This window comes from Diuraphis noxia, unplaced genomic scaffold, assembly GCF_037042655.1.
Source record: "Diuraphis noxia isolate RWA-SAM2 unplaced genomic scaffold, SU_Dnox_SAM2 contig0003, whole genome shotgun sequence".
NCBI lineage: Eukaryota > Metazoa > Arthropoda > Insecta > Hemiptera > Aphididae > Diuraphis > Diuraphis noxia.
The window spans coordinates 55,335,893-55,446,485 of NW_028301713.1; the positions used below are offsets into that span (position 1 = coordinate 55,335,893).

The 110,593-nt window shown below is 27.7% G+C and overlaps 9 protein-coding genes, 1 long non-coding RNA gene and 1 pseudogene across 16 annotated transcripts; 5 read left to right on the forward strand and 6 right to left on the reverse strand.

The window, feature by feature from the left end:
• The first annotated feature begins 10,803 nt into the window (after nucleotides 1–10,803).
• On the forward strand, nucleotides 10,804–14,014 carry GlyRS (glycine--tRNA ligase). The gene is made up of 13 exons (XM_015520762.2): nucleotides 10,804–11,059; nucleotides 11,138–11,342; nucleotides 11,414–11,555; nucleotides 11,624–11,935; nucleotides 12,006–12,155; nucleotides 12,226–12,388; nucleotides 12,459–12,623; nucleotides 12,715–12,841; nucleotides 12,903–13,026; nucleotides 13,133–13,349; nucleotides 13,412–13,505; nucleotides 13,576–13,763; nucleotides 13,825–14,014. The coding sequence occupies exons 1-13, from the start codon at nucleotides 10,823–10,825 to the stop codon at nucleotides 13,930–13,932; spliced, it is 2,232 nt and encodes a 743-aa protein (XP_015376248.1). The 5' UTR covers nucleotides 10,804–10,822; the 3' UTR covers nucleotides 13,933–14,014.
• A 1,326-nt stretch (nucleotides 14,015–15,340) lies between these two features.
• On the reverse strand, nucleotides 15,341–16,983 carry EMC3 (ER membrane protein complex subunit 3). The gene is made up of 2 exons (XM_015520764.2): nucleotides 16,299–16,983; nucleotides 15,341–15,806 (listed from the first exon to the last, which is right to left on the reverse strand). Exons 1-2 carry the CDS (start codon nucleotides 16,753–16,755, stop codon nucleotides 15,514–15,516), a joined length of 750 nt encoding a protein of 249 aa, XP_015376250.1. The 5' UTR covers nucleotides 16,756–16,983; the 3' UTR covers nucleotides 15,341–15,513.
• A 2,496-nt stretch (nucleotides 16,984–19,479) lies between these two features.
• LOC107170606 (pancreas transcription factor 1 subunit alpha-like) lies at nucleotides 19,480–26,826 on the reverse strand. 2 transcript variants are annotated; one of them, XM_015520770.2, is made up of 4 exons: nucleotides 26,697–26,826; nucleotides 24,580–24,754; nucleotides 21,370–21,717; nucleotides 19,480–20,106 (listed from the first exon to the last, which is right to left on the reverse strand). In XM_015520770.2, the coding sequence occupies exons 2-4, from the start codon at nucleotides 24,740–24,742 to the stop codon at nucleotides 19,931–19,933; spliced, it is 687 nt and encodes a 228-aa protein (XP_015376256.1). In that variant the 5' UTR covers nucleotides 24,743–24,754; nucleotides 26,697–26,826; the 3' UTR covers nucleotides 19,480–19,930. The 2 variants fall into 2 exon arrangements, with proteins under 2 accessions (XP_015376256.1, XP_089080388.1); XM_089224262.1 differs by lacking the exon at nucleotides 26,697–26,826 and having other exon boundaries at nucleotides 24,580–24,893.
• Nucleotides 22,425–24,268, forward strand: LOC149057557 (uncharacterized). The gene is made up of 2 exons (XR_016191107.1): nucleotides 22,425–22,998; nucleotides 23,778–24,268. It is a non-coding gene; the product is annotated as an uncharacterized LOC149057557 (long non-coding RNA).
• Nucleotides 26,827–28,265: 1,439 nt separating the features above from the next.
• LOC149057558 (zinc finger MYM-type protein 1-like) lies at nucleotides 28,266–30,642 on the forward strand (annotated as a pseudogene).
• A 7,791-nt stretch (nucleotides 30,643–38,433) lies between these two features.
• LOC107170604 (transcription termination factor 4, mitochondrial) lies at nucleotides 38,434–40,707 on the reverse strand. 3 transcript variants are annotated; one of them, XM_015520765.2, is made up of 3 exons: nucleotides 40,473–40,648; nucleotides 40,301–40,392; nucleotides 38,434–39,696 (listed from the first exon to the last, which is right to left on the reverse strand). In XM_015520765.2, exon 3 carries the CDS (start codon nucleotides 39,689–39,691, stop codon nucleotides 38,816–38,818), a length of 876 nt encoding a protein of 291 aa, XP_015376251.1. In that variant the 5' UTR covers nucleotides 39,692–39,696; nucleotides 40,301–40,392; nucleotides 40,473–40,648; the 3' UTR covers nucleotides 38,434–38,815. The 3 variants fall into 3 exon arrangements, with proteins under 3 accessions (XP_015376251.1, XP_015376252.1, XP_089080736.1); XM_015520766.2 differs by lacking the exon at nucleotides 40,301–40,392 and having other exon boundaries at nucleotides 40,473–40,707; XM_089224610.1 differs by lacking the exons at nucleotides 40,301–40,392; nucleotides 40,473–40,648 and adding an exon at nucleotides 40,037–40,284.
• A 3,777-nt stretch (nucleotides 40,708–44,484) lies between these two features.
• Nucleotides 44,485–63,959, forward strand: LOC107170605 (cilia- and flagella-associated protein 57-like). Its single transcript, XM_015520767.2, has 15 exons — nucleotides 44,485–44,807; nucleotides 46,758–47,034; nucleotides 47,211–47,365; nucleotides 49,948–50,196; nucleotides 50,268–50,451; nucleotides 50,536–50,964; nucleotides 51,097–51,309; nucleotides 52,092–52,265; nucleotides 52,326–52,643; nucleotides 52,804–52,988; nucleotides 53,076–53,175; nucleotides 54,512–54,693; nucleotides 59,266–59,560; nucleotides 60,705–60,920; nucleotides 61,345–63,959. The coding sequence occupies exons 1-15, from the start codon at nucleotides 44,590–44,592 to the stop codon at nucleotides 61,699–61,701; spliced, it is 3,552 nt and encodes a 1,183-aa protein (XP_015376253.2). The 5' UTR covers nucleotides 44,485–44,589; the 3' UTR covers nucleotides 61,702–63,959.
• Sc2 (trans-2,3-enoyl-CoA reductase Sc2) lies at nucleotides 63,403–72,687 on the reverse strand. The gene is made up of 7 exons (XM_089222459.1): nucleotides 72,372–72,687; nucleotides 69,273–69,317; nucleotides 65,992–66,130; nucleotides 65,258–65,429; nucleotides 64,033–64,249; nucleotides 63,767–63,959; nucleotides 63,403–63,710 (listed from the first exon to the last, which is right to left on the reverse strand). Exons 1-7 carry the CDS (start codon nucleotides 72,375–72,377, stop codon nucleotides 63,583–63,585), a joined length of 900 nt encoding a protein of 299 aa, XP_089078585.1. The 5' UTR covers nucleotides 72,378–72,687; the 3' UTR covers nucleotides 63,403–63,582.
• Nucleotides 72,688–87,211: 14,524 nt separating this feature from the next.
• Nucleotides 87,212–92,931, reverse strand: LOC107165478 (protein maelstrom homolog). 2 transcript variants are annotated; one of them, XM_015513729.2, is made up of 3 exons: nucleotides 92,766–92,931; nucleotides 88,273–88,875; nucleotides 87,212–88,198 (listed from the first exon to the last, which is right to left on the reverse strand). In XM_015513729.2, the coding sequence occupies exons 2-3, from the start codon at nucleotides 88,871–88,873 to the stop codon at nucleotides 87,336–87,338; spliced, it is 1,464 nt and encodes a 487-aa protein (XP_015369215.2). In that variant the 5' UTR covers nucleotides 88,874–88,875; nucleotides 92,766–92,931; the 3' UTR covers nucleotides 87,212–87,335. The 2 variants fall into 2 exon arrangements, with proteins under 2 accessions (XP_015369215.2, XP_089078461.1); XM_089222335.1 differs by lacking the exon at nucleotides 92,766–92,931 and adding an exon at nucleotides 90,450–90,590.
• Nucleotides 92,932–93,216: 285 nt separating this feature from the next.
• Nct (Nicastrin) lies at nucleotides 93,217–104,572 on the forward strand. Of its 2 annotated transcripts, XM_015513745.2 has the most exons (13): nucleotides 93,217–93,422; nucleotides 93,488–93,592; nucleotides 93,651–93,774; nucleotides 94,924–95,188; nucleotides 95,769–95,913; nucleotides 96,165–96,395; nucleotides 98,608–98,807; nucleotides 98,880–99,061; nucleotides 101,269–101,434; nucleotides 101,502–101,729; nucleotides 102,659–102,755; nucleotides 102,832–103,027; nucleotides 104,342–104,572. In XM_015513745.2, exons 1-13 carry the CDS (start codon nucleotides 93,371–93,373, stop codon nucleotides 104,364–104,366), a joined length of 2,016 nt encoding a protein of 671 aa, XP_015369231.2. In that variant the 5' UTR covers nucleotides 93,217–93,370; the 3' UTR covers nucleotides 104,367–104,572. The 2 variants fall into 2 exon arrangements, with proteins under 2 accessions (XP_015369231.2, XP_089078459.1); XM_089222333.1 differs by lacking the exons at nucleotides 93,217–93,422; nucleotides 93,488–93,592 and adding an exon at nucleotides 93,882–94,043.
• A 1,259-nt stretch (nucleotides 104,573–105,831) lies between these two features.
• Edc3 (Enhancer of mRNA-decapping protein 3) lies at nucleotides 105,832–108,917 on the reverse strand. 2 transcript variants are annotated; one of them, XM_015513732.2, is made up of 6 exons: nucleotides 108,572–108,917; nucleotides 108,333–108,502; nucleotides 107,848–108,126; nucleotides 107,598–107,751; nucleotides 107,308–107,525; nucleotides 105,832–107,203 (listed from the first exon to the last, which is right to left on the reverse strand). In XM_015513732.2, the coding sequence occupies exons 1-6, from the start codon at nucleotides 108,730–108,732 to the stop codon at nucleotides 106,881–106,883; spliced, it is 1,305 nt and encodes a 434-aa protein (XP_015369218.1). In that variant the 5' UTR covers nucleotides 108,733–108,917; the 3' UTR covers nucleotides 105,832–106,880. The 2 variants fall into 2 exon arrangements, with proteins under 2 accessions (XP_015369218.1, XP_089078462.1); XM_089222336.1 differs by having other exon boundaries at nucleotides 108,606–108,748.
• Nucleotides 108,918–110,593: the final 1,676 nt, after the last annotated feature.

A 110,593-nucleotide genomic window follows, 5' to 3' on the forward strand; every position in this document is an offset into this window, starting at 1 on the left:
GAAAAATCATAAAATTGTTTGTGCTTATAACTAAGAATTAAAAATACAACACTAAGTTTTCCATAAGTTTTCCTTCAAGTAGTTAAAGAGAAAACTCGAAGCTTCATTATAGGAAAAATTTTAAGTACGTTTGAATTTTCGAAATAGCGTAACGATAACGATTTATCCTCAAATGATTTTAAATATTTGTTATTATTCAAAAAGTATAAGTCGTAGGTACTTGAAAATTTTACCGGTTATTTATATTGGCATTTTATTTACATGATTTAATTTTCAAAATATTTTGACTTTTTTTGAGATATTTATAGACAACTGAAATTTTCAATTTTTCAGAAAATTTTTTTTAGAAGTGTTGATAACCCTATATGATTTGGCCCTATCAAACTACTTGAAAATTTAATACAGAGTTTCTCATGAGTTATTCTTATAGTAATTAAAAAAATATAAGAATACATAAGCACAATTTTTTTATAAGCATTTAAAGTTCAAATTTTGACTAAATACATAAAAATTACGGCAATGTTCAAATTATCTTAGATAGAAATTCATAAAAAATTTTCTTTTTATGTCTAAGATTTTAAACTTTAATACAAGGCTCCTAATATATTTTTACAATAGCAGTTGAAAAATAAAAGAAATATATAGCCACAATTTTTTTTTTACATGCATTCAAATTTTTATTTTGACAACATACGTAAAAATCACGAAAATTCGTAAATTATTTTATCCTAGAAATTCATAAAAAATTTAAAATTTAAAGCCTCGTAAAATTTTTTTAATTGACTTACACTCGACTTATTTTATAATTATTATAAGAAAAACTTATGGACAACCTTGCAGTAAATTTGTAGCTTTTTATACAATATAGTTTATAAATTGTTAACTACAAAACAATTTGCAAATATTTGTGATTTTGACAAATTATATCAATATTTGAATTACAAACGCTAATAAAAAAAATATGCCTCTGTATTCTTATAATTTTTTAATCACTGTAATACGTACTAACTTATGAGGAACTTTGTATTAAATTTTCAAATATTTTTACTCAACCAAAAAAAATTTTATCGATATTTATTTCGAGTTCTCTATAGCTATTTGATGGAAAACTTAGTGTGGCAGTACCTTAGATATAAACACAAACAATTTTATGATTTTCAACTACAAAATTACTTTCAAATTTTCGTGATATGGCATATCTGATATATCTTAAATATTTAAACTTTAAAAGTACTTTAGTCACAACATTTTAATTTTTTTCAAGTGAATAAATATCGCTATAGTATAGAAATTTGGTAAAAATGTCATAAATCATACATTCATCACTAAGTTCAATATCTTAAAGCAATAAGGTTAATGTAACTTTAATTAAATCCCCATTGGTAATTTTGTTTTTATGCAGTAGCAGACTTACGTTAATTTAATACTACAAAGAGCTCATTCGGTAGTAGGTTAATTCAAGATTAAGAACCAAAGAACTAAAATTATTAACACCGAAAAAAACATACACTAGAGATCTAAACGATGAAAGTAGACTTGATGTTTATGAACATGATTTTAGTAGTCCTGCGTATTCTGTAGTATCACCAGCAACTAAATTATACGTGTCTCAACTTGTACAGCTTCCGAGTCCCCATAAAAAGGCTAAAACTGAAAATAGGATTATTCCGTACGATCAATTGTTAGAAAAATATGAAAAACAGGAAAAACTATTATCTAGGAAGAGGCAACAATTAAATAACAAACATAAAAATGATAAACTGAACCATAAATTATTTATTAAAAAAAAAAAATTGTATCGAAAAACTCAAAATCTTTAGTTACAATGCAATTGCTCCATAAAAAACGAAGACCTTGGTTACAAAATGAAAAAAATTTAGATATTTCTATATTCTATAAATCTCCAGCTGCTTACAAGTTTATGAGAAGAAATAATATTATTTTACCAGGTATTCTTTAGAATACAACAAATCATTAGACATGATAGAAGGGTGTTGGATCGTTGCATTAATATAAATGCAGCAATTAAATGTTAATCAGTATAACTACATTATATAGGTATGAATGATTATGACGTGTTTATTGTAGAAACAACATACGTAAACTAAAATACTATATAAGTCGTGCGAGACATATACGTCGCGTATGGTAGGACAATCCCCCACCATATATATATATAAACATTATTTAATACGTAACCAAGGGTATAAGGATCTAGGATATTTGGGTCGGTCTAGTCGGCCCGCTAAACTGGCCTTTGTCATAATGATACGTGGTTTATATAATAAATGGAAATTGCCAAAAAATATTGTACCACTAGAATGTGCTAAACATTTTGAGTACATTATGAAATTGCTATTTGTTGTCAATATATACAAAACATGTAAATGGTCTTCAAAAATAACTGAACACAATAAACTAACTACCTTCTCACAGAAACCAAATCAAAAATTAAGAATCTTACAACACTTATAAAATTTACACGATACATTCCATATAATCAATGCACTTACATCCTAGAATATATAAACGGCAATCTTCTGAACGTAATATTATTTTATATACAACATGTACATAAAATAATAAATACATAAATATGTAATGATGACAAATTATTATGTTAAACATTATACTATATTTTATTTATTATATCTATATGTTTTAAAAACTGTGAAGCTAGTTATATAGTTATATCTATTATAATATTTAACTGTTGTTTTTATTATTTTTGACAGGTGTTTATTATTTAAAAACAATAATCACTATACAAAAAGCACATATCATAACTTGAAAAATATTGCTTGTACGCAGAAATTAAAATATAACCCAAGTACAAAAGTAAAAAGCATTAACGGTTCATATAACATGTGTTAATTATTTAAATGTAAAAAAAAATTATTTATTTTATGGTAATCATTAAAATCTAAAAGAAAAATATTAAACATAATGTAAATAAATGAAAACAAAATTAAAAATATTTATTTTTAATAGATTTTGAAACTAATCATAAGTATTGGAAAAATGAAAATTTAACTAGGAACATGATTACCTATGATAAAATCAATAAAACAATATTACGATAAAATATCAATTTAGAAAACCGGTTTAGGTATTGTGCTGCAGGTCGCGGGACAACAACAGACAGCCGCTCACGACGGAACACGACGGTCGACGACAATTAGAAATAATATTATTTCACTTGTAAATTATTATTTATTATAAATTAAATTAATTTTACAAAATCAAATCGATTGATTATTCCTGCAATTTTTTTATTCATACTGTCATCTATAAACTTTGTAAAATTAATGTCGTATAAATTTTTACCAACACGCATGTGATTTTTCAAAAAATATTATTTTATTTGTATTTATATGAGTGGTGGCCCAACTTTCAAACCTCACCACTATGAATTATTATCGCGAGTCGCGGACCGTTTCGGATAGCAAAAGAAGCGTTAGTAACGACGCGGCCTCGAGATAGTAACGATCGATATATTCGGCGAGCGTGCGGCTATTACGCATCATTATATGTGACGACGACAGTGGTAACGAATAACGATACTGTCGATGAAAAAGTTACAAAACGTAGATCAAAAAAGTGGTTGGTATTGTGGATTCGGTGGCCATCGAATTACCTCGCGACTGAGATCGAAAAAAAGTGGTTCTGCGGAATCGGTGGCCACCGACTTATCTCGCGACTGATACTCAGCTCTATTCGGTCCGCCCCTGCATGCTGTCGGTGGCCTGGTGGGCCATGAAAAAAAACCTGGGTGTCTAATACCACTGAACACCATATACGTTAGTCTGTCACGTATTTTCACGTTGTGTTATTTTGTCTGGATTTCTTCGACTATAAGGGCATATAATATTAGGGCTGTGACTGCCGTAGATATTATTTGCTTCGGGAGCATCAAAGAACAGCGCGTCACTTTAGTCCACGATGACATATATTATATAGAGCCGTTTTACGCAGTTCGAGTGATGCTCCCAGATCAATCGTATCAGACCAGATCCTCGAACGCATTGATCTGCACTTCTGCTTCTCCACCTTCTGGCTTCTACTGTTCTATAAACTACTCGCACTGTTCGGTCTGTCCGCAAAAGTCTAAAGTCGTTCCCCGGTATATATAGCCTTCCGTGTCATAGAGTAAAGAATATATCTGTGTACACCTCACGACGAAAACAGTGCTCACATATTATTGTGTATATCACCATAATCCTAACTTCGGCTTTATTTTATTTCCTAAATATAAATTATGTATATATATATATATATGTGTGTGTGTGTACTCAAGGTATATGGCGTTTTTCAAGAATCAATAAAATCGAAACGAGTAATCCTCCTGCGGTAGGTAATAAGTACCTAACAAGTAACTTTTTTTCTTACGTATACAATCAATTACATGCAGAAATAAACTAAAATTATATACGGATATTATTAGCGGATACAAGTATACAACATACCATATAACATAACTTTTAAGTCTATCAACACCTTTTTCAATCAACAAGTACAACAATATTTACAATTTCAAAAATATTCTCCAATTTCATAATTTTATTTTAAAAAATTACTTATTATTGAAATATTTACTATTTATGATTTATGTTTATCGAAACTCAATAGTATAATATATAATAAAATAAATATAAACGAAAATGATAATCCAAAGTTTTATCATACGAGTAAACAATTACATATACCTACGATTAACGTATTGCGGTGCCATAATTCCTACCCGAATCCGAATTAAGGATTTAATAAAGGCGCCAGAAAATAACTCAATACGGGTGGTGTTATCTTACCGGATGAATGACGTGTTCATCACTCATGCTCTCCGGCCATCCACGACGTAACGTGTGGGTGGGCATCGCGGGCTTCAAGCCTCCATCGTGGAGTCTCCATCACAGACGCCACGTGAGATGCGATGCGTGAGCACCAAGATGCTTCGATCTAGCGACTACCGAATCCGACGTGATTAATCTTACCCTGACATTTATGAGACTGTTTGTACGGAGGCGGATACTTTATTACTCAGTGGTTTTCCTGCCGACTCACGCGTCACGCCTTTGATTTTCCGCTGATTTCGTAGAATCTTATTCTTAGCTCCATCATGTCTTGGTCGTCGACTGGTAAATTCATTTATCGACACGGTATCATGTAGTACTTTGCCTGTCGGCTGTTGTAGGTGCGACCAGTGGCGGCGCCAGGGGTGGTCCAGGGTGGGCTTAAAAAGTCTCAGCTCCCCTTGTGGCCCACCCCAAAAATTAAATTTAATCATACTAGAATACTAAAAAATATCTCCTGAATAAATCAAAATATGAAAATGTTAAGTCATAATAGATGGCGTGAACAACATTTAACATGGGTTGAAAATTATGCACTATGCTTTCAAAACTCATAAATATAACGTGTATTTTCCAGCGTCTGAATACGAAAATAATAAGTTATACTTACTAGTTATTATTAAATACTAATCAATGTTATTAATAATTTTGTTGAAAATTCCATGAACAACGGGATTAGATTATTAACCAACTATGATGAAGAAAATACAAGAGAAAGCATTCTAGTTTTATATACTTTTGATGAATATACTTTTACATGAATATATATTTTGTTAGGAAATAAATACTATTAATACATGTTTACAAATCATTGTTTTAGTAAGTTAACACGATGAAGTGTAAAACAATTGAAAAATTGGAAGTTGACCCTCCCCCTCCACCTTCTGCGCAATTGCCTGTCATCACTATTGTTTAGGTATATATACATATATATCAAGTCAACAATTTGGACCTCCCTAAAAAATTTAGGACCCAGCCTGGCCCACCTGGTATTAAAATTCTGGCGCCGCCACTGGGTGCGACGGATAACGATATAGCTGCTGGTCTAGTCGTATTGACAGTACCGCCACGCGTAACGAACGCCATCCTGACGGAACATTTTTCGATGCAATACGAGTAACGTTATCGCTCTTGAGGTGACATGTTCACTATTTGGTTGAATTTATGTTTTAATACTTATATTTAGACGAGTTTGCCCGTCGTCCGTTTGTTATTACGATTATTACAAAAAAAAAGCCAATATATTATGGTCGATGTTTGTTGCTGATACGTGTCCGCAATCGCAAAGCTGATTAACAACAGTTAGAAAATTAAAGTTACTTTTTAATTAATTTTTTAACTTAACTAGTTAGTTTTTATAAATAATAACTTTCTAACTTAACGAATTGAATTTAATGTATAAAATAATTCTAATTAATTTGTTAAAATTAAAAACAACTAGTTTTAATGCATTAATAATTAATATTGGTTAGATAATGTACTTTTTTAAATTTTTTGATAAATACATAATCTTGACTTTTATTTCTAATTAATTCTTATTTCATCGATTTTGTCCTGTATATACCATTAAAAGGGTTTTCAAAAGAAATTCAAAAAATATATTTCAAGTATAACACAAGTATCCTCTCATCCTCTAGTGCTTATGTTGAGAGAATTTTTAATGTAAAATGCTAATTATTTGATCAAATACGTGGATCCGATGACGATTTTGTAATGGCACTTTTATTAAAATTCAATAAATATTTTTAGTCAAATATTACTACTGCTAATTTAATTTTTTACCTGTATACTATATATAGCGAGAGATATAGGTAATATAGGCTGTATAATATTGTATTATTATTTATATTAAAATAAAATAATAACTGACATTAGTTATCTAATCAAGAATGTGTTTAATTTAATTTTTTAATCATCATCAATAATTTGACGAAAATAACTTGTCATTTACATTTGAACAAACAAGTTTTTAAATCGAATTTAAAAAAAAAATTAACTTCTACTCTAACTTAAGTTGCTATTTCCAACAAACTAATATTTAACTAAGTTGGAAATTTGGAAAATTTCAGAAACTAACTTATATTCTAACTTGGTTTTTATATTTAAGTAACTTAAGTTTAGCTTGATACTTGAACTAGTTGAAAAAATGACTAACTTGCTCAGCTTTGGGTGTCCGTAAGGAAAATAACAATAATAATAGTATGTTGTGAATTCTTGTGATGATGACAAATGCATAGTACAACATTTAATCAATAAATATTATCATACGGCCGACGATAAGCTGGTAATGACAGTGCCGCAACAACCACAGGGGCAGCCGGGGCAATGCCCCTGCAGAGGGCCGCTAATCGTTGGCTCAAGGGGCCCCGACGTGCAGTGCGTCTATTTAAAAAAAATGTATTATAGTTTAATGTTTAAATAAAATAAAATATATTAAGTAAAAATATTATTGAAAATATTTATTTTTATGATTTATAATGCTATTTAATGTGTTGTCGAAGAGCGGGGGGCCCCTATTGATCCATAATAACATCTATATTTATATATAAAACTGTTAGTGAAAGTATTGGTAATTTAGTGACAGAATAAATTGGTAAATAATATGTATGTACTAAATACACTTATATAATTGTGGATATTAGAATATAAAATATTGATGACAATTTTGCAAATTGTACAAAAGTATGGTATTGTTTGTTTAATATTTTTAGGGGGGCTTTAACTTCAAATTATTTATTTTGAGGGAGCTAAGCCCCTGTAAGCCCCCCCTCCCGGTCACCGGCGATGAACGTTTTAACAATGATTTCATACATTTTATTATTTTAGCTAATTCTATTTATGATGATTCTGAATATTCTGATAAAACTGTTAGTGAAAGTATTGGTAATTTCATGACAAAATCAATATTATAATACAATTTATATTTATAATAAAAAAACAAACACTAAAAGTGTTGTTATATTTTAATAACAAGATACCAGTCACTGGGTGGTGGTGGGCCTTCGCATTTTATTTTTAGGTTTTTAAAAAAAAATACCATCATTATTTATTTTGTATTGGTAACCTATAAAAAAATATATACATATAAGCCTCAGGGCCCCATACATTGACTGTGTCCGGGGCCCCAAGAATCCTAGTTGCGGCACTGGGTAATGACCTATATGTATTAATGGGATGGAGGCACTGAACTGTATGTCTGTATAGCCGTATAGGTACTAACACTAAGGTAGGTACTACTATACAGTTTAGTGGATGGTGATAAATAGCAATCTCAATCAAATATGATGAGTTGGTAATCGATACCGCGGCGCTAGGTTGCAGACTTTTGTACTACGCTGCGCGCCGCGCCGTAAAAATCGCAAGGCAATAAAAGTTACATTGAATTACGCTAAAATGTGTGATATATAACGTGCAGACTCAGGGGCGTATTTAGGGGAGGGGGTGATATGGGTGTTAGAACACCCCCCATTATCCATATGTTTTTATATTTTCACCTAATTCTGAATTTACTTATTAGACCGAATTTCTATGAAAGACGAAAGTATGTACTTTATCTGTGTTTTGAATTTCAGCATATTATATGTACCATATTATTATAATCATTTATTTTTGTGATTTATGATATAAAAATTTAATATGACTTGTAAATTGTACATACCTATATAACATACTTATTATAATTATTTCCATTAATATAATAATTTACATCAATATATGGTACTTGTTTATATTATACAGGGGGTGTGGGGGGGGGCGGAGTCCTCCACTTTCTAAATGTCTATTAAATTTCAAAACACCTCCGTTAAATGAATCCTGGATACGCCACTGCGCGCAGAACCTATATATACACAATAACGCCGTCGTTTGCATCTTTGCTTATACCAAAATAAATACCAATAACGATGTAACATCACTAACATCCCAACGACACACGGTAGGTACAAAAACCAAAAGGTAACGACAAACGAGTTGATAATTGATATTCAGTATTTCAGTATGCCTTACGCTTATTTATTATATATTTATTTATTTATATTTTTACCTTACTGTTCTATGCTTACGCGGACGGCGACGGAACAGTATCGCGCGAATAATAAAATCAGATGAACGAAATGGGCTCGTGTGTAATTCTGCGATGGTCAGTAGCGTCGTGAACTCGTGACACAAACGGACACACTAAACGAGCATGTAAAAATAAAAACGATATTTTGTTGTCTTGTTATCCGATGACGAGTGTGATCATAGGAGTTACGGAAAACAAATCAGCAATATACAGTATATGCAGCAGACAAATGATATAGCACCCGATCAAAAGTTATTTTGCGATTGCGCAAACATTGAGCAATAATTAACCGTACAAAAATAAAATGTCACTGCAAAAATGCCTCTATTCAGGACAACGTTACAGTAATGATAATACTCGATAGGTAATCAAAAAAGGTAACAAACATCGTGTTACCAGTAAACACAAACAATGATCTGTGTCTCCGGGTGCAGCCGGTGCAGGGACATAATAAAATGCCTGTCTGCAGCATATTACGGTTGAAGATGTTGTCGGCGACAGCACGAGAAACTGAACGATTTCTATGCACATACATAATATAATATAAATATATTTTACCGACCGACGTCGAAGTCAATTGTTATGTGAAATGGCATTGTGTCGAATGAAAGTTGTAAAAGCTGAATACATCTGATATGTTGCTAATATATCAAATAATAAACATAACAATTATTTATAATTGAAATAAAATATAACTGATTGGCATTTTAAAATCTTATTGAATTGAAAATAAAAATAAAAATATTTTTCAGTATTTTTTAAATTACGAAAAAATACACGTTTTCTAATGCCTGCAGTTAAGTTAATGCATTGAACCACCAATACTTTCTTAAGATTTTTTATGATTGTCTGAAGTTAAAATTTTGAGGAAATTCATAAAATTTGTAAATGATTTTAAATATGTAATTTATAAAAGTTCATCTATTTATATTTAAGCTTTGGACATTACGTACAAGATTCCTCGTGTAAGTTTGTCTAACTTCTTATTCAAAAAAACAAAAATATCTACCGGAGTCGAATTAAATTTTTATGATCTTTTAAAGTTAGTCATAGGATATTCACCAGTATAAATATTAATAAATTCTCATCAACTATTTTTAAATTTTTTAGTTATTCAAATATTAATAATTCTAGGTACTTGAAATATGTTCATTGTTCATCAAATATTAATTTTTAATTTTATATACATGATAACATTTTCAAAATATTTTGACCTATTTTGAGGTAGGTACCTCATACATTTGAAAATTGAATTTTTTTTTATTAATGTCCATCTAAAGATGTACCTAATTGAAGATCCATAGGCTATAGGCAAGATTTTTTTCTACACCTTTTAACTTATACAGCTATACTATAAATATTTATGAGTATTTTATATTAATAATGTAGGAATTACACTAATCAGTGTTTAAACAATATTTGTTCAATCATTTTCAGTTGGATGTGAGTAATATAAATTGTAGTCATAGCGATTTTTATTCTGCAGTTCTTATGGCATGACAATGTTATGTTCAAAATGAGGCAGAGCCGGAGAGGTGCTCGCTCTCGAAGTCTCGACCAATATTAGTCATGTTGATAACATACCTATTTTTTTATGTAATTCGGACCTTTTACTTTACCCAAAGCAGTGACACGTCTTTAATCTTTCACTCCATCACGATTCACGATTATAATTTATAAAAACCTTTAAAAAATAGTTCTTGATAACCATGCCCTCTATCAGCAGACTGAGTAAGTCGACTGTCACAAAATACTAATAATATTGTGGACTGTGGTAATATAATATAGGTATATTATTACCCATTTATGTTACATGAAAATATACGCCATCTACTCGTGTATAATGGCCACAAAATTATAACCAATGATATCAGCCATATTCCCATGTTATATTGACGCTGATTTCGGTATGTCACGTTTGCAGTGTCTGAATTTGAAATTGCTCATCAGACAAATACTTTCTGCTGGAGAAATCGGTGTCCGCACTCGTCCGTCTGCCAATACTCGACATTTCTCTAAATTGAGTAACTGGGGCACGAAAAAGTCAGCTACCCAAGTGAAAATCGTCAACTATCATCCGGAGACCATGGCGGATACACAAATCGAACAAATTTTGGCCCCCTTGAGAGAGGCTGTAAAGAAACAAGTGAGTGGATACAGATTATTTTATAAATATATTAACAAACTAATGAATGATATGTGCGTTTTCATTTGATTCTGGCAGGGTCTCGTGGTGAGGTCTTTGAAAGAATCAAATGCCTCGGATATGGAGGTGAAAAAAGCTGTTGGAGAGTTGAAAGCATTGAAGAAACAATTAGACGATAAAGAGTTGGCTTTGCAACCACCTTCAGAAACATTTAATAGATCTAAGTTTGCAGATCTAATGATCCGTAGATTTTTTTACGACCAATCTTTTTCTATTTATGGAGGTATGTCAAGGCTTATGGAACATGGAACACTGATAGTAATTCATAATTTTAACTTTTTATTTCATGTTTAGGGGTTGCTGGATTATATGATTTTGGACCAATGGGTTGTGCCTTAAAATCAAATATTTTGGAACAATGGAAACGTTTTTTTGTTCTTGAAGAACAGATGCTTGAAATCGATTGTTCAATGCTGACACCGGAACGAGTTTTAGAGTAAGACTTTATTTCAAAATCTGTATAAGAAACTTTTGATATTTATGTTGTATTTTAATCCATTAAAGGACTTCGGGGCATGTGGAAAAGTTTGCTGATACCATGGTGAAAGATAAAAAAACTGGAGAATGCTTCAGACTTGACCATTTAATCAAGAACCGCTTGGAAACTTTAATCAAGGATAAAAAACAAACTCCTGAAGTTAAAGAAGAATGTAAAGATATTATAATCAAATTGGATGGTATGACTACAGAGCAAATGTCTGATATTGTAAACAAATTTAACATGAAATCACCTACTACTGGGAATGATCTTTCTGAACCTGTCGATTTTAATCTTATGTTTGCTACCCAGATTGGACCTACTGGAGACCAAAAGGGGTTAGTAGTTTTGGCTCAAAAATTAAATTTTAAATGATTTAACTTATTCAAATATTTACTGTTGATTTAGATTTTTGAGACCAGAAACTGCGCAAGGTATATTTGTCAATTTTAAACGTTTACTTGAGTTTAATCAAGGAAGATTGCCATTCGCTGCTGCTCAAATTGGTAATGCTTTTCGAAATGAAATTTCTCCTCGTTCTGGTTTATTAAGAGTTCGGTAAATTTAATTTAATATTTGACATAAAATAGAAAATTTTAATAAAAAAAATAAAATGCAATCATCTTAGGGAATTTACTATGGCTGAAATAGAACATTTCTGTGATCCAAACGATAAATCACATTCAAAGTTTTGTGATGTAGAAAATACCATAATGAAGTTATACAGTGCTTGTAATCAAATGGATGGACAACCTCCTGTTGACATCACAATCGGTGAAGCTGTATCTAAGGTAAAAATAGTAGTTTAGATCATACAAATTAAGTTCTGAAATAATCATTATTGTAAATACTTGTTATCAGGGTATGGTTGCTAATCAAACATTGGGATACTTCATGGCTCGTATTTACATGTTTATGATGAAAATTGGAGTGACCAAAGAAAAATTAAGATTTCGACAACACATGTCAAATGAAATGGCTCATTATGCTGTTGACTGCTGGGATGCTGAGTGTCTAACTTCTTATGTGAGGATTTTCATTAATTTAGGTTTAAAATTAACAGTAAACACTTAAGTTATTTAACTATTATTTTAAATTTTTATATATTTTTGAATAGGGTTGGGTGGAGTGTATTGGTTGTGCTGATCGGTCAGCATATGACCTAAGTAAACACGGAGAAGAAACTAAACAAAGATTAGTAGCTGAAAGGAAATTACCTGCACCAAAAACAATTCAAGTTACAGGTAAGTACAATTTAAAAAAAATAATTAATTTTTGGTTTAACCTCAAAGCTATATTTTATAGAATTGGAGATGGATAAAGGTTTGATTGGTAAAACACTACGCAAAGATTCCAAAGAGTGTGTGGAAAGATTATCAAAATTATCAATAAATGAAGTTAAACAACTACACGAATTCATTGATAATGGGTAATATATATTTGAAATGTATAAAACTCTATTTTACTTGTAATTTATCTAAAAATTATAAAAAGTCTCGTATAAAATCTAATTTTATTATTTTTGTTACTTCAAGAAAACGTGATCCAACTACTGGATTAACTTTGTGTAAAATTGGTAATAAAGAATTCCAGATTAACAAAGAAATGATCCCACTTAAATCGTATTCAAAAACTATTCATGTTGAAGAGATTGTTCCTAATGTAATAGAACCATCATTTGGTATTGGTCGAATTATTTATACATTATTAGAACATACATTTAAAATCCGTGAAAAAGATGAGCAAAGAACGGTAAATATATTACAATTTTTGAATAACTAAATTAAATATTTGTAAATTATATTTATTTTCAGTACTTATCATTGCCTCCATTAGTAGCACCTTTAAAATGCTGTGTTCTTCCATTGCTTGATAATGATAAGTTCACACCTCTAGTATCTATGTTGTGTAAGTATTACAAAAAAGTAATATGTAATTTAACTTGAAATAAATCTTTTAAATTGTAATTTATTTTTAGCCAAAAGTTTATGCCTGAAAGGCGTATCAAATAAAATTGATGATTCAAGTGGGTCGGTAGGACGTCGCTATGCTAGAACTGACGAGATAGCAGTACCATATTGCATTACGGTAGATTTTGACTCATTGGTGGAACCCCAATCAGTAACTATACGAGAAAGGGATTCAATGGAACAAATTCGAGTACCTGTAAGAACAACTGCAGTTTAATAGTTGTTTAAATTTATTGACATAATTTTTATTATTTTAGGTGTCCGAAGTTGTGGATTTGGTATACAATTTATCACAAGGCAATACTGTTTGGAATGCAGCTAAAGTTAAATATCCTAAATTTGAGTCTCAACAGACAAATGAATAATGCCATTTTAATGAATTATAATTAATACACTATGGTTATCATACTTTTTTAAAAAATAAAATGTTACTGTTTATGTGCAATAGATGTAAATGCCTTTGCATTTGTTTTTATATTCTTACAATGAATTTTCTTTTAAGAATAATATAAGCATTGGTACATGTTAGTGTAATATTTTAATACCAATTATTATACAAACCATTACAAAATGGTCTGTGTTAATTTCAATTTTAAAAGTATATCTCAAGTTGAGCAGTTTGGCTACATTGAATTGCCGTACCTATAACACATTATTATAATTAAGATTTAAGTGTATACTGTATAGAACTGAATACCAGTTCACTTCCTTTGGTCACACATAACAGTAAAGAAATCAATTTAAAAGTTACAAATCAAACAATCGTAGACATAAATTTTACTTGTAGTTAAAATGTTTTTGTACTGATTTAGCTGACACCCTTCCAAAAAGTATTCCTTACTGATTATTTCCTCAACAGTGGGTATTTGGTGACATATTTTGAAGATTTACATTAGTGCTTTGTTGTATGTGTAGAAGTAGCGAATCCATCGGCAATACTTACTAGTTATTACCAACAATTTGTGAACTTATAAGTGTTGGATCAACGATTATATTTAATTGCTAGCAACACTATAATATAATTCGACTAGTCGCCTGCTTAAAAATCACCAGATAGTGAACTAAATTAAATTTAACTTAGTAGTTTGTACACCTCATAAGCAGGCTAGTTCTCGAATAGCATGCCAAGAAATGCTAAATGAAACATCAAGAATGAAGAAGACTAAAAGAAACTTGATTTATATTTTATAGAATTTATATGGTGATGCATGGACATAATACATTTAATATAAGTGGGTATTATTAATAGAAGCGGATGTCAGAATTTTGACTATAAATATGGTTAATTATATTTTCATCAGTTAAAATTTTCAACTTCAGTTTCAATTTTCCAAAATTCTTAACAATTTGAACTCTTTATTTATATTTTATTTGCTACCTAACTATAATACTTGTCTTATACATTAATCTGCTGCACGACCTTTTTAGGGTATTGATATATTATGTAGGTATTGTGCACAACTCAACCTTGTGAATTATCATTTGTCCTTAAACAAAGTCCTAGAATGAATAAAATTTGTACAAAATCAATGGGTCCTGGCACATCCCTATGCATATATGTACAATGTACCACTATTTACCATGTGATTAGTTATCTATATTATTTTAACTGTTTACTATGACAACTGTCATCCATAAGAACTAACAACATATACTTTCAATCAAATTTGAATATAACTTATTGTATTAGTTCAAATTTGGTTTTAAAAACAAAATTTTATAAGGTTATAAATTAATACCACACTACTATATGAAGATAAATAATTACATGAATGAATGTATTATTTCATTTATGTTTAATTAACACAAAACCAGAATTAAACACAAGAACACTACACAAAAAGTTTAATTTAAAAAAAAAACAATTATAGATATTACTTAACTCTTTAGTCTTTATACACCTTACTTAGAATAGTAAAACCATGTTCACTTCAAAGCTCAAATTGTTACTTAATACTTTTATTTAATAATACATTAAGCACTTCATTATCGAGATCAGCAAGGGCCCACTTATGAGAGCTTATTTCCAAAGCTTCCCATTCTGCTTTAAAAGCTACTTTTGGATCCATAGGCATAGAGATTGCAGCACCTGACATTTGATCTTGCATCAAACGTGACTGATCTGCAGCATTATTTTCACCCAAAACTAGTGCATATATACTCCGAAGTCCAAATACATTCAAAAAATACCACGAAGCAGAGGACACCCACGCTGCATCTAATGAAACCAATTCAATACCTAAAAAAAAAAAAAAAAAAATTAAAACCTTATAATCACAGACCACATTAAGAGGACGCTACACCCGCATGTGTTGTCTCCGTCTTACAAGTACATAACACTGCAAAAACTGTTTCGCGCGGGAAAGAACCGAGAAGGCTACAGTCATAACTAAAAAACGAAATTCTCACCACAGATAAAAGGGAATTTCGACTGTGCAACGTTGTTTTTATTTTTTTGATATTAGAACTGAAAAAAAAGTTATTCGATTTTGAAAAATGCAAAAATAATGCATTTTGGAACAATAAGAACTTTTTTTCTATTTGTGATATCGAAAAATTAAAAACAACGTTGCACAGTAAATGTTCTCCTTATTATGTGGTGAAAATTTCGTTTCTTAGTTATAGCTGTAGCCTTCTCGGTTCTTTCCCGCGCGAAACAGTTTTTGCAATGTTACGCACTTGTAAGACGGAGACAATACATGCGGGTGTAGCGTCCTCTTAAGTAAATTACCTCTTTGTAACATTGGTTTGAAACGCAAGGTTAAGGGAAATGGTACTTTGGTAGTCACAAATCCAGAAAACATCCAATTGATCCAACCACCAATGACAACCATTGGCAAGACATTGGTTACATTGCCTTTCAATATTTCAGTCATCATACTTGGATCAGGCATAACTGTTTGAGTAGGAGCTGCTCGTTTTTGGGTCTTGAAGTAACCATTCTCTTCATTGTTAAAGTAATGACGACGCATGTAGAATCCTTGTTTAGAAATGTATCGACCATTTTCACGTAACATGCGTGATCTAATTAGTACTTGACTATCTTGTACTTGTGTCAGCTCAGCTTTTTTTTGAGACGTGATTAATAATGACACATAATGCCGAATGACACCGACAAGAAATGTGATTAGTACAATTGGTAAAAAAACCCAACCTCGGATATTGATGTCCAATACCAACTCGGCCATATTCTTGTAAAGTTAAATCAAAAAACTAAAGCAATATGTACATTAATACGATTAAGTAGTAACAAACTCCTTAAGTCCTAATTAATTAGATTAAGAATTAAAAAAAATTGATCACCTAGTTTAATACTAACAAATATTTAAGTTTAAAATTTCAATTGTTTTTTGTATAATTGAATATTATATCATTTAGAATTTAGATAGGTATGAGTGGTATGACTTGTGTCATGATTCAATAAAATATAAAATGTTCATAGTATATTAGTATCACAGAATAAAATAATCATGAAAAGTTTATCATAGTTGCAACCTTACCATGGTTCATGGTTAATACCTACGTATTTTATTCCCCTTGATAGATTTAATCATAGATAATTAACGAATGGATAGGCCATTCCTATATTAACTTCAAACCCCTGTTTGCGGGCCGGAATGTGGATGAGAGACAGATTCACAGATTGCTTTTTATATAGTGCTCTCACTTTAGTAAATGGTATTATCATTTATTTTATAGCAATTTTGATATTTTCATTCTGATAAAACCCCTTGTAACCTCATTGTTCATGCCCGTGCGATAAGGCCTGATGGCCTATCCATTCTTTTATTATCTATGGATTTAATCTATTCTGTGATATAACATATAACTACAGTTAAAAAAGAAGTAATTAGTAATTACATAGTAAAGTAAAGTTGTAGCAATTAGAAATGTAGAAATTACTTATTTAGTATTTTTCAGTATAGGCTATACTGAATAAATGCTATACTGTATAGCATTTTCACACTACTAAATTTAAATTATTGGTTTTCGGTCACTGGTTCTCCTCATACGTATCCATTGGTACTCAATAGTCAATTCATAATTCATAATATTATTTTCCCACCAGTTTGCGCGGCGGTCGCATGCATAGGTCTTTAAAATTAAAATATAATCTATTGCCTCTATAGGACTATAGATCACAATAATAATAATAATAATAGTTAATATTTGGCATTTGCATACTACAGTTGTGCAGTGTAATTATATAATGTTCCGTACATTTTGAAAAAAATATATTTTTTTGTTAAGTCAATTTTGGATCCTTCAAGGCTCAATCCTCGTTTGTAATTTATTATTTAAAAAAAATCTTGTAGATTGCCTATAATGATTTATGGCATTTGTGTGTTTTATGAACTGATTAGTAATTAGGGATCAAATCTAGCTTAGTGGCCACGTGAATTTTTCGATTTTTTTTTTCGGAACCTATGTATTTCAACGAGTTTAAAACGAAAGTGCAAAAATAAATTTTCGGAAATGATTAGTTTTGAAGACTTAAACTAGTGATAGGCAGTGATTACACCTTTTGTGGCACTCGTCACTGCACTCTTTAGCTCCAAGGTTTTTTTTAAAAAAAAGTGAAACATTCACATGGCCGCTAAACTAAATAAAATTAGTCTATAACTTCAAAAATAATCATTTCAAACAATTTATTTTTGCACCATCGTTTTAAGTTCGTTGAAATACATAGTTAAAAAAAAAATTCGTTATAATAGCGGTAAAATAAAGCTTTATTCATATGAGTAGGTTATAGATTAAACACCTTTTTGCACCAAATTTGCAAGTCTATAACTTATCAGATAAACAAATCATTTCCACAAAATTTACTTTTGCACCATCGTCTTGAACTCGTTGTCCGTTGAAATACATATGTTAGTGCCTGTATGTTACTGAAAAAAAATCGAAAAATTCAAGTGGCTGCTAAACTATAGGTTTATGTCGTCATTATAGGTATTTAATTGGAATAATACCTACTGTACCTAGGATAGATTAAGACGGTTAAGTATAACCTATTACCTATAACTTAGTATTTCCAGTAATACTAAACTAAATGAAAATTTTTAAGTTTAGTTTTAGTTTAGTTTAAAGTTTAAACTATAGTTTCAAAAATAATTAATTTAATATTATTTATTTTTATTGATATTTTTATTAGGTATATTATTTTTTTTAATGTTTGCTTACACACTTCATTCTATAAACATAGACTATAGTACATACTATGTAAATTCCAACTTAAAATTATAAACATATGCATTTTTGGTATCTTAAGAGATACCTCGATATGTATTGTCTTCGTCTTACAAGTACAACATATCAAATTTTACGCTCAGCAGATCGCATTTAGCTCCGTGAGTTTAAAATTTAGAATGAATTGACCTCTTATAAAAAATAAATGTAACATTATTATCAAGGACTTCTTTTAGGCTTTTTATTAAATTTTAATTTTAAAGCGAGTTATGAGTATTTTAAAATAGTAAATTGTTTGTATATCTTAAAATATTCATAACTCTCAAATATGTTTTTAATAATTTATACCCTATAAACTTTACTTCAGTAGCTTAACCACAACAGCAATTTAGATATTAATCTTGGTGGGGCTAAAATAATCTAATCACTTTTAACATATAGGATTTAGTCTTGTTAGTAAAATATTACAAATATTTTGGCGAGTGTCAATCTGTCAATAAAATTTAAATGGGGGCTCGGCTCTTTATAAGCCTTCTCAAACAATTCGGTTTTTGTTTTATAGGTAAAAAAAGTTCACTATGCCACTAATAGCCGATAGGTACTTTTCAACTACCTATCTACTTCAACCAGGAAATTATATTATTGTTTATAACTTATTACGTATGAGCTATATAGGCAATCAATTGTACAATGGGTGTAAATAATAATTAATAATAACGCTACCATAAGTCCTTAAGCATAATATCACAATCATTTATAATTGCCAATTTATATAATTAGTAAATTACACAATAAAAATTATAGGATAATAATATTTTATATTATTTTATTTTAAAGATAAATGATTAAAATGTTTAACTAGGTATTAATTGAAAAAATAAAAATAAATAAATACACCAAACTATAAACTAACAGTATTAAACAATAATAAAACAAGTAAATACCTCGTACGTATTATACAAAAAATAATATAGTTAATATTGTAATAAAAATGTTTAAATAGGAATAAAAACAACTGAAAATAGAAACAAAGTATACATAACTTACCTATGCCTTAGGCATAACTATATAAAACATAAGTAACTTATAGAGTTATAATCTATACATTATAATTTTATTGTTAGCGACTAATAGTCATTTTATATCTTATATTAATGAGAGTCGAGTCATTAGGTTTTAGTTTTTACTTGAAGATGTCGAACTCGTTGAGGTTGAAGTAGATCCAGAATTACGCGGTGACCCTATTTCAGGCCTCCATAACTTTGCACGCATTACTCCTGAGCTATTTGGACAATTTTCTTTTGCCCTCGACCAAGACAATGAATGTAATGAATATGGAGTTCCAAATGCACCTGAAATTTACAATATTTTATAATATTATCTACTATAGGTTTTCATAATTATATAATATAGATATGAACAAATAATTGACTATTGAAATTGACTACAGTTTAAAATGTTTAAATACCAATTGTAATTTGAAGTTGGTATTAAACACTGCACTACTGCAGTGGCGCCATTCCAGTTTTTTAATAGAGGGGTGCCAAAATTTAAGCAAGCCAATTTTTTTCCCGTCAGGCTACTTTTTCTTCAAAATAGTAATTACTAATTACAAATATTGTTTATGCGTATGTCACTTGTATGGGGTTAAGCTCTTGAAGTATATATTTAAGTGAATTCAAATTATTCATTAATAATGAATTTGGTATAGTATACATATAAACCTCTATAGGTAATATTGCAAAATTGCTATGATAACACCAATGCAATTTATTCTAAATAAAATTAATATATTGTATTTATTTATTAACATATATTATAATAAATACAATAATACAATATTCCATACGGTGTACATTAGTTTTTAAAATTAATTATGCTATTCTAGCTTATACCTTCTACTTTTTAATTTAGAAAATCTATCTACTGCTTTGTCTATAAATTTTTCTTGTTAGTATCTTCGTTTTCTATCAGTCTATCACTATGATCATTATTCATTAATCATTAAATCGCTTAATCATTCATCACCCATTGAAGACCTAAGATAAGATTTTACACTTTTAAGTGAAGAAAAAACCTTTCATTTGATGCAGTATAGCCACTGGAAAAATGTTTATAAAAAAGAAAAAACGATTGAATAACTCCGTCAGCGCATTGTAAATTGTAATCCAGGCTAACAAGACGCAAAAAAAATAGAGGAGTCAAAGTATACCTAGCGCCCCCTCCCCCAAATGGCACCCCTGATTGAACAAGTTAGTTATTTTCATCGATATATAATACCTATACAAATAGTTATTTATCAACAACTAAATTCGATGTATCATTTATGATTATATACGTGTATTATATATATTTATATACATATATCCATCAAGGCCATAGTCATTAAATGGGGACCTGATGACCTTATTGTACGAGTTACTCGTGTATCAAAATCTTTCGATGGAATTTTCACTGTTGTCAAAAATAATTAAAAGATTTTGACGAATGTATTGTATAGTCGAATCAGTATATATAAATAAAACGTAAGCGAGTAAAAATTAGATATATTACAGGTTTGGTCACTGCCTTAAAATTGAAAATTTTAGTTAGGTACTATAGTCTATATTATATACCTCTAACAATAAATTTCTTGACAGGTTGCTCTTTGACCTGTGCTGGCGGTCTATGCAAGCGACCGGCGATCGTCGTAAGTTTGGCCACGTTTAAAGATGTGACGCCGTTTCCTGTCGGCCCTGTACCACGAGTCAACTCGGACAGGAAGTTTATGTAACCGATGGCCAACTTCAGAGTGTCGACTTTGGACAAGCGCTTTTCATACGGCAATGTAGGTATGTGCGCCCGAAGCCCTTCGAATGCTTCATTGATGCTCTGCATGCGTCGCCTTTCACGCAGATTCGCTGCTTGCCGCTGCTGCGTCTTTTGTCTGTGACACCGTGAGCTCTTCTTGCGACCTGAACCAACTGCAAAATGTATGCCAAGTAAATTTAAAAAAGAAAAAGAAAAATCGTTTAAGCATAAATACGTTTAAGTATTCAATTCCGTCAACATTTTTTTTTTTTACTTCAATCCGGCTTACAAATAAATGTGGTTTTACAATTAAGTTTATTTTCAATTCTAATAATTATAACTTATGAAAAATCTGGTATTTAATTTTCAAGCCTTTAAAATTAAAAATTGTATTCATTTTACACAATAAACAATTTAAATAATTTCATGATTTTGACGAATTTTATCAAAATTATATAAATTCTGCAGACGCTTATAATTTTTTTTATCTATTATGTGTATTTTATTGTATTTTATTTAATTCGATTATTTTTTTTAGTGCTGCAAGAGCAAATTGTATGGTGAGGTCAGAGGTTGTATTATATTTTCAAACATTTTTAAACTTATAAAATAAATATTTCTATTTTTTATCATATATCAGAATAAATCTTAAATTGTTTTATGTAGTACAAGCAGGGCCGCATTATACTAGGTGCAAATTGAGCATTTGCTCCAGGCGGCAAATTTTGAGGGGCGGCAAAATTTGCACTACCAGTCTAATAAATAATAAATTACAATATGTTAAAATATTTTTTTACTATGGATATTTTTAAAAATAATTTGTAAATTAAAATTGAAAATGATGCTAAATTATTTTTATTTCTCAATTTTGAATTCTACTTATAATGGAATCAAATGTGAATAATTGTCGTTACAATAATTATTGTCATTCGTCGACTATCCTAATTCTTAAATTAAGTATTGAAAATTGGATTCGAATATCGTACGGTAGATAAGATAACACATACATTAGAACGGAACCCGCATGTTGACGTTAAGTAACGTATATACGATGTCTTATCGATTTCGATTACAATAATTCATAGAAGTAGCCTATCGGCTATAACTTATATAGGTATAAGCATTGATTAAATATTATATAATTGTATTTTTGATCGAATATCTACAATTTGTGTTTAATATCAAATCTCAATATCTGCAGTCGCTTTAGTTGTGTAGACGTGTAGTGTTTCATGCGCAGTTGACGAGTTCAAACCTTTAAAGTTTTAAACTAATATTTTATTAATGTGATTTGTCAGTCAGTTGTATAGTTACGAAGTGTCGAAGTAGTACTAGTAATAATGAAAAGAATAAGACTGAGTGGTTCGAAATATCAAAAAATAGCATTAGAAAAAAAGTTGAAAGAAGAAAAAGTTATTGCAAAAACGGCAAAATTAGATAGTTTTTTTAAAAAGGTAAATTTTTGAAATATTACATAAAATATGTCTTTGTATTACACTGTAACCGATAAGTAGGATTTTAGTAAGTACATAACTTGACGTTACGTAAAATCATGTTGGTATTTTATTTTATACAAATTATAAATCATATTCAAGTGTTCAAAACGACGAAGTTGTAGAAAAACTCAACAATTACGAACTTAATTCTAGTAGTCTATCTATTATTGATTCATTAGCTGAAACTAATAATTTTGATGAACAAAAAAACAATGAAATTCCGTCTCCTAACTTAGAACTTATTACCAGCTCTTCAAAAAATGTATCCGTATCAAAACAATTTCCTGGGTCAGATCCAGCAGAATGGAATTTAGATTCTGATACAATTGACTATTTTTGATATAAATACTTAGATAATTGTACTGTACAAGACGTTTATATAATTATATACCTACAATCTACAACTCATTTTCATTCTGCATAATCATATTTGAAATACTTTTGCGTTAAGGTTTGTAGGTAGATAATATTTTCTATTATCTATACATCTTGGGCCAATATTAAATACATTATTATATAAAATTATCTAATTTTCATAGTTATCATATTTTGTGTCTAAAATGAAAAGTATATACCTATCTAGTAAAGTTTTAACGATCGGTTCATGATTTACCCATGCTATAATATTATTACTATTTATTAAAAATAGATATTTTGTATGGATATTAAATGGATTTTTTTTATTTCATTATACCTATGGTTTTTACACTGAGTAATATTTTAATTTATTTTTGTAGTGAGTACTCAGTCGTAAGTAGTGATTTAAATCGTATTGTTATACTTTTACAAATCTGTAAGTATTTCATATATTAATAAATATATACATCATTAATTGATTACTTTATAAAAAGTATTTAAGATTTTCTTAAATCGACTGAGAATAGGCCCGAACCAGACTTACCCACGGATTCTTTATGGCAAAAGAAAATCACTCTATATGCCAATCATGCGGTTATCATCTCACTGTACAACACATAATGACGGAATGCCTACTATAGGTATACCTAACCAAGTTAGCCACAACCTCAACATAACCCAAACCCTGGACACACTACTTGGACCCAACCCGGACCAGAACAAGATAGTCATCAAATTTCTTCAAACAACTAATATAATTGTAAATATGTAGTATATGTATAACAATATGAATAATTTGTAATGATTGCTAATGGCCTGTGCTGCCAAGCTGTATTCTAAAGATCAATAAAAAAAAATTATTTATTTTAAATGCATATTATTATATATGAGATATTTTTATGTTGCGGATTTATTGATATAAAATATTCAACAAAACATTTTCAGCACTCTTATTTAATAATTGTAATCAATATAATATATTCTTCAAAAATAAACCTGGTTCTTGTTTCATCGTAATTATCTTTACTAAATCGAATTGTGTGTTTACTCGTATTTTATTATTAATTATGGGATATACACGCATAAAATTCTTTTAAACCCATTTAAAATAAATAATTATACTGTGCTATACTGCTATGCACCTATATATGTGTGTACATAGATTACAATTACAACACTTACCACAATTGCCGGAATCGCAATCACTGTTCAGCGAGCTCGTACCATCGGACTCTGAACCAGAAGAGTACTCGTACAGGAAATAGTCTCTTGTGTACGGCGGTGCGTGATAATGGTGCGGTGTACCATGGTGGTTCATTTGATAATGATGGTGATGATGGTCCATCGTTGAATATGCCTAGTGAACGTGTGGACGGTAAATTAAAATTTTTATTTTAATATTTTATACAACTATGTGTGTGTACACAACTCGGTTAGGTGAGACTCAGGCAAACACAATCGGATGTCGGGACGCTGCTGCAAAGACTGCTGAACCAACTTAAACAACCTACCGAGGCGTGCCAGTTAAAGGACGGGTAGTCGGTGATTCCACGCCCATACACCGCCCCAATATACACCCTTCCTTCCACCCACGTATAAGTTTCGGATCATATATAACGTGTACAATAAAATATGTATAATAATATGCAGGCTGCGTTTATATGTACTTTAAGTACTTGCGTCACCCAAAAAAATATTGATAAGAAATTCCAATATTACGGCATTCGGCTAGTAACCGGCAACTAGATACACATACATTAATAAAGCTAGGAAGTTGTAAGAGTTGCCCATAACTCTATATGTATAAAAATCCAAAATTTTAAATTTTAAAATGCATATTTTGCTTATTTCGTCAATTTTATGGGAAAAGTGTGTATTTCTAGATTTCCATACGTGCATATTGTGCTCAATGCACATATATTTAATGTTTTCTAAAAAAAAAAATGATCTTTATCTTAGACTGTGTATTTAAAATTTAAATAATAATATTGAATATAAAACTCAATATTATTTAATGTAGGCGGGTTCGGGTGGCAGTATTGTGCTAAACAGTTCCCACCCGTTCCCGGTATATAAAAGGAAAAAAAAGGCACGTATAGGTATTTATTACTGGGGTCACAGCAGATTATTAATTTAACGAATGTAGCAGTGATATTTGTGCAATTAATCTCCAATAAAATGATTAAACTGTAGATTAAATTGATAGAAAAAAAATAGTAACCTAACCATTGTTACCAATTCAGAATTTAGTATTTATGATAAAAAATAAAAAAATGTGCAAATAAGTTTATCAGACAAACATAAAGTTTATAAAAATTCCTTAAATCGAGAAGTATTTTTGGTTTTTGGAGTAGGTATAGGTTAGGTTAGGTTATATATTATAAGAACGGTGTCGAGCGAACGAGGACTATATAACACACATGGCTACTTTTTTTCGGAAAATTAAAGACCCAACATTATTTTTTAATAACTTCATCAATAGCCAATAGGCAATAATTTCCACAAAAAATTCAAACAGTTCCAAAATTAGTGTTGTAAAATACACCTTTCAAAAAATTTGAACGTGAAGGGTGTAGTAAAGTGCATTTGTTCCAAAATGTTTAATGATTTTATTATTAAACATGACACTTTCTACCATATTTTAAATATCTATCCTAGGAATTAATAATAATTATGATCTCCAGTCCATCTATATGAATTTATAGCTATATTCTAATATTATAAATAATCACGGTCTTCCTTATAGGTACGTGGCAACTATCACTCTAGTCTCTAGTGACATCATTGTAGTATTGAATTATACCTATACATAGACAGTTATTGCAATGAAAATATGCTGTATTAGGTATAAATATATATTTTTTAAGTATAATATATTATTAATTTATTGTTTGTGTATAAAATTCAAAATAATAAATAATATGCTCTGGTGAAAAGTTTCAAGTTTCCCACACAAACGCAGAGTTACACGAACAATCACTAAACATTTAACAAATCAATAATGAGCTATTATTTACATAATTTAAACATAATTTAGACATTTAGTGGTCCATTAAATTTTATTGAACCATTAAATGAATAAATTATTCATGAAACCTGGCATTCATATTTTACTACAACGAAATTATTGAAATCATTAGAGGAACATCTTTACTTTTCGTTTAAATATCCAATTTTGGAGAAATTTCAACTTCAAATGTCTCAAAAAAAAGTGCATTGAAGCAATTTTCTTTCTCCAGAAAATTGTGATAAATACACAATTTTATTTCTAAAAACAAATATTACTGAAAAACCATTACCTTTGTTCCTCATTTTAGAATCTTAAGTTTAACATCTCTGATTGAATGAAATGCATACATTTCTGCAAATTAAACGTAATTCAAAGTTATAGAATTCAAATATTTACTAACGTCATATTGTATAATTTAATAAATATTAACTATTATTCTTGACGTATATAAGTACACCATCAATTTAGTTTTAATTTAAATAAAAATATTAAATTTATACTTTTAAAATTTGAAAACTATACTTAACAAACAGATGCATTTGTATACCATCGAATTCTCTTTCTCTCTCCTCATCACTCTCTCTCTCTCTCTTTACCTTATGCTATATGACTATATACACTTGTGTGTTCATAAACAGGTGCTATCTTTCCCAGAGGGGGCAACAGCAGAAAACAAATCAATGATTCGCTTGCTGTTCTTAAGCGTCACGTGACGTCGTCGTATAAACTATTACACTGTTCGTAATATAAGTATTCAATGAATTTTGTTATATTTATATAATTATGTGTAAATTACGAAATTTCCAAGATAAAAATTTTTTTAAAATCATATTAAATCATATTATTTTGTTTTTAATGAGTATCTTTTAGCCTTAAAAGACTTATAATTATTTATATAACTTAATACCTATATATTCGTATAGGTAATGTACGAGTATACGTAGATAATGTATCGTAAATACAAAATAAGCTTAATTAGAAGTAAATTTACGAGTAAAACGATTTAAAAAACTATGTCCATACAGCTAGTATACTTATAGTTATTTTCATTAACATAATTTTACTTCAATATTTTAATCATATTCCACTACGTCTGAATATGTCCCTTCTACAATATTTCTATTATAGCCTATATAGGTATGTACTTTTATGTATTTATAAATATATAAATAAGAGTTACTGTACATTGTTATTTTATTTAAACTGTATCACGTGCAACCAATTGGGGCACGTGCTAAGCCACGTGCCCCAGCGCGTGTTGCTAGTTGCTTTTTCAATATTCACACTTTTTCACCCATTAAATAACATGAACGACTCTTATGTCTACTAGATTTACTACAAAAATACTGTTAATTATTAATATATAAGGATGAAATGGTGTAGCCGTGACTGTAACTAGGCAGCTTGGGTATGGACTATGGAGGATCATATACTATTACTGCACTGAACTGAATGATTAATATAATATATTAATATATATTATTTACTATTTAGGTACATCATATATTTATTATTAATACATAAGATACCTATATTATAGTACACACCAGTGACGTATCAAAAAAATTTTGAAGAGGGGGGGGGGTTAAAAAAATGTAACATTAAATTGTTTTAAATTTTGTGTGTTTTTATTAAAATCAATAATCATACATTTAATATTGAAACATTTTTGTGGGAGGAGGGGTTTACAACTCCCTATCCTCCCTGTATACGCAACTGGTATGTGCCTTAATATAATTTAAGTATATCATACACTTTATTATAATTTAAAATAACAATTAATCTCTTGGAATTATATATTGCCCTAATATCTTTATTTAATTATTACTGTTAGTTATAAAATTCCTAGAGCTAAATCATGATTTTAAATTATAACAAAGTGGTGCCCAATGTAAGGGACCTCAAAATGAAGAGTCTCGTGCTTAACAACACAATATACTTATTTTTGTATACGACATTATCATATATTTTATAATGAAACAAAACTAAATGTTTAAAAACCATAAAAATATATCCGTTATTGATATAATGTATTGTACATACTTATACTTATATTTATTTTATTTAAAAAAACTGTATAGATATTAGACTGAAATACAACACGAAAAACAATTTGAGATATTTTGTAATTGATAAACAAATAACTGTAGATACTATTGATATTTTCACCAAATATTTATTTTATATAGGTACATTAAATATACATCAAAATAATTTGACTATTTTTGAGCTATCGATTAATATTTAACATACTATACCTTATCAAATTTTTTATAAATAGCAATAAAAAAATTTTCTCAGGGTAAAAACTTGAAAATGTAATACAAAGTTCTTCGTATATTTTTATATTCTCATATTTTTTCTAATTCAAAAATATTAAAAATTCATAAAGACTATTTTTTTAAGCAGTTCAAAAAAGTTTGACAAATTTTACGGATTGCAAATTATTTTGTAGTTAAAAATATATAAAATGTTCAATTGTTATAGCTAAGAATTAGGAATTTAAAACAATAAGGATTCTAAGACGTAGATAAAATTATAATCAAACAATCCAATATGTATACATATACTTACACATATATAGAAACCTTTTTTATATGACATTTAAAACAAATGTAAATTTGGACGAAATTAGATATTCAACCGAAGAATAACAAAGTTAGTTATTTCGTTGTAACTCATAAACATAGACATAGACAGACTACCATTTATTTATCTGTACTTAATAAGTACTTACTATACTTAATAGCATATTAAGGACGTGTCCAGGGTCAATTTTCGGAGATAGAGGGAGGGTTTAAAGTATTTTAAGTGCGTTTTCCGACAAGATTGAGATAATATATTATAAATATATAACTACTTTAAAAATTTCCGGGGGTGGAGGGGGGTGAACCCTTAAATCCCCCCCGTATACGGGCCTGTAGCATATATTATAATATAAGTAATTTTTCATTTAACTACCTATAGTACCTAATAACCTATAACCTGCCATAATAATAATTTAAAAATAAGTTATATGCTGTAGTTAATTATTTAGAATTATTTAATTAACCCTGTCTGATTTTTAAAGTTATTACCGTTCAATCGCTATCAAACTGAAGCATAGTGCCAGAGAACGTACTATTTAAAATTTTTAACTTTTAAATTTCCAAAATATAAATAACGTGTTTAATATTATTTATTCTGTGTATTTTATGTATCTATCAGTGCCGGATAAACCGCCGGTGCAAGCGGTGCATTGCACCCAGGGCCTCCGACTCTTTAAAAAATTGGTAGCCCCGATATTATGAATACCAAACTATCAAAGTACCATAAAATAAAATAGGTTTTTTTGATAACCATGCATGTTTTATTTTTTACAAATGGTATATTAGATTTTGGTTTGAAACTATTTTTAATTTATTCCATTGGTGGGTTAATTAATGTGAATATTTGATCGATTGTTAAGTATTTTTTTTCCACACTTATTAGCTATTATCGTGTATGCTGGTAGCTGGTACACCGATTGACAAATACGGCGAATAACTACGATGATAATATACTTGATAATGCAAAATCACTGTGTTTAAGATGGGGAATCCCCAATAAATTTGTAGAAAAAAGGGAATCGTATGTCAAAAAACATTTTTATGACAATTTAAATGGAGAAAGGAGACTTAACACAACTGAAGAAAACTTAAAAGTTAAAATATTTTTCCCTGTGCTGGATACAGTTTTGTCTCAACTAATTAGTCGGTTTCAAAGTATGCATGCATGATGATGTTATAGAGGATTTCAATTTTTTAAACTCTATTATTCTTTTAACACAAACCGATAAAATATTATGAAAGTATCATACGATTTTTGTTTAACATATTATAAAGACGATATAAATTCTGACTTCCCACGACAAATGTTATCTTTAAAATCGTTTATAAAATATGAAAAATTAAATACAATTAAACATTTTGGTAGTTTTTTTATAAATAACGATTTATCTAGTAGTTTTCCAGATGTTTTAAGTGCTTGCATAATTTTTCTGACAATACCAATTAATAGCTGTAGCAGGAGCAGAACGTTCTTTTTCGAAACTAAAACTAATAAAGAATTACTTAAGAAACTCATGCGGACAAGAACGTTTATCTGGTATAGCAATTTTAAATATAGAAAAAGAGCGAATCAAAACTCTAAATATTGAGAAGATTATTGATAATTTTGCCAACGCAAAATTAAAGAAAAAAAATTTCTTAAAATAGAATGTTTTTAAATTTACATTTGTTGTTTCACAAGAATTCATTCACCAATGGAAATAAATTTAAAATTGATTCTATAGATTTGATATACTATTTGTAAAAAAAAATATACACGTTTCATGTTTCTTAGGTATATAATATTATTATGTAATAATTAAAAATTATGTTAAATAAATAATTTATTATTTAAGATTACTTTTAAATATTATAATATTACCTATATCTATATGACGTTAAAGTGAGGTCATACATTTATAATGCAATTTAATTTGTAGTAGAAATATAAAGGTATAATATTGTATTGCAAATTGTTTTTCAAGGGGGCCCCCTAATTTGCATTTGCACCAGGGCCCCCAGAGTTCAGGATCCGGCACTGGTATCTATATTTACCATAGTTTAAAACAGCGGTTCCCAACCTTTTTACCAGGCGGTGCACTATTGTTTGTACACATTTTGTTAGGTGCCCTTCTGTGAATATCATGAGAAACGTAATAAAAATAAACACTAGTTTTCATTCATAATTGATTTAAATAATTTTATTAAACATATTATTAATAAATTATAATTTTATTGTTGAAAAAAAAAAAAAAATTCTGTTTTAATAGTGAAAAACTAATAATCAATGGAGATATTTAAGGCTGCTTATTTTTGGAAAGTTTGGCATTGTTTTTATCTGTTTTTATCTATTCGACACATATTAGAAACACTATATATAATATTGGATATACAGATAGTATTCTAAGTAATTTTGTACGTAAAATAATTTTTTGTCTTTTCAACTACAATACATTTTTAATATATAATTTAATAATTTTTTTCATTCTCGGATAAGCCGTGGTGCCCCTTTAATGAGCTCGCGGTGTCCTTAGGGCACCGCGGTGTACAGGTTGGGAACCGCTTGTTTTAAAGAATAAAATGTTGTATTACTATTTTTTGTAATGGATATTATATACATATATATCAACCAAAAAAGCCAGGGAAGTCAATCTGCTGCATAATAGATTTCGAGAGTGTCTCAAGCACTTAGGTGATTATGTAATGGATGTGATAAATTTAAATTCAATCATACATCATTTCTATTGTATACAAAATACAAATAAAAAATGTGAAACGATTCTGAGATGATACAAGCCTCTATTTCAAAGGATAATCACTAATTTATATCCGAAGTACCGTTGCTGAATGGCCCCATCATTTCAAACTCAAAGGTTGTTTTGATTTTGTTAGTTATGACTTCAAGCGTCTTAAACTTATTGTACTAAATATAGATAGTTAATTTTTTCTAACAAAAATTGAAATATGTATATAAAATATAAACACTGGTATTAATTATATCAAGCCATCAAGGTAAATGTTAGTTGTTTTTTTATCTGTTGCGTTTATTTATTAAACCCCATCTCCCCTTTAAAAATGTATTTCAGCTTTCAGCTACATCCTTGATTATAATATAAATAACTATATTATACAAAGACAATATTCTGTAAATTTATTATCATATTAAAAATTATATTCAACACATATTGATTTTTACAATTTCACAATTATTATTATTATTATTTTTTTTTTAATAAAACAATATAATATACGTTTACAATGTTTTATGCTATCGTATCAAAGAGTTAATAGAATTTATTTTCTAAACGAGTTATCACTCATGTTATCTATACATGAATATAATTTAAAAATAATATATATATATATATATATATATATATTCAATGATAATCCTTCAATGCTCCAACATAAAGGTTTAATCTTTAGGGTGATCTACATACGTACAAAAAAAAAAAACAAATCGAAATACGCGAGTTTGGTGATCCCAACGTCGGATTATAAACTTAAACCTTTAAAAAGTATAAGAGTGAGAGTATATATAGTGGGTGCACATATATTATATTCTATGATGCACGCGAGTGTGTGAGTTTAGGTGTGTGGGTGTGACGTAAGCTTTAGACAGCTGCAATATGATTGTATACATCCAGCTATAGGCGATACGCGTAAGGGTCTACCCTATTTATTTTGTCTGTCAGTGTACAATAATATATATGTATATATTATGCGTGTGTGCTGTGTAAAATTTATATATATAGGTATATACACACTGTTCCTTCCTACGTTGTTCCCCTTTTTGTGGCATAGGACAATGCATTGTATATAATGCGACCTCAATTTGAACTTAATGTACAATGTATACACCAATTGACCCTTTTTATAATAGCGTGTTGGGGTGAGTTTGAGGGAGTCGCGTAAAGCACCGTTTGATATAGTTGCCAATGTTTCAATAATTATCGAGTAGTGTTTTTTTTTCCGTATAGACTAATTTTATATTGAAACGGCAAGGTGTTTGTATCACCCTATATCGATATAATCATAACACGCAACCTATTGGCTATTATTGTCGTAACAGAGCACCCCTTCACATCGATATTATAAAATATGCGCCACAACATCCATCGATATATCTAACACAATGTGCGATCATAATCCATATAAATATCAATAGATATACAAAGCATTTTATACCTCTGCCTCTATTTAAACAAAGCAAGTATAGGTAATTAATAATTACTATATAGTTAACGGGTATCAATATATTATAATACTAGGTTTTGTGTAGAAAATGAAAAACGAATGATTAAAAAAAAATATTTTCATTTTATAAAACACAATTTAATATTAGATTCTATGATAGACGTGTACAGAGATAATATTCTGATTTCTGAAATGAAGGAGAACTCTAAAAGTTCAGTCAATTCCTTTTAAAAATATGAATTTGTTTTTGGATATAAATCTATAAGTAATCTGTAGATATTTTCCAACGTAAATTTGTTAAAAAATATAGATTTTTTTTTCTACGGTATCGAGGACCGGAGAAGGAACTGTGTTTCCAATACTTCTCCTAATATAGAGATTCAGAGCTGGATTAATGTACGTTAGGTTAAGCTAGGATAAAGTGTAACGCATCAGTTTTTACAAAGGTATCTTAGGTATCCTACGCAGTCATAAATCATATAATATTATCAAAATAAAGTAGAAATCTATAAAACTATAGGCACATATGGATATATGTAATATATATAATTTATAAGAATTATAGACAAAGTATAAATTAATACGGCTAGAAAAATTATTGGCTTAGTTCGTCAAAATATTAAAATTACATTTTTAAGGAATTGTTTTTATGTCAAGTGAGTTGGACGTAGGAGCCAAGAAGGCTGCAGTATAATAATAATTTTATTAGAGCTGACAAGTTGTGCCCATGTTGACACTAGACATCTACATATATATTTTTGACCGATACCACTACATAGGTACACTATACCTATATAACCGAACATATTATGCTGTACTATAGTGAAGTTATACACACTAGGTACTGTATAAAATCAATGAAAAATCAATTTAACTATCGAGTCCCAAATGTAATGTTTTATTTATTTAATATATAAGCAGTGGCGTAGCCAGGATTTCTACAATGGGGGGGGGGGGGGAAATTAAATAAATAGCTTTCAAATAACAGTGTTTTTAATTTTCAAAATATTGATGATAATGACACGCTTGTCAATCTACGGTGTTATGATAAACAATAAACATTAGTACATTACATTTTTTTAAATTTTAACTCCCAACCGGTACATACCCCAAAATGAATAAATTTACGATTATTTGTTATATATTATATGATACGGCCCATGCGGGGCATGGTCCCTGTACCCCTTCCTGTCTACGCCACTGTATATAAGACAACAATTTTTTATTTTTAACCAACTATTAATTGTGCCCTAAAGGTTAATCAGTATTAGCACAGATATATAATAGTATTATAGTACTACATATAATCTGTGGTATTAGTCTATGCAGAAGCGTTATTTGGTGATTTGGAGTAAAATCATGGGGTAGCAAACATTTTGAATAAATTATGCAATTTTTTTTAAAACCATCTTTAGATAAATTGTATGTGATTAAACGAAGAAGCAGTGGGTGGATAAAATAATAAAAATAATTGGAGTGGTAGCAATTTCTACCCCTCACTATCCCAGAATTAAGCCTATGTGTCTACACAGGTAAAACATGATTTCATAATATGATGTACTCGATTACATATGATTATTACTAACAAACTTTGAAGTACTGTTACCATTTAACATTTAACTTGAACTAGAAAACTTTGTACAATTTTTCTAGAACAACATACAAGTAAGTAGGTATTATGTGTAATCGAGAGGATGTTAGCACGCTATTTGTCTAAGTCTTCTCTCTCTGACCCACGCATAATGAAGACATAACGCTGCAGTTACGCAAAATAATTTTTTATGTTCTTAAATCATCTAAGAGTAAGATTATCATTTAAAAGACGATAAACAATTATATTGATTTGTCTAAATATTGTAACAAAACAATTTATACAACATTTAAATTCACAATTTTTAGATTCTGAGCGGAGCGATGAATGTATTGATTTTACCATGATGTGTGTTTTTTTTGTGTCTGTCATCACGTTTTGGGGCAGTAAAAGTGCTTCGATTTTTGACTTCAGTACCTCGTTCGATCAGAAAGTGAATCTAGTTGGTACTTTGGGGGGGGGGGGGGGTCAAAAGTAAAAAATTCTTAATACTTTTCTAAATAATCGAGAAAAACAAACTAAAAATTAAAGGAAAATCGGGAAATTTTACGCACACTCATTTTTCGACAAAATCGATTTTGGTTTTTTATGTAATTTTAAAACAAATGACCATAAATTTATAAATTTATATAAAAAACATAAATTTCATGTATCTATATACATGAAATTTTCACCGAATGTTTATATAAGTATATTCTATCCACTATGCAATTTTCAAAAATGTTCGACTTAAGTTGAACTATTCATAGGCATTTGACATTTTCGACCATTATTAGTTTTTTTTTAAATTAATATTGATGTATTTGATAGGCAGAAAAGCTTGAAAATTTAATACAAGGCTCTTAACATATTGTTCCAATAGCAGTTGAAAAAAAAAATAAATTCATAGTCACAATTTTTTCTTATAAGCATTCAAAGTTTGAACTCCGGCAAAATACGTAAAAGTCACGAAAATTCACAAATTATTTTGAGCTAGAAATTCATAACAAATTTTCTTTTTAAATCTAAGATTTAAAAATTTAATACAAGATTCCTTACAAGTTTTTCAATCTTTATCACATATAAAAAGTCCACCGGAAATTCAAATTAAATTTTTATGAGCATTTGAAATTTAAATTTTTACAACATTGGATTTTTACTTTTAGCGATTTCCTTATTTTGGTGTAACTCTAAAACAAATGACCGCAGATACTTGAATTTTTGACTGAATGTTAATATAGGCATTTTATATATTTATTAAAATTTTGTTTTGAGCTGTTTACTGACATTTTAATTTTTCAACTTTTTTAGTTTTTTTTTCTATATAAATATCGATAAAAAATTATTTGTTCGGTAGAAAAGCTTGAAAATTTAATACAAGGCTTCTAACACATTTTAACAATAGCAGTTAAAAAATATTAAAAATACGTAGGCACGATTTTTTTTTATAAGCATTCAAAGTTTGAGTTTCACCGGAAATTCAAATTAAATTTTTATGAGCATTTGAAATTTAAAATTTTACAACATTGGATTTTCACTGGATTTCACATTTAGTAATTTTCTTATTTTGGTGTAACTCTAAAAGACTAAAACAAATGACCGCAGATACTTGAAATTTTCACTGAATATTTATATAGGCATTTTCTATAGTTGATACAATTTTCAAAATATTTAGATTTGTTTTGAGTTGTTTACTGACATTTTAATTTTTCAACTTTTTTAGTTTTTTTTTCTATAAATATCGATAAAAATTTATTGATTTGGTAAAAAAGCTTGAAAATTAAATACAAGGCCTCTAACACATTTTAACAATAGCAGTTGAAAAATAAAATAAATTCATATTTACAATTTTTTTTTTTTACAGGGATTCAATGTTTGAATTTTGACAACATACGTAAAAATCACGAAAATTCATAAATTATTTTATGCTAGAAATTCATAAAAAATTTTCCTTTTATACCTAAGATTTTAAAATTTAATACATGGCTCCTATCATATTTTTACAATAGCAATTGAAAAATAAAAGAATGCGTAGTCACAATTTTTTTTAACAAGCATTCAAAGTTTGAATTTTGACTAAATAATATATCCTAGAGCCTAGACCGACTAACCGTCTTCGCTCAGAATCGTTTTTCGTATACAATGATATAATATCATTGGATTCAAATTTAATTCCATCCATTACAGTAACCCACTTGTAACCTACTGTACAGCAGAGCGACATCCACGACTTACCCGTCTTTTTTAATTTTTTATTTCTAAAGTCGAATACTAAGTAAAATAGTAATGAAATATAAAGCGGGTATGTATGTAGTATTGTAGTATGTGATATTTTCAATAATATTATCCTCTATATTTCACGTGGGCCTGACTATCAGAAAAAGAGAAAACAAATGGGTATGGTCGAATTGCACTTGGGTTTAAAAAAGGTAATGATTGAACCGGTAAAGGATGATTGAGCATTATACTTTTTTAGCAACACGATTGAGCATAGAATATTTTATGCGATGTTGCCAAAATATTTAATAATATATTTAAGTCAGCTTGGAAATAGATACCAAGTAGGTATTTTAATTTAATTTATTACAATCAAACAAATCTATATACCTATTATTTAATGATTTTAATGTGACTACTATTTATTATTGACTTATTAATATTTTTATTTTATTATTTTCACGTCATAATTATTATTATTATAAATATTTTTATTTTATTATCTTCATGTCAAACTATTATTATTATAAATATTTTGATTTTGTTATTTTTTTGATATATTATATTTTAAATTATTATAATTATTTGAATAAATATTTTTAAATTTAAATTTAAATTATTATTATTTTTTTAAATTGAAAATGGCAACATTGCAGTTTTTTTATGCTCAATCGTGTAGGTTTTCTTTTGTATTTTAATTTCCTTTGATACACCCACAATTTTGCTCAATTGTGTCGTAAAAAAATTGTTTTATGCTCAATCGTGTTTCAGCCGGTTGAACTGCACTGGGGTAAAATGCAGGTAATGATTAGGTAGCACTTGGGCTCAAAAACAGTATTTAAATAAAATTATTTTGCATTTGAAGGGGTTAAACATTTAGTAAACACTCATTTTTCTTCCCACTAATAACTTTACAAGTTTAGGACAATAAAATTGACAATGAGTTTAATCATTGGTATGGTTATAAAATATTGTTTTATAAATCACATTATGTTAATTTTATATGTATATATATATCACAACATACATTATAATTATTATATTAAACAATATATTATTATTATACATTTTTATTTTTTTTAAATCGTTAAATTTAGTTATTGTCATTATTATATTTTTTTTCATCTCTGCCATTTTCTGTAGTAATAATGACAAACTGTATTCAAAAATTCTAGCCTGGTAATAAAAATAAATTCGTTCAATGTGCCGTTCCTTAAAAAGGAACTCATTCAAAAAATATAATTTGCTCCTAAATATTAATTTTATAATCTGCGCCACAATAGAAAGCTAAATGAATTTAAATTTAAATCACTTAATTTAAACTTGAGGCACACAATCATAAATTTAATTTTACTAATCTATAACACCATTAACATTTACTATTAATTTGTTTTCTTATATTTAGATGTCTTTTAAACTAGGAATTTAACTTATACCGTAACAACTGAGTACTGTAAATAATGAACAGTAATCTATTGTGTATTTGTGTTTGTGTATGTACTTTATTGAAAGTTTACACCAAATCTAAAAAATTGGCTAATAAATAATGTTAACAAAATATATTATGAAAGTGTAAAAATTAATGTACCTAGTACTAATGTGAAAGTTATTAATTTGAAAATGACCAAAAATATTCATAACATTTTACTACATACAGAATACATTAAATTAATTTAACTAGATATTCTACTGGTTAAATAAGTAAAAAAAATGATTTTAACATTTTCGATACATTTTATTTATTTTATATAATTTAAAATGATTTTTTACAGTATATGCTTAAATATGTATGTTAGTGTTTTAATAATTAATACACACCATTAACAAAGTCTTCTATTAACTACGCATCTCATACAATCAATTATCATCACTGTAATATTCATCTTCATCTGAATCATCATCATTTTCTTCATCTAATTGTTTTTTAAATATTTTTTTAAAAACAAAGAATTCTTCAGCTGTAATTCCAGCAACTTTAATAGCGAACTGCTTATCACTTGTTTCAATGATTTTTTTCAATGAAGGATTACCAGTTATTATATTTGGACTAGCCTTTGGATCTCGAGGTTTATACATACCTAGTTTTACCAAAAAATTATGTCTACACTTTAAATCAAAAAGTGTTGAGGACATAGCACTTGTCGTTACAAATTGAGTAGGACCAAGTTCCATGTTCAACAATATATAATCTAATTTAGACTCTACAGATTTCCAATTGTCAAACAAAATATTTGGCGAATATGATAACAATTCTAATAACCTATTTTGTTTGTTACCAACATATGATAAAAGTTTAGGAATTCTGGATAGAATTAGCTTATCATCTAGCAACAAGAAGGAAGGTTGTGAAATTATTAGCTGTCTTAACTTTTTGTCATCGAAGCGAAAGTTAGTCCATGCAATCATACACTTTTGTAAGTTTTGTCTATTTATACTTAATATATCTGGATTTGAATCTATCATTTCTAGAAGCTCAGATGCTTTAAAGTCATACTGAGTTAAATATTCAAATAGTACAAGCCACCTAGATTCAGTGTAAAATTTTAATTTCTCTTGATGATTGCTAATAACTTTGGATAATGTTGAATCTTTTACATTTAACTGCTTAGCCAAGTTACTCAAGTGTTCTGGTACCACATTCAGTTCATTTATTGCAACAGACATATTTTTAGATGTGATCATTTTTAAACAATGACATAAATAACATGTCCGGAATGTTCTCATTGACAACATGGTAACTGAAAAAAAGAAAGATATTTTTACATATTCAATTAAATAAAATAAATTTTAATCAAGACTTTCTAACTTAACTAACTCAATTTCTAATTTAATAATGCAAATTTTTGCAAACTGTTTCTAATCAAAAAATAGCTATCTTGAAAATTTCAAACTTAATTGCATAAAAAAATTTGAATATTATGGTATTAATTAGAATTTCCATACTTATTGGTTATTCCTATATAAAAAAACAAATTTTAACATATTGATTTCCTACAGATATAGGACAAGAGTGAAATGGGATTTTTGAGACATACTGTATAGCTTAAGAAGGTCACGTGTACCCTAGCGAATACTCACGTGAATTGCATTGTATACATACAAATGCATAACAAAGCAAATTGTACGTTTTGAATAATGCATTTCACTCTGTAATGTTTAATATAGTCATATAGGAGCAAATTTACCTGTTATCAAATTTAAAGGTTAGAATATTATCTAATGAATCCCTTGGTTTTTTAAAATATTTTCAGTAAAATGGGGATAGGCATGCTTGATAAAACCATGACTAAGATATTATTTGTCATGTGTAAAACTACCTTTATATAATTTTGATATACTTACATAATCTTTATGGATAATGCTAATATAAAGTATACATTCTTATTCACAATTATTAGGTAGGTACTTAAGTTTGTACTGTTTTAAAATGATTACTAAAATTGAATAATAAATGAGACGTTAAAAAATACAAATTTAAAACAGAAACATTAGAAACTAGATGGTCAATACATACTTAAGTCAAATGTTTCAAGTACTTTTAATTTTCAATAGTTCAACTTCAATATTCTGACTTCTAAGTTTTAGTGTTTAGTCATTCCACAGTTTAACAATTATAGAAAATTAGAAAATAGAATAATATACTGTATAATATTATGATATTTGTCTGTGAGTCTATCAGATAAGGGTATACGATTTGAAGATGATAATGTTTCCATAATAACTGAAAAGCTGATAGAGCTCACTAGTATAGTGATAGCGATAGCTGATTACTAGCTATGACGAATGATGATAATCCAGCACGACGGTAGTGGCGCGAAGTTAAATAAAAAAAAAATCGTCAACATATTGTTTTTACATTATTAATTATGAAAAATACTTTAGCAGTTACTTATTTGTATTTAAGAAGGTCCCTTCTACGTCCCGCCAAATAATTAAACAATACGTTGATTAAGTATTTAACGTTACAATTGATCTTATTTGTCGTCATAGGTATTTGTAATATTATAAAATGGCATTTTACTTAGTTTCCATATTATATTACGTCTTTTAAATATTTAATCATTACTAAATTTTTTTTTTAACTTAGCTTTTTTTTAGATTAAGTGTGTTTGGTGTGATACTATTAAAAAAGACCAAGGAAAAAAAGCTGGAAAGTAAGTGGATGTCACTCTGCTGTATATTAGGTGGTGGGGTGGACCTCTGACCAAAGTAGGTTAGATTTGAATGCAGTGATAGGTATCATTGTATACGAAAAACGATTCTGACGGAGATGATTTGTTAGTCTAGTCATAGTGTTGTATTTTTAATCCTTAGTTATAAACACAAACATTTTTATGATTTTTCAACTTGAAACTTACTTGCAAATTTTCGCGTTTTCGACAGATTTCTTAAAAATTTGAACTATAAACGCTTAAAAAAAAATTGTGACTAACGATTTTTAATTTTTTTTAGCTACAATCAGAACAACTCATAAAGAACCTTGTATTAAATTTCCAAGTTTTTTTGGTCATCCAACATTTTTTTACCAACACTTCAAAAAAAAATTCTCAAAAAAATCAAAAATGTCAGTGGTCTATAAATAACTCAAAAAAGTCAAAAATTTTTGAAAATTAAACTTTATATAGATATCACTAACATAAACATTTGATGAAAATTTCAAGTATTTATAGTGATTAGTTTTGACACATACATCATTTCGTAATCAGTATCTAAACATTTTAGAAAAAATAAATTCCAAATTAATCAAATTAGATTCATTATATACCCGATTCACTCATTTATAGAAGGTGCGTATATATACAATTTATAATATTGTATTAATATATGAATCATTATGCATTATAACAACATTAGCTATTAATATTAGAATATATATATAGGTACTCTAGAAATTTAAGTACCAACAAATCATATTTTTAAATTACAACAACATAACTAAAACTGTTACTGTTGATTAATTAGTATGTAATTTCATCCAAATTTGAACTTAAAATAACTTTAAAAAAGCTGTGTTTGTAAAGTTTTAAAATTTTTTTTTACAGCAGAATCAACTATATTTGCGTAGAACATTTGTGATAAAGATTGAAAAACTTGTAAGGAATCTTGTATTAAATTTTTAAATTTTAGATTTAAAAAGAAATTTTTTTATGAATTTCTAGTTAAAAATAATTTGCGAATTTTCGTGATTTTAGATTCTGAACGAAGTGATGAATGTATTGATTTTACAATGATGTGTGTTTTTTTTTTTTATTTATGTTTGTTTTTGTGTCTGTGTACTGTACACAGTGTACAGCATAACTAGTCGAAATAATGCATCAATTGATTAACCATGCTTTATGCAAAATGCGTCTTAATTGAAAAATAAAATATTTGTTTCAAAATAGAATATATGACAATATTTAAATATAATATATCCTAGACTGACAAATCATCTCCGTTCAGAATCGTTTTTCGTATACAATGATACCTATCATTGCATTCAAATTTAATCCCATCCATTACAGTAACCTACAGTACAGCAAAGCGACATCCACGACTTACCTGCTATTTTTACGTATGTTTTCAAAATTTAAATTTAAATGCTTGTAAACAAAAATGTAACTATGCATTTTTTTTATTTTTCAACTGCTAATGTAAAAATATTTTAGTAGCCTTGTATTAAATTTTCAAATCTTAGATATAAAAGGAAAATTTTTTATGAATTTCTAGGATAAAATAATTTACGAATTTTTGTGATTTTTACGTATGTTGTCAAAATTAAATGTGCAAGCTTGTAAAAAAAAATTGTGGCTATATATTTTTAATATTTTTTAACTGCTGTTGTTACAATGTGTTAGGAGCCTTGCATTTAATTTTCAAATCTTGGATTTAAAAAGAAAAACTTTTATGAATTCATTTTTATGTATTTAGTCAAAATTTGAACTTAAAATGCTTGTAAAAAAAATGTGTGACTATATATTTCTTTTATTTTTCAACTGGTATTGTATAAATATGTTAGGAGCCTTGTATTAAATTTTAAAATCTTAGATATAAAAGGAAAATTTTTTATGAATTTCTATCTAAGATAATTTGAACATTGCCGTAATTTTTACGTATTAAGTTAATATTTGAACTTCAAATGCTAATAAAAAAAATTGTGCCAATGTATTCATATAATTTTTTAATCACTATAAGAATAACTTATGAGGAACTTATTACCATGGAATTATAACCATATAAAAAAATCGATTTGGTCGAAAACTGGTTTTGCGCGAAAATTCCCGTTTTTCTGTCATTTTTTTTGTTTTTCTCGATTTTTTTGAAAATTGTTGGAAAATGTTTACTTTTGACCTTTATAATATGCACCAAGGGTATTCACTTTTACATCGGAAACCACCCCCGAAGTTTGAAATTGAAGCGTTATTTCGACTATTTATGCTGTACACAGACACAAAAAAAAAAACACACATCATTGTAAAATCAATACATCCATCACTTCGTTCAGAATCTAAAACGGGCCTATGTATTTTTAATGTTTTTCAACTGCTATTATGTATATAAACTTATGAGGAACTCTCGTATTAAATTTTCAAGTTTTATGACCCAATGAAAATATTTTTATCGACATTTATAGAATAAAAAACTAAAACACGGAATTTTTAAATGTCTATAAATAACTTAAAAATTCTTGAAATTTTTTGAAATTTTTATCAATTATAGGAATTGATAAAATAAACATGATCGATTATTCTATATAGTTTAATGTCCCGCAAACAGAATTGAAAGATATTTACAGGGTAATGAGTGATGACCGTGGCTGATCTTCCTCGGATTATTTGCGGCCCAGAGTTTGAGCTTCTCCCGGAGGATCTCACTGAGAAGTTCGTGATACTAAGAGACGCCGAGGAACAGTTCAGGCTGTTCTATGGTATGGTGGAAGGCATACTGTCCGCTAAAGAAGAGGAGGAAAGAGCCCGGCAGACCACCATAGCCAGAGACCCGACGGCGGAAGACGGGACCTAGACTATTTATAATAAAATATAAAAATATGATGTGTATAATGTGATAGTAGTGAGTGGGAGACTGGCCCACCACTGCTAATAAGGTTTTGTATTGATTATTCAATACACGATGGGGGCCGCAGGAGAAGTATTGGCAACATAGTTCCTTCTCCGGTCCTCGATACCATAAGAAAAAAAAAAAAAAAAGGGTAATGAGTGATAAAGTGCACCTGTTTGGCTGTTTCTTGTGACAACGGTATATATAACAAAAAGGCTGGATACAGGAAATATGTCTATTTAGTATTTACCATTCATTAATTTGGTATCATAGCAACTGTATAATATTATATATAACTATATAAGAAAATAACAAATTTCGATTTAACAAAGGCCGTATAACTTATGGTAGCTGCGTTAACATTTAATCAGTGTATCGGAAGATATCAAAAATACTTGCGTGTTAATTTAATTTCAAAGACAATAATATATTGCGTATTTTAAATTCTATAAATATATGTATTATTTTTATTTATTAATATAAACCTGTTTCGATTAACGTGTTTTTTTTTACAAGCAAACAGTGCATTGATAATTTTATAGTGAAAGAGAGAGAGAGAGAGAGAGCTGATACACTTTATTTATCGGTATATAATGTCACGTCCTATGATGATACCGACTTTAAGCCCGAAATTTTTTTTCGGTCTCACAACTAAAGTAAACGGTAACTGTTTATTTCTGAATGAAAATGAAATCGTCTATCCAGCGTCTGGTGTCCTCGTAATCTACAATATTGCCCATCATAAACAAAAATATATTCATCTGGCCGAACCACAGAAAGTCATCACTGCTATGGCCCTCTGCATTAACAAGTATGCACATATTAACTATAATAGGGGTAGAAAACATTTTTAGTAGTTTTCAAATTAAGTTGGCAATGGTTTTTAAATAATATAATACATATATCATTATATAACTTTTATTATTATTATTAGCCATTTTTAAAAAAGTACTGATTATTTTAAAATAATTTTGTATAGCATTTTTGATAAAATTAACCTTAAACGCATTTTTTGACGATTTTTTTTGACGTGCTTTTTCTAAGTTTTTAGAGCATTTTTTACAATTTGTTCATAAAAACATGTCAATGAACAAAAATACTATTGTGGTTAACAAGATACCTTCTTTTGTAAAACTACCAACGATACTAATAATTGATTATATAGCACGACAAGTTTTCGTCGATAACAATTTTATCATAGCCAGGACTTTTCGCTCAAATTATCGACGTTATATAGGTAATGGAAAAATACAAGAATATGGCTGATTGTAGATATTAAAAATTCTCGCAATGGGATGGGGAGGGCGCGTATAGTCTATTCTATAATCAACGCTATTGAACCATGTAGGTATATTGTTATTAAAATGGAATTTATGATTATAAAAAAAATAAAAATATATTTTCCAAGTGACTGAATCACTGAATGTATAAAATATAAATCATAAATCGAAAAAAAATCGAAAAATTAAATGAATATACACATTCACTTACATGTTACATATTATATTATACTTGAAATATTTGTAAATTATAAAATGTTCAGATTAAGTAGTAATAAATTATATTTTTGAACAAATCATGATTTAATTATTTTCTGAAAATAATATATTACACCTATATTGCTTTTTTTAAAGTTAAATTGTTAAATTGGTTAATGTTTTGGTTTCAATGTATTATAATTTTAGAATAGGTTCGGTTATAGTTTATGTGGTACTAGTATGTTAATGATTTTTAAATTTGAGCAGCTCTTTAACACCCAATGGGGTCTGAACACTCTGAAACCTTCAAGGTTCAAAATCTACAATTCCATATATTCTGTTAAAGATTAAGTTAGTGTAATGCGCATAAAATGTATTTTTTAAGCCCGTGTAATAGTGTATATTTAATAAATTGCATGATTCACCTTAATGTATAAAGTATATAGTTTACTAGTTTACTATTAACTTGATAACTTATTACGAAATATGGGAATTTCAGCGGAAATGTAGCTCAAATAATAAGTATTACCTACATCTTTGTATTTAGATTTTGTTTCTGTTTTTATAAGAGTATACTTTATACTTACACATAGTGCTTTATGTCTATAAATTAACAGTCCTTAATATGAGCTTTATGATTCAAAAGTTGGTTGTTCATGAGTTCTGTGACATAAAAGTTTCACTGATTTACTATCCATTACAGTACTTACATATATGTAGTATGACGTATGTATACTTGCATAGGAATACTTTGTGGGACCCCTCTCTCCGGCTTAAGGGACCTACCAAATTCAATAGCCCTCAAAAATCAAAACTATTCGAAGATTTATTAGATTATTTTAACCCCCTAAAAATTCAACCAAATATCCGCCTATGCCTGTGTACCATATAATATTATTGATATGTATATAAAATAAATACAAAATACGAAATACCTATAAAATATCAGTAAGGCTAATCTATAAGAATATACCTAATAGGTATTAGTGTATTAGTGTATTACCTACCTATTCATATTCCTGCATATAAAGGATTTATATTAAATATGTATTAGTTAGGTATATCTAGGGCTATATAGGCATACTGTCATAGAACTGCAAATTACTATACCAATGTACCTAGTTCGTTCCTATTATAGAAAACCGACTAAACCAAATAATAATATCGTTATATTTAATTTTTTTTTAAATTTATAATAAATTATATGTATAACACAGAATAGTAATTATAACTAATTATTAAAATATAATTATAATAAATTCTGAATTTTTATTGTAATTTAGAAACGTTATAGCTGTGGCAGAGAAAGGTGACAATAAGAAACCTACTATTAGTATTTATGACTTGGACTCAATGAAACGAAAAAAACTGTTAACTGTGTTAACGGATTTGAAAACCGATAATTTCATAAATATCAAATTCTCATTTGATGATACTTATTTGGCAGCCCTCACTAATGGACCAGACTTTATGATGTATTACTACAATTGGGAAAATTCAAAAATTGAGAGCTACGTAAAAGCTAGTAACCCTCCAAATGCCGAAGGACCAGTGTTAGACGTATGAACACATAATAGTACCTATATATACATATATAAATAATTTATTAATATATAGACAATTTTAAGCATTGTGCACATAATATATAATATAATATATAGTATGTATAAATACTAGTTAGATTTAAGATTGTTATAAATGTCATTAACGATGTATATAAATTGAAATTATCACAGATGGCCTTAAATCCATCCGACAATACTATATGCTGTTTTGTTGGTAAAGGGCTATTCCGACTAGTGACTATCAGTGATTCTATTTGGCGACAGTACGGTTTTCAAAAAGCTGACAATTTGGATTTTTCCACTGTATGTTGGTTAAATGGTGATAGGTATGTATTGTTCAACATATTGTAAAATTTGTAACTGACATAATTAATGTAGTTGAAAGTTTTGAATGTCCTAACAATTTATAGTAGTGGCATAGCCACGATATTGGGTTAGACGATTAGAAGAAGGAGCAACATTTTTTTTTCAAGATTAAAGTATATTTAGTTAGGCATGGACCAGTTGCGCCTAAGACAAGATTTGTGCTTTAAGATCAGTATACTAATTGCGATCCTTATTTTTACTATGAATATTATATTGATTTTTTGAAAGACAAAAATTATTATTGATTATTGCGGTCAATATTCTATAATTATATCGTGACTTTTATGAAACATCATTATTTCATTATTACCAAAGAGCTAAAACATGCATTTAAGTGAAAGACAAAAGAAAGTTTCTTAAAATCTAAGGCTTAGAGGAAAAGGTAAACTGTTATAAATTCTCAAAGAATTTAAATTTCAAAAAATATCTAAAACAAAAAATGAAACTAGCCTTGAGGTGTATTCACGAATAAAATGTTATTATTATATTTGTAAAAGCTATACTTATTTATCGACCCTATACTATTACAACCTTAACTTTTAGAACTTAATTTTTGACCTTTGATTATTCTCTGATGAATGAAACGGATTTTGTACCTCATTGAACTTTAAAAAAACATTGCCGAAGACCTCCCTAAAAATAATGTATTTTTCATTAAAATCTGTTTCCCCTATATTCTATAAAGTTCATTTAATTAGGCTTATCTTAATTTATTGATCAATGATTAATAATTAATTTACATTGTAGTTTAAATAAGTTACATAGAAGAATATTAAAATATGATGTTTAAAAGATTGTTTATAGTTTATTATTGAATGAAAAAAGTTAGATTGTTGGTCGGAAAGAAAAAACAAAAGTTGGCGCTGGAAGAAAATTTACCACTCTCGCGATGGCTTTCTCAATAGCTTCCAAACATATTTAGTTAATATTTAAAAAGTATAAACCATGTTGGCATATTAATATATTATACAGTGAAATTATTATAAAAGAACAATTACATTTTCTAAGTTAAGAAATCATTTTAGGGAGGATTATTTAAACACCTATAGACTCGGCATAAAATATAACTTTACCTTACATTTATAAATATAAATATTTGTTATAGAACAACGAATATTTTATTTTAAATTTATAACGTTTATAAAAAAAAATTTTGACGAGTCTATTAGAATTATAAAACAAATGTGAGTGTTTAGGTACCTACCAACTTACATCATTCATATAATGTTATTCATCGTATTTCATTCACGTTTATTTTAAGTATTACGTTTATTAACTATTAGTCTATACAAATACATTATTTTAAACAACATAAAATTAAAATACTAATTCCGGCAACATCTTGATTTATTTTGAATGCTTTTAATTCTGATGAATTTGAAATTAGACTGTCATTAAATAATAATATGATTCAGGATTCTATATAGTTATAAGTACCTACCGGAAATTTTTTTTATTCTTTCGTTATCTCGATTTACATTTAAATCCCCTTGAAAATACCATTACACTTAATAGTGTTTAGTTCTTGATGTTTGAAATAAAATTAGTCATTTTTCATTATCTAGAGTATACAAATAATATTTTTAATAATGAGGTATGAACAGAAAATTGTTATGTTAGATAATGGAAAAGAGTGAACGTAAAAATGTAAAATCATCAATAATTTCAATCTTCCACCTAACACATTATCGTAAATTATTATTGAACAGAAAGATAAAATTTTAAATTTCATTTGATCGAATATGAAAAAATAATGATTACTTCTTATTTGGAATCGTTAAAAGATTATTTTAAAATGATTTACTCAGTGCCGAGATAAAAACATACTATTAAATGGAAGAATTTTACTCGAAAAAGCAAACAAATATATACACAACAGCTAGGAAACTCGAAATCTTGAATTTTTACTGTTTCCCTTGAGATTCTATCAGACGAAAATCTACTGTATTTAAAGTTTAGTTGAGCAAAATGGTGGATCGTCTAGGTCCACTAAGATCTACCAAGATGTTCTAAATATATTTTCTAAAAAATCGTTAAAAATAATAATATAATATAATACCAATTGGATATAATATTGTATCAGCCCTGCAGACATAATATGGACCTTGGCCCCTGAGAATTCCTATTGTATACCTTCGTAAAGACTGTAGAAAAAAAACTAATACTACTCAATAGAATAAAATTTAAAGCATACATTTTTATAGTACCTATCTTAAGATTAAAGCTTAAAATTCCTAATCGATCCAAGTACTATAAACCGTGTCACGACTATCATGAAGTAATTTTCAAGTTATTTAAATTTCACTAGTTAATTTCATGCTATGACATTATGAATTCATTTTTTTATACTAGTTTAGGTAGTATAAATGATTTAGATTTATGATCATGTGCATGTGCATGTGTTTATAATATATATAATATAGTATAACTAGCATACAATGATACAAGCTATACAATTATATACCTAATAAAGTAATAAATATAATACATATTAAACTATTATTATTTATTTGTAAAAAAAAAAAAAAAAACACTTTTATAGGATTTTAGCAGGTACTATGGATGGTCGTATAGTTATAGTAGAGAATGGTGAGCTTATAGCTATGTACAACGTTAAAACAATGATAGATTTTGATCCAAAACATAGAATAAAAGCTCCTTTAGACGTAGTTCCGTTGTCAAAAGAAAACAATCAACGAATGGACATACGATGCTGTATTCCTATCAAGATGGGTTTAATATTTGTGTTTGGCGATTCTTGTGTTTATTACTACGAAAAAACTAATCACAGGTTTGTTAAAAAAAAATTGAAAAAATAGATACTATAAGAATTTTAATAACGTTGAATTCTTAACTGTGCAGATACAAAAGACGAAATGAATTTTTAAAGCAACCTGATCCAAATTTAAATGCTTTGGATACCGATAGACCCATGCATAACATAGAGACACTGTCTATAAGTCCAAAAAACCAAAAAATGATTTGTGTTACAAAGAGATCACAGTTGTTTTGGGCACCGTTGGCTGAAATTCCAGATACAAGTGTGGTAATACTTTAGAAATTAAAAATAACATAGTTATGACACAATTCATTATTCAATATATACTATTATACCAAAGTTATATTGCAGAACACGCAGAATATTGTTCACTTTAAGCCTCTTGGTGAAGACTTGCATCATGGTGGTATCTCCAGCTTGTCAACATGTAAATGGAAACCAATATTCATAACTTGCGGCAAGGTCGACCACACCATTAGAGTTTGGAACTATTTGAACTGTTCATTATTACTCTCCCAACAATACCAAGAAGATGTGTTTAGTGTTTCACTACACCCTTCCGGGTTATATTCCGTAGCCGCTTTCACGGGGAAGGTTGAATTTCAGTTGGTCCACACAGAAGGTCTGAAATCATGGAGAGAGTTCGCTGTGACAAGTTGTAACTTGACCGAATTCAGTATGTCTGGTCACATGTTTGCTTTAGCTAACCAATTCGACGTTGATGTGTATTGTTCAGTGAAGTTTGAGAAAAGGTTTACGTACAAAGGACATTCAAATACGGTGTGTGTTAACAATATTACTTACGATTGCATGCATAATAAATTACATGATATGAATAATGCATATATATTATATACGTACAAAATTACTGTAATATTTTTGGTGATATATCATAAAATTAATGATTTATAGATCACGGCTATGGTATGGGCGCCAAACGACATGAAACTAGTCACGTGTGGGGAAGATGGTGCTATTTACGAATTCAATACAAGAACTGGTGAAAGGGACATGGATATCGTACATCCAAAAACGATTTACATGGATTTGGCCATTTCAAACGACACTAATCAGATTTTCCCAGCTGCTCAAGATGGCCGATTCAAAGAAATAAACAATCAATCGGTTAACTTTTTTATGTCAAATAATATAATACATCAGTCGACCCTCGATAATTCGAAGTTAATAGAACTGTTGAAAAACTTCAAATTACTGAGATTTTGAATTGTTCAGTTGTTCAAAATAACTTGAGAGAGCAAAAAAAATTCGAATTACTGAGTTAAAAAAAAAATTTTTAGTTACATATTATTTTTAAATTATAAATTAAACTATATAATAATTATATTATGTACCTACATTGAATCATAATTTTAAAAGATTATTATTTTTTGAACAAATCAGTAATGGTTTTCTGCTTCATTAATCTAGTTTCATTTTTCATAACTTTTTACATTTGGTGAATATACTTCGAATTACCAAGAGTTGAACGGATATCCTTCGAATTTTCACGTGGTAGCAGTGGTCACTTTTCCCAACATTTAATTTCGAATTACCGAGTGTACTTGTACTTAAATGCACTGTTTTTATTTGAATTACTGCGTTATTTTCAAGGGATCAAGCATTTACTTCGAATTACCAAAGGTTTTGAATTATTGAACGTTTGAATTATCGAGAGTCGAGTGTACTTACACGCAATTACTGTAAGGCTATATAGGAACCTAAGTAAAGTATAGAAGCACTGATCTAATCTTTTCTAGAATTTTAATAATCATAGATATTCATTTAGCTATAACAAACTAAAGACAAGAGTAAAATACTTATATAAATAATCAAATCATCGTACAGTTGAAACAAGGCTTAACCATCACATATCTATTACATATTTATGAGTCTTAAAATTTTTCTAGGTGGTCCGTGATATAGACTTGCACCAAGGTCCATTAGATGCGATAGCTTTGTCAAGATCGGATTTAATTCTATTTGTAGCAGGTCAAGATGGTGTTGTATTATCGTTAATGTTACCTATCATGGCTGAAATTAAACACAAAGAGTTTAATATGCATAACAAGAATGTTACAAAGGTTTCCTATAACTATACATTATTATTTTGAAATCTGTACTATCCGATAAACATTTTATAGATGAGTATGACAGTAGATGATTCTTACTTGATCACCTGTTCAACAGATGGGAGTATATGTATATGGGAAATTAAGGATGCTGAAGGCAAAAAGGTTATTTTAAACGACCAATTTGCGTATTCTGACGATATTCTAGTGAACGCTTCGGAGTTAAAGAACAAAATCGAAAATATGTCAGAACTTAAAATGAGAGTGAATGAGTTGGAAAGGGAAAGCAAATATCAAATTAGTCAACTTATAAAATCTAAAGAACAACAGATCAAGGAATTGAATAACAACCATTCGATTGTTATGAAAATATTGGAAAATAAAAATACGGTAGGTAAAACAATAATAGTACGAACTATATTATACATATATAAGTATAGTACCAACAGTTAGTAACTTTTGTCAATAGATACTTAATAACCTATATAGAACAAAAATATTGTCATAACTCAAAGATAATATATTGATATATGATATATTTATATTCAAGGAAATAACTAAAAAACACATGGCTGATAAGAGTAGGTTAGAAATGGAACTAAATCTTTTAAAAGATTCTCATGCTCAAGAGTTGGAAGAATTGGAAGCTAATTATAATGAAAAACTTCTATATGAATATGAAAAATACGAAACACTTCAAAATGAGTTAATTAAAACTAACTTGGAATTGGAAAAGTAATAAATTATAGTAACTTTTGATAATTACAATTGGTCCTTGGTCATCTAAATCATTATATTATATATTCCTTTCATTTATACTAGAAATATGAAAAAATCTGAATTTGAAAAAAACGAAAAATTACAGAAAATAGTGGATCAATTTAAAATAAAACTTAATGAAAAAGATGAAGTTATTGTAAAAGTAAGTCATATAAATATAATTACTTATCTAGTATATTATACGTATGTAAATTGTATGGCAATTCAAATTTCAAAAAATAATAATTAACAATACTTGGTATGAAATATCTACATTATATGGGTAATATGGAATTGGTTCCCTCGGAGTCAAATAAATTGTACGAATTGGTTCTCGATAATAAGGTGATAAAAAATTACTCATCATCATACAGCTGTTCGAATTGGTTCCCATGCATATTTTGTATAAATCGATAATCTTGTATTCTTATGATATTTTATCAGGTTTTACAATGTCCGGAGAAGTTTTTTTATAGAAAATATCTTGTAGATCGCTGAAAACGGAAAATTATTTGTGAAAATATAAAAAAAAAGTTGAATGACTGCTAAATTTTTAACGTGAAATTAGTTTAAAAAATAACTTAAATAAATATATAGTAAATACATAATATTTTTTTCAATACTATTTATTGTAATCAACTAAATAATTAGTTATGAATGTTATGATGATACCATATTATTGATATATACATATATCATGCACTATACAGGGTGATTCTTTTATCAAACAACACTCATTATTTAAAAAAGTATTGACTTTTTCAAAATATTTTTTTACATAGTTTCAAGTTGTTAAAAAACCAACGCTTTTATTAAAAAATTATATTTTTAAATATTTTTTATCCTTATCATTTTTTAAGTTTTTACTTTTTTGAATGACAACATAGTTTTTTAATTTCATATTCCAAAGCAGAATATTTTTCTAAGTATCTTGATTCATAAAAATGTAATTTAGGACGAGTAGTTTATGAGTTATAAGTATTTTAAGTTTAGACAAGCGGAGTAGTGGACAAACATTTTGCGGGGTAACCCCGTACCACTCCACTCCGCCAGACTAAACATTAAATACCTATAACTCATAAACTATTAGCGTTAAAAAAGTCAATACTTTTTGAAAAAATGAGTGTTGTTTGATAAATCAATCACCCTGTACAGCGTAAGACAATTTTTGTTATTTGAATCTAATACAATAATTTTAAAAGTTAATTTAACATAATATACTCATTGCATTATTATTATGAAAGTTAATCGGAAGCAATTTGTGAGTGTTTCTTGAAGAGAATCCAGAAACTATTATTCATTTATTCATGTTATCTGTAAATAATTTGGGAATCAATTCGTAGTCTTCCCATAATATATATGTATAAGTATAATAATTATTAGTAATCATTATTCACTAATTATTATAGTTACGAGTATTTTTACATATTATAGGTAGTTTAATTTTTTTAATAATACAAGCTATTATACTAATTAAACTTAAAAATGATTTTACATAGTTAAAAGAACAGTTGATTAAAGATAAACAAAGTATGTCTGATCTTATGTATAAAGTCGAAGAGGATGCAGATCGGGAATTATTGGAGAAAAAAGCTGACTTTGTGAATAAATTAAGAGAATTGAAAAAAATTAATTTGAATCTTAGAGGCGAACTTGGATCATATAAAATGAAAGCTAAAGCGTGCGTAACTTTTAGGTTAAATTCTGCAGTGCTCGAAATCGACCAGAACAGTGTTCAAGCTTTTAATATTATAGTCTTTACGTCCGCTCTTTTTAGAACTAAAATTATTTAGACTTTAAGAGTTTTGATTTAGTATATTCTATCCACCATGCAATTTTCAAAAAACGACTTAAGTTGAACTATTTACAGGCATATGCAATTTTCAATCATTATTAGTTTTTTTTTTTTAAATGAATATCGATAAAAATGTATTTGTTGAGTAGAAAAACTTGAAAATTTAATTCAAGACACCTAACACATTGTTATAATAGTAGTTGAAAAATATCAAAATTACATTGTCGCAATTTTTTTTTTATAAGCATTTAAAGTTTAAATTTTGACTAAATACGTAAAAATTACGGCAATTTTCAAATTATAATATCTTAGATAGAAATTCATAAGTTTTTATTTTTGAATCTAAGATTTGAAAATTTTAATACAAGGCGCCTAACATAATTTTACAATAGCATTTTAAGCTAGAAATTCATAAACATTTTTCTTTTTAAATTTAAGATTTGAAATTTTTAATAATCTTAAATATATCCTAGACAGATAAACCGTCTCCGCTCAGAACCGTTTTTCGTATATACAATATGATATAAAAATCATTGGATTCAAATTTAATTCCATCCACTACAGTAACCCATCACTTTATGTAACCTACTACACAGCAGAGCGACATCCACGACTTACCCGATTTTTTTTTTGAAGCTTTCTTTATTTTATAATATATTACAAAATTTAAAAATGTATATAAATACTGTTTTATTTTACGGCCGTATTCCGTCATTCGAAAAAAGTTAAGAACCACTGGTGCTGGTGTAGGTATGCCTTACAGTTATTTTTAATGTAAATCGTAACTATGGTTTATGTCTAAAACTGAACTTAAGCTTAAGCTGTGATTTCATGCATTAATATTATGTTGGCCCTCCGTCACTCACTAAATACAGTCCTGGGAAATAATATGTTCACGCATATAGTTAGTTAGAAGTAGGTGGTTCGTTAGACTGATGACACTAATTATGTTTCTTATCAAATTAAAAAAATCACTATATTATGTTAGAAGTTTCGTACTTAGATTTTAATTTAGGTAATAACTAACTTTTAATTTAAGAGGATGTCAGCGCACTATTTGTTTTCTCTGTGTGGCTCACTCGTAACATAGACAAAACGCATATACGCAGAATCATTTTTTTTATATCTCGAAGTAATTTTAGAGTAAAACCTCCCATTACAAAAAAGATAGAAAATAATATTTTTGAGGGAATGACATATCAATTTGTCTAAATATTGTCTCTAAATTATTTAAACATTATTTAAATGTACACTATTTTTTTTGTTTATTTTGAAAGTCGAATACAAAGTCAAATATCAATAAAATATAAAATCAATATGTCATTCCCTCAAAAATATTATTCTTTATCTTTTTTATAATGGAAGGTTTTACTCTAAAATTACTTAAAGACATAGAAAAAATTATTCTTCGTAAATGCGTTTTGTCTATGTTACGCGTGGGTCAGAGAGAGAAAACAAATAGTGCGCTGACATCCTCTGAAGAAATTCAATAATTCTGTTTATACGAAGTCTGAAATCTATTACATAATGTTATTTTAGGTACTTACCTACCTATACTTTATTTATTTTGGCATAATAAATTGAACTGATGAAATATATTTATAACTGTCATAATAAATTATAAAAAGGAGTGATTAGGTAATCTCTCTTCCGTACAATAGATATCGAGGGAATCTGTTCATTGAGTACCTACCTAAGTCAAAACAACCTATAACGTCTTATAAGTCGTGTGTGTTGAATTTGTATTCAATCATTGCTCTTTTTTATAACTACGATTCTGAGCGTTAGTCTGTGTTATTAAGTACGATTTTAAGTATTTGTTATTATTCAAAAAGTATAAGTCGTAGATACTTGAAAATTTTATCAGTTATTTAGATTGGCATTTTCTTTACATTATTTAATTTTCAAAATATTTTGACTTTTTTGAGATATTTATAGACGACTGAAATTTTCAATTTGTCTGAAAATTTTTTTTTAAAGTGTCGATAAAATTTTTTTGGCCCTATCAAAATACTTGAAAATTTAATACAGAGTTCCTCATAAGTTGTTCTTATAGTGAATAAAAAATTATAAGAATTCATAGGCACAATTTTTATTCGCATTTGAAGTACAAATATTGACAAAAATTCGTCAAAACCATGAATATTTTTTTTTTGTCCTTGTCATCACGTTTTGGGGCAGTAAAAATGCTTTGACTTTTAACTTCAGTACCTTGTTAAATTAGAATGTGAATCTAGTTGATACTTTGGAGGATCAAAAGTAAAAAATTCTTAATATTTTTCTAAATAATCGGGATAAACAAACTAAAAATTAACGGAAAAACAGGAAAGTTTACGCACATTCAGTTTTCGACAAAATCGATTTGGATTTTTTATGTAACTTTAAAACAAATGACCATTGATACATGAAATTTTCACCGAATGTTTATATAAGTATATTTTATCCACCATGCAATTTTCAAAAATTTTCGACTTAAGTTGAACTATTCATAGGCATATGCAATTTTCGATCATTATTAGTTTTTTTTAAATTAATATCGATAAAAATTTATTTTTTGGGTAGAAAATCTTGAAAATTTAATACAATAATCTTAACATCTTTTTGCAATAGCAGTTAAAAAATAAAAGAAATTCATAGTCACAATTTTTTTTTATAAGCACTAAAATTTTGAATTTTGACAAAATACGTAAAAATCACAAAAATTCGCAAATTGTTTTAAGCTAGAAATTAATAAAAAAATTTATTTTTAAATCTAAGATTTGAAAATTTAATACAAGGTTCCTTACAAATTTTTCAATTTTTATCACAAAAAAAATGTTCACGGAAATGCAAATTAAATTTTTATAAGCATTTGAATTTCAAATATTGACAAAAATTCGTCAAAACCATGAATATTTGCGAATTATTTTGTAGTTCAAAATTCATAATATTGTTTGTATTTTTATCTAAAGTTATAAAATTCAACACTAAGTTTTCCATAAGTTTTGCTTCAAATAGCTATAGAGAAAATTTGAATCTTCATTATAGGAAAAATGTTTTGAGCGTTTGAGTTTTAAATTTTTATAAAATCGCGTAATGATAACAATTTATCCTCAAACCAGGGATATGTATATCTATGATAATATAAGGCCGGTATTATGAATTATGATAACTACACTAATTGATTAACCATGCCTTATACAAAATGCGTAGTCTTAATTGAAAAATAAAATATTTGTTTAAAAATAGAATATATGACAATATTTAAATATAATATATCCTAGACTGACAAATCATCTCCGTTCAGAATCGTTTTTCGTATACAATGATGCCTATCATTGCATTCAAATCTAACATACCCTAGTCAGAGGTCCACCCCACCACCTAATGTACAGCAGAGCGATACCCACTTTCCCGCTTTTTTTTTTCTTTACGCTTTTGAAAATTAATGAGAATTTTTTACTTTTGACTCTTTAAGTCAGCGACGGATTGTCTAAAATTTGGTCCAGGAAAATACCATGTAACAGACCCATTCAATATATTATAATAAATAATAATCAATAATAATTTTATATTATTTAAATTATTTTTATGGCAACCCAAATTACCAACAAGATTTGCTTTCCTACCAGAAAATGAAAAAAAAGATGATAAAATTGAAAATCGAAGCATTTTTACTGCGTCATAAAGTGATCACATTTATGCCAGTTTTTTTTAACCACCATTATAAAATCAATAAATTCATCACTCAATTCAGAACATAAAATATTAAAACATATTTTAAATAAATGAACTCTTGTGCTTAACCTACTTAGTGCAGTCAAAATAATATCCAAAATCGTAATAGCAAACAACGTAGACATACAGTTAATTATTATCAAAAAATTTACCTAGTCGAAGTACATCGAACCAGAGTTTTAATACGAGGATATGAACTTTCCTGCTATCTCAGTGGGTTAGGTTATCGATGGATCATATGCCCAATGTACCAACTATTTCACTTTCTAAATTTCCTACCAAAAAAGATGCTGAAATAGAAAATTAAAAGTATTTGTTCCACCATAAAATATGATCAAAGAATCTACAATTTAACTAATTAGTGTTGTGATTAATTATTTATAAAAATCTGAATATAAAGATGGCATATACGATCTACTAAATGTCGTACCTATACTAGCTAACTACGATCTACCTATTTTAATTGTTGTTATTGAAGACGTTGCGGTGGCGGGAATTGGTTGATGTCGATGAGCTAACAAAAAACTTATATTTGTACTTTAATTTGAAATGTTGAATACAAAAATAACCAATTGATATTTTAATTTCATAATTAATCCTAATCAAAAAAAAATCCATTTCGAGCACTGAATAGGTACATAAACATAATATTGATAAAATGTATTATTTAATTGTTTTAATGATTTATTTATGCCAAATTATAAATGGTACTAATATATTGTGTCAATATTGATTTAATAGAGCGTCGAAGGAAGCAGAAGATTTAGGTGGTCTAATTGAAAAATACGAAGAGGATATAGCTCAGCTGAAAGTATCAGTCAAAAACGAAGAGCAGACCATCTTGGGTCTTAAAAAGCAAATACAAGTTCGTGACGATATTATAGAGCAAAAAGAATCGCGGATTTTCGAAGAGAAACTTAAAATGAAAGATATAGAAAAACAATTGTTACTGACGAAAGAAAATGTTAGCGAACTAGAACGTACGGTAGAACCGTTAATAATGGAAATACAAGAGAGAAAAAAAACTATTGAAGACGTGAGTTTTTAAAATGTATGTAATTTGCACCATCCCAGAAAGTAAGAAATAAGAAATATAATTTGCACCAACATTAAAATCGATTATAATAAGCTTAAAACATAGGATCATAGGCGCAAACAGACAAATTATTTTGGGGGGACTAAAGCACCTCCTATAATATTTTCTAAAAATTACATATTCTCAGTAGTAATTAATAACTTTTGAACTGAGGGGACCTAGTCCCCCCAAGCCCTCACCTATTTGCACCAATGCATAGGATATTCTATTAATAGAATATTAATGGTTATTTCACTTACATATGAAGTATTTACACTTTGTATGGTTTGTTACTTTTAAATAAATAGGTATTATAAAAAAAAGTGGTTCAATTAACTAACAAATCATGATTAAAAAAATAAAGCATAACTATAAATGTTGAGTCAAACTTCGATATGATTACCAGACAAAGCAGTGGGTTATAATAGTTAGAAATAGTTTAAATAGTTAGAATAGTTAGAAACTCCGAAAAATTATTAGTTTTCTTATTAAAATGACCCCTATTATTCGAATTTTCCCAATGTCCCATCACTACTAAATACTCATTTTGCATTTTGGTGCATAAATTATACTTCCAATTTCTTATTACCTGAGATGGTGCAAATTACGTATCTATATTTTGGCACAAATTACAAACTCCCAGTTTTATTTATATGTACCAACTGCCTGTGTATTTACATATGCGTAGTAATAAATGATGATATTATAAACATTACGTCATTACCTGCAAATTAATAATTACTAATTACTTACCTAATACTTACTGGCTTATGAATACTTAAACACGATACTTCGATAGACAAACATTAGGTACATTATTTTATTTTATTTAACACATATAGCGACGAGTATGGAATGCGTAGGTATGGGTAACAAATTTACAATACAATTAAAATTTTGATGTACCTATAATAATAAAGATAACAATTAACAAGTTCATAATAAATAATAATTATTATTATTACCTATGTAATATCTTTATTATGTATTATATTAACATCAGATATTTACGATGAAAATATGTTATTATGTTAAATCCTACAGTAAATTTTATTAAATCTTAATAATAATTATTGTTGTCATTATGACGGGACGTGAAGGACAGATGGAATCGGAAATGTTAGGTATGACAGCAGTAGTTAAGCAGATGCAATTGCGTATATCCGAACAGCGGGACAGATTGAAGGCGTGTGACCTGGAGCTCAATAAAAAAGAACAGACAATTCGAGAAGTAAACAGAATTGTAAAAAACTTTCAAGTTGATATCCACTCGGCCCGTGAACATTATCAAAATTCGGCAAAACTTAAAGAAGCAGTTAAAGTGAGTTGACTATAGATTGGCATTTTTTCCTGTTTTCGCGTAGAGTTCCGCATAAAAAATTAACATGTCATTCACGAATATCTGCAGTGTGTAACAACTAACAAAATAAGTCAAATGTTTCATTGTAAGCAGGGTTTGGAGCCTGTGACTGTCTAAACATTCCAAGTTGGATTTTTTTTTTTAATCCAGTTTGGTATCAAGAATACCGTTGCCTATAATATATTATTATAAGATTAAGTTAATGTTCATAATTTATATTAATTTGTCACTCACTCAACTGATAATCAGTGACACTTCCGGGTTTATAACTAAATCAGCATTCATAAAAATGATATTGTCTAATCGCTGATCAACCAACAATATAATGAAAACATCTATATAATTTAATTAAAGATGATTTAATAAGCAATTAATTTATTTACAGGATTTATTTATTAAATATGGCAATATAAAAACATTTGAAGTATCTAAAGGCGAAGAGCTTGACACCAGAATGGAGTTTACAAGACAGCGTCAATTTTTAGAACAGTCCATTATCAGCTTAAAAAAAAGTGTGAATGCATGTGCAAAAAAAAATAATTCCCATAAAAAACTTATGGAGGAGAACATGATTCTCATTGATACAATCAATAAGTTAAGACAAGAACTGAAGGCTAACTGTCAGAAATACGACAACTCAAAATCAATTATTAAAATTAAAGAAAGTAAAAACCCAATTACTAAACAAACTAAAAATAACAATCTTCAGGATCCTGTGACAAATTTAGATTTAGTTAAATAATAACATAATCCTTAAAGAGTATAATTTATTGAAACACATTTGAAATAATTTTTTTTTTTGTAAAGCAGTTTTTAGTTGATTTAGTCAGTTAGTAGTAGTTAATACATCATTTACGAATATTTAATTTTAGTCTTTATAAATAATAGAACACAATAGAATATATCTTATAGACTGAACAAAAATCTGTAAGTAGCATAGCTCATAAAACATCTAAGTTTTTTATATTGAAAATTATAATTCATGTCTACAAATATGAAGTTTATTAAATTTGAAAACAAAATTAATTATATTATATTATCTTCTACCAAGTTTTTATTATTTATACAATTTTATACTTTACTTTTGTGACTAGTTTGAATAAAACAATTAGTAATTAGTAATTACTGTATATATACAGGGTGATTGGTGATTCACAAAGCATGTTTACCCCTTTATTTTCTTTAATAATGCAGTTATTCAAAATCTAATTTTTAGAATCTTTTAATATATTCGAAGACCATATTTTCAAATTCATGAGTTTTATGTACCACTTAATAAGGAATGTTCTGTGGCGATACAAACTTTTATTAGGATATTTTTTTTGAGAATTTTGATATATTTAAATCAAAATTCTAATGAGTTTTTTGCAGATATTTAACTTTGTGTTCTAAGGATATAAGGTCCATAATTAAGGTTTATAAGATATGTGATCTATGTTGGATATGAAAATATTAGTCATTAATATTAATCTATCAACATAAATAATTTGTAAAAACGAACTAAGTATCATAAAATACTAGTTCCAATAGTATGTGTATCTTATACTTTTGTAAAGGGATTTTTAAGAATTATTATTCTTAGTACAAACAATTTACTAACTAAGAAACTACTTTTGAATTTTTAATTAGATACATCAAAATTTTTTTTAAATTACATACTACCTAAATATTTTACAGTAAAATAGGGGTTCTCATTTGAAAAACAGAAGTTTGTATCGCCACATGACACTTCTTAAGCAATACAAAAAATCATAAGAATTTGAAAATATGGTCTTTGAGTGTAATTTCTAATTCCAAAAATTAGAATTTGAATAAATTCATAATTAAAGAAAAAATTCAGATGAGCTAGTGGCATATTTAGGGAGGGGATAACCCCCCTCCCGAAAAGTATGGTTGGTACAGGTGTTGATTGTATAACTAATTAGAATTTAAAAGGCCAAAAGGTATAGGGTATGTTGAAATATTAATTTTTTGACCCCTGAAATTAATTTCTATATAAACCACTGGGGTGAGCATGTTTGGTGAATCATCCTGTATATTAATCATCTCTATTCTTTACATTAATGCATTATAATGATCATATATATTTTGATAAGGGTAGATTAATTATGTAATATTTACAATTAGATATGTTTAGTTTGATAAATATTTTGACATAGTTGTGCTGTCCATAACATTAAACTTTTGTCCCAATATAACAAAATTGTACTAATGATCTGTTTAAGTGTTAAGTAATACCTAGTTGAACTATATTATGTGACTATGTGAGTCTAATAAGATTCACAGGTCATAAGAAAAACTCTTCAATTTGTATAATATAAAAAATTAAATACAAAAATAATATTTATCAAATAATACAATATGAATTGAAGAATAATATACATTATTACATTTTACATGGAATAATAGTGGCTGTAAAAGTATTAGAAAAATTTTACAAATATTTGTATACAATTTGATCAATTATTTGTATTTTAATTAAGTTATTAAATGTACAACAGTAAATTTTAAATATAATATACTACTATAATATCCACAAGATACAAACCGAAAAACCCATATAAAAATATTCATCCACCATATTCAGTTCTAGAAAATACTTATTTAAAACATTCAGTACATATTAAAGTAAAAATGGTATAATTGATTTTCTACTTTTCGGGTAGTCAGAGAACTCTTTTTTGTAATTCCTGTGTTTTCCAAGAGCCCATACCGCCATTTGGTAAAATCCAGCTAGAGTGAATAATCCAGCTGAAAAAATTACATAAAATGTATTTTTTATCAACAATCTAATATTAAATGATTACCTGAAAATGAAGAAGTCATTATGGTAAACCCAATCCAACTACCCACCTCATAAGAGTAGTTAGGGCAAGAAACAAAATTAAAAAGAAGTGTAAAAGGATTTATAGTGGGAACAGGGATACGTCTGACTTTAGTACCCGGTGGACGAAGATTTCGCAATGCAATGTGAATGCTTAAGTTTCCTAATTCACAAAACTGTAATATATCATAAAACGATTATTTAATTATTGATTCGACACTACAAATTTAATTTAATTTCAATACTTACAATAAAAGTACCAAGACCAATATAAAATTGAATTGTACATGGTGGAGTATATAATGGATGGTTAACAAAGTATGAAACAAACGCAGTAAAGCCCCAGTAGTATGAACAGTTTTTGAACAGATTCATTATTGGCATTGTGTTATGAGAAAAACGATGTACAAACAATGTTTCAAGCACACGTTTTATATAATGGAATGACCAACAGCAAGCAGCAACTCTAAGAAAACAAATTAAGAATTAGAATTATATGGATAGGAATGAAATTTAAATATTCTCTTGACATTCACCAATTTTTTTAATAATGAAAATAGCCAGGTTCAAATACTTCATTTCAAGTTATTTAAAAACATATTATATGTTATGATGTTATAATCGATGGATTATTATTTATTACTATATTTGGTAACAAAATTATTGTATGATTAATTAATGATCAGTGGCGTGCCCAGGAATTTGATTTGGGGGAGGGGGTGTCATAAATAAAAATGTATTTCAATCATTATTATACAAAAAAAAAATTAGTCACGGCAGAAATTCATCCTTTTAGCTTCTACAGAAAATTCTAAAAAAAGACTCATATATCTATAAAAGAGATATCCCCCCCCCCGAGTATGCCACTGTTAATGATACATTATTGATATCCGATTCAAAACTTCTTTTTACATACAGTATTTTTGGATCACATGTAACTGATAACTGATAAGATTTCAGTAAACTTAAGTCAATTTAATAATTTAAGACTTAAGGCAACAGAAGTAAAAAAATGTATTATCAAGTAAACAAAGAACAAACAATTTAAGAAATAAAATCCTTGCGGGCACTGATACCAGGGGCGTATTTAGATATTTTTTTTTTTTTTTGGGGGGGGGGGCTGTGGTATTTCTCCAACTGAAATTCCCAATTCAGCCTATATGAATTTGAAAATTTACATCTGATAGGACATAATAAACAGACTTCATAAACAATTCCTGGATTTCAGGGGGGGGGCTGAAGCCCCCTCAGCCACCCCCATAAATACGCCGCTGACTGATACCATCATATACCTTCGACATTGTGATAAATCTAACACTACATAGCTATAAAATAACTTGTACAACACTGTTTTACCTTATTTGTTATCTAGCAAATAAATTAATAACTATTTTACACATGAATAATATATTTTAAAAATAATTTAACCTGATAGTTGAAATATTGGCCATACTATTAAAATATAAGGACTTACACAGCAACTTGTGACATTTTTTGACCAGCAGTTGCCCCATAAAACAGACTGGGTCTTACATAAAATATTAAATATACAAATAAAGGTCCAGCATATTCTGCCATAAATACAGTAGACCATCCAATTTGAGGCCCCAAGTCTTTAACATAAAGTTTTGATCCATTTTTTAATCCTAGAAAAAAGTATGTAGCTATTAATACAATTTGTTACTTCATAAACAATTACAGATATTATATTATTATTTAATAAGTAATTATTATCTATTGAATAAAATAATTATTAAGAAGTTTAAATGAATAATTGATTTTCAAAATAAAAGAATACAACTTCATGTTGAGCAGGAAATATAATATTATAAATGTATATTCTCATTTACCAATTCATGAATTAAAAAAATAATAATATTTATTAAGAGCCTTTGTTATGAATTTGTCTTCAATTCCCTGTAGAAGAGATATATACTTATTATAAACTACTTATAATTGTATTAATTAAAATTATTGTTGATTGTAATACCTTATATTATTATTTTTATATTTATGTATATCATTATTTTTGTATTAATGTCAATTATTTATTACATACCTACCTTATTTAATAGCTATGTAAGTAACAGATACTCTACAGTAATTTAATAAACCTAGGCTTCTACAATAGTTTTCTTAGTGAAGCTCAGTATTCTCAAGAGAATTTCACTTAAAATAAAAATTTACATTTAACTTTTCCATACTAACCTAAATCTTTAACTTTGTCAGTATCCTTTAAAGTTTTCCCTCTAGCTTCAAGCCTGATGGATTGTCTGTCTGGATATAAAGCAGATTTTATTTTGCTAATGCTTCTCTTTATATCACTTATTTGAGAAGCATCAGTTACCTGAAAAAATTAAATGTATTTAAATTGTATAAAGATAATATCTCACTAAGCATAACATTAACATACCTTTGACCTATAAATAAACATTTACTTAAACCTGTACATTTCATAAAAAATACACCTAAGAAGTTATCCTTATAAGCAATTTAAAATATGGCTATCATGTCTTGATCATTCTACCAACACAATATATATTTTTTTTCAAGTTACATAATATAAATAATTTTGATTTTTATAATATATGCATCAAATTTTATTTATAAAATTCAGTTAGATAGATGAGGAGTTTTTATTAAATTAATTACTGAAACAAAAATCGAATCAATCAAATTCTTCACGCAATTCAAAAATAATATATTTTAATTTAAACAACAAGCCTACTTTTTGTTGGATCAAACAATGTGTTTTAATATCTAATATAATAAAAACAAATTAATTTTAATATAATATTAGTAGCAAAAAAAATATATTGTTATATATATAGTAATACTGTAATAAATTTAATACTATAACACTACTGCTACAATTATTGTTATTATTATATTATATTTTGACTATTTATAACAAATTTGCTATCCTTATTATTATAAATAAAATTATCTTCTGTTAAATAATGTTAAAAAATGTATTTTTTTAATTTAGATTAACACGTTGACTGCCATGCGGCCGCCGGCATCCGTATAATAATAATTAGGTATTGATAATTTTTAGACCGCCGGCTGCCGCACTATATCATTTGTAGGAGGCCATACGGCCGCGGGCTGCCGTAAATAAATTTGGATTTATATTATTAACTTTTCCATGGCACTACAATAATGATCTTGAAAATATGCTGTGGCGTAGTGGGAATAGTTGCAATTTTTTTGGTGTAATAAAGTATAAACATAATTTTAACATTTTTTTTTGTATTTTTAATTTTTTTTCAAATTCAATAGTATATATACAAATACTAATTTATAATGACACTGAAAAATGTCTTTGGCGTACCCATGATAAATATTCCTGAGGCCGCCGGCGGCTGCATGGCAGTCAACGTGTTAAAAAAAGATTTCTGAAAAACTTTAATAGCAAGTCAAAATTTGGGAATTTATTACTTGTGAAAAATTTACATTGTTATTTAGTTCTAAAAATTGGTATGATATAAGATGACTAAAATTAAAATTTGGATTTTAAATTATGTAATCTAAATAATTTTAACTATAGATTAAAAAAAAAATAAATATTTATCATTCAGTTTTATTGATGATTTAGTCTTTAACAAGTGTAGATAATTTACTTTTTTAAAGAAAGAAGTTCTTAGAACAATTTTTAAAACTTATTAGTTATTCATATTTGATGGGTACCTACTTCAGTACTTGTACACATTGTATGTTTGATAAATTATTGTTTAGTAAAATATTACTTAGCACAAATAATGTCAACAAAGTAGGCACACTGAATAAATTATAAAACATTATCAAGGACATGGAATAACATTTTTCATTTGAATATTAATGAAGCCACTAGTGGTATTGAAATTAATCAATTCCAAAATAATAATTTCAAATAATTAAATAAAAATGTAATTAACAATTTTAAATATTTTGAATATGAATGTAAATCTAACAAAAAGTATAAAATTTAATTTAAATTTAAATACCTAATAAATAATATACTATTGAAAACAAAACAAAATTTAAAGAGCTATTTATTACTTATTTACAGTAGAACATCGATTATCCAAACTAATTGGGACAACAACGAGTTCAGATAATAGAAATAAAAACTCAAAAAATTAAAAAATTTGTACAGTGATTTATTAGATTATTATTGCATATTATTAACTTATTATACTATTATTACTACACATTACATATTATTATTCCTAATTAAGAATATAAGAATATTACTAAATATTATAGACTTATTACAATGTTTAAATTATTATCTTTTTTTTTTTTATTGGGTTGGGGCTTCGACAGCAAGGGTCATTAGCCTGTGGAACTGTTGACTTTTGGAACTCGTGGATGTTTTGGCAGAATTTTGAATGGGCATCCGTAAGTTTTTGCGATGCCTAGGTGGGAGGTAGAGACCTCTCTTTTCAGACAGCGTGAACTGCCCAAAAAGCGATGCCATCGAACCGGCGACGGTGCGCATCACAACCGACGCCTTAATACACCCAGCCACTAAACCCCCCTATATTATTATTTGTTTTTGACAAACTGATCAATTTTTATTTGACGAAAATGGGCATGTGCATTGTGATATTTTAAATATTAACGTTCGGATATATGAATTGAAACAAAATAACATTGAATAATAGATGGTTTATATAACGGAGGTTTGGATAGTTGAGGTTCTAGTGTTCTACGGTAGTTTTTTTTTTTTTAGACCAGTTATTAAAATAATGTATTACATTATTAGTCATTACATATTATACTTTGAAATATATATAGAATTATTTCTATGGGCTATGACATGTTTTATAAAAATAATAACTGTAATGTAAATACTAAATACCCATAATCTACCAATTTCATAATACTCAATTAAAAATATTTTTATTTTTAATTGATATTTCCATAGTTAACAGGGGCGAATTCTATGGGTAGTAGAGGACTGAAGCCTTCACTTACAACATATTATTTCAAAGAAACATTTTTCACTTATAAGTGTATTTATTAAAATATCTAATAGATACCTAGGTTATTTTAAAGCTAAATCAATCTTTATAATAATCAAATGATTTTTAATTTATCACTTTTAGAACTAAGAATAGATATTTAATTTGTACCCATGCAACATATATAGATGCATATTTTGTGTTTAGTAGCCCCATTTTTTATTTCTTGATCCACCCCTGACATCAAACTAATACAAAAATAAGTTATACTTTATTAAACAAGAAATTTAAAAAAAATATTATACTCAACATAGAATTTTAAAAACATATCAGACACCATAACATAACAGATTCAAGATATCATAGTTAAAGAATTCTCCACTGTCACATAGGTACCTCGTTGAAAAAAATATGATTTAGGTACTATAAGTTACAATGTGCAATGGAGTTTCTATATCTTAATTGACATAAATTACACATTGAGATATAAATATATCATATAAGTGTTTAGTGTAAAATATTGTAAAAAAAAATTCTTACTTTAATTTTTCCAATATTCTTGTCGGTTGTTGTTACAATTTCAATCTAGAAAAATAAAAAGTTAAATTTCAAAAATTGATAACTATTTAGTATTTACACATGGATATTATTCGCTATGCAGTGTAGAATATTATTTTAGCACTATTAAGGAGAGGTACTTACATATTATCTATTTTTCTCAATTACAACATTACCAACATTAAGTGGCTAGGTTAATGTTACTGTATTGTAATTCTATAATTCATCATATTACTACTAAAATCTGGCTATTTGCATATTTTTGTAAAACAAAATTATAAATGTATAGAACCAGCAATCACTGGTAGCTCGTATGAAACATGAGTTTTTTCAAAGTACATAGGTAGGCAGTGGTGTTAAGAGAAACACTTATTTATATAATGTAGCTTACTTATCCAACAGTCTGTTTATATTAATTACAATAAATTATGAAGAAAATAATTTAAATTAATGTGATTCATTTGAAATATAACAGTTTTACTACTTCAAAATATTGTATTTAATACTTTGTTGCTAATAGGTATAATTTTTAAATGCCTAATTAGTAATTTTGTTATGGACCTTTAGAAAAACTTATTGAACAAGGCACATTTTTTTTTTAAAATAATAAATAAATTAAAATTAAAACACAGTTTTTTTTTTTTTGTATATAACAAAAAAATACAAATTACTCATAACAATTTTGAATAGTGTTAAGACATGATAAACAAACGCTCACCGTAAAAATAATATTCAGTGTGCTATGTGATGATTCATGTGGGAAGATATTATAAGTACTTAAGTGAACAGGGTCAAAAGTTACAACTAGGTACATACAATTTTTAAATAGATAATTAATCATCTCAGTTAATTTAATAAATAATTAGTAAAATATAAATGTATAATTATTCAGTTTTATAATGTATTACCTCCTATAAATTCAATTTTGATAGGAACAAATTGTTGCTTAATAATTGTTTATCTTTGATTTTTCTATTCAAATAAGCAATCAATTTAATGTAAAGCGATAAATTAAATTAAATTATAATAATGATGATTTGTATTCCATAAATTAATGATATTCATTTGTTTGTTTATTTTGTTATAATATTAAATATTTCATCAAAAAGTATAGTTATTGTAAAATTTAACACCTGCAACAACATAAATTATAAGTTATATTAACTTGTCAGAAAACAGGTTATGTAAAATGTCCATGACGGCATCCTGTTCTTTTGGGCTTAACCGATAGGTAGGTAATAAAATCAACAAAATAAGTTGTTATTATTATAAGAAGGTTGGATAAAGTTCTAACATTGATCAAGGGTATAATATTTAACTTGGTACTTGGGTGAAAATAAAATCAGTGTTAGCCGTTAAGTACCTAATTTAAATTAGTTGACCAATTAGCCAAATAGCATGAGGTCAAATTTCATTTAAAATTACGCTACCATCCAAATCTACTCAACTAACGTTTATTTTCACACACATTAACTGAAAAACCTCTGTGCATCTAAAAAGATGATTGTGACGAGACCTTTTTAGTCTTTATTCAAAAAATAAATAAAAAATGATCGTACTCTGAAGGGTTCTATTCCACAAAAAAAAAAAAAAAAAATCAAGTCATGTAAATTAATTCATTGTTTATACAATCATATGGGCGCCTCATATACGCTCCAAACATTTAATGGCTCAATGATCATAACCGCCAGCTACAACACCTACTGACCTCTAAATATATTCATCTGAACAATAAGCTCTTTATATACAAAAATGCTATTTAAACTGATATAGGTCTATGGTGTACAGATCTGGGGATCAGCAAAACCTACTAACATACTAACATCAATAGAATACAAACCTATCAATCCAAAACTCTAAGACAAATCATTAAAGCACCATATTACGTTTCCAATCATACACTCCGTCATCATGACCTTTCCATACCCTTTGTTGCAGACGAGACATAACTAAAGCACACTACAAGTTAGGTATATCATAATTGCCTTTAAACCTCCCACTCATGCACAATACCTCTTACTTGACTATCCCTGGAAATCCTCCTAACAACTTAAGTGCAAATGGTGCAGAAACCTACTAACAGACTAATATTCAATTTTAATACTCATGTTTTTTATCATAGTACCTCCACAGGAAGGCTTCTACACTAAGTTTAATTTGTCATCTTTACCTATTTATTTATTATTTTTTTTTTTTTTAGTATTATTACTTCCTCAGTTGTTATTATTATTTTTTGTAACAGATTGAATAAAAGAATTTTAAAAAAAATTGCTTATATAATCACATTTACTTATTGTAGGTACACAAGCTACACATTTTAAATATAATTTAAATAATTTAGTAGGTAGATGCATTTCATATAGATTTTACTTTATGAAAATTACACAATGATACACTGTATACATAAGTATGCTGGAAAATGTTAAACATAACAAGTTTTGAGTCTACGACTTATGATAAATGTTTCAGGGTTAACATGTACAGAGGGCACAAGGTGATCGACTAGAAGTCATACTATTCAGATAAAAAGCATGTATTATTAGTACTTGCCAACAAAAACTATTAACTTAATCATCTCAAATGCTTACACAGGACATTTACCGTATACACATTGTATATTATATAAATGTTATTCTCAAAAATATGAAATATATGAAATTGAGTAAAGACTAAAGAGATCAAGTACCTACCTACCATCAGAACTTGAGAACTCATTATAGAATAATATACGTTTTAAACACGATTTCAGTCACAAAGGCACAAAAAACTAAAATTCGAAATACATTTTTAATCAATCAGTGGAGACTGGAGAATCATTGACCATTATTATCTTTGATGGTTATCGTGAAGGTAAAATTTTTGAAAAGAGGGGGGTTAAAGATTCCCAATCCCAACATTAATTTAAGCAATTTAACCTCCGGCGAATATTTTATACTCGTTCTTTTATCCGTTTGCTCTACCAAGTACCTACCTAAAATAGGTTAGGTTTATTTGCTATAATGATCTACCGATATAATGGAGTCAGTTGTAACGACTGATTATCTCAATCCATAGACGATAAAACGAATTAAATTTGCTTACCTCCATATTTAAAAGCGTTGCTGAGATCGACCGCGTGACTATAATAACAACTGCGATGGGACGACGACGATCAATATAATAAAAAAATATAAGCAAACTTAACAGTAAATTGCGAGTAATGAGCAGTACTGACTAATGACTAGCACCGTCAACTAAGTAACAAGTCAGAGTGACGACTGACGACCATTGACCGTTGAACGTTGAACCGTTCCAAATGTTGGAATGGAAAAGAGTTAAATTCCCGTGTGGCAGTACAACACGTTCAGCAGCTGATACGATGCTATGCGGTCTATAAAGACGACGTGGAACGTGTGTACGATATTGTTCTGTGGTACGATATAACAACTATACATATATATATATAGTCGGTGTGTTGTGTGTAATGTGTACTGCACGGAGCCACAGACTACCTACCACTAGTACTACTATATACTATATAGACATAATATTATAGTACCATCGTTTGGGTCAAACATCTACCTCCGCCTCATTTTGAATCTTTGCTACTCTTAGTCACGACTAAAGATAATCATACTCTTGGTATAGATACGAATAGAGGACGATTTAAGTTATATATAACTATTATTATAGTATAGATAGAAAAAAGATACTATCGTGATGAAGAGATGTTGTTCGTACCATCGGCGTATTTAACATATTTTCTAGAGGACAAAATAAATATCGAAAATCACATACACAAACATAGTTGGCTTAGCTGTACTGCCTGTTCTATGACAGCATGAACCCCTCCTCCGGTATGTAAATTATAAATATAATATATGACAACAACTCACCCACCAAACTTTTAGTAAAATAATTTTTTTCCAAATTAACAAAAAAAATTTATAATTTAACTATCATTCTAAACTCTTATATTGTTATAACTTATATTATTTATCATACAGCAAAATAAAAATGGCTTGGGGGTAGATCTATCTACGTCATCTGACCTCGAATAAACGCCACTGCATTGTAACATAATATTGTATCTATATGTTCTTTCCTCTACTCTATTAACTTACAAGTTACAACTCAAAATTTTTCCGCCATAACTTTTCTTCTTTTACAGTTTCGCCTTCGTTTTGGATAAACCCTTCACACTTGTATACAAACATTCCCTAATAAATGATTTAAACCTTTGTACTAACTACCTTAGGGCAGATGGAAAAAAAAAATTTTATAATTTGCTGTTTTATGAAATGTTCATTATCAATAATTTATTTAGTTTACTAGGTTGGTAAGGTATATCGTATATCCTTTGATCAGATGTATAAACTCGTATTTATATCATGTAGGTAATTAATAAATATTAGGCAATAAATAATATCCCTGGATAAAATAATAATAAAAAAAGGCGGGTAAGTCGTGGATGTCGCTCTGCTGTACAGTAGGTTACAAGTGGGTTACTGTAATGGATGGAATTAAATTTGAATCCAATGATATAATTATATCATTGTATACGAAAAACGATTCTGAGCGAAGACGGTTTATCTGTCTAGGATATATTATTAAAATTTTACAAATCATAGATTTAAAAAGAAAATTTTTTATGAATTTCTAGTTTTAAATAATTTGCGAATTTTCGTGATTTTTACATAAGATGTGTTGTCAAAATTCAAACTTTGAATGCTTGTAAAAAAAAATTAAGACTACGCATTTCTTTTATTTTCCAATTGCTATTGTAAAAATATGATAGGAGCCATGTATTAAATTTTCAAATCTTAGATATAAAATGAAAATAGTTTATGAACTTCTTGCTTAACATAATTTACGCATTTTCATGATTTTTACGTATGTTGTCAAAATTCAAACTTTGAATGCTTGTAAAAAAAATTGTGAATATACATTTATTTTATTTTTCAACTTCTATTGTTAAAATGTGTTAGAAGCCTTGTATTAAATTTTCAAGCTTTTCTACCGTACAAATAAATTTTTATCGATATTTATAGAAAAAAAAACCAAAAAAAAAATTTTAAGTATCTGTGGTCATTCGTTTTAGACTTTTAGAATTACACCAAAATAAAAAAAATCGCTAAATATGAAATCCGCAGTGAAAATCCGATGTTGTAAAAATTTTATTTTAAAATGCTCATAAAAATTTAATTTGAATTTCCGGTGGACTTTTTATTTGTGATAAAGATTGAAAAACTTGTAAGGAATCTTGTATTAAATTTTCAAATCTTAGATTTAAAATGAAATTTTTTTATGAATTTCTAGCTTAAAATAATTTGTGAATTTTCATGATTTTTACATAATATGTTGTCAAAATTCAAACTTTTAATGCTTATAAAAAAAAATTGTGACTATGTATTTCTTTTATTTTTCAACTGCTATTGTTACAATGTATTAGAAGCCTTGTATTAAATTTTCAAGCTTTTCTACCCAACAAATACATTTTTATCGATATTTATAGAAAAAAATAACCAAAAAAGTTGAAAAATTAAAATGTCAGTAAACAGCTCAAAACAAATTTAAATATTTTTAAAATTTTATCAAATATAGAAAATGCCTATATAAACATTCAGTCAAAATTTCAAGTATCTGCGGTCATTTGTGTTAGAGTTACACCAAAATAAGGAAATCGCTAAAAGTGAAAATCCAATGTTGTAAAAATTTAAATTTCAAATGCTCATAAAAATTTAATTTGAGTTTCCGGTGGACTTTATTTATTTGTGATAAAGATTGAAAAACTTGTAAGGAATCTTGTATTAAATTTTCAAATCTTAGATTTAAAAAGAAAATTTGTTATGAATTTCTAGCTTAAAATAATTTGTGAATTTTCGTGATTTTTACGTATTTTGTCAAAATTCAAACTTTGAATGCTTATAAAAAAGAATTGTGACTATGAATTTCTTTTATTTTTCAACTGCTATTGTAACAATATGTTAAGAGCCTTGTACAAAAAAAAAAAAAAACACACAACATGATAAAATCAATACATTCATCGCTCCGCTCAGAATCTAATAGAAGTTATCGATATCTTATGGTATAAGACGGAAGTAAAAAAAAAAATTCAATATCGCGTAGGTATACCATCATCATAAACTTCACATAATAAATTTGATTGAAATATTGAATTTGTATTTTTTTGTATACCGTTTTTTGTCGGTTTTGTTGTGCTATTTCTAATATTGAATTTGGGGTAGCTTTGTTTCATCAGCTGTGTAACAACTAAATAATTTAAATAAGTTAGTTATAAATAAGTGAAAATTTGTAATTAATACCTAACGCCTCTATACTCTATAGTACTTTTATGGTTATATTATATTATATATAATTTATATTTATATTTATATTTATATATATATTATATAATATTTTGTATACTTATATACATATAAGTTATATACAATACAATATGTTAATTTAATGATATTAACTAAATTTTTCCAACACGGAAATCCTATACTCCCAAAACTTAGTATAACAAGTTAAGGTAGTTTTTATATATTTTTAAACATAAAAATAATATTTTTTTTTTAATTATTCAAAATTTACAAATTAGTTTACTAGAATATTCAACAGATAGAATAGGTACCTACCTATACCTGGGTAGCTGGATTAGTGATCTAAATTTTTAACCAAAACGTTAAAACGTATTTATAATATATATCTAATGATATATGATGTAATATATACCAAAATATAACCTTTTGGCATATATTTTCATGGGTTTTTCCGTGATTCTTATACTAGTCATATACCTAATTTTCCAGACATCTGCAACATTTCACACATTCTTAACTTTCCTATTATAGTTGCAAACAGTGTAAACCTATCGGACTATTCTTTCCTCTAATTAAAATATTGTTATTTTGCCCACAGTTATAACATCATGTTCTATCATACTGGCTTAAAATTTAAAATTTAATACCTACTGTTTTCTATCATACACCTACCTAGTTTACTAGTCTATAGTCGATTTGCCTTTATATGTATTAAAGTGTATTATTGTCAAGACTTATGGTAAAACCAAATTTATTAAATTAAAAATATACAGACTAACTTACTTAGGATGACGATTTGTATTATTTGTAGTTTGTTCAGCAAGGTCGTATCAAATTGGAAACGAGTTTACTATGATCCGGTTATGATCGTGCCGGTTTCGATAAATATTATATTATATTCGATACTTATTATTTAATCAGTTCCTAATATTCTATAATAAATAACTTCATTTGGTATCTTATAATAATATAATAATTTATATTTTATATATAATAGATATATGCACTAGGGGCTAAGCCAGTCGTCAGTGCGACGTATTTACGTTTGGATATGGGGCCATGGGGGATACCGGATAGATCCTAACCTAACCCTTCTTTGGTTTCTTATTTGTTACTAATTTATAATATTGTGATGTCGATGGTAAATGAACTACCCCTACCCTTATTAGGGAAATTAAGTATTTGCTAACATATATCCCCTCCTTGACAAAACCCTAAAGACGCCACTGGGCTAACCCCCCAAAAATATCCATAGCATCTCCAAATATTTCCTACATTTTGTTTTAATAGGTTAGAGGACGTGATACCCGCATGTGTTATCTCTGTCTTAAAACTTTAAGTGCATAACATAACAAATTTTACGTTCAGCAGATCACGTTTAGCTCCATATTAGTTTAAAAATTGATTGATTTGACCTCTTATAATATTTAAAGGTAAGAGATTTTAATTTAGAAACGAATTATAAATATATTTAGATGTAGAAATAATTTACAATTTTAAAATACTAACAACTTGCTTCAAAATTAAAATATAACAATGAGCCAATAAGGTCATTTAAGCAATACTCTTACATTTACATTTTATAAGATACCAATTCACTACAATGTTTAAACTAACGGACCTAAAGCTAAACGTGATCTACTGAGCGTAAAATTTGGTATTATGACTGCATTGGCACATAGAGGTATTTTAAGAGCACATGCAGTTAAAAAAATAGCCGGTAAGTGGGTATCACTCTGCTGTACATTGGGGGTGGGGTGGACCTCTGTCTAGGGTAGGTTAAATTTGAATGCAATGATAGGTATTATTGTATACGAAAAACGATTCTGAACGGAGATGGTTTATCTGTCTAGGATATATTATAGATTATTAAAAATTTTCAAATCTTAGATTTAAAAAGAAAATTTTTTATGAAATTCTAGCTTAAAATAATTTGCGAATTTTCATGATTTTTACGTATGTTGTCAAAATTTCAAGTATTTACAGTGATTAGTTTTTGAATTAAAACCATATATAAAAAAATCGATTTGGTCAAAAACTGGTTTTGCGTAAAAATTCCCGTTTTTCTGTCATTTTTTTTTCTCGATTTTTTTTGAAAACTATTGGAAAATGTTTACTTTTGACCTCTATAATGTATCAAGGATATTCACTTTTACATCGGAAACCAACCCCAAAGTTTGAAATTTAAGAATTATTTCGACTAGTTATGCTGTACTCAGACATAAAAAAAAAACACATCATTGTAAAACTTCGTTCAGAATCTAAAATAGTCACCCACCTACCCAACTTTTTATTTATAAAAAATGTTTTTAATTATTAATCATTGTACCTAGTTCAAGGAAATTAATTATTTTAGACAATAGTTTATGTTATAAATTTATAAACTTTCCTGTGACACCTGCGATATTAATATTATACACCTACCCCTTCAAAAACAGATGCAGTTGTACTTGTATTATCTATTTGCGAACCTGCCTGGGAGCCACTGTAAGACTGTATATACTTGTAAGACCAGTGGTGTCTAACTTGTGGTCCGTGGGCCACGCGTGGCCTGCGAAGTATTCTGTGTGGCCAGTTATAAATTTTTAAATCGAACAATATATTCCAAAAAAAGTAAAGTTATATTTATTTATTTTAAAATATTAATGATAGTAATTAAATAAAAAATAAATATAACTTTATTTTTTTTAGAATATATTGCTAGGCCAAGATTTAGTATTTTTTATTCTATAATAGTAATGATGATAACAAAATAAAAAAAAATACATATATTATTAGTGGCCCGCTTAAAGATGATTGCTTACCAAAGTGGCACGCTGAACAAAAAAGGTTGGGCATCACTGTGTAAGATGTAAGACGGTGGCAACCACATGCGGGTATCACGTCCTCTTAAGCTTGTTCAATATATTTCAATATAAATGTATAATTATAGCAGAGCTTTAACGGCTCTCCCCTTCAAAGAAAAAAAACTATCACAAACGTGGCTTTGCGTCTATGATTAATGATTATATAAGATTCATGTATTATATAATAATATTTCAAAGTTTATTTCGTGTGATTCGTAAAACTAGTCGAACTGGTTCACAATGGTATAAAACTATAAAAGACAATTTTAGCTGGCTAAAACTAGATAGGTTCTTCTTCTCAACTAAATTCCTTTGACTTATTGCAAATCTGGTGCTCCGTTTTTCTCTGTTAAAGCCAGTCTTTTCGTATACACGTATCGGTTACTGTCAACGTGTCTTGACATTTCTTCAATATATGCCTTTCTCGATCTGCCTCTCCCTTTGTGTCCATTTATTTGCCTTTCAAATATATTTGTCAAATGAAATATTTAATTTATTATTTATTGACACATAATCTAAATCTATTATAGCAGATGATTTGAATTCACTGCTGTTATTTGTCCCAGAATTACAGGAAAACATGCAATAGCATAGAAACAATTACTCATTTGTGTATCTCCCAAAGACTATCATCAAGTATACATTTTTCTACTTTACCTCGATTCAATAATTCCGTCTATCAAAAAGAGACGTGGGAAAAGTAATAATGTTGATTTTTCGCTGCCAATACCTTCATTCAGGATTATTTATGAAAATGAAAAAACAAGAATAAACTGAAAATATAACTAATATTTATAAAATCGAAAATCGGTTTGTTGTAGGTGATAGTTGTCAGTTGGTATAGTTTATGGGCTTATGGCAAATAAAGCTGCTTAAGTATGGACATTATAGATTTACTAGAAAACATATCGCAAAACATTTTTCCTGGCATTACAATTACATTAGAAACTTCTCTATCTTTACCAGCTACAAATTGTACAGCCAAAATACCATTTCATATACTTTATGAAGGGTCAGGCACAGATCCAGAATAAAAATCTGGGGACTGGGGGCCCTACATTTTTTTTTTAGGTACTTAATTTATAATTTAAAAAATTTGTCATAATAGTATAGGTAGGTGTAGGAAACAGGCAATCAATGTAATAAATAAATTAATGTTTATTTAATTTATAAATGTTATAATATGTTAAATAATAAAATCTAAACGTCTTTTAACATTGTCGCTTTTTCCAAATCTATCAATTATTTGGTCAATATGTTTACTTTAACTTCCCTATGAACACAAAGAAGTAAGATAATAAGTAACAACTAATAAGTAACTATTCTGTGATGATACGTACAAATCAAAGTGTGTAATATGTATCACGAATTAAAATATTTTAATTCGTAGTTTGTATTATATATATTATATATCCACATTGTTTAATATATTATACATTAGTTATATTCTTAATTCTTATAATATCAGATATATATTATAATTTATAAGTGTCATGTACTCATGTGATTTGAAATATAGTAATATCACGATGTGTAGAATTATAAAAAAAATTGAGAAATAATATGTCTGAGGGGGGGCTGGGCTCCTAGGCCTCCCCTGGATCCGTCCCTGTGAAGGGTTAAAACTTGACTTCGGTCTAGTCGGTTTACGGCAGTGGAGAAATATTATGTACCTATGTTAAGCGTTCATCGTGAAAGAGTTGATAGAAGAAAATAAAAATTAATTTAACAGTTAAACAAAGTTTACAATAAAATAACCTTGAAGACTTCGGTTTTTTATTTAATAACGATTAAATAGCATATACCACTACTTGTAACAAGTATAAGTACCTAGAGCAAAGTAAGCTAATAACATTGTTGTTGATGCTATAATAATAATAATAATACAAATTCTGACATATTTATTGTAATTTGCAAAGAATAATTGTTTTTATTTTGTACTTTATGGCGATGGCGTTTGATTTCATTATGCTACTCCTTGATAAATTTCCTGTGGGCGCCCATAGTATGAAAATATATGATGGCGATATTATAATATAACACATTTTTCTGCATAATACAAAATGTAACTATAATTACCTATATTATTGTCTTATTGCCTATTCGATAAGAGTGCCGTATTTAAGGGGGGATATATCTCTTATTTATTTACAATATTGTGATTTCGACGGTAAATGAACTACCCCTTCCCCTTAGCGAAATTAAATGTTTGCTTATGTATATCTCCCATTGACAAAATCTTAAATATGCCCCTGTTGAATACCTATACTTTTTTTTTTAGAAAAGATAAAATATACAATCTATAATAAATATATACAATAGTCAGGGGTGAATACAATAAAAATGTTCGGGGGGGGGGGGGGGGGTTGAAAAAATTTGAAGTAGGTATTCATAAATATCATATTATTCATACTGTATTACACTTTTACTATTTATTTTAGCCTTTAGGCACTTTTTTTTTTTCCGTTTTAACCGACGACGCTGTGGGATCTGCTTTCGCATTGCTTCCGCGGCGCCGCCATCGTTTATTGACAGTATCAAATATTAATACATACGTGGGAGGCAGACGGGACAGCTACCCGACTTACCTCGTTCAAGCATTTCAAAGTTTTGCTTTAACAATTTAATTTTACATTAACAAAGGTCAATCTGAATTTTATGCATTACAAGTTTTACTTGACTTCTTCCTGTCCTTCTCTGGCCGACCGGAGTCCGCCGCCCTTGAATTCGCGTGCCTGTCATCCGATTGGCGAGCCGGCCGGAGTCCACCACTCTGGATGTTTCGTTCTCCATCAGGGCGGTCGCACGTTCCCCTGTGCCCTTCGCAAGGACTCTTCCTCGCGTTCATCCTTTTCCTTAGTCAACAGAATCGTCTCGACCATGCGGATGAACTCCAGGCGATTAGTTTCGAACTGTTTGATAATTCTCCTTCGGGCTTGGGTGTCTTCTGGCAAGTCATGTGACAGGGGACCACACAGGATTTCCTCAACGTCGCCCGCGTTCGGAGGTCGCCTCATAATCTCAGTCATTCGAACGCGGTCGTCAATCCATCTCGGGCAGGTAAAAACCATGTGCTCAGCAGTGTCGTCGGGGTTGACGCAGTACACGCAATAACTGTCGTCCGCCCGATTAAACCTCTTCAGGTAGCTCCGGAAGCACCCGTGCCCCGAAAGCACCTGCGTCAGTCGGAAAGTCAGGGTTAGCGGTGGCTTTGTTAACCAGCGCCCAACGTCAGGGAGGAGCCGGTATGTCCATCTGCCTTTATCAGACCGGTCCCACCGAGCTTGCCAAGCTGCAATACTGATTGTTCTCTCTTGGTTTTTAACGGTGTTCGGGACGACGTCAGTCTGGTCGTCCAGGCGAACCCGAACTCTAACCCTTTCTGTTGCTATAGCAGGTGTGCAGGTAGCATTGAGGCCAATACTGACAAAGCGTCGGCCGAGACTGTCCTGTAGGCACGTGTTATGCGGAGTGCGACGGCCCTCTGCGCTCTTGCCAATTCTGCGCGATTCTTAGCCGTTTTTGTCCCGCGGACAGCCCAGGTCGGCTATATATTATACTATATACATATTACATATCATAGATTAATTATTAATCATTAAAATTTGTCAATTCAATTTAAATTATAAAACAAAATCTATACGACTCGTTTTTTTTGCCATCACGTTGTGTGGCTAATAAATAACGAGATTTTCTCTGTAAACACTTTTTATTTATATTTTTTAATGGTTTAACATTTTTCCCCTTCTATATACTCCCCTCCATGTTTGACACATCGCTCCATTCTAATTTTCCATTGGTTGAAACAGTGTTGGAAATCCTTTTCTTGCAATATCTTTAACACCTCTGTCGCTTTTGTTTTTACAGCTTCAACTGACTCAAAATGTGTGCCCTTAAACGCACTTTTTAGTTTTGGAAAAAGCCGAAAGTCGCATGGAGCGAGATCTGGTGAATATGGGGGGTGTTGAACTGTTGAAGCACTGGAGTTCGATTTTTAGCTAGAAATCGCTTTACAGATAAGGCACTGTGAGCACCATTTTGACGCAGACTTTTGTCATGTTTAATTCATCGTGCAAAATTTGTCTAACGGTCTCCTTGTCGATATTTACCATCTCAGCTATCATTCGAATATCCAGACGTCGATATTTTCGCACAATTTCATTGATTTTTGAAATGTTATCGTTAGTTTTTGAGCAGCATGGACGACCCACCCGTAGATCGTCTTCAACTTCTTCACGACCCTCACGAAATCGTTTGTGCCACTCAAAAACACGTGGTCGTGATAGAACACTATCTCCATATACTTCAGTTAATAAATTGAAACATTCGGTCGCAGATTTTCCAAGTTTCATTAAAAATTTTAAATTAATACCGTTGTTCAATTTTTTCATCCGGCATGATTTCGACATTCAAAACGTAAGAGGTCAATTTAAACGACGCTTACACACAGACTACAAAACGGAAACTGACAAAACTGGTGTTGTTCGATACAGTGATATTCATAGATTACAATTATAGTACCATTATACCCTTATCTACTCTTGCCTTATCGCTAAGAAGATAGTCTCGTTCTTAGATCATATACTATATGATCCACGATTTAAGATATCTTAAATCGTGATATGATCTAAGGTCTCGTCATTTAATAGCCATAATCTATGATATTATTATCTATGATATCAATGAATTTCTCGTAGACGGTAATAATTACACTCGTCATCTGTCTACATTACGTACATCATCGAATTGGCAGAGACCGATGTCGATCAGTCATTACTATGTTATAACACTTATTTTACGGAGTTTTGTGTTTGAATATTAAAATACTTACTTTACACACTTCTAAAAAAAAATTATTGTGATCACGTATTTACGTTATTTTTAAAAACATAGGGGAACCTTGTATTAAATTTTCTAACTTTTTGACACAGAACATTTTTTTACCGACATTTATAGAGGAAAAAACAGTAAAACAATTGAAAATATATGGTATACCTACACATTTAGCGAACATTTAAAGTGTATACGATTTTTATTTTTGAATTACACTAAAATTTAAAATCAATTTTAGATTCTGGACGAAGTGATGAATGTATTGATTTTACAATGATGTGTATTTTTTTTTATTTTGTGTCTGTGTACAGCATAATTAGTCGAAATAATGCTTCAATTTAAAACTTTGGGGGTGGTTTCCGATGTAAAAGTGAATATCCTTGGTGCATTATAGAGGTCAAAAGTAAACATTTTCAATTTTCAAAAAAATCAAGAAAAACAAAAAAAAAATTGACAGAAAAACGGGAATTTTTACGCAAAACCAGTTTTCGACCAAATCGATTTTTTTAAATGGTTGTTATTCAAAAACTAATCACTGTAAATACTTGAAATTTTCACCAAATGTTAGTGATATCTATATACAGTTAGTGACGGAAATAGCGTAACGATAATGATTTATCCTCAAACGATTTTAAACATTTGTTGTTATTCAAAAAGTATAACTCATAGATACTTGAAAATTTTACCAGTTATTTAGATTGGCAATTTCTTTACATGATTTAATTTTCAAATTAATTATTATCTTTAAAAAATTATAAGAATACATAGGCACAATTATTTTTTATAAGCGTTTATAGTTCAAATATTGACAAAAATTCGTTAAAACCATGAATTTTTTTTTTGTATCTGTCATCACGTTTTGGGCAGTAAAAGTGCTTTGATTTTTGACTTCAGTACCTTATTCGACCAGAAAGTAAATCTAGTTGGTACTTTGGGGGTTAAAAGTAAAAAATTCTTAATATTTTTTTAAATAATCGGGATAAACAAATAATTAAGGGGAAAACGGGAAAGTTTACGCACATTCAGTTTTCGACAAAATCGATTTGGATTTTTTATGTAACTTTAAAACAAATGACCATTGATACATGAAATTTTCACCGAATGTTTATATAAGTATATTTTATCCACCATGCAATTTTCAAAAATTTTCGACTTAAGTTGAACTATTCATAGGCATATGCAATTTTCGATCATTATTAGTTTTTTTAAAATTAATATCGATAAAAATTTATTTTTTGGGTAGAAAATCTTGAAAATTTAATACAATACTCTTAACATATTTTTGCAATAGCAGTTAAAAAATAAAATAAATTCGTAGTCACAATTTTTTTTTATAAGCACTAAAATTTTGAATTTTGACAAAATACGTAAAAATCACAAGAATTCGCAAATTGTTTTAAGCTAGAAATTAATAAAAAATTTTATTTTTAAATCTAAGATACAAATTTTTCAATCTTTATCACAAAGGAAATTTGAAGCATCATTATAGGAAAAATGTTTTGAGTTATACATTTTTATGAAATCGTGTAATGATTCACCAAGGTAATTTTCAAACGAGGTATATCGGTATATGTATATCTATGATATCATAGAAGAATTATGGTATATGTATAACTACGTGCAATGTTTTTGGAAAAATTGATTAATTATGCCTTATGCAAAATGCATCTTAATTGAAAAATAAAATATTTGTTTCAAAATTGAATATATGACAATATTTAAATATAATATATCCTAGACTGACAAATCATCTCCGTTCAGAATCGTTTTTCATATACAATGATGCCTTACCTGCATTGCATTCAAATCTAACCTACCCTAGTCAGAGGTCCACCCCACCACCTAATGTACAGAGTGATATCTACCCACTTTCCCGCTTTTTGTTTTATTGGTTGACGGTTTTTAAGACCAAAGGTAAATGTAGGTAATAAACGTTGATTTTTATTCTCTATTTGTAGAACCAGTGTTGTAGAATTACTAGATGTTCCTGGAGGTGATTTGTAGCAGCTTTTAGACATTTTTGTTGAAAGACAGAATAGCTGTATCGTCGGCAAAGGTAGCTAGAGTAGAATTATTTGAGTGTGGTATACCGGAGGTAAAAAGATTATATAGCGTAGGAGTGAGAATGCTACCTTGGGGAACCACAGCATTTATAGGGTGAGTTGACGAAAGTTCGTCTTCACAACGAACTTGGAATGATCAGTTTGAGAGAAAGGATTTTATGGTATGAAAAATAGTGCGGAAAGAAAATGAATTTTGTATAGCAGACCCTTATGGCCTTATCCCAGACCCGATACCTATACTTGTATACATTATTATTTATTGAATATTCGAATGGAGTTTTTTTATATACCATAAACATACAACTAGTTATAAAAATATTTTGATTTGATTGAGCGAGTAAGTACTGTAAATTGAAGTTATATTTTTGGGTACTACCTCTTTGTATAACTAAACCAGTTTTGTAAAATATCCTGATTCCCAGTGCATTTAAATACTACTATTCATCATGTATAGATTTTAAAAAGTACTATCAATATAAATATATAATCAATCATATTATCACCATTTTTAATACTTAAAAAATACAAATTATTCAAAAAACCAGGTTTGTGTTGTTTTTAAATTTTTTAGTTATAGCATAAATTATTTATGATAAATAATAATGCTTGTTTTAAGTTTTTAATCTCATATTATGAAAATTAAATATTTTATAAATTTTTGACTACAAACTAATTTTAAAACTATGAGATTTAGATGAATTTCATTTATAGTTGAACTTAAAATACCTGCTTATAATTTTCTTTATTGTTATTATTAAAAACTTCTGGTGAACTTTTGTTAAATTTCAAGCATTTCGACTCACTGAAAAAAGTTTTATTGATATTTATAGAAATAAAAGCGGAAAAGTGGATATCGCTGTGCTATACCTACAGTAGGTTACTGTAATGGATGGTATTAAATTTGAATCCAATGATATTTTTATCATTGTATACGAAAAACGATTCTGAGCGGAGACGATTTATCTTTATCTGTCTAGGATATATTATGGATTATTATTACTTATTAAAATATTTGACTTTCCGGAGGACAATTTTTTTTTTTGATAAATATCGACAAACTTATGAGAAGCCTTGTATTAATTTTTCAAAACTTAGGTTTAAAAAGAAAATTTGTTATGAATTTTTAAATCATAAAAATTATTGTGGACTTACACTAAACTTTTTTTAATTTCCACCTGTAACAACTTGAGAGGAACATATAACATATTACATTTTCAAGTTTTTTGATCAAGGGAACATTTTGTTTCGACATTAATTTAAAGAAACTGATAACAATTGATTTCATATACCTATAAATAGTTCAATGAGTCAAAATATTTAAAAATTTATAGTGTATCAACAATGCTATAAGAGTATAAACATTCAGTGAAAATTCATGTATCTATTATATTTGTTCAAGAATTTTAAATTGACTTACCAAATGTACCAACTATATTTACTTTCCAACCGATAAAGGTATTGAAGTTTAAATTATTAAATTATTTATTGTTGATTTATTTCAACTACTTATAATTTTTTTTTTTTCATATTTTTGTATCGAAACGACCCCAAGGTCTTCATCGACGTCTTTTCACTTTGGGAGGGGTAGAAGTGCATGTAGCTCTTGTAACTTTATCAGTACTATAAGAATAAGATTTATCTTATCTAAGAGGTTATGCAACACTGTATCCAAATCTGAAATTCAAAATTTTCATAATCTACTTCATATAGTTTTAGTCTTTAGAACTACCTGTAGTCAGACCTCTTCATAAAAAAGAGGCCACCTCCAACCACCAACTCAGATTATAAATAATATAATTTTATTAAATTCTTATTTAGGTTAGGTTAGGTTAGGTTATGTTTTTACACAATTTACCTTTATATAAGACAAATAATTCACAATAATGTTTACTAATAATAATACATTTTTTGTAGTTGAACAATATTAATACATTTTGTTGTACAAGTTTCTTAATATCTATAGTATTGAATGATGTAATAACTATTATGTCTGCACTATTTATTTCTATTAATAGAAAGTCCTCTTTCCTTAGGTGGTTTCCCTGAATTTTCATTTAACTGGCTAGTAATACCTCTGCCATGACTTGTATTCTTACCCCAGCTATTTATTACAGATACAGGAGGATTATTTTGAACATTTTTTGAAATAGTAAGTGGAGGAAAGTTGTCCTCTTTACTTGCTGTCGTTTTGATATTTGCCTTATGTACTGGCTTATTCCATGTTGGTGTTGGAGCAAAAGTTGATATTTTAGATTCAAGTGCCGGAAAACTATTGGGCGCTAAAGTTTTTGATACATTTATTTTACTATCATCAAAATTTAAAGCAAATTTGGAAATTTTAATTTTATCGAATTGTTCTTCGACTGGAATTTCTGTTTTAGATAAATCAAAATCAAAATGATAACCAGATTCAAGTTTAATATCAAAATAGCGACAACAATGGGCTGATAAAATATTAATCCACTTACATACAAAATAGTTACTACAAATATAAGTGTGTTCAAGTTTTTCATGAAAATTACAACCAACTGTTATGATTGTAGTTAACACATCTTTTGACAAACTATCAGTGGCCATAGCAACAGAAGGTAAAGCTAAATCTTCTGTACCTGGATGTTTAACTTTATGACATGCATTTTTCAGATTCATAAATAGTTTATCTAAATGGTAAACTCTTAAAATATTATTAAAATCAGTTCTTTCAGCATTCTTCACTGCACTTTCAAATAACTTAAATAAACTTGCACTAGTAATCATTAGTTCATTTTCAATAGGTGTATGTGCAGTATAGACTGGTGGCATGTCTAATGATAAGTCATTTAGAACAGCTTCATCAACTTCTTTGTTCATGATGAAACCTAAATAATCACCATATATTATGTTAGTTTGAAAAAAAATATTAAATTAAATTATTTTTATTGTTTATACTTACTAATCACTTTTAAGAATATTTCTGAATAATTATTGGGAAACTTTGAGAATGTGTTAATTTTATGATTGTTAGCAGCATGATTGTTAATATCTGCCGTAGGAGCATATGGAGCATTTGTTCTGACTTGATCAAATCCAATTAACTGATGAAACATGCGTATCAAGCCTTTTTCTAAAGAAAACTCGGCCATTGATATCTCAGCAGGGAAATAAAATCCTTCTTTCTCGCATGTATAAGAGTTTATATGAATCAAAATGAACTTTTGCTTGGGAAGATAATAGGTGGCTGGTTGCATGTCAAGCAATACATCTATATATGAGTACATAACATTGGTTTGTGATCTACTATCATCTGATTGTTTTTGAACGTCATCTATTTTTTCACCAATTGAAGTGTATTTGCCTACATTTGAATCAGATTTCATCTGCTTGCCTTTTAACTTATACTTTTCTTTCATCTCATCAGACATATTTTCCCAATCTTTTTTGCAATACTCTGACATATCAGCCATGCTTACTTTAGTCCCTTGACTTATTAATTTCTGCCGAGTCTCCATCATAAATACAGCATAGCCATTGTAAGCTTTCTTTTTAGGAGCCATTTCTAAGACAAAAACAAATATAAATTAGAAGGTAATTAATCAATTGCATGTTCAGAATTGTATAGTTAATTGTATCTTTGTATTTAATTAAAAACATATAAATATATGGTATTTTATAATATGTTACTTTTCATATTTTTTAATTATAATATATTATTCTGTACAGAAATTTTTTGCTTAAATACAAAAAATCTAAATCAATTATAAATATACATTTATTTTTTTCAAAAAGAGTAGAAAATTTTATTTATGGAAATAATTTTTTACATAATATTGGGTCAATCAAAAACGACTAATAAAAACTACTTTTTAATAATGTTTAAAAATCTTCATAATTATGACTTTTTAAGGGTCTCATTTTTTAATCACATTATAAATTTTAGATTCTGAGCAGAGCAATGTATTGTATAATCTTACATGGTTTGTTTTACTGTATTGTAAGCATATAAAATTTGTAGTAGAATTTTATAATTAATTAACATAAAAATTTGTCTTCAAATTTGAGTAGGTCTCTGATAAAGAGATAACAAATTGGTTCTAGATTTATTATTTCCAGTACTGTTCATAATAATTGGGGAAAAAAATTTGTTTTCCTTATTTTGCTATAGGCAATTAAAAAAAAAAAATAGATATTTGAAATTTTCTCAAAATGTTTATGTAAGCATTTTTTATAGAAAGTATATATATTTTTAATATTGATGTTTGAATTTTTTATGCTTAGTCAAAAAGATTGAACATTTTATACAAACCACTTCATAAGTTATTTACGAGGGGTAAACACATTGGGGGTAATCAGTGTACAAGGTGATGGTAATCATGGGTATATTCATGGATAATCATTGGTAATTATAGTGCTATGGACTAGCATCCCGCATTGTCTAGTTCACGGTCAACTAGGTACCAGCCGAACCAAGATAGGGTAGGATGCGACCAACTTTGTAATTATAAGAGAGAAAGCATTTCGTGGAAATCATTAACGTTAGGGCAACACGAAATCATGTGGTTAGACGACTATGAAAGATCGTTGATAGGTGTGCACAGGATGTGGGGTTATGCATCATTACAAAAGTTACAAGAAACAATATCATAAAGTAATATTATAATGTATATTTTTTCATAATAATAATGTCAATAATAATATAAATTATCGAAGTCTGTAGCCGCATGGGATACGCATTTAGCTCGTATGTGGGCGAGTGGCATTTCCGTCAATCTAGATAACTTTACCACATCCGTGAGAACAGCGACAAGAGCAAGTAGACTATGGGGAGTAGAGGGTAGCACTATATAAGGGACCCCGAAACGGCCTGTATTCAGACGCGACTTGACCAGACTAGCCAGAGCACCTTCACGCCAGTCTGTTGTTTAATTTAATTCATTGGACTTAGAAAATTTCTTATAAACAATATTTTTAACTTAGAAAATATTTGAATCAAACCGAATTTATTCTATCATTCAGAATACTTAACTTACATTCAGCTTTCATGTTATAAACAAATATATGTTTTATCACAATAAATAAACAATTAATCTAATTAAGAAGAATTCTACGTTGTGTAATTAACTCAAGAGTCACCTTCCAAACATCATCCTTGATTACTGATACCTGTAGGCGACGTGATCACCACAATAGGTAATCTTTGTAGTTAATCATGATTAATAATAGGTATAATCATTGAAATCAGTAATCTGGTGTACAAAATTTCTGTCAGGTATTTACTTCTAATTAAAAAATAACAAAAATACAGGCATATTATTGACTAATTATTCAATTCACAATTTATAAAATGTTCAATTTTTTTTAGCTTGAGCATGAAAATTCAATACCAAATAGTGTTCATTTAAACAAAAAATTATGTTTTTACTTATTTTATTATAATTAAAAATATTATTTGCAGACTTAAAGATTATTTACTAGTGATGGGAATAATCGAATGATTTCGATAATCGAGATATTATAATAATCGAGTAATTCACTCGATTATTTTAATCGAGAGAATGGTCACTATTAGTCGCTAGTCGCCGAGATATAATAATCGAGAACATGACGTAATCAATAGATAAGAATCACTCAAATAATATTACAAATTTACGGTCGATAATACTGCAGCTTAACTCAAGATCTATAAAAATAAAATACTTTATACTTTATAGTACTACTGTCTACTTCATAAGACATGAATCTAGAGCTTTACTACCTATAAGTATTAGATACTAGATAGCCGTGCTCGATTGTCAATAGACAATATTACAATAATCATTAATCAATAAAGCCAATAAAAATATGAAAATAAACATTAAAAATTAAAATACGTACTATTTTTGAATTTTTAAATATAATAAAATCTTTATAATGAAACAAAATAAAATAATATTATAAGAAAAACAACTGACAATTTATTTTGTTTGTACATATTATGTTTAAAAATACTAATAATATTAAACAATTTTTAAATATTTAACGTTTAACCAAATATAATTATATGTAACATAATTATTAATTGTAATACTATATTTAAAAAAACTGTATTTATATGATGAATAATAATAATTTATAAATTATAAAAAAAATGCTTCAAGGTAAAACAATAAAAAATAGTAAATACCATTTAATATTAAATAAAGTGAATAAAAATCTGACAATGCTTAGTCTTTACCGTCAAGCATATAAAATTCAAATAATGATAATCAAAATTCAACGTAAGTACTATATTACTATTTATAAAAGATTTAAATTACTATTTAAAAAAATAATATAGTTTAAATTTTTTGGTGACAGCCTATTTCGACGATCATTTGTTAGCAATCAAACTATAAACTAGTTATTATACAAATAGTAATTACTAATAACTACTAATTTTTCATTCGATTACTTTTGACCGAGCAATTCGATTATTTTTCTAATAATCGAGTAATTGAATAAATCGATTATTTTTCAAATAATCGAGTAATCGATTATTTTCTAATAATCGAGTACTCGATTATTTTCTCTCGATTGTTCCCATCACTATTATTTACATACCTACCTATATATTTTATTACACACAATTGTTATTATGACATTTTCAAAATATTTAGATTAATTTTTATTAAATCAAATTTTGATATCTTGAAACATTTGTCATCTCTAAATAAATTGAAATTACTTTAACCTAATACACCATAAATTAAATTAATTATTCATATTAGAATTCATTTTTATTTTTTATATGATTAAGGTCTTTAACAAACAGTTGTTACTAATATTTATCAATTATCTTATTTGATAAAAAAATAATACCTAAAATGTGTAATAAAAATAAATAAATACTGTTTAAAAAAATAATTAGTCTATATTCTAAGTAAAATTACTCGTCTTTTACTATGTCAATATTAAAACTGTTGAATGAAATTCGTAAAGCTTATAACCCATAAACTAATAATCAAGAACTGAATATAACATTATTCATAACTCAAAAGCATTATAAGATTTTGAAAACTGGGAAACACAACTGAAAATATTCTTAAATATTCTGGCCTACCAATGGTTATTCTTCCTTGTTATATATGTATCTTACACGCAAGATTATTATTGTTTTTTAGTCTCTGATAAATCAGTGTTCATTACCTGTAATAAAAATAACTAAAGCAATCTTAAGCATAGTGATTGTACATTAGTATTGTATATGACAAATTATCACCCCCAAATGTCTATGCTCATTCAGTTTCTATCATTTAGCATATATAATAGAGTTAAAGGTGAATACAAAGAGTTAAAACCTATTTAACTGGCACAAGTGTAATAAATGTTAAATAAACAAATTATAAAAAATATTATCTAAGTACTAAAATTAAAATTAACAATAATGGTAAATGGTAATAAAAATAAATGCTTGAAGTTTTAAAATCTAACCTGTTGAATTTTCGATGATTGGCTATTTAAAACATAAGTCAATTATAATATTTTGTAAATTTCATACTGTCATGACTAGTTTGTATGATGAACCACGAATGTTGAACAGAACAGATTATTGTAACCCCCTAGCAAGTGACAATTTATGGACCGATTGTCATGGCAGTTACCAGTGTAATACCAATAATACCATAAAATAGAAATTATGATAAGTAATTATCACTACGTTACACAAACACAATATGGTTGAGCCAATCAGAAAAATTATTTTACACGAAAAGATGTCTGGTGTTGTGTAAACCATAGATAGATTCTTTAATATCTATGGTGTGAACCATAATACCATAATACCATTGTTACCAAGGTTATTATTTTAGGTTATGTTCATTTTATAAAAAAATTCTGAATTCAGAATTTATTGTGATTAACGATTATGATATTATTATGTATTTTTATATGTGATATAAAAATTGAAAATTGAAATGTTGAAGTCAAAGTGATGAAGGTATTTTGAAAAACAGAAATGTAGTTTAAGTTTTCCTTTTTTGAGCATTTATTACTATACCTATTGTTTTACATTCTCTTATTATTCTGAAATATACAAAATGATTACTGTACGTCTTGTTTTATTTGTATGTTTGAATTTTGCGACTTATAGTAAGTTTATTCAACAAAATTATTGATTTTATATACTGTAGTATATGATTACCATTTATTTTTAGCACTATTAAATTGCCTCTCTGTCAAAGATCAAATGTATGCTAATATTATTGCGGAAAACCCTTGTTTTCTTAGATTAAATGGAACAAATCAATTTGGATGTACTTGTAAGTTATAATTTAGATATGCATAATAATGTTTTGTTATACATTTTTAATTTTATAGCTTCAAGATTCGGAAATGTCGGAACTTTACATTTGGTAACAAATTCAACTGATTTAAATTGGTTATTTAATGAAGGGAAAGCTGATCCTTACACTGTAGCATTAACACCGAAAATGTTTAATAGGTGATGTTTATTTAACTTTTTATTTAAATTATTTATGGTTTTAAAATATTTGATTTCAAACCTTGCATGTATAGATTTTAATTTTCCTTATAATTACCATCAAACAGGCCAACTTGGGGCGCGTGTTTAACTTGAGGCAAAAATATTATCTTTTAGTTTTACCTCCATAACGGTCTCTTCTAAATTAATTAATGTGAGACAAGTATTCTGTTGTTATCTTAGAAATATTTAAAACCATTTTGCAAGTGTCGCAGCATCAAATTTTCAACGTAAGTATTAATTTTTATTAATTCTTTTTCTTACTAATATCTATCGTTTTGAAAAGTTCCAAAAACTTACACTAATACTCATTGATTGAGACGTTTTATATAAAAATTGATAGTACAAAACATGTTCAGATGTATGTTAAATTTTCTAATCTACATAATAAATTATTATAATATACATACATATGCATACATATCTGTAAATTGCGTTTTACTTATTTAGTCCATCTTGGGCCACTATTATTCATCCATGGTCAAATTTATAATTAGGATAAATTTAAACAAGTTAATTCCATTTAAAAAAGAAATCTGAATAGTACCTACGGTTATATTTTTAACTTTGTACGGATGGGTGAATGTCGAAGAAAAATTGGTGAAAATTATAAGAACAAGAATGTTTTTATTTTTTTGTATATGTTAATATACACTAACCAGGTACAAAATATATTTTTTAAATTCAGATTATTATCTAGTATTTAAAAATAAAATAAAATAGTGCCTCAAGTTGGTTCAAGTAAATTATAAAATAGATTTTTCATAAGAAAAACATGAATGCTCCATGTTGTCAATATTCGGTACAACATGAGGCAAGAAGAAAAATAAAAAAAACACATAGAAGGAATAATTTGTTTGGTTTAAATGCAACAGAAATTAATAAATCAAACCTTAACTAGAAAAAAATGTTATATTGAAAATACTTCTAGAATAATTAAATTTAATGTTATTTATAATAGAATTTCAAAACTAGTTTGCCCCTAAGTTGGCCTGGTTGACGGTATTAATTACATTCAAAGACTTAATAAATAAATGATTGGCTTAAGATTGAAATACATATTGTTTGTTATAAATGATTTCAAATTATAAAATATCTTGATTTTTGCAGAGAGGTTTTACAAAGCATTGAATTGAGTGCTAAAGTAAATGGTATAATGTTACTATTGAATGGTACAGAACAAGAAGTAATAAATAATGATAATTTACAAAATAATGGATTTAGTCCAGAAGATACATGTCCTAACCATTATTCAGGTGTTGACAGTTGTCCAATGAAACCATGGAACCCTTATGGTACTGATATTCTTTTAAAAAGTTGGAGTTTCCCTATATTTGTTGTTTATGATCAAAACACCGTCAAAAATATTATAGATGTAAGAATAATCAGTTTGTTACTTTAAAAATTATCATCATAAAAATTGGATGTTAAATGTTAATTTCTGTAGATACTCTTAACAATTTATTATTTAAAATAAAGTTATCATTAATCATTAAATAAAAATCTGGGATATTAGATTATTTTTATTTATAAAACACTACTTATTTTTAAAGTAATAATTTATTTTTCAATTTAAATACAAAATCGATATTTTAATTATAAGATTAATAAAAAGATTGATTTAAAATATCAGTGGAAGAGAAATACCTCCTGAAGTTAATATAAATTTAATTTAAAATATTAGTGATAATTTAAATACATAAAATGTTGTTTTTTATTGGCATTTAGTAGCCATTGTTCAACTTTTTTTTATAAAGCTTATAAATGGCTCTCTGTTAAATTACATGAAAAAGTTTGATTATTAGTATTGTAAATATTTTATTATTTAGGAGACAACATTTAGTATTATTGTGGTATTTAGTCCCTATTTTATGTATTAAAGTTTATTCATAAAATACATTAGTTATAAATTTATAATGTTAATGATAAGTACTTAACATTAATTATTTTTCCAGTGCTTTGAAAATCATAATTTACCTTTGAATAATCAAAATGATCATTCTTTATGTGCTCTTGAATTGAAATCTCATATGTATGCTGCTGTAGATTCCAAAACGTGTTTGAGACGGACAATGATGTCATACCAAAATATAAGACCAAGTAAATAGTTTAAGTTATAATATTTATCATTTTTATATTTTATATGGGATTTTTTATCTGAATTCTACCTATTTTAATCTTTTGGTTGTTCCATTTTGAAAGACACTACATAATAGAATTTCAGTCATACCCAAGGGGATGGTAATAATTTTTTTTAGCCAAGTCCTCTTGATCTGAGAGAGGGACAACATATGATTCTTTTATTATATTGATATATTATATTTAATTATTAATATTTTTAATTTGTTTAGTTAAATTCTGTGATCCGTTGGGTGATAAGAATGTGTATTGGTCTCTAAAAGAACTACACCCAAATACACCAGATCAATCTGTTGCTATTGTTGCTGCACGGTTAGATGCTACTTCTATGTTCCAAGATTTTACTCCTGGTGCTCTGTCAACAGCCACATCAATTGTGACTTTAATGGCTACTGCTAATTTAATTTCAGAAATACTTTCTTACGAGGATGCCAACAAATTTTGTGAGTTCTTTAAATCATTTTTTACCAAATTTATTTAAATAAATTGCATATTACAAAGGTTAATCTTAAACCTTAAATCTAAAAAATAATACTCGTTTGTTATCACTCTTCTACTCCATAATTTTTTTGCCATCCACTGTTAGTTAACAGTTTAAACATTAATGATTGCTTTTTGTATTTTGATGTATTAAAACTGGTTAAGTTTAGTGACCCTATTTACAGAGTAAAGAGATGTTTCTAAATTTTGATTTTAAATTGTTTTTTTTATCATGTTAGTATATTGTTGATATTGTATGTGTCACTAAACTTAGAAGAATGTACATCCAATCCTACTTTATAAATTTTATCAAAAATATTGGCAAAAAGATTTTTTTTTTTTAATTTAAACTTTGTGTTACAATTAGTTTCAACAATTACATGACATAAAATACAAAATATAAATAAGTTACTAAAGAAAGAAAGAAAATAAGATGTCTGATTATATTAAAAAGCCTGTATTGTTGAAAAAGGATAAAATGTACAATATAATATTTTCTTTAATTTGAAGGATATTTTTAGTATCAATAGGAATGTTGGCAGAATTTAATAGGGGAAAAGGTTGATCTCATTGAGTTGATAGGCTGGGGCATAAGAGATTAGGTGACTTATACCACGAACCATAGGGTTATTGTAGAGTGTGCAGAGAGGAGAATCATTCAAAGATAGTTTAAAAGAATAGGAAAGAACTAGTGTATGACCAAAACGAAGACGTGAGAACGAAGATAAACTTTTCCTGGAGAGATTAAGGTTGTGAAACCAGGGTAGTGGTAGGATAGATGGAGATATATTTCTATACTATATGGCGAAGTGGGGTGTTCAAAGAGTTATTGGCTATAAATATTAAATACTAACTTTCAATTTTTACAACAAAAACATATTGATGCAAGAAATTAAATTTATAACAATGGTCAGACATTACAATTGAGAATTCTTAGAAATGCTGTTTATTTATATGTAATTATGAAATATTAATTATTATCTCTTTTTTTTTCTTATTATCAACGACGCTACCTGTTCAGCTTGCGCATTATGTCGACAGTGTCATCCATTAATTATTATCTGTTTATAATAATTAATAAATATATTATTATTAAAAACTTTTTATTTAAAAGCTTTGCAACAGTTTGTAATAAATGTCTGAGTATGGAAGAGAGTTACTTAGTAACAGATTGTAACACGCATATATTTAAAGAACGCTACTTAGAAATTTTTATTTCCATATCTCCAATGAGGATGACATAAAAAATATTGTTTTGTATTTCCATTTCAGTGGCATTTATTTCCTAATAATGTTCCTCATTAAAAAAAAACATATTGCACCTATGCAAAATTTTTTTTCAATATTTAATAAAATAAAAAGGACGAAATAATAATTGATGTATAAGTACGAAATATTAATTTTCATGCAATTTTTATAATTTAAATTGTATATACAGAGTGTCTCACAATGATCTAACATATGGAATAACCTTTGTTGTATTCAAGGTTTAAAACATTTTTTTATATATATATAATTCATACTTCATAGACTTGCACTACATTTTAATATTATTTTTTATTTTTTAATTCTGGAAATAAAAAAATTAAAAATTGATAAAAAATGTCTGAATTAATTCAAAATAGCCTATTTGTGAATCTGATTATAAAAGCAATTTTGATGGTAAAATGATTTATCTAAGTCAGGCAGTTTATTTTTTAGAATTTTTTTTAAATTCAATATTTTTTTGGTTAAATTAATTTGGAACGTAATAACTTTTTTTTAAATATGATCTTTGAGAATTTGCTTATATATATAATATTAATAGTAGTAATACTAATAGTATATTTCTTAAATTATTTACTTATTTATAGTATTGACAATTTTTGTCATATGTTTTATTAGCATTTTTTTTTTTTTTGTCAGATCTTTCTGAGACTGTATAACCATAAACAATTTTTGTTTTAATATAATGGGGATACCATACCAGGATTTTTTCTGTATTGAAACATAAAAAATGGAAAATTTATGTTGAGCAATTGAACCTAACCTAACCTAAATTTGCTGTTATTTGTCTTAAATCGAATTGCTATATCGTAATGGATATATAAATAATATTATTAAATATATTTAATTTCACCACAAAATTTTTTTTCTTATTGCTTATTTCTAATAATCAAATCATGACATTTTCAGCTCGGAATATTTTGTTTATTTTATTTAATGGAGAAGCTTATGATTATATTGGATCAAGTCGAGTGGTTTATGATATGTTAGATGGAAATTTCCCAAATGATTTTATTAAACTCAATCAGAGTCGTGTTGGCTTATTTGTAGAATTATCACAAATACATTATGATAAAGAAGTGGTTTTTTATCATCCAATCAAAAATAACGTATGTATTTAATATTTATTATACAATAAAATTTAAAAATAATATGTTTCATTTATTATTGTTATATTTTAGACTAGTGAAAATGTTATAAATTTTATGAATACATTTAATAAGAGTCTTTCTGAAGATGGTTTTTCTGTTACTGAATCAAAAACCACATCTATACCACCATCATCACTACATTCTTTTTTAAAATTAGATCTCAAATTTCCTGGTATCATATTAGCAGGATTTAAAGACCAATTTAAAAATAAGTATGTATTATTTTAATTTTATAATTTATAATTGCAAATTTTACATTTTGAATAGGTTTTTTTTTTTGAAAGTATTTAATAATGTTAATAACTCTGTTCAATTTTATGTTACATCTAAATACTTTAAACATTTAAAGAAAAAATTGAAACTGAATTAGTGGTTTAAAGACTTCCTACGTTGAAAGACTAAACACAATTATGGAAATAAATAAAACTATATAATAGAAAAAAACTGTTTAATGACTCATCCTCAAATTGCTTTCTCAAAATCTTACTATATTTTGTGCATGAAAATGTTATCAGAATATCAGAATAATATAAATTATATGGTTTTTGTTTTAACAATTAAATAATTATTTAATACTTAACATTTAAAACTATTGTTTGGAGTTTAATTTTCAAAAAATATTACTATTATGTGTCCTTAGTAAATAATAATTTAAGCAGCCATAATTAACTAACTGTTGGTTTGTTATTTGTTTATATAATAGTTAATATGTACCTTTGTGTTACTTAATCTAACAATGAAAGAAAACTTTGACTATATTGAGTATTCAGTGATAAAAGAAACATTCTTTATAATATTATATTATGTGTTAATCTATTTATATTAGGTATCATGCGAGGATTTACCCATTGCAACCAGTGCCGTACCTAAATACTTGTGTGCCCCGATGCAAATTAGTGTGTAGGTGCCCCATAATTTTTTAACATAATTTTCTTTTTTCTTTGTTGTATATTTTAGGTCACATTATCAGGTAAGGGCGTAAGGCCCTTTCAAGATCAAGTGCCGCGGTGCATTGCACTGCCTGCACCGGTGGTTTCTATGGCACTGATTGCAACATCTTCTGAGATAATATATATATCATAAATCTGTTATTTTGTTATTAGACTCACATAAAAAAGGCTGCTGTATTTTCTTTTTTGGTAAAAAAATTTAAAAATTAAAAATTCCTATTTTATAGAGTTTATTTTTCTGAAAATTTCGACCCTTCAACATTTTATTTTCATTAATCTCTGGTTTTTAAATATTTTTTTTTGTTTATGGATAACACTACGAAAAACTAGTTTTTATCCAGGTGGCGATTCCCCCTCTATGGCTAATGAGTATATCCTCACCGGACACCCTGTATAACACTTTTTTTAATATTATTTTATTTTTATTATTCAAAGTACTCCACTTATAATGATTTACAGTGAAATAATTAACATTGTTCTAATTAATTTCATTATCTTAAAAAATCTAAATTTAAACTTAAAAAAAAAACTGTGTATTTTGTGGTTACATTATAAACTTTTTACTGCATTTTTTTTTCTGTTAAATGTAGTTAAACTTATGACAAATATTGCATTACATTATTAAACCTTAGATCTAAAAAATTTTTTTAAGAATTTGTAACTTAAAATAATTTGCCGATTGTTGTGATTTTGATAACACTGTCAAATTTTTAACTCCAGACACATATAAAAGTGTATTGGGAATTTATGATCTACTTTAAAAAAAAAATAAATAAACAATAACTACTAAATGGAGGTACTTTGTACTATAATTTCAAATTTTTTGACCAAGTGAAGAATTATTTATTGGCTTTCATTAAAAAAACTGATAATTTCTTATGCCTATAAGCTCTAAAAGAGTCAAAATAAGAAAATATTTCTGGATATTTTTGCTTTTAACTTCCCAAAAGTACTAATTCCTTCTAGAAGTGATGCTGAAGTTATTTATCTTTACTGCTAGAAAGGTGATAATTTACAAAAAATACACATCTTTTTAAACTCACATCCCATGATGATTAACTTGGCCAATTTTTGATACTAATGGTTACTTGAAATAAAAACAGTATACTTGCTTAATATTTGGTCACTGGTGCCTTGCCTGATAATTGTTGGTAAATATGATACTAGTAAAAAGAACAGCCAATAAGTTAATGAAAATATATTTGACAAACATCAGTTATTTAGTTGTAAGAAAATTAATCACGAAATAATTGCCCAATTGGTTATTAGTGCATTTCGGAAACCAGCTTAACCTCATCACAGGGTCAAAATCTAGAACTTTAAAAACTAAAATAAACTTATTACTAAAAGCTATATTAATCTAAGTTTACATTTATATAAAAGGTTAATAACATATGGAATTTTTGAAATTATATTATCAATTATTATCTTTAAAAAAATTAATAGTTTTTGTTTCTTTTTTCATAAAGGTTTTACCATAGTATTTTAGATGATCCTGAGAATATACAATATGGTTATGAGAATTCTACAATCTCAAATACTATAGCTAATATATCAACTTCTCTTGGTTACTCCCTCTATAAATTTATTACTAACTCCACCTATGTCGGTTCTAAACAAGTAAATTCTAGTTATGTAAGTATTCAATTATTTATTCATTTTTTTGTACTCAAATAATAGATGGAGATTATTTTTATTTTAGGTTACTAAGTTATTAGATTGTTATGTTAAGTCTATGAATTGTGACATTTTTCAATCATTGACTTCACCACTGCATTTACCTGACAGCCCCCCTAATTATTATATTAGTATAGATTTGATCACAAATACTATCACTAGTCTTTCACGATTATTATTTGCTTCTTTTGGAAGTAAAATAATTAATGAAGTCCAAGATGAAGAAAGTTGTTTAAATTTTAGAACAAAACAGGTTTGTAACTTTATTATATACAATATACATAAAATTAATGTAAAAAAAAATATACTATATTTCTGTGTGTGTGTGTATGTGCGCACACGTTCGACATAACAAATTTTTGTTCTCCAGTTTCAATAGTGTGCTATTAATTTTGATATTGAATGAACTGACCTATTATCAACCTTTTAGGTAAGAACATCATCTGTGTTTTCTCATTGGTTTAGGTTTTTAATTTTTAAGTGAATTAAGAGTTTTCCTTTAATATTATTAATATTTTACATACTTATAAGTCACTTAAAAATAATGATCTAAATGCAAATAATGTTCTAACCTAAATGTTTTATTATAGGTTAATAGGTCAATTCACTTTAATATCAAAACTAATAATACACTTTAGAAATTAGTGAACGAACATTTGATTGTATATTGTATGTGTAAGACAGAGTCAACACATGTTGTTATGACATAATATACTCAATATAACAAAATACAACAAATATTTAATTATAACTTAAATTATGATTTCTATAACTAATTTAAAAAAAGCATTATCGTTATAACTACTATCGCTACTAAAATGTGACTGCGGTCTGTGACTTACATTATGTTGATTTTATAATAGGTTCAAAAAAAAAAAAAACTTTACTCAATAAACCACAATAAAATGCCCATTTTGAAAGATTCTAGCTGTTAGGGGTGTAATGGTTTGATAGTTATATTAAAACAATATGAAAATATTTGAAAACTGCTGTGCAAATTCTTGTTGATTATAGTACAATAGAACATATTTTATGAACAAAAAGTAGTATTAGTAGTAGTAGTAGTACTTTAATAACTCCTCTCATAACAACTACCTTATAATAAACAAACGTACTAAAGTACTTTTAAATTTTGAGCATATTAGATTTTTTCAATAATTTAGTTTTAAATATGTTTTAAAGGGTTTTATGCCTATATGGCTAAGAGGAAACTATAATGCATGTTATTCAACAACATCTAATGTTACTGATGCAGTAAGCCCAGCATTTATTATACCTGGTATGTTTTTATTTTCCTTTTTTATATGTACAAGCTGTGACTTATTGTTCTTAAAATTTATGTAACTTATTTTCAGATTATGATTTATCGTCTCCAAAATATTCAACATGGACCGAATCTGTATGGCATGAAGTGCAAATTCGTATGTTTCTCAGGCAATCATTTAAACTACAAATTATAATATTTGTACTTGGAATTTTAATATTTTTATTTTCTTTCATCATAATAAAAAAAATGTATGATCAATCTGGAATTCATTTTAATAACCAAGAGTAAGTTAAAAAATATGTCTAAATTAACTTAAGTTTTAAGTATTAATGATTTTATTGTTATAACTTATAAGTGTTCCAGTGTTAGTTCCTTAAAATTATTTATTTATTTAATTTTTACAGAAAACAATAATTAAATATAATTTATTATGATGGACAACTGTTTATAAAAAATAACATTTGCTCTAATTTTAATTTTATAAAAACTAAAAATACCCTTGATTATTTGTAAAATCAAGTAGATTGGTTTTTCTTATAAAAAAAAACTTTAATATAATTGAATATATTTCAAACACTATGTAATTTATAGATATTTTTAACTATAAAAAATATGTATCATAAATTGCCCCATAATTATATTAAAATTTTTAATATCTAGCTGACCATGAATATTTTTTGATGTTTAAGCCTTTAACTATTTGAAACTAACTGAAAAATTTTACTAAACATTCACATGTACATATCACTTTTTTTAAATAGTTTAATTGGAAGAAATATAATATATTGTTAACAATATCTGTATATATATATATTAATTTCTGCCCATAGCCCATAGGTCTAATATGACTATGTACCAAATTTTGTCCCAATCTGTCCAGCTGTTTAGGAATGCATAAAGGACAAACATAAATGAATTAATATATATATATATTGTTAATGTAATTTATTTTAGGCCAATGAGATAACTTTCAGTGCTATATTTTATTATTAATCTAAAGGCTTTTTGACAAAATTTATCATTAATTTAAGCTTAAAAACAATAAAAAGGTGAGCTTAAAAAAGAAAAGTTAAAAAATGTTGCATGTTTTATATTAAGTTTGAATTGTATTTGGTGTTTTTTTAACATTAGGTTGGGATAGAATTGCTCAATGGCTTATCAATATTATCATACTCTGCTCCAAGCTTCAATAAATCAGAGCCTTGTGATTAACTTATTCAAAATCGAGTTTTTTAGATTCAATGTATGATCTTACAGTTTTCCAAACTTTTGTCATTCAACATTTTAAAACAAATTTATGGTTAATATTTTAGTAAAACAGAAAAAGGTTTATTATTTCAGTGATAACAATTAAATAAATAATTTTCTAGCAATAATAATATGGCACTCATATGATATCCAATGTTATTACTTTTAAGTTATGACTTATGTTTTTAAATTACATAACAAATTGTCTATATTTTGTTCAGAAGTGACCACTTTGAAGCTTGTCAGAAATAACTGTTTTCTTGCTGGATAGAGTATACTATATATGCTAGGGAAATTTTTAATACTAAATTTATGCATTATTTGATTTTTATATTATTATTTCATTTCAGAGTCCATTCAGTGACAAATTTTTGAACAAATTTTCCTACAAGTAATATTATAACAGTTGTCTGTGATTTATTTTATATTACTCTATATTTTTGGTTTGTATTTACAAATGTTTTACTTTTTTTTATAATTAATTTGTACAATTTTACAAATAATAATTTTTAATTTATGTATTTTTTTTTAAATCATATTGACCAAATATTAATATAAAATTCACATTTTAATAACAAAAACTATTTACTTAATTATTATTATTATTAAATTTGTCATATCTCTATACCATATTAAGAAATATTTATTTTTAATTGCATACAAAAATATAGTAAAAACTATCTAATCATTTAATAATATATAATTAACTAAAATTATTCAAATTCTTTAATTCAATATACCTTACAAGAATTTAAAAAAGCATATATTGTAAAAGTTCACTCTTTATTCTATTGAACACGTCAGTATTATGAAATAAATTCAACTACTTATTTACAAGGTTTTTGGCTGTGAACCCATAATTAAATATTAAATTTTATTGATAGGTAATTATGTTTTTAAATTGCATTACGTTTATAATTACAATTTAAAACAATTACTTTTTATTATAAAACTTTTACATAATTTTTATACTTAGTAGTTTGTTCAGCTGTTCATCTACCTTTGACAGGATGTTACGTGGGGAAACAGTTTTGGTCAGAGTGTGGCGTGAGTTCTGGCCGAACAGAATACATATTCATTGAATAAATGTATAACATTTTCCTTTCTTCATCCATGTTCTATCACTTCCTCAATCCTTACCACTTATTTTCCTATCCTCAACAAATATTCACGACTACTACCATCAACAAGTTGGTGCAGTTTCAAACCCAAAGACATGTATTTTCACCTTACCATTGACATCAAGCATTGGGCTAATTATTCTAACTGCACATGCACATAACAGGTGCAACAGCTCCCGCACGTCCTCACTCCCTTCCTGATCCCTAGCATGAACCTGTCACACAATTATTCTGCCATCTATAACACCAACTATGTAATTACTTATTAGTGTTTTTGAACATCATAATCACATGTTAATATTATATAATATAATTTAATATGTAAATATGTATAGTAAGAACTTAACTTCAAAAGAAATTATGAATAATGTACAAAATACCATGTTTGTGATCCATTGCCTATACAAAAAATATATTTACGTACAGAAGTTATTCGTTAAACCTATGACAAGTTTTGACATATAATTTCATGTTACAAAATACATTGAATTGTAATTATGAAAAATGTCAAATTTTCCGATTTTGGTTTAAGCGAACTATATTCATATATTGTACTTTCTGTCTACTGCATAAGTTAATTTTACAACAGCAAGTTGACAGTTTTAATTGTAATATATAATAAATTATCCAGAAAAATTTTACACTTGAATTTGCATACAAAAAAGTTGTCTTGTTAAGTTAATATGAAGAGCTAAACAAAAAAAATAAATTACATTAAATAGATATGAAACAATTTATTTCAATAATATACACATTCTAATTTGGGTAATTCAACTAGTATAGTTAATAATAGATATAATTATTATGCAACTGTAAATATTTTAATTTTTGTTTAATGTTATTGTTTATCATATAGTATCCTACCATGCCTAAAAGCATTTTTAATAGCTCACAGCCATCATAAGATTCTGTCTACCACTCCACTATAAACATATAAATACTAAATAGTGTTAAAAAATGAATTGATAGTATCTGAATTAAGTGCAGTTCAAAAGTTTGTATAATCAAGGTCCTACTATATATGTTTTACAACAAATATATTTTTAAACTCAATTCATTTTTAAATTAAAAATGATGGGTAAATTTGAAAAACATAATACATATATTTTAGTAAAATTTTTTTTATTAAAAATATTCTAACATATTTCATCATTATACCAATTATACTAAATTTTAAATTAATTAATTTAGATTATGATGGTGGGACATTTGTTTTTTATTTAATACATAATAATCATTTATGCGAATATGAATATAATCTCTACAACATGTAAATGCAATGTTAAAAATTGAATAATCACAAGTATAAATAAAAATTAGACAGTAATATTTGTAAATAAAAATGTTTATAAAAAAATAATATACATTATAAATATATTTACCATTATTATAATAACTAAAATATTTATGTTTTATAAATCAACTCAATATACTCAATACATGAATGATAATAGAACATTTAAATATACTTTTAAGTTTTAATATCAGTTCAGGGGAAACATTAACGGAAAATATAAACAAAATAGATTTAATGTAAAAAAAATGAGTAAAAATTGACGGAAAACTAATTATTGAAATATCAATAAGATGCAAACGAACTTTGGAAAAATAAAATGTATAATAATAAATGATTCAAATTGTATTAAACGTTATTTGAATCCATTTTAAAAATTATTTTTAAAAAAATTGGACAAAACATATAAGTACTTAAATTAAAATCATCTATTAGGATTCGTCAAAAACAAATAATTATTAAAATTGTAATAAATCACTCATTATTGTGTAAGGGTATTACAGATTTAGAACCAAATGGTGATTTATACTGAATTCCAGCTAAATGAAATACTTGAGTAGGTATACCCATATTACAAAGATAAATTTTACCATTTGATTCACTGTAAGATAAGGGTAAAGCAGGTACTAGAGAATATTTCACTACTACTGAAGGTGTACCTTGTGATGGAGGATCAATAGCCATTAATGGTGATCTAACTGATTTAGCCCAGTTAGTAATATTTCGAGATACAGTATCAGTTTGTTCATCAGCCAAAGATACTACGACAAAATCTGGATCTAATAAACCGTGCAACTCTAAAAAAAAAATTAATATTGTTTGTATATATACATTTTTTCTTTACATAACATTAGTTTTCCATTATATTGATAGTAAGAGAAGAACAGTTTAGTTTAATCACCTGCAGCACTAGTAATAAGTGTACCAGTTGTAAATTGATATAAAGCCATTTCATTAGCCAACTGTGGAGTATATAATCCTGGTTCAGAAAGTACAACCACAGTATGGACACCATAACTGCTTAATTGTCTTGCACAATTTACACCCATTGCACCTGATCGATTAGGTCCACATAAAACCACTACTCTAGGCCATTGATGTTCATTTCTGGGATTAAATCTATACATATTGAATAACAAATAAAAATTATTTATGCCAAGATAAAATATTTTTAGTAATATAATATTTTACCTATAACCTCCTCCTAAAAGTTGCAACACCATTTCAGTAGCGGCTCGCCCAATTATTTCATTTTGGCGCCCTGTTGTCAGACCATTTTCTTCCACTAGATTAAACAGTTTCCATCGTAATTCTGATGTTATACTAGGAACAACTAATCCATCATCTAAAAATTATTGGAATAAAAGTAGTAAAATATAATATTATTATAATTATATGCAAAATGATTAATTAAATAAATTATGCATAGTACTCAATTTACCTGTTATATATTCATTAATAGCAGGGGAAGGAACTGTAACTTGTCTGAATTTGACTGGAGTAGAATGTAATACATTTTCATTATGTTTATACTTGTTTGAAATTTTTTCATATGGAACAAGGTCTGGTTTTTTATGAATTTTATTATAAAAAGCTTTTTTGTTGAATAAAGCTAAATTTTTTTCGAAATCAAAATCTTCCTTGACAATTGTATCAAGTGATACACCAAAACAGGCATCATTACGTTCTTTATGATTAGTAAAATTCTGTGGTGGTTGTTCTATATAAGTAGACAACAATAAATATACAATTATAATTAATTCAATTATAAATCAAATGAACCTATGTTAAAGTTGATGTAATAATTTTAAAAATATATATTATAATGTTACTTAAACACATAACTTAAATGTTCATGAAATATTATTTCAACATTTTTATGTCCCTAAATAGGTAAATATAAAGAATTAAATTAAATATACCTACCAGGTTCAGAATTTGGAGCATTTTTTGTTTTATTCTTTTGCTTGACATTGTTTGGTTTAGGTACAGGGGCATTATTTTTTTTAATATTTTTGGTTACTTGGCTACTATTGATAACTGGTTCATTTTCTAGTTGTGCTTTTATAATTTTTAGGTTCTCTATCATCGAGGCTCTAGTTTCAAACATAATAAAACAAAATATTTATTGGAGTTTAATTCATTTTGTGATATTATGTCATTACTTTATACGAATTTCTTTTTCTGTATGTGGTATACCATTTTTAAACGGTCGTTTTAGGATTAGAGTTTCATTGTCATCCGACATGCCACTCACTTCACCTTGAACGACTGAACCATCCACACAATTAATAGACACACAACATCCTTTATATTGATTTGCCATTATTTATTAATTATTAAGTTATTTTATTTATAAAACTTAAAGAAAATAAGTGTCAAAGCACAAAAAAAAGGTTTAACATTATGTCACAAATTCAAAATTCACAGTCTATACTTCCTCCGTCCTCGTCACTACTTCATCAGTAGTAAACTAGTAAAGAGTAAACTGAGTAAAGTAACTAGTACCTAGTAGATTTTCAAGCAAATCACAATATTATGTTTGTTGACATATTTTGATTAGAATATCAGAACCAGTGCAACCATATCTGTAATAATAATATACTTTTCTTTGTCTAGATCAGTCGAATCACTGCAGCGTTGATTAAATAATAAATAATATACAATATTGTATATTTAATCAACGACCGCACGTCATTGCACATTGTACAATACGGCTCGTAATAAGTTATTTAAAATGATGTATACAATTTTTTTCAATCATTCGATATTGAGTTTTTTTTTTTGTTCCGTCTTTTATGGTATTTGGTATTCACAGCAGGACGCCGTTGCTATATTCGCTCAAAAAAGAGCCGCGGATATACAGGTCTAGACAATACTAGGACTATGTGTACAAATTTTAAAATTTCAACTTCAAATAATTTGAATACTTCTGTTTTTGATTTATTTTTTAAAACTATACTTTATATGTTAATTCATCAAAACCAAGAATATTTGCAAATTATTTGGTAGTTAAAATTCATAAAATTGTTTGTATTTATATCTGACGTTAAAAAATTCAGGTTAAGCCTTTTTTCATTTGATTAAATTTAGCAATTTATTGTTCCAAACTTTCAACCTTCTGATATATTATTAGTCCTACTATATCGTAATTTGGTTGCATTGTGCACTTTCCAAATGTATGGAGTAAACATAGGCTCTTTTTGATGCACATAACTTGTGCAATGTTAATCAACTTGTACATCTCATTAACATATGATACATCAGAGTATTTAAAAATATTAACGCTACCAAAGACTAAAAGTTCTATACCCGTTGATTAACCGTCAAACTGCATTAAGCTGGAGATGCTCTCTTATGCTATATAAGCAAATACTACGACCATTACTTCTTTACGCATCCCCTGTGTGGGGAAATTGTGCAAAAACCCACATACATAAAATACAAATCTTTCAATCAAAAGTTCTGAGAACCATTTCTAATGCCCCATGGTTTGTACGCAACGATGCACTTCATCAAGACTTCCAGCTACCCTCAATAGTTGAGTTCATAAAAAAATCAGCAATCAACTTCTTCGGCCACATCAACTCTGCTCACAGTGCGAAATATTACAAACTAAGTGTCCCTCCTTCTGTACGCCGACTCAAGCGTGGACGTCCCCACGACTTGTTGCTATAACGCCTATAACTAATTTATTTAATTTAATTTAATTTAATAAGAAATTATAATATTATAATATTATTATTATATTACATATATGTAGTCATTTGTATCTTATATCACTAATGTATTTTTTTTTAAATTGTTATCTATTTTCTAAATGTTAAAAAAAATAATGTTATTAACAGTAAGTTAAGATGACATTCGTCAGTAAAACTTTATGAATAAAAATGAAAAAAAAAAAAAAATATTAACCACCTCATTATCATATGAATCGTAATCACTTAGTATCAATTGTTCGAATACCTCATTAATCAGGAAAATAATGTTTACATTTTACCATAATATGTACTTCTTAATTAGTCTTAATTATAATTTTTTTTTTTTTCATTATATTATACTACAATTAATTTATTTATTTTTTATATATACTTTGTAAAAGGGTTGATACTTGTATGATAAATAAAATTGCCATTGGACTGGGATTTTACCAAAATATAAAATTAAAGATTTTGGTTTATTAGTTC

Excerpts from the sequence above, each read along its gene's own strand:
- LOC107170604 (XM_015520766.2), bottom strand. The coding sequence starts at position 39,691 with ATGTTGTCAATGAGAACATTCCGGACATGTTATTTATGTCATTGTTTA.
- EMC3 (XM_015520764.2), bottom strand. The coding sequence starts at position 16,755 with ATGGCCGAGTTGGTATTGGACATCAATATCCGAGGTTGGGTTTTTTTA. Across the intron at positions 15,807-16,298 it reads CAAACCAATGTTACAAAGAG|GTATTGAATTGGTTTCATTA; the intron begins GTAATTTACTTA and ends TTTTTTTTTTAG.
- Edc3 (XM_015513732.2), bottom strand. The coding sequence starts at position 108,732 with ATGGCAAATCAATATAAAGGATGTTGTGTGTCTATTAATTGTGTGGAT. Across the intron at positions 108,127-108,332 it reads TGCTCCAAATTCTGAACCTG|AACAACCACCACAGAATTTT; the intron begins GTAGGTATATTT and ends CTACTTATATAG. Across the intron at positions 107,204-107,307 it reads ACTTATTACTAGTGCTGCAG|AGTTGCACGGTTTATTAGAT; the intron begins GTGATTAAACTA and ends TTTTTTTTTTAG.
- GlyRS (XM_015520762.2), top strand. The coding sequence starts at position 10,823 with ATGTCACGTTTGCAGTGTCTGAATTTGAAATTGCTCATCAGACAAATA. Across the intron at positions 11,556-11,623 it reads ACACCGGAACGAGTTTTAGA|GACTTCGGGGCATGTGGAAA; the intron begins GTAAGACTTTAT and ends AATCCATTAAAG. Across the intron at positions 11,936-12,005 it reads CCTACTGGAGACCAAAAGGG|ATTTTTGAGACCAGAAACTG; the intron begins GTTAGTAGTTTT and ends CTGTTGATTTAG.
- LOC107165478 (XM_015513729.2), bottom strand. The coding sequence starts at position 88,873 with ATGGCTCCTAAAAAGAAAGCTTACAATGGCTATGCTGTATTTATGATG. Across the intron at positions 88,199-88,272 it reads AATATTCTTAAAAGTGATTA|GTTTCATCATGAACAAAGAA; the intron begins GTAAGTATAAAC and ends GTGATTATTTAG.
- Nct (XM_015513745.2), top strand. The coding sequence starts at position 93,371 with ATGATTACTGTACGTCTTGTTTTATTTGTATGTTTGAATTTTGCGACT. Across the intron at positions 93,593-93,650 it reads AAATCAATTTGGATGTACTT|CTTCAAGATTCGGAAATGTC; the intron begins GTAAGTTATAAT and ends TTAATTTTATAG. Across the intron at positions 93,775-94,923 it reads ACACCGAAAATGTTTAATAG|AGAGGTTTTACAAAGCATTG; the intron begins GTGATGTTTATT and ends TGATTTTTGCAG.
- LOC107170606 (XM_015520770.2), bottom strand. The coding sequence starts at position 24,742 with ATGGACCATCATCACCATCATTATCAAATGAACCACCATGGTACACCG. Across the intron at positions 21,718-24,579 it reads TTGCGATTCCGGCAATTGTG|TTGGTTCAGGTCGCAAGAAG; the intron begins GTAAGTGTTGTA and ends TACATTTTGCAG. Across the intron at positions 20,107-21,369 it reads CAAGAAATTTATTGTTAGAG|GTGCATTTGGAACTCCATAT; the intron begins GTATATAATATA and ends TGTAAATTTCAG.
- Sc2 (XM_089222459.1), bottom strand. Across the intron at positions 65,430-65,991 it reads TGACAAAGTTAAAGATTTAG|GATTAAAAAATGGATCAAAA; the intron begins GTTAGTATGGAA and ends ACTTTTTTCTAG. Across the intron at positions 64,250-65,257 it reads AAAATGTCACAAGTTGCTGT|AGTTGCTGCTTGCTGTTGGT; the intron begins GTAAGTCCTTAT and ends TTGTTTTCTTAG.
- LOC107170605 (XM_015520767.2), top strand. The coding sequence starts at position 44,590 with ATGTCACGTCCTATGATGATACCGACTTTAAGCCCGAAATTTTTTTTC. Across the intron at positions 47,366-49,947 it reads TGTTGGTTAAATGGTGATAG|GATTTTAGCAGGTACTATGG; the intron begins GTATGTATTGTT and ends ACACTTTTATAG. Across the intron at positions 54,694-59,265 it reads TATAAAATGAAAGCTAAAGC|AGCGTCGAAGGAAGCAGAAG; the intron begins GTGCGTAACTTT and ends TTGATTTAATAG.